The 120,356-nt window shown below is 42.2% G+C and overlaps 2 protein-coding genes across 9 annotated transcripts; both read left to right on the top strand.

Annotated features, from left to right (window-relative positions):
- The first annotated feature begins 2,213 nt into the window (after positions 1-2,213).
- Positions 2,214-92,727, top strand: ZNF185 (zinc finger protein 185 with LIM domain). 5 transcript variants are annotated; one of them, XM_072123067.1, is made up of 40 exons: positions 2,214-2,358; positions 27,323-27,452; positions 33,878-33,949; positions 34,866-34,940; positions 36,434-36,511; positions 40,046-40,069; positions 40,991-41,056; positions 42,187-42,282; positions 42,669-42,749; positions 43,256-43,339; positions 44,055-44,096; positions 46,075-46,167; positions 46,352-46,420; positions 47,222-47,338; positions 49,379-49,459; positions 49,589-49,660; positions 51,698-51,760; positions 51,854-51,967; positions 52,365-52,436; positions 52,911-52,982; positions 53,574-53,636; positions 53,728-53,841; positions 54,902-55,009; positions 56,342-56,404; positions 56,924-57,043; positions 57,208-57,300; positions 58,343-58,408; positions 59,868-59,924; positions 68,199-68,258; positions 68,689-68,748; positions 69,160-69,279; positions 70,170-70,241; positions 71,932-72,042; positions 82,035-82,124; positions 82,237-82,341; positions 83,631-83,702; positions 84,429-84,512; positions 86,125-86,227; positions 88,713-88,810; positions 91,691-92,727. In XM_072123067.1, coding segments are annotated over exons 2-40 (3,156 nt in total). In that variant the 5' UTR covers positions 2,214-2,358; positions 27,323-27,327; the 3' UTR covers positions 91,692-92,727. The 5 variants fall into 5 exon arrangements, with proteins under 5 accessions (XP_071979168.1, XP_071979171.1, XP_071979170.1 ...); XM_072123066.1 differs by having other exon boundaries at positions 2,215-2,358; positions 56,921-57,043; XM_072123070.1 differs by lacking the exon at positions 54,902-55,009.
- Positions 92,728-99,183: 6,456 nt separating this feature from the next.
- LOC140076379 (SLAIN motif-containing protein-like) lies at positions 99,184-114,383 on the top strand. Of its 4 annotated transcripts, none has more exons than XM_072122903.1 (9): positions 99,184-99,323; positions 105,346-105,921; positions 106,930-107,072; positions 109,374-109,523; positions 111,683-111,823; positions 112,119-112,439; positions 112,710-112,847; positions 113,760-114,054; positions 114,246-114,383. In XM_072122903.1, exons 2-9 carry the CDS (start codon positions 105,359-105,361, stop codon positions 114,307-114,309), a joined length of 1,815 nt encoding a protein of 604 aa, XP_071979004.1. In that variant the 5' UTR covers positions 99,184-99,323; positions 105,346-105,358; the 3' UTR covers positions 114,310-114,383. The 4 variants fall into 4 exon arrangements, with proteins under 4 accessions (XP_071979004.1, XP_071979007.1, XP_071979005.1 ...); XM_072122904.1 differs by having other exon boundaries at positions 99,280-99,423; XM_072122905.1 differs by lacking the exon at positions 99,184-99,323 and adding an exon at positions 105,001-105,120.
- The last annotated feature ends 5,973 nt before the right edge of the window (positions 114,384-120,356 follow it).

Below are 120,356 nucleotides of genomic sequence, written 5' to 3'. Positions count from 1 at the left end.
GCTACCTAAAATGGAAAGGATGATTAAAGAGTGAGACTTTCATCATAAAACACAGAGGGCAGACATGATCCCTGCTATGCAAACGCGTTTCAGAGCAAGAACAGTACATTATTAACAGTGTGTACTTTATAGGGTTAAATAATAACATCCCAGCTCTTCCATCCTTAATCTCCCCTTTCCTAGGATCTGATATTATTCCAAATAAAACTGAGAAATGTATAAGGACATCTTCTCTTTTTGGGATTGGCCATGACCTCCTCCTCTTTACTGTACTATTCAGCCTGTAAGACAACTGGCAGGAGCCTCCCTGCTGTGTCCATAGTGGCTCCTAAAGATTATAAAGGAGATTCCAATCTGTTGATAACCTATTCATGGATACATCTGCATGGGATGGGTCATTGGTATCACATTGGGGTATTCTACCACTTGACACCCCACTGATCTGCTTAACCCTTCTGAGGTAGAAGCAACACAAAGAATGAAGCTGGAAGAATGACTCCAGTTACTTCATAGTTTTTCCATATTCACCTGAATGGAAGCTGAGCTGCAGTTACCTGGCCCTAACACTACACAGGAACAGGCGCTGTCGCCCCTACTCAGCAGAATTTCTCCAAGACTTGTCTAGTTTAGGTAATACAATTCTGCAGATCTGATAAACCCTGTGGTTGGCTGCATATCTTACTTACAAGATGTCAGTCATTTCTGTAAAACACGAGCCCCTCAAGCAACATCCAGCCCGGCTCTAGCTCCCTGCCCCCTATGCTGCCCTAGTCACAACATAGGGGCAGGTCCACTCCAATACTCGCCTTTCCCTACTGCATTGTCTTCTTTATACATTTTGGGTTGAGAGACCGGGGGTGTCTTGTAGTTGGCACATAGGAGTAAAGACTTAGACTGCTTTAGATTCAGGAAAAGACGAGTAAATGTTGTAACGCTGTATAAATGTAACTACTAAATGGCTCGAGTAGATATTTTATTCAGTAATAAAATGGCATTTGGCAACCACAAGGCTGATGTGTCCCTGGAGAAAAATGACTTTGACAACCCTGATGTAGATAAACAACTCGACTACAACCATTAGGATAATTGCTCTAAGAGGTTCCCACTGAAATGTGGTCAACACAAGCAGATCTGATCTTTTTCTTTTGTACAGAATTCCCCATGTCGTATGTCAATGTCCATGTGGAGAATATCCGCGCATGCGCATAACAATTTTGGTATATCATAGACTTCAATGGCCGGAGTTGGACTGGGGTTCCTTTGTCCCACTCGATAAACCCATCTATTAGGAATACACCCTAGTAGACTCCATATTGGGTTGTCTTCTGTTAGATCTCTGGGTTTTAGTAGTAGGTTATAGCCTGGGTTCATCGTAGGTCCCTCTGTTAGGCCAGTCCAACGTTGCCAATGGATCTGTGTAAAACAGCACGTGGGCAATAACCCATGTAAGAACCAAGACCTTTGTGGTTGTAGGGTGTCAAGGTGGCTGAGTGAGTAGCGCTTCTGCCTTGCAGCGCTTGACCTCGATTCCCACCCAGGTCAACATCTGTAAAGAATTTTTATATTCTCTCCGTGTTTGTGTGCGGGTCCTCCGGTTTCCTCCCACACTCCAAAACATGATGGTACATTGTTTGGATTACGAGCCCCATGGGGACAGGGACCAATTTGACATGCTTTATGCAGAGCTGCGTAATCTGTGTGCGCTATATAAATAAAGGAATTATTGTTATTAACAGCAAAACATGATTAACCGCTGCCATAATAGACAGTCTCGCACTATAGTAGTTCACATTTGGTATATGGCCGCCATGACTGCGATCTGAATCTCTAAATATTCCTTGTTGGCACAATACATTTCCACAATGAACTGCTCCGTATTCCCCATGTTTGTGTTGTGCTCCTCGAAGCTGTTAGACAGGTTTGGGGTGGAAAAATCTATAGTTGGCGCTTGTAAACAGTTCAATGATCAAATACTTCAACCTGACCATGGATGGTCAGTGACCAAACGACAAAGACTGCAAGGTATCTGTTTCCAGGATACTGGGCCGGCGATGACGCCTTAGGTGAGAATGTGAAGAATGTGGCAGCTATGCCCACTTAGTAAAAGAGAAAGATGAGGACGGAGGAATTTGTAGGACAAACCTGTTTGGTTCCCTAAAGGGCACAGCACAAGGACTCCTCCCAGTCCTGAAACCTGGGCTTGGCTGCTTCTCAGCAGAGGACATCTTCAGGCAGAGATCATACAGGTAAACCTGAGTCACATCTACCTGACAGCTCTGGAGACAGGTTCTACAGACACGCCTGGACCGGGACTGCTCAACAGGAACAAGGTCTGAAGTGACTTGTAATAGAACACAGGTAAGAACTTCTGAATTATTCTATGGCAACACTTTAAGGGGGTCTACAGCACGTAATATCTATAGTATGGAGGGGGTCTTGTTGATGGTGGCTGCAGACTAGGCTTCTATCTGTACGGGACATGTATATGGATCTATAGAGATATATCTATACGGATTCATGTCTGCAATCTAACACCTGTGATACTATAGCCAATATAGGTACAGTGTGACACTATATATATAGCAATGGCACTACTCTAATTTCTGTCCCCATTCCTTTCTCATACATTACAAATCTTTGAACAAGGGTCTCTCCCAGTGCAGATATATTTCTATATGGTTATATCTGTGCTACTATGGGCAGCTGTATTTGTGTCTGGTATTATAGCCTTCTCTATTAATCTATAAATCTTTATCTATCTATCTATCTATCTATCTATCTAATCTATCTATCTATCGCAGAAAGCTGGCAGCACTCCAATAGATATGGTGAAACCCCATATTTACCCATGCAGCTTCGTTTTGGCTGATCCATACATTCTGCTATACTACAGAGAATTTCTGGATACCTCCTTGGGATAGCACCCAGACCATCACCTGATGTGCTGCTGTTTTTTTCTAATTACTCTATCTATCTATCTCCTATCTATCTATCTATCTATCTATCTCCTATCTATCTATCTATCTATCTATCTATCTCATATCTATCTATCTATCTATCTATCTATCTCCTAACTATCTATCTCCTAACTATCTATCTATCTCATATCTATCTATCTATCCCCTATCTATCTATCTATCTATCTATCTATCTCATATCTATGTATCTATCTATCTATGTATCGATGTATCTATCTATCTCTATCATTTATCTATGGGCAGATTTACACAGTTGCACATTGTTTCTGTTTTGCTTCCAGTTTTTTTCTGTCCCTGATGCTTCCATTGTTTCGTTATTTTTTCCTGTATGGAAAAAATCTGAAGGTTAAACATTGGTTACTAAACATCACACCTGGTTCTTCAGCATCATCAGTGAAAAAGAAACGTACTGTTATCATTTTTTTCCCCCTGTGGACCCATATACTTCTATTGCTTTCCGAAAGTGTGAAAAAAATAGGACAGGATTGAAAAAATGTTTTATCTGTCTATGATCTATCTCATATCTATCTCAGATTTATCATATTCTGGCACTTGTGCGCTGCCGGATATATCAAGAGGCTTAGGCCCCCAGATGTATCCGGTGGGTGGCTGCATTCATTCCAGCGTAGCTTTGCTCAAAATCCATGTGAAGTTCAAGGTGAATGTTCACACAGTCTAGGTGGTGTGCAGCACCGGCCCAATCTACTGCAGACTTCGCCTGCTTCACGCCTGCTCAGCGTGGAGATGGCATGAGGGGGAAAATAATTGCAATGTCTCCAAGGAATAGCGATTATTTCAGGGCTTCTGCTCCACTTTTCTGGCATAGTAACCCCGATAAATGCTTTCCTATGCATCTATCATGTACAGGCGGTCCCCTACTTAAGAACACTTGACTTACATACGACCCCTAGTTACAAACAGACCTCTGGATGTTGGTAATTTATTGTACTTTAGTCCTAGGCTACAATAATCAGCTATAACAGTTATCACTGGTGTCTGCAATGAAGCTTTATAGTTAATCCTGGTTCTTATGACAACCCAACATTAAAATCCAATTGTCATAGAGACCAAAAAAGTTCTGGCTGGGATTACAATGATAAAATATACAGTTCTGACTTACATACAAATTCAATTTAAGAACAAACCTACAGACCCTATCTTGTATGTAACCCGGGGACTGTATATACTACATATTACATTACTATTCATCCATCTTTATTACAATGTTGCCTGAATATTATCAGACATGTAGCTCAAGATTCTCCATACCCAGTAGATGGTAAACTTGCAGGTTCTCCCCATTTATCCAATTGGTGATAATCTATTGCCCCCTGTTATCAGCCAAATCCGAACAGATTGTAAAGTTGTACAGAAAGACAAGTAAAATCCTTGCTCCAATGGCCTTGTACTTCATCTCCTGCGCTGAGATCCTCCGGGAACATACGTGTAAATTATATTAGAGGTTTATGTTGTAACCTGCACTTTTATACGAGGCTAAGTTTAGGTTTAATGGCCCTTTAAAGTTTCACTTTATGACAGACTAATGTATTGTATTTCTATATATACAGTGTTTGAGTTTATAAGGTTTATTGTACATTTCATTCTTTCCTCTCATCTATACTTAACCTGAAATATCGAAATTGTATTATTTTGTCATTTATGTTTATTTTCATGATTTATAGCACTAATTATCTTTCTTAGTTATGCTAATATCAGGTTATCTATTACTACTTCACCTGTAACTACACGTTACAGGTGACTCACTATAGTGTAAGGTAGATGTGATGTACAACACAGCGATGCAGAGATGAAATTATCACATTGGGTACAAGTCATGGCCATATGTTATCACAGCACATATAGGATCCTTACAAAATTGGCTCTGCGACATGCGTCTGCCTGATGGAGGTAGTTTTAGTTGCTTTGTGTACTGTGATCGGCTTGTAAACATATCCCTGCCTTTGTTTTCTTGGCAGTGAGAGGAGATTGTATCTAAATTATATGGTGCAGAGTCTGGGATACAACCGAATGCTTAGATACAATGGATTTGCACTAGAAGAAGATCATAATTTGTGATTGTTTAAATGTAGAACTGAAAATAAAGGGTTAAAAATTGGAATATAAAAGGAATGCGTTATGGGGGCGTGAGATCAATTTTGACACGTCCAAATATATCAAGGTCATAGCTATAGATGGTCAGAGGTAGCAGTCCCACCCAAGCCCTAGTGCCAGAGATGGCCGATCATGCGGGTGTCATAAAGAACACATGTAGATAGGGGGCTTTTATAGATTTGGATTCCCTGTGTGAATACAATGAATTAATTATCTTTCATTTGTCTGGAGAAGCATTCACAATTACAGCCTGTATTATCCCAGAGCAGCATTCACAATTCTACTTGACACAATTGAAAAACTACTTACAGAGCTGTCAAAACATTAATCTGGTGGATTATCACTAGGCCTGAGCTAATATAAAACTTACTGCCTGATCAATGTCTGTGAAAGATTGAATGCTGGGAAATTTCAGCTCTGAAGCCTGGAGAATTGTGAGTGCAGCTCTGCTGTATGTTATACACTCTAACACTGTACAAAATGCATCATTTAAGATACTGATGGATTTCGAACTGCGGTAGCCATGTTTTCTTGGCTCTCTTTAGGAGATTTTTAGTTGCTATCATCTAAACCTTTTCACCTTTCCCCCAGTCCCTTATGTGTTTTCCTTAGTCTCTGTGACCCCTACTTAGTCATATTGGTATTATTCCTTTACAATTGTATATTTTACCAGAATGTGCATACAAATCTGTGCCTTCATTATGTCTTCTGTGAGCTAGTGATGGGAATTCCGGCTCTTCTTAGTGAGCTGGCTCATTAGGCTCTGCTCACTAAGAAGAGCCGGCTCTTGCGGCTCCTGAACGGCTCCCTATTAAACATATAATAGGGAGCCGGAGGCCAGTCAGTCACCGGACACCACTCCACTTTTAACCCGATTTAGCGGGTTAAAAGGGACGTGGTAACCCATTTAGGGACGTAGTTTAGTGAGCCGGCTCATGTCGTTCATGCGAATGAGCCGGCTCTTTGTGCCAGCTCGTTTACAAACGACCCATCACTACTATTAACAGATATTATTGTTAGTGGGATTGTGTCATTTGTCTCGGCGCCTTGTTGTTATATTATTGGACAGTGCTTTAAATAAAATTGATTCACCCATAAGATATTGATAGAGATAAATCCTATAAATTAATCTGGTGTTGAGAGGTTGGCAGCTGCCTAAGGGCTTGTCTTGTATGGTGTCACTTTTCACTTTTCTTTTCCAGTTGTAATAAAAAGTAATAAAACTGTTAAGTGCATCATTGTGCTGCTTACTACACACCTGAACGCTTTAGGCTAAGTTTACACCAACGTTAGTTCCTTCCATTGTTCTGCTCACCAAAGTGTAAAATTATGGATGCCAAAAGTGGCCAAAAGACCCTATTGACCCTAATGGGGTCCATTGGGCTTCTATTGTTATATCCATTATTTTGTTGGACACCAATGAGGTAAAAATAATTAAAAATTGGTTATTATGATCCTGAACTTTTTTGGTTAGATCAATGAGGCAGAATGTGTATGAGCTCCTGAATATGGACACATGTGTCAGCCATGTAAAGATGATGGTGTTTACATAGCACTAGAAGCTTGTATACCTGTGCCTACAGTTCTGTTTACATACCCATCAGACGGGACCTTGTGATCGCCTCCTTGATCTCGGAAATATACAAGTCACTGTTTGTAGACCTTGTGATTATCAAGACATAAACACACATCAGACCTGACAAACATCTGACCACAAAGTGGATCTGTACCTTGAAGGCCATATCTTTTGGTCTTGTATTCATTAAAGGGAACCTACCACCACAAATCTACCTATAAAGGTAGATCGGGTGGTAGGTGGATCAATAGGACGTGAGGATAGCCCTTTTAAGGACTAATCCTCACGTCCTCGCACTTTTTTGGAAACTTTTATTCGGCACATGCATAAATTTTTTTATGCGGCTACTGGGGCGTGGAGTAGCCGCATCTGAGGTTACACAAGGCGGCTACTCCACGCCCCGGTAGCCTTTTTTCTACTCCTACTTACAATCTTCGGCGCGCAGCTACGATCCTGCCGTCTGTGCATGCGCAGAACAGCAGGCCCGCGCCTGTGCAGCTCCGGCTTCGGAGCAGTGACCGCGCAGGCGCGGGCCTGCTGTTCTGCGCATGCGGAGACGGCAGGATCGTCGGACGAGGGTGCGCAGCTACGAGCAGCTGCGCGCCGAAGATTGTAAGTAGGAGGAGAAATGAGGCTACCGGGGCGTAGAGTAGCCGCCTCGTGTAACCTCAGATGCGGCTACTCCACGCCCCAGTAGCCGCATAAAAAAATTTACATATGTGCCGAATAAAAGTTTCCAAAAAAGTGCGAGGACGTGAAGATTAGTCCTTAAAAGAGCTATCCTCACGTCCTATTGATCCACCTACCACCCGATCTACCTTTATAGGTAGATTTGTGGTGGTAGGTTCCCTTTAAGTTTGAGAATTTAAAAAAAAATGTTCTTTCATGGAAAGATAGGTGAGGTGTGAGTTTGTTTTTCATATCCACATCTACAATATATTTTCAGATTGGTTTTTCATTTCTCTGTAAACATATAGATCCCATTTGACTAATTATTTAAGGTCAAACTTTCTACCAGATTTACTACAACTTGGTTTACATTCCCAGTTTTTCAAAAACTCACTTCAAGCTTAGGAAAATTCCCTGCCACCAACCTCTGTATGTAATCGTAGTGTAGAATTTGATCAATTAATAATGGGAGTTGGTCTTAACTACATATGAGTGATTTTGTCTATGGTCTTGAAGCTTCTCTGCATAGTTTTCAGGTTTTCTACATCCGGGTTGGCCAACCTCTCCACTTTTCCTTTCAGGTTTTCAAAACTTATTGACTTTTTCAAGAACAAGCCTCTTCCTAGAATTTACAAAAAATAACACTGGTTTTTGAAGTTTTAGTATCTTCAACAACCTCAATGAAATCACTAGTGACCCGTATAGGTATTTGGCCTAACAACCATCCACAATCACCAGTGATCAGCGCAGGTATTTAAACCTGATAAGTGTTCATCTACCTTAGAACTGGGGCTACAGAATTTATGGAACAGGCTTTGATGGACTAGAATAATCCATTTGTTTTTATGTAAACATGGACCCTATTCAAGTTCAGGATTATACAATTGACATATAGATAACAGTGTCTGACATGACCTGGTATTGCTTCTATATGTAGAAAGAGTCTTTTTTTTAAAAAAAGGGGATTGGTAAAAGTCAACAAAGATTAGAAACCTTTATTGGAAAGCTGTAGAAAGGTCAAATATTTTATTGTTATAGACCTGCTTATTTGGAAAACACTGAGGAAAGTTTGTCGACAAATGATATAGCGGTAGCCTCATATATCAGGACAAAATGTCATAGTTTCATAGTATCATAGTTTATACGGTTGAAAAAAGACACATGTCCATCAAGTTCAACCAAGGAAGGGAAGGGATTGGATGAGGAAGGGATTTAGGGGAAACAATTCTATATAACATAACCATCAATGTTATTTAGGTGTAAAAAGGCATCTAGACCCTTCTTAAAGCTCTCTGCTGTCCCTGCTGTGACCAGCGCCTGAGGCAGGCTATTCCACAGATTGACAGTTCCTTGGTTGAACTTGATGTCCTTCCTGTTTATAGTCCAGCGAGTGACATCTTATTCTTTGGGAGATCTCCTGTCCAGTCTTTGAGAGACTAAGGTCTTTAAAATCATGGACAATGACTTCCATTGAGCTGACCAGATCCACATGAGCTTACAATGACTTTCTAAACACAGCGACCAAGTGACCACTACAAGTTTTGAAGGAAAAAAATAGGATGACAATGAGCAGATATTGGGAGACTGCCTAAAAGTCTCCTTCCCTATCAGACATTCAGGCATCTTTCAGAAGCCTCATGACTCTAGTAGGTGATTCCCAACCACCTACTTAAATCTTAGAAACCCTTGAGAGTTAACATAAAAGCTGCCTAGATACACACTTATCTCTATTGACTCAAACACTTCACAGATATTGAAGTCCCTTCAGATATTTATACCCTCCATCAGAGAAGGTACTAATTCCTTCAAATTGAGCTTGCAAAACATCGACCTCTGACAACACTTGCGCTGCCAACCCTCTTACTTCATCTATGTACTATAGGATAGGCAATTATTCTTTATGCATGGATTTCACTGGCTGGTGTTAGCTTTTTTGAGTCAATGGTTAACTTTTTCAGGTTGTCCATGCTACAAATGTCTTAACTCTTCTCCTACAGCTGTTCCTTGCATCTCAACCCTTCTTCACACACATGTTCAGCGGTCTTTGATGATCATGCTGGTTTACTGAAGAAGAGAGAGATAAGACAACCTTGATCTTAAGTTTTGGTATACAGGCGGTCCCCTACTTAAGGACACCCGACTTACAGACAACCCATAGTTACAGACAGACCCCTCTGACCTCTGGTGAAGCTTTCTGAATGCTTTACTATAGTCCCAGACTGCAATATCCAGCTGTAAGGTGTCTGTAATGAAGCTTTATTGATAATCCTTGGTCCCATTACAGCAAAAAATGTTTAAACTCCAATTGTCACTGGGGCCAATTTTTTTTTGGTCTGGATCTACAATTATGAAATATACAGTTTTGACTTACATACAAATTCAACTTAAGAACAAACCTCCGGACCCTACCTTGTATGTAACCCGGGGACTGCCTGTTACAGATATTGATGAATCTGACTTCTCATCTACCAAAGTATCAGAAATGTGGAAGCTCAACATGCTTAAATCCCCCAGTTCCTATGAACGTTAAATAGTCAGATAGGATCTCATGCATCAGGAGGCCTAACATACTGATTTTGGTAGAACTAATTTATATTGTAGACTTATTAACATTCCTCATTTGATCATTATAACTATATGATGTAATTACTAAGATGGCATTGGCCTCATTCCAACAATGACTGTAGAATGTTGTTGGCCAATATGTAGCTAAATTTGTATCTTCTGAGATGTAACATATCAATGTGTATCCTGCAAAGGACAAAAAGGCATCTATGGACCTTTACGAAGTAGAACAGTGATTCAGGTTCCTCCCTGTAATTCGCATAGTACAAGTATGACAAGAGGAAAGGAGAGGCCAACGGGAGAGAAAGATGACGTGACATAGAAGCTAATTATGAATGATCTGGAGAAAGTGATGTGTATACCGGAATAATTCATCATTGCTGTATATATGTTTCCATTGGATTTTCTCAATTTATGGCAACAATCCCATCTGCGGCTTATACATGGTCTCAAGTGCTTCACCCCTGTCTGTCTAACCAGGTTTAATACTAGATAAAAATGTGGGTATGTATCCACTGGTCAGCAAGGATATTTCCCAACCTGCTGCAAATTTTATCCAGTGACTTGTTCCTTTCCATTTATTTTACAAAAAAATTGAAGCACCCCCCCCCCCCATGCCTCACCACTTTTTGAGGCATCAACTGGTTAAGTTCTGCCCCAAACAGCAGTTGTAGTTCTCTAGAAAGATGTAAGCAAACACTTCAGAGCCTCTTTTCAATGAGTTCGGCCACGGCCAGGGACCAGGTGCTCCACGGCCCGGTCTAGGGCCACGGCCCAGTGGTTGGGGAACACTGATTTAGATAACTCTCTGAACCTTAAATAAGATGTCCATAGAGTAGGAGGAACAAGACTGTAGAGATCATCCAAAATTTGGTTGTAACTTTGTGGTTGATAGTTGCAATAACGTTTCAGCTGCCAGACCTGGCCTTCATCAGTAGAAATTTAGGATACCGGCCTGTAATAAGGACTTCTCCTTCTTTTCTTATTCTGTGAGTATTTCATTATTTTCCTTATATCTAGAGCAGGTCGGTACATGTTGTTCTGTAGAATGTTTGGACAAACCTTGGCTAGAAGCTGATACACCAAACATATACAAGGAGATTTACAATAACTAGACTTCAATGATTCAATGTATTCAACCAGAGAGTAAATATTGTCTTATGCTTCATCCCTTAAAGGGTTGGCCCCTCTATTACATGTATCTTTACTGCCTTGTAAATGTGAATGTTCATCACGTGATTCAGAATTCCTGATACTCACATTTATGCTGTGTGCGGACTCTCTGTGATTCTTTGTTTACATGTCAGTGCTCTGCTGAAGAGGAGGAGCTGTAGCAGGAGAGTTATTACTCATACTGCACCCTCCCCCTAATCCTATCTGTCAGTGGGAGATGACACATTACAGCATAGAGCAGAAAGAGAGAGAGGAAGCTGTGTATATATGCAGCGGGCAGCATGGTGAGAACAGGGAAAGGCTGCAGCTTCCAAAGGAGGCAAAGACACATACATGGAGAGACATATCTAATGAAGCAGAAAGTGGCCAGTCCCTTTAAGCATGATGTCATATTATCTATATGTGTATGTCATATAGAAAATGATTGGTTATTCCCTGACCATATCTGATACACCCAGGGTAGATCCTCATGTAGATGTATGACTTGTATATTACCCTTATATGATAACATTTGTATAGTTCTTGCTGGACTAAGACTTTAGCTCTCTGCGTACACCAACAGGACATGATATGTTACTGATTTTTTCAAACCAAAATGATTACAGTCGCACTGATGGTTTAATAAGTGTTGACTAGAAGAGATGGTTCCAGCTACTTCCATTGGAAATGTTTCATTGCTCTTCGTATGTTATGGTATTGTGGTAGTTCTTATGGTAATTGGAATTTGTAAAACTTTAACACAATAGGGATTGTAAGACTATGTAACTACTATGATGGTGCGGGCTGGAGAGTGCTGCTTTGAACTGTTATCTTTACTGAGGACCCACATAAAGCAATATTTTTGTTAATGCACAATTGAAATTGTTTCCTAAACATTCTCATGTATGTCATGTATGAGCAACATACTGTGTACTGTACAGAAAGTCTTACAGAATAGAAATATTGGACCATTCAATGGAAAACATGCTAATAATAAATGGGAATAAGATCAATAAAATGGGAAATCTTGAAAGGAAGGTGTCACCAAACCATGACCTCTTCTGTATAGTACATAGATAACACTGACCCATCATTACATCACTACTGACAACAGATGATGTCACAGCTTATCTCCTCCCCCTCCCTGTACAATGACCTCTATATATATAACACTGACCCATCATTACATCACTACTGACAATAGATGATGTCACAGCTAATCTCCTCCTCCTCCCTATACAATGACCTCTATATAGAAAACACTGACCCATCATTACATCACTACTGACAATAGATGATGTCACAGCTTATCTCCTCCCCCTCCCTGTACAATGACCTCTATATAGATAACACTGACCCATCATTACATCACTACTGTCAATAGATGATGTCACAGCTTATCTCCTCCTCCTCCCTGTACAATGACCTCTATATAGATAACACTGACCCATCATTACATCACTACTGACAATAGATGATGTCACAGCTTATCTCCTCCCCTCCCTGTACAATGACCTCTATATAGATAACACTGACCCATCATTACATCACTACTGACAATAGATGATGTCACAGCTTATCCCCTACCCCTTCCTGTACAATGACCTCTATATAGATAACACTGACCCATCATTACATCACTACTGACAATAGATGATGTCACAGCTTATCTCCTCCTCCCTGTACAATGACCTCTATATAGATAACACTGAGCCATTATTACATCACTACTGACAATAGATGATGTCACAGCTTATCTCCTCCTCCTCCCTGTACAATGACCTCTATATAGATAACACTGACCCATCATTACATCACTACTGACAATAGATGATGTCACAGCTTATCTCCTCCCCTCCCTGTACAATGACCTCTATATAGATAACACTGACCCATCATTACATCACTACTGACAATAGATGATGTCACAGCTTATCCCCTACCCCTTCCTGTACAATGACCTCTATATAGATAACACTGACCCATCATTACATCACTACTGACAATAGATGATGTCACAGCTTATCTCCTCCTCCCTGTACAATGACCTCTATATAGATAACACTGAGCCATTATTACATCACTACTGACAATAGATGATGTCACAGCTTATCTCCTCCTCCTCCCTGTACAATGACCTCTATATAGATAACACTGACCCATCATTACATCACTACTGACAATAGATGATGTCACAGCTTATCTCCTCCTCCTCCCTGTACAATGACCTCTATATAGATAACACTACTGACCAGTGTGAATGGTCCTAAAGTGGTTTTCCAGCATAACACATTGATGACCTGGTGATACTGATCGGCCATCTTTGCGCAATGCTCTGCAGAAATCTGTTTGTAGGTCCATTGTCGGCTACACATCTTGTGAAGGCCACTGCCAGGGGGCAGATAACCAATAAATAGCAGATAAAGCCTTTTGTACTGATAATCATAGTTCACCTAAAGCCAGTTTTATGGAGACTGCTTTAAACCACATGAATTTAACCCAGACAGGAGAAAGCTGCAGCAGATTTGTGTCTGGTACACTACAGTATAACGTAGCTGGAGGTCAGTGTCAGAATGTGTCAAGTGCTTCAGATGTTTTCAGTATCTTGTCCCGGGGTGTGTTGCTCTTTCCATTGTCAGCCATAAACTGCACGCTCCGGGTCCGGTTTCCGTAGCATACTGGGGGGCAGGGGCGTAACTACAGCGGTAGCAGCCATAGCAGCCGCTATGGGGCCCGCAGTGTCAGGGGGCCCCATCATCTGACCTGACACAATAAAGAATGGAGGATGTGCACCATTATATCTATATTGTACTGCACATGTCCAGCATAATATGTATATAACATATACTGTGATGTATATATGCAGTATCTGTATACACTGTATGTGAGTATGTTGCATATGGCACTGAATGTATGTGTATATGCACATGAGTGTATTTATTTGTGATTGTAACTCACATGTGTGAGTAAACTAATATGTATATTTTTTAAGTGGGAAGGGGGGCCCCATGCAGTAGCCTGCTAGGGGGCCCTGTCTCTCCTAGTTACGCCACTGCTGGGGGGAGAAGTACAGTGAAACTTTTCTTATAGCTTCCTCATTGGTCAACACCTGATGACGGGTTCTCTGTCGGGAAATTAAACCTTTATTTCCAGCTTGCGTCTCAACTATGTCTTTAAAGGGGGTGTCTAGTTACATCAAGTTTTCCCCTATCAATAACTTGCTGATTAGTGGGGGTTAAGACAATTCCTGAGATCTGGGGGTCCATTGTACCCCTAATGACTAGAACAGCTGGTCACACAAGTGCCTGAGCCTCTAGTCATCTCTATGACAGTGATATAGCCAAGCCCAATACTTCCGTAAAAACCTTGCACATCCAACCTGTCGCTCCATTAATTTAGGGTATAACAGACTCCCGTCCTCACCACTAGGGCCCACACCAAGTGTAAACTTGATGTGGCTTGATGTGACCGCCTTTAACTGCCTAGGTTCTATAACACTGTAATTTTTAAGTTCAGATTCTTATCTTTAAAATGACACCAGAAGCATGTTTCTGGGTGCCATCGAGCCGAGAAAGCATGACTCATCAACTCATTTGCACATGGTTTTGAAGGTGATTTTTTTAAAGGGAAGTTTTTTGCATAATCGATGAAATGCCAAAAAGAATATTTTATACCCTGACGGATTTTGCTGTTAGTTTACTAGTGAAACGGCTGGTGACAAGTCCCCTTCATAAATATTGTCAGGCGAATGTGCTCCATTTGTAAGTAATACATCCTCCACCCTACTTACGCTACAACATGTGGGGGAGTTGTAGTGGCGTCAATAGTGGTTGTCAGCCACTAATAAAAATTACTTTTAAAAATGTAATTTTTTATTAAGCAGAGGGACAAAATGTATTCATTATATTATCCCTGGTCCTTATTCACATCATCTCTGCAGAATGCCTCATACTCTGCAGGTAGATCCCACTACTGGGGAGATATGATCTGCATCCATCAATCTCTCATAATCCCTGTGTAAGGCTGGGATATTCAGATTATGAGCCACATATACAGAAAATCACTTACCTCCAGATTCCATTCTCCCATTGATGGACATCCAGCCACTATAAGGTGTTATTAGGAGTCATTATCGGATATATCCTCATTCTTGTGGGCTCCACAGATTATTGTCCTACTGAATCACATACTGTAGTATCTGCTGTGATGAGACCAGTCAGTGTCTGGCCATAAATTGCTGATTTTGGACGGAGGGCGGAAGAATGATTAAGAAAAATGACATTTATTAGAGTGATAATTCACTGCAGATGGATTTCTGCATATGACTGTGACACCCAGCAGCTGGACACCACACATTATCCTTTCTGCGGGCAGCATGTTATAGAGCCAAAGGAGCGGAGAAGATCATACACTATCTGTACTATCTGTAGGCAGCATGTTATAGAGCAGAAGAAGCTCAGCAGATTGTACATAACATCCTACCTGCAGGCAGCATGTTATAGAGCAGAGCAGATTATACACATTGGGGGTCATTTACTAAGGGCCCGATTCGCGTTTTCCCAACGTGTTACCCCAATATTTCCGATTTGCGATGATTTTTCCTGAATTGCCCCGGGATTTTGGCGCACGCGATCGTATTGTGACGCATCGGCGCCGGCATGCACGCAACGGAAATCGGGGATTTGGAAAAAATGGCGCATTTAAAAATAAAAAGTGTCGCGGGACACGCGCTTACCTTCACTTGGTGAACTCCAGTGCATTCAGCGCAGCAGCAACACCTGGTGGACGTCGGCGGAACTGCCTTAGTGAATCGCCGGAAGACCCGAATCCACCGCAGAGAACACGCCGCTGGATCGCGAATGGACCGGGTAAGTAAATCTGCCCCATTGTCTGACCTGCAGGCAGCATGTTATAGAGCAGGAGGAGCTGAGAAGATATTAAATAGTGTCATATCTGCAGGCAGCATGTTATAGAGCAGGAGGAGCTGAGCAGATATTAAATAGTGTCATATCTGCAGGCAGCATGTTATACAGCAGGAGGAGCTGAGCAGATTGTACACATTGTCCTATCAGTAGGCAGCATGTTATAGAACCAGAGGAGCCGATAAATTGTATATAGTGTTCTATCTGCAGGCAGCATGTTATAGAGCAGGATGAGCTGAGCAGATTGTAGATAGTGTTCTATCTGCAGGCAGCATGTTATAGAGCAGGAGGAGCTGAGCAGATTATACATAGTGTCCTATCTGCAGGCAGAATGTTATAGAGCAGGAGGAGCTGAGCAGATTATACATAGTGTCCTATCTGCAGGCAGCATGTTATAGAGCAGGAGGAGCTGAGCAGATTATACATAGTGTCCTATCTGCAGGCAGCATGTTATAGAGCAGGAGGAGCTGAGCAGATCATACATAGTGTGAGACAGCTTGAAATGTAGACTTGTCTGAGCTGCAGGCATTTCCAGGGGAAGAGCCTTACTCAAAGGCTGATGGGTGGTCCCCTGGCATTTAAAAGTTAAAGGAACGCTCTAGTTAAAGCTTCATTGAATAATACATGGTGCAGGGTCTGAAGGGAGGAGCTGGACTTCATCATATTCCTAGAACCTGGAGTCCAGCTCCTCCCTTCTGGCCCTGCACGAGGTATAATCCAATGAATGAGCTGTGACTGGAGCGCCCCTTTAATGTGCCGTAATTGTAGATTTTAATGATGTAGAATTAAGTTTCTTCTTGATTGGTTTTAGCTCTTAGACTATGAATGTGCTAAATCATTTTCCTTGCAATGTTAATTGCTACATGTCAATGGGCCACAATTAGATAATTTCACAGGAATCCCCCCTCCCCCATTTTGCTGTAATACGTTGTATGATGAAGGCCTCTACAATGTCATTCTCAAGTGTTTTACTGACAGGTAAGTATCGCTTATTATCTACTAATGTGCCACCAAATGACAATGGGCGTCCTGCAGTGACAGGCGGCAGGACCTGCTATCTGCGCTGCCTTTATAGCTATTTTATTAGGTTTCTTCTCAGCCAAGGGAAATGTTGTCGGGCAGGTTGAGCAGGGATCAGGGTGGCAAACTGAAGGAGAAGAAACTATGCAACCGCACCCCCGCAGAGGAATTACCGAGAAGCCATCACACCCTCATTATAAAAAGCCTGTGCTAGTCCTGCCTAAAGGGGAAGTTACTGTTTACATTGGTTAACGCTATGTTAACACATACATTATGTTTACGATGCATGTTGTAAATGTAAATGTTAACAGTAATGTAATTAGGCAAACCACCTCTCATCAGCTGTTGCAATGAGTTTTAAACGCAATGAAAATGCAGGCCAAAACGCAACGTGTGAACGCGCCCCCAGGCCGTGGTCACACGTACTGCTAGGCGTCCGTTCATAACGCTACGCTAGCGCACAGGGGGAGGTCCTTGGCCCGTACGCACATGCGTTTCCAGAGAAACGCATGTGATCGTCTTATCAATCGCATGCGTTTCTCTTGAAACGCATGTGTGTTCGGGGAAAGGACCTCCCCCTGTGCGCTAGCGTCGCATTATGAACGGACACCTAGCGGTACGTGTGACCGCGGCCTGAGGGTCAGAGCCCTAGGGCTTGATTTTATAATGGAAGGATCCACAACAAACATATGCAGGGTTTAAAGGAAACTTGTCACCAAGTTGTCTGGTGGATTTTCTGTATATGCACACCTGGTACATTTTTAATTGTTTTTATCTTCTATTGTGTTGAATAAAATATTTACCTACCTCATATACATCCCGTCTTGCTGTTCTATATGATAAACTTGTCACCACAGTTTACCCCATTAGAAGATCAGACCCCTCAGGTAGGGGATGCAATTACCTTTCTAGAATTCTCTCTTATATACCTACAAAAAAATCTCCTTCAAAGTCATGTGAAATTGAGCAGAGAAGAGTCATATTTTGCATGCGATGAGTCAAATTTAGAGGCTGCAGGGAAGGTATCGGTTTGGATGCCCTTATCTATGGTTCTGTAGTACACTAAAAATTTCATTTTTCAGATCACCTCAGGTTCTCAGAGCTACAAAACTGGAGTTATGGACAGCTGCTATTTTCTTTCTAGCATTCCCTTTTTTATGTGAAATCTCTTTCGTATACCTATGAAAAAAAATCTCCTCCACAAACATGTGAAAATGAGCAGAGAAGAGTCATATTTTGCATGTGATGAGTCAAATTTAGAGGCAGCAGGGAAAGTATCAGTTCGGATATAGGATCAGTTATCTATGGTTCTGTATGACCTAGAAACCTTTTCTGTCATAGTAAAGATAAAAATTTCATCTTTCACATTACTTCAGGTTCTGGGAGCTACAAAACTTGAGATACGGGCAGTTAAAGAAATAAGCAGAAGCTGGATCTTTATCTGCAGCCCACATTTTCCAACTATGTCTTTAACTGCCTGCAGCTCACAGAACCACAAGTCTGATGCGATCCAAATGATGAGATTCTTATCTTAACTATAATACCAAAATCATGGTTCCTGTTAATATCCAATTCACCTCAAAATTCACTGCAAAATATGACTCTTCTCTGCTCATTTTCACATGACTTTGGAGAAGATTTGTTTATAGGTAAATGGGTGAGATTTAATGTAAAAGAGGGAATTCTAGAAAGGACAATACATACCGTACCAGGGGAGGTGGTAGTTTAGTGGGTAAAATCTGCTGAAAGGGTCTCTATAAGGATTCGAAATCTACCATCAAGGAGGGGTTAGGTATCTTTATGTGCACTACAAATTAGTATATGGGCACCAGTAATAGCTCTTTTAGTGAATGAAAACATCCCTACATGTATATCTACTATCAAAATCCATCATGATAAACCAGTGACACTTACTCATAGATCCAGGCACCGGGACTGTGGTAATCTGCTTATATTTGTTATCCATGGCCTCCTTCCTTCTAAAATCAACTTTTAAAATTATGATAATAAGTCTAAACGGTTCTGGGGGTGTTACCAAAGCTCCTCTGTGCTATAGCTTCACTGGCTGTTATACTGTGCAAGGAGCACTTCCCCCTCCCGCTGTGTGCTGAAACTTCCTGTGCTGCAGTGAGATTAAATCAGGCAGGGGGAGGGGGAGACAGTGTAACAGCCTGTGAAACTAAACTCATTGTAAAGTTTAGGACAGTTTATGCTTCTCAAAAACATATTTGTCAGATAAGCACTTGCCCAATTCATAATTAAAGATAATTTTCTTTTCCTAATCTCCCCAGAAATCTCATCTGCTCCTGGAATATGTAATGTGATCTTTACAACGTGTTTGGTCTTGTGAGTGTTTCACATTAGCAACAACCTTCATACATTGTAACTACTGCACATGTATCACCGATTATTTAGGAGCATGTATCATAGTACAGGCGGTCCCCTACTTAAGAACACTCGACTTACAGACGACCCCTAGTTACAAACGGACCTCTGGATGTTGGTAATTTACTGTACTTTAGTCCTAGGCTACAATAATCAGCTATAACAGTTATCACAGGTGTCTGTTATTAAGATTTATTGTTAATCCTGATTTTTATGACAATCCACATTTTTAAATCCAATTGTCACAGAGACCAAAACAATTCTGTCTGGGGCTACAATTATAAAATACAGTTCCGACTTACATACAAATTCAACTTAAGAACAAACCTACAGAACCTATCTTGTACTTAACCTGGGGACTGTCTGTATAACACATCTATGGAGAATCTTCCCTGGTGAATGGATATTTAGAATGGATAATAAGGGTCAATTGATTGATCATAAATTAACCTGCTATTAACTAATTAGAAATTTGCCATTTGGTTCCTGCATACATTTGGACTCCAAGAAAGAATATGGAGGTAACATTGAGCACAAGCAGGGGCAGGACATGGTTAGGTAGTATAAGCCTTCTCCTATGGTGCTATTGAGGGAGGTAGAAGGGTAGGGTTACCACCCAAATACAAGAAAGTAACCTATGGCTGCTAGGATATGATTAGCGCCCCCCAGTGGTGAGGGATCATCAGCTGTTTTAGACTTTTCCCGCTGGAGGGAAGAGACTGAGAGCGAGTAACAAAAGTTGGATAAAGAACTGCAGGAATCCCACCTCCCAAATTTTGGAATGGGGCAAGAGGGACAGCAGACATATCACGGGCATCTGAAAGTTTTTATGCCCTTGCCCCATTCTTTAACCCACCTCCCGCACAGTATAATATCCACCTAATGGTCCCGCTAGTATAATGCTCCTTCCTGTGACATCCCACCATTTTTAATGTCCTCATTCCTGAAGCAGTACTATGTAACGCCCCCCTTCAGGTCAACATCCCCCAAACTCTATAATACTTCCTGTGCACCCCATTTATAACACCCTCTAATGAAGACCATAACGGATGATGTAAAAATTACACTGATGTCAATGAGATTTTTAACTGATGCATTAACCCTTTGTTAAACCTCTATTCTTCACTTTTTTAACGGAGGGAAGAAACGCTAGTGTGAATTTAGCCTGATACTAAAGTACAAAGTATCCATTTTTTTATGAATACATTTTAATGGATCTATTCTAAAAAACGGATACATACGGATACTTTCCATAAGTATCAGTTAGCTTCCTTTTTTTTCCTGTTATTTAAAATATATATATACAGGCGGTTCCCTTACTTAAGAACACCCGACTTACAGACAACCCCTAGTTACAAACAGACCTCTGGATGTTGGTAATTTACTGTAATTCAGCCCCAGGTTACAATAATCAGCTATAACAGTTATTAACGGTGTCTGCAACTTAGCTTTGTTGTACTGCCTGTATATTACTTTGCTAAGCATGCTCAGTATGAAAAAAACGGATAGAACAATGGTACATGATGGTACAACCTGGAGACCATATGTCTTCCATAGAAATCAGTGTCCTTCTGTTAGGCAGCCGTAGACTGAAAAAATAGTTCTGCAGTCCAATGTCCAACTATCCGCTCAAATACCTGAACACCTAAGGGTGATGTCAGATGTGCCGTCTTGGCTGTGTTTGCAAACGCAAAAGCAGACCAAGCCGCACCCACCGGGGCGGGCCGTGACCTGATCGCATTGACGTTTCTATGTAAACGCCTGCGATCGGGAACGAGCTGCCGGTGTTTTGCATTAAATTAACGCAAAACACCGGTGGCTCGTTCCCGATCGCAGGCGTTTCCATTGGACCGCTGATGCAATTGGACCGTGGGTCGCCCCTGTGGGTGCGGCTTGGCCTGCGTTTGCAAACGCAGCCAAGACGCCACGTCTGACATCACCCTTACAAAGAAAATAGAAAAAAAAAATCAGATCCCTTACGCGTCTGTTATTAATGTTACAAAGTTAAACAATTTATTACCCATAATAGATGTAAGTGTAATGATAATGGTAATAGTAATCATAATAATGATAATAATTGCATCCTTTTACCATAATGAGCAATGAGATTGCAGCTCCTGCATCAGTTTAGTCATTTTTTTTACTATGTCCATAACTTGCTATTTGACAAGACACATGATACAATATGTAAATAAACCATCCTGTCCCGGAAGGTTCAATGATTCAGACAAACAGAAGAGATACATTAGCAAATATGAGCAGGATCTGAATTTGTTACTTATACATTGATAATTTTGAGCATAGAATAAATAAAACAGTCCGCACTGAATTGCTATCCATTTCTGGGTGTATCTGTGAAGAGACACGTTTCCTGATAATGACTTCATAGGGACATGCTCCTTCTTGTCAAGTTATTTAGAAGTTGGAATTACACCTGAGCTGCCAAAGTGCTGGAGGGACAGAGCTGCGCTGTGTCTCGTGTACAGACTCCTGGAGCAGATATTGGATATTCTGGCTTCTGTCTTGTAGATGGATGATGTATGAAGCTTCAGGGCGCATTCACATGATGCGTTGCGTCGCGTTTTTTGAGATTTCCAAAGGCTTCAACCTTGATCACATGTTGAAGTGCGTTGCATTTCCATTGCATTTGCTAAAACACAATGGGGGTCATTTACTAAGGGCCCGATTCGCGTTTTCCCGACGTGTTACCCGAATATTTCTGATTTGCGCCGATTGTACCTAAATTGCCCAGGGATTGTGGCGCACGCGATCGGATTGTGGCGCATCGGCGCCGGCATGCGCGCGACAGAAATGGGGGGCGTGGCCGAACGAAAACCCGACGTATTCGGAAAAACCGCCGCATTTAAAAACCGAAAAAGTGTCGCTTGGGGAGCGCTTACCTTCACCTGGTCCGAGGTGGTGCATTCCAGCGCGATGAGATGACTTTCAGCGCAGCAGGGCCACCTGGTGGACGGCGGAAGAACTACATTCATAAATCCCGGCCGGACCCGAATCCAGAGCAGAGAACGCGCCGCTGGATCGCGACTGGACCGGGTAAGTAAAGGTGCCCCAATGTTACTTCAACATGTGATCAAGGCTGAAGCCTCCTGAATGCATCCAAAAATGCGATGCAACGTATCGTGTGAATGCGCCCTCATTGTATGGGGTACAACACGATCTACTAAGCGTGTACACAGAGTGTGACATGCTATAAAGTGTATTTCTTACCTGTGCAGTACTTTCTTATCATTTGCAGTCCTATGTAAGTCACTATATGATTAACAACTATAAGTTATGTCCATTAATCATAACTTTGGTTGCCTTGGCTTTTGCTGTATTAGGGTACAGGTCATGAGCAGGGTCGGTTCTAGACAAAGTGGGCAAAACTGAAAGTGGGGCCCCAAAATAAAACTATTTTATGACCAGTCACAGTCAGCAAGAGGCTCCATTTGGTATGGTAAAACAAACTGTAATATGGGAGAATTTTATAGTAGATAGATAGATGATAGGGAGCTTGATGGGCAGCATGGTGCCACAGTGGTGAGCACTACAGTCTTGCAGCGCTGGTCAACACCTGCAAAGAGTTTGTATGTTCTCTGTGTGTTTGCGTGGGTTTCCTCCAGGTCCTCTGGTTTCCTCCCACACTCCAAAAAGTTACTGGTAGGTTAAATAGATTGTGAGCCTCATGGGGACAGGGACTGATCAGGCAAGCACAGTGACTTTCAGACACTTGATAAATCTGCCCCAATATTTCAATTATCTGTGAGGTGCAGCAGCTCCTGTGTCCAGCATTCTCAGAATTCTCCCTGCAGCCTGCTGCTAAGAATCTGGAGGGGGGTGCACACTTCATAGGGCTATATCTTTGGCTCTGTGAGACATAGAACCTCACTTCTTTTTTTCTATGAAAGAAGAGAGTCTCCTTGTTTTAATCTAAATTTGTGTTTGTGGCATCTGTGCTGGCTTTCATGTGACAGAAATCGAGGGGCTGCCGTTGGACAATCCAACTGATTCGGACTGAGCGCAGGATTTAACTTTTAAATTGTGTCGAAAGACAATGCACTTACATGCACCAGGAAGAAGAAGGTGAACTCTGTCGGACCTGAGCGGGGAAGCGACAGGATATCGGTCGCAGGATCTTAGTGAGTCGCGGGAGAGTGCATTATCGTTGGACAATGCACTTTTTGTGAACTCTAGCGGACAGATAAGTAAATGTGCCCCAGAATGTTATGAGGACTGTACCGAGGATCTGTACCATAATATTAGGGTCCAAGTCAAACATTGCAGATACGGGCACACCGCCATACTCCCTAGGATCATTGCTCCCTGATGATATCACGTGTAGTGATCCAAGGGAAAATGGTGGTGTCCATTTAAAGGGCTAACACCAGTGATCCTTGCCGCCACTGATCACATGTGTGAGTCAGTGATGAGCAGACCCACTGGCAGCATTTAAAGGGTTTGCACCGTCATCAAATCCCACCCTGCTGTGCCACAATCCCTGCTCCTATGTGCATGAGGATTCTGTGTTGTTGAGTCTTAACATTTCCAGCAAAAGGAATAACATCTCGTGTCACGTCACATCATTTCATGTATAACAGACTGACAACAATGGGTGCACTGATATTCACCCAACACACCTCAGGCTGCCGGGGTATGCTAACACAGATATCCAGAGCCAAACCATACAGGTTTTATGTGGAAGTCATACAATGTGGTTCGTGTAGTTGTGGTAACAGACAATTTATGGAGAGCAATTTATTAGGGAAGTGGGTTAATATGAACATTGATGTATATGGGGGGGGTGTAATACTGTAAGCACGTTGTAGTTCTGTGCCAAAGATAACATCACCAAACAGGACAACCAGTTGAATATTGTAATATCGGAATGGATAGACCCCCATATTAGGTCTGTAACAGACAGTGAACTGTGGGGTTTTCTGGGAGAATAATATTGGAAACTTTCCCTTGTGATCGATATGAAATATGTGGGGTCTGACTCCCCACCAATACGTTGTTGGAAGAGGGGCTCGGTCACATTCAGCCGGTCATGTGATGAGTAATCCGGGGACATGAGCTTATCCAAAAAGCTAGTCCAACATTTAAAGGCGCTATTCAAAGAACTCCCTTGCTTATTATAATGCACCCACAGGTAAGGGGGTACCTTGCTGATCAGTGGGGGGGATCCCTATGGATGACAATAACTAGGGTCCATTGTACCCCAAATGAACAAAGCAGATGGTAGCACATGTGTCTTCTGCTTTATTCATCTCTATGGCATTGATGGTGATAGCCACGCACACTGCCATAGACACACTGAATGGAGGTATTTATTTAGGATACAGCGGACTAGGTGCTAGGTGTCAGACCCCCCACCCCTACCCCCAATTCCTATAACCTGCATTCTACTGCACATAGCACAGACTTCAGACCCTCCTGTGCCTTAAGGCGCCCTTCAGAAAACAGTAAACTTGACCAGACTGATTCCAGCAGGTCCAGCTGATGTTTTATGTGACGTGAAGTGTGGGATGAAGAAAATAGGACTTGTCTAGGCAAAAAAAAAAAAGTTTTGGTCTAGACAACCCGTTTAAACTTCAAAAACATAAAGGTTCATTATTTATTTAATAATCATTTATTTTGGGCTATGAAGTCATTATGTAACACAGACCTTACATCTCCATACTCCATACTCCATAGTCCTTCTCTATGATGTTATTAGCCTACGGAAGGTACTGCAGGACTGCGTGAGTTAATCATGGAGGTTTCTTCTTAGCAGGTGATATAGTATTATGTAAAGGACTTCTAATAAAACAATATGAAAGTAACTCTATAAAAACAAGTTCAAAGGTAAAAGCATCAGGTCTAGACGTCTTAATCCATTGTCTACCCAGAGACACTGAAGACAACTTGTAATACGGGCCCACGTTAATGTGTTTACTCTGGGGACACAATGTATGACACAAGGTGGGTCTTATGTCGCTTTGATTTCAGCCTTTGTACTATTTCCACCCCACGACTGCTTCGAGGAATCTCCATGGCTAATTTAGCAAGTTCTGATGAGTCCTTGAAGATTTGGGATATCCTATTCAAAATGTGTATTTTTCAGTATATTACTTTTTGCTTGTGTTTCTTTTATCTTGTGATGGCCTCATCTATCTCAGATGGAGAGCACAACTGAAAGGTGTGATTTGGCTTCTTCTTGGTTGGGTCCCACCAATGTACATTGGATCAGGGAGGGAGTGTAAACACTAGAACTTCAGGACCTAGGCTCTCCTTTCTGGCTGGGACTTGAGTCCCAATATTCCCCCTCTGATGGTGGCCTTGCTGGCAGGGCTGGCTTTAGGGGGCAGCAAACTGGGCATTTGTCCGGGGCCTGCTGTCCTAAAGGGGCCCCTTGCATCATCTATCTATAAATCTGTATCATCTTTCATATTTATCTTCTATCATCCATCTCCCCTATAAATCCTTCTACAGTCCCATATAACACATTGCCTTACCATACTACTGTGAGTAACTACAAAGTGTTATTATTGTGCATAACAATAATATGACTGTTCATAAAATAGTTTTTATTTTGGGGCCACAATTTGAGTTTTGCCCAGGGCCCCACGTTGTCTAAAACCAGCCCTGCCTGCTGGTACCCATCATGTAAAAAATAGATAATGGATGAATTGTAATGTATGAAGTGAAAATATTTCCTCATAGGACAATGAATGAATTGTCTGATTCACTCATTCATAAAACTGATGCCAATAAACTCAGTGAATCAACCTTAGACGATGGGAAAGTAGGAAGTCAAGTCCTTGACAACCAATTTACATCTTACTACAAAGTTGATTTTCTGGATGATAACAAGTCCAGCTGCAGCTTATAAAGTACTGGTGCAACCCAGCAATGGGGACACAAGGCTTATGAGCACAATTATGGTAGAAAATTCAATATAGAAAAGGGTTTGCTCTTGGAGTGCACCCATTGTGTGATGACTTATTCATTCTTATATTATAGTTCTAAGATATGACTGACAGGTTTAACAAGTTATTACGGCATAGTTAATATTCTTATAGAAGTTCGTACAACTTTCCTTTTTTGTGACGCTCCAGTCTGACACCAATTGAAATGATATACCGGTAATAGGAGATTGCTTGAAGATACCATAATATAATGATATTATAAACAATGAACATTTGTCCTAAGGATCGGTCTCCTGATAGTAGCCTAAACGCTGCCCCTATACTCCCATCAGGGGATGTAGGGGCATAGCTAGGAGGAGGATATCCAGGGCATGTGTACCCCAAGTATTGGTTATTGGCCTTTGTGTCTTTTTGAAAATTTTTCACTTAATAAGGGTCGGAAAGAGAACTTTTACCCCAAAATATGTGCTGTGCATGCGCAAGTAGAGTAAAAGCAAGTTGTAAAGTCTTGGTTTGAGTTGACATCATGTACCGGGAGCATCACAGAGGGGGTATGTCCAGTGTATGTTTCCCTCTAAGTCAATCTTTCTTATTGTCCGTATATTTTTGAGACAAATCCATCAGGCTATAAGACATGCCGGTCTCTTGAGATGTTCCCTCTAACTACAGACAGTACCCAGCTTACGTACCCAATAGGTTCCATAGGTTTGTTCTCAAGTTGAATTTGTATGTAAGTCGAAACTGTATATTGTGTAATTGTAGATCCAGACAACATTTTTTTTTGTCCCAATGACAATTGAAGTTTCAAAATTGAATTGAATTAAGCTTCATCACAGACACCTTACAGCTGATCATTGCAATCTGGGAGTAAAGCAAAGCATCCAGAGAGCTTCACCAGAGGTCACAGTGGGCAGAGGGGTCCGTCTTTAACTAGGGGTTGTCTGTAAGTCGGGTGTCCTTAAGTAGGGGGGCTGTACTTACCATTAACGGTCCTGTCAGGAGAGAAGGCTGTAACATGTTTATCATGACTTTCAGGAGAGATGAGCGCTGCAGAATCGGACCGAAAGAACATCCTGCGCCAGATGAAAGTGCGAACCACGTATAGGACTGACAAGAGCTGGATACAAAACGCAGAAGATGAGAGAGATGAAATCCCTAGTCCAATGTAAGGAAATTTCTTAAATCAGGAAATTAATTGAATTACGTTTTCTATAAATCTAAATTGAGGGGCAGAGTTAGTAGTTTCTTAATCCAAAAAAGATTCTCCACATCTGTATGTTAGGATAGGGTACACAAAAGACAGGGGATAGTGTGCCCTGAGCTTGCCCCAACCTCTGTCCCTTCCTATAGCCCCCCCACGCTAAACCGTGGGGCGACTACTTGAAGACTCGGAATATTCTGAGTAAGTGTGGATAAGGGAAAATACAAACAGACTGACAAACATAGAACATAAAAGAATCGTAAACAAGCCGGAGTCACAACTAGAGGGAACGTCAAAAGCAGAATCAGTAAGCAAGAGTCAAAGTCCAAAACTAGCCGAGTAAACAACAATATAGATACAGATACTGAGCAATACAAACTAGCAGCAACCAGGTGGAGAAAGGGATTTTCAAACACTGGCACAGGAGACCAGTGAAGCTGCAATTTATGCAGCCAGAACTCCACCTCCAGAACCTGATAGGTGCTGGACAGCATCTGGGAATTAACCCCTCATGGTGCAGAAACAACCAGGCACCAAGCAGAGGTTCAAAGTCCCAGCAACTCCTAGACAGCGCGAGATCTTAGCAGCCGCTGCCCAGGACGAGAGGTGGAGTTTGCGCGGATACGCGCCGGGGTTCGGAGAACACTGCTGGTACCACCAGAAGAACCAGAAGTCCCAGCAATCTCCCTAGCGAACCTGACAGTACCCCCCCCCCTGACGGGGGGCCTTCGGACCCCTAGATCTTAAAGATGGCTTCTGAGGGTAGGTCTGATGAAATAACCTGAGTAACCGTGGAGCATGAACATCTCTAGCCGGAACCCAAGACCTATCCTCAGGACCAAAACCTTTCCAATGGACCAGGTACTGCAGGGAGTTACCTACCCATCTGGAATTCACCACCTTTTCCACCTCAAATTCCAGATTCCCCTCCACAATAGATGGAGAAGGAGGGTCAGAAAGAGGCAAAACAGGCTCAACATAGCGCTTCAGAAGACTCTTATGGAAGGTGTTATGGACCCGCCACCCTGCTGGAAGTGTAATCTTGAAGGAAACCGGGTTAACAATATGAGTAACAACAAACGGACCCACAAACCTGGGCGCAAACTTCAAAGAGGGGACCTTCAATTTAAGGTTTTTTGTTGATAACCACACTTTATCCCCCACCACAAACGTATCAGATTTAGTGCGCCTTCTTTCAGTTTGTTGGACCATAGAATTTTGTGCCCTCTGAATATTCTCCCGAACTTGTGACCAGAGCGAGCGCAACTTGGATGTAATAGCTTCCGCTCGAGGAATATTAGAGACAGGCACAGATGAAAAAGAGAAACGTGGATGAAAACCATAATTGCAGAAAAACGGAGATACCTGTGTGGACGAACTACAGTGGTTATTAATAGCAAATTCCGCCAACGGAAGGAATTTCACCCACTGGTCCTGACTGTCCGAGACAAAGAGTCGCAGATATTGAATCATCTCCTGATTCATTCTCTCGGACTGACCATTAGACTCAGGGTGAAACGCCGACGAGAACGACAAATTAACTTCCAGTCTAGAACAAAATGCTCGCCAAAATTTGGAAACAAATTGTACGCCCCTATCTGATACAATATCATCTGGTATACCATGGAGGCGTACAATATTCTGTATAAACAATTCAGCCAATTCTTCAGCTGAAGGCAACTTTTTTAATGGAACAAAGTGTCCCATTTTAGAGAAACGGTCCACTACCACCCAAACCACTGAACAGCCTTGAGATGCTGGCAGATCAGTGACGAAGTCCATAGACACGTTAGACCATGGCCTGGTGGGAACTGGAAGCGGAAGAAGAGGCCCCTCAGGACGTCTCCTGGGAGTCTTTCCTCGCGCACAGACCTGACAGGCTTGGACAAATGCGTGCACATCCTTAGTCATGTGAGGCCACCAGTAACTTCTCTTTAAGAGATCCAAGGTACTCCGCATTCCCGGATGACCAGCCAATACCGAGCAATGCGTCTCCTCCAACACTCTCAAACGACAAGAAGGAGGAACAAATAATTTGCCTTCCGGAAGGTCTTTAGGTGCAGATCTTTGTCCTGCTAAAATTTGAGAGGAGAGGTGGGAGGAGACAGCTGCCAGCACAACCCCTGGAGACAAAATATTACTGTCAGCAGCCTCTGGAAGCTCAGGAGTCCCGAAGCTACGGGACAAGGCATCAGCCTTCACATTTTTTGACCCAGGTCGGTAGGTGACCACAAAATTAAAGCGAGAGAAAAACAAGGCCCACCTAGCCTGACGTGAGTTCAAGCGCTTAGCAGTGTCCAAGTATACTAAGTTCTTGTGATCCGTGAGCACAGTTATCGGATGAAGAGCTCCCTCCAAAAAGTGTCGCCAGACTTCAAATGCCCACTTAATGGCAAGGAGCTCTCGATTACCAATATCATAATTCCTCTCACAAGAAGAAAATTTTCTAGAGAAATATGCACAGGGCCTAAGTCTGGTGAGAGTGGAAGACCCCTGAGACAACACTGCACCTACTCCTACCTCGGAGGCATCAACCTCCACAACAAACGGTAGAGAGAGGTCAGGTTGAACCAAAACCGGGGCTGACGAGAATGCCGCTTTTAGAGTTTCAAACGCTGAGTAAGCGGCAGGGGACCAATTGTTCGGATCAGCACCCTTACGGGTCAGATCCGTGAGGGGTTTGGCGATCACGGAAAAGCTCTTTATAAAGTTCCGATAATAGTTAGCGAAACCTAAAAAACGTTGTAAGGCCTTAAGATTGGTAGGCCGAACCCAGTCCGTGAGCGCCTGAACCTTACTCGGATCCATCTGTACATCAGAGGGAGTCACAACATAACCTAAGAAGGAAACCTTCTGGACGCAAAAAACACACTTTTCCAGCTTCGCGAAGAGGTGGTTTTTGCGCAACCTGGTAAGTACTTGGCGGAGATGTTGCTGGTGAGAAACCATATCAGGAGAGAAAATCAAAATATCGTCTAGATATACCACCACAAACACACCGATGTAATCATGAAAGATGGAGTTCATAAACCCTTGAAAAACCGCTGGGGCATTACTCAAACCAAAGGGCATAACCAGGTATTCAAAGTGCCCCAAAGGTGTATTAAATGCGGTTTTCCACTCATCCCCTTCTCGGATCCGAATCAGGTTATAAGCCCCTCTGAGATCTAATTTAGAGAAAACTTGGGCCCCAGAAACCTGATTTAAGAGATCCGGGATCAAGGGGAGAGGACCTGAGTTTTTTACCGTTATCTTATTTAATTCTCGATAATCAATACACGGCCGTAGACCACCATCTTTTTTCTCAACAAAAAAGAACCCGGCCCCAGTGGGCGACTCAGAGGGACGGATATGTCCGATTGCCAAACTCTCATCAATATAACTCTTCAGTGACTCCCGTTCTGGTACTGACAGGTTATATATACGACCCTTTGGCAATCTAGCATCAGGAAGAAGGTCAATTTTACAATCAAACTCCCTGTGAGGAGGAAGGACTTGGGACAAGGGTTTTGAAAACACATCTGAGTAATCAGAGAGAAAACCTGGAAGACTCTGATCTTCCGCTACTACTGTACATAATGAAACTTTGGACAGGTGATCCTTACAGTGAGGACCCCAATGAACCAGCTCCAGAGTTTCCCAATCAATTACCGGATTATGGATCCGGAGCCAGGGTAGACCAAGAATGACATTTTCAGACAAGTTTTCCATAACTAGGAAAGAACACCATTCTTCATGCATAGCTCCTACCATAAGCTTTATCTGCGGGGTTCGGAATTTGATCAACCCTGCCTGTAGAGGGGTCAAATCCGCACCCGACATCTGGATAGGAGTGGACAATGGAATCAATGACATGCAAAACTGAGAGACAAACTTGTAATCGATTAAATTAGACGCAGCACCTGAATCCAAAAAGGCGCGACCAGTGCAGGAAACAGACTGAAACTTAACTGTACAAGGTAAATACATTCTAGACACAATTGGGAGTACCTGAGCTCCTAAGCAGTCCCCCCGACTACTGCTTAGGAGCGGAAGTTTTCCTGCTGCTGCCTCTTGGAACAGGTGTTGACCAGATGATCAGGACTTCCACAGTAGAAACAAAGATGACGTCTCAGTCGATGTTGCTTCCGCTGTGCAGGAGAGATGCTATCCAGCTCCATGGGTTCCAATTCTGGACTACCTGGAGACAGACTGGCCGCTGGCTGACAGTCAGAGGACACCCGAGGTGATCGCCTGGATCTTAGGCGACGATCAACTCGGATGACCAGAGTCATAGCATCATCTAATGTCTGAGGCTCAGCATAAGCTAAGACTAAGTCCTGTACTCGGTCTGACAGTCCGGACATAAATTGGTCTTTTAGGGCGCAGTCATTCCATTGCGAGTCAGTTACATACTGTCTGAACTGGGCACAATAATCTTCTGCTGTCCGTTTTCCCTGACACAGAGATCTAAGGTGGGAAACTGCAAGTGCTCGGCGGTCAGGTTCGTCATAAATCTGGCCTAAAGCAGAAAAAAAAGCGTCAAGAGAAAAACGGGATGGAGAGTCAGGTGGGAGAGAAAAGGCCCAATTTTGCGGATCCCCACGCAGCAGGGAAATTACCACGCCCACCCTTTGAATCTCTGTGCCCGATGAACGAGGACGTAAGGAAAAATAAAGTTTACAGCCCTCCCGAAATGAAAAAAATTTCTTACGGTCACCAAAAAACATGTCAGGGAGAGGAACCTTAGGTTCAGGTGTGGGTGGCAGTGGATCCTGCGGTGATGTCCGCACCGGAACCTGCATAGATTCCTGAATTTGGAGACGGGAGGCTAGATCCTGAACAAACTGAGTTAGGGTCTGGACCTGAGTGACCACAGCTGACAAAGGCTCCATGGGAGGAGAGAATGTAGCAGGTCGGATACAGGATGCAGACCTATGTGTGGCCAGTGTTTCTGTTAGGATAGGGTACACAAAAGACAGGGGATAGTGTGCCCTGAGCTTGCCCCAACCTCTGTCCCTTCCTATAGCCCCCCCACGCTAAACCGTGGGGCGACTACTTGAAGACTCGGAATATTCTGAGTAAGTGTGGATAAGGGAAAATACAAACAGACTGACAAACATAGAACATAAAAGAATCGTAAACAAGCCGGAGTCACAACTAGAGGGAACGTCAAAAGCAGAATCAGTAAGCAAGAGTCAAAGTCCAAAACTAGCCGAGTAAACAACAATATAGATACAGATACTGAGCAATACAAACTAGCAGCAACCAGGTGGAGAAAGGGATTTTCAAACACTGGCACAGGAGACCAGTGAAGCTGCAATTTATGCAGCCAGAACTCCACCTCCAGAACCTGATAGGTGCTGGACAGCATCTGGGAATTAACCCCTCATGGTGCAGAAACAACCAGGCACCAAGCAGAGGTTCAAAGTCCCAGCAACTCCTAGACAGCGCGAGATCTTAGCAGCCGCTGCCCAGGACGAGAGGTGGAGTTTGCGCGGATACGCGCCGGGGTTCGGAGAACACTGCTGGTACCACCAGAAGAACCAGAAGTCCCAGCAATCTCCCTAGCGAACCTGACACTGTATAAATAGACACAAAGGGGGAGATTTATCATTGGTTTTCCTAGGCTTTCTTGGCGTAAAAGAAGTCTTAAAAAACTTGCATTAAGGTTTTTTTTGGGACTTTTCACTGCTAAAAAGTCTCACAGGATTACATACACCTCTTTATTAATCTGGTGTAAACATAGAACTACTGCTAGTGCAAAGCCAGGTTCATGACTTGGGACTTTTGCGAAAAGTCCCATAAAAAGTCTCATAGTCACTCCATTCCCCTGCTGGTGTAGTATTTGATGGGACATTTTAAAACTTTTGGAAAAAAAAGATCCCATACAGCAATAAGAGCAAATGAACATTTATTAAAGGGACAAAACCAGTTCAATGGGGGAGATTTATTATTACGCAGCTTTTTGCGATATTTCTGTGTTTGCCTTTGGAGCTTCGCTGCTTTTCAGATTTATTAAAGTGACGTTGGCCCTTTAATAAATCTCTCTGGGATTTTTTAAAACTAATCACAAGTAAAGTAAAATAATTGCAACAGCGCATACACCAGGAGGGGAATGGAGTGACCTTGCAATTTTTTTAGGGATTATTTAAAAAACATAGCAAATCATAAATCAGGCTTTGCACAATGTTGCACTAGCAGTGGTTCTACGTTTAAGCCAACATGGCGGGAAAAGGCCCTTGTGATTTTTTTGAATCCAAAACCCCTTTGCAATTTTTTTTTACGCTTTTTTTACGCCAAATCGTCAATGAGAATTTTCCCTCAATGAAGTCCTCAGAGGCTCCTCCAATGAAAACCCTCCCCCCTCCATGATGTAATCTCTCTCTGTCTCTCTCTCTCTCTCTTAGATCCCCACAGCGGAAGTCACTAGAGGGCAGGAACTTTCTTTGGTCTCCAACTCCAGATTCAAAACCTGATAGGTAATTATGGTACATATTTACATAGGTTATTAAGAACTTACGGAGAACAATAACATTTACTTTTGCAGAAGACCACCCACTATGAGACAGACCAGAGTCTCTAGAATTAAGACATCCATATATTGGGGAAGATGTATTAATGTGTGCAGAGCTCTCCGCTGTGCCAGATCAATACCTGTCTCTGATGCTGGATAATTAAGGGGGTTGTCCGAAACTGTATAAAAAAAAATGGTGGGCGGGAGGCGGCTGCTTAAAAAAATGAACAATTACTCACCTCCTGGTGCCCACCTGGCACCCTGCGCTGCTATCTCTCTGGCCCATGCCCCATGTAAACAAACAGGGGCATAAAAGCCACGCTGAATTCGGCTTTCGGTCGAGGTGACCCTCCTTGCCCACCCATACCGCATTATACAGCGCTGGGAATGTGGTGGAAGCTGAATGCAGCGAGGCTACTGTGCCCCTGTTTGTTTACATGGGGCACGGACCGGAGAGATGGCAGCGCTGGACGCCGGGCAAGACCGTGGAGGTTAGTAAATTTGTTTAAGCAGCCCCCTCTCGGCCACCATTTTTTTTCATTCATTCTCAGACAACCCCTCTAATCTGGTGCAGCATAAGACAGGCAAGTCCTACATTGCACTTCCTATTAGTTTCAGCCCCCTAGTTACCAAGGACATGTCCCTTTTCCAAAAGGGGTCGGAAAACTGCCGAAAAATGGTCTAAAACCTAAATGAAATGCCTTTTGGGTGCAAATTACTTCAGTTTTCTGGTGTAGACATTGATACATCTTCCCCATTATGTGTAAAACTACTGGACACTATGTAATACACCAGAGTTAACCAAATTCAATATGTGCAATTTTAGTAACTTTGTTGACAATTTTTTTTTTTATTTGACTATAATCTTTTTTTAATTTAAGGAATTCAGGGGTATTTACAGCCAATGAGGTTATTACATCTTCTTCTACATCACCTCCTGTTCAGACAAGCAACAAGTAAGTTACATGCTTAGAAATAATGTTCATGGTTCTACTCATCACCTGGAAATGTACAGTCTATATACAGGCAGTTCCCGGGTTACATACAAGATAGGGTCTGGAGGTTTGTTCTTAAGTTGAATTTGTATGTAAGTCGAAACTGTATATTTTATAATGGAAGTTCTAGACAATTTTTTTTCTTTTGCCCCAGTGACAATTGGAGTTTTAAAATTTTTGGTGTAATTGGACCAAGAATTATCAATAAAGCTTCATTACAGACACCTTACAGCTGATCATTGCAGTCTGGGACTATAGTAAAGCATCCAGAGAGCTTCACCAGAGGTCACAGGAGGCAGAGGGGTCCGTCTGTAACTAAGGGTTGTCTGTAAGTCGGGTGTCCTTAAGTAGGGGACCGCCTGTACATGTATATGTCACCAGAAATTATGTTACACCCAAGTATGCATGTGTAGCTTGTGGCCCAATGAGTGTGGCTCATGGCTATTGTAGGTACATGGGTAACTTAAGCCTGACATACTGGTACGGGGAGAAGACATTTTGAGCAGTGAAAAGGAGAGAGCAGAAAGAGCTGCCAACCAGAAAATACAAAAAATACTTAAAACAGGTTAAAACAGAACCTGTCAGGAGAAAATGACAAAATAGACCACTACCTCTATGTAGTCAGCAGCTTAAAGGGAAGCCGTCAGAGTGATTTGGGACATTAGAACCTATATTTGGTTTTGGGTCCCAAATTGACCGGACTTGTCAACAATTTCCAGATCATGTTTCTTTTATGGTACATTGCGGTAACATCATCCAGAAAATCAACAAAAGTCAAGCTCTACCTGCCTCAGAGAACCAGCTTCACGTTCATTCACTTGACGCTGCAGATGTCATGAGGACTGGTTGGTGACATTCTGAGGTCTGGAGAGCTTGACTTCAGGGCTACACTCTCCACCTTCTTGATTTTATACAACCAATTTACATCTCACTATAAAGTAAATTTTTTGGATAATGCCACCAGGCTGGGCCATGAATGAAATATTCATTGCAACGTGAGCGACGTATGCGCTTAGCGGTAGCAATAGAAGGCTATGGGGAGCACGTGCAGCGTATTGCATCTCTCCTCACAGCTCCGCCATGTGCATACATCGCTGCAAGGAAGACCCGGGGATGTCACTGTCCATATTAGGACAGTGACATCACTGGGGGAATGACCTGACCATCGGCAGCAGCCAATCACAAGCTGCTACTGATGTACACTCCTCCCCCGCAATCGGTTGGTATAGGCATAGGCAGTGGGATACGCCTGTGTCATACGTTGGAATCCTCCTGACGTGTCCTTACAACTTATGACACAAAACGTGATGTGAAGCCTGCCTTAGAATGTTGGCCTCCTAAAATATTGGAAGGCCAACATTTCTAGCTTTATCATAACAAAACCTTGTGACAACCATAGAATTATATACTATTTAGCACATACCATTAATGTATTTTTTGTTATTTTTTATTAGGCAGTTTTCTTATAGTTCGAATGAAACAAACAGGTCTCCATCTACAACATCTCCACCTCCATCCACCACTGGAAGCAGGTAAGTACAAGTGACCATTGCCTGTTAATGTAACTCTCTCTTATCAGGTAAATGACATGTGATCCCCATATGGTCTTTAAATGTATTAGCTGCTACATTTTTGATACAAAGATTATCGATATAAGGTGATCACAGTAGACGGAATCTTGATGCAAATGTTCAATTCTCCTGCAGTGCCCCCGCAGGGAAAATAGAGTATTACAAAATTCTCAGAATTTTATATAACTGTACTCTACAAATGCAGCCCCCTGACTAAATATGTTATACTGTTGTGAGTTGGAATGGCCCATCTGTTACTTATAGAGCATGGATATTCAGCAGAAGTCATCTGGGTGCCTAAAGTTTAGAAATTTGTTAAAAATTTTAGAGGTCACTGACTAATATGTGAGCAGCATCAAGAAAGATTTTTTGCGGCTATAGTATGTACTGCCTGTGTGATAATGTGACATTATGTGACATGATGTGTTATAACTTTTTGTTATGAACTGCATTTTACTGTAGTTGTGTCATGTATCTGGGCTTAAGAGACATTTTCCACCACACCTCTGTGTACATAACTACCAAAATATTTCGCAGATTCTCTCAACGGAACCTGTTTTATTTCATCTGGTTTGCTGCAAGTAATATTTCAGATGAAACATAGTTTATACTTCAGTATGTCTATCATATTGCATAACGTATCCCCATTACTTCAGAGCTGGATTCACAAATCTGCATCCATCAGGGCTTTATATGGCTTGGCCCGGTAACTTATTGTTCTGCAATCCCAGTATGATAATGTGATGTGGGAAAAACTGCCCCACTGCTTTACAGGAGAGCAGTAACGGGGATTTCTGTCAATGAGTTTGGGTATTTTTTCAAGCTGAATCATGGAATTCAGCTCCAAAGTATTATAAAGGTTGTAACTCATGATGAATACGGGTAACTTAATATATGTACAATTTGTATAAATCACATTGGTTCAAAGGTTGACTTTGTACAACTGGATTAATATATATATATGAACTTAAAGGAAAACTACCATTTGCTTTTATGCAGTATGAACCAAACATACCTGTAGCTACACTGATGCAAAAACATATCTTGTTTAATGCCGGTGCTGAGTTTTGCTGAAAAAACAATTATGTGATTTCTAACAATGAGGAGATTGTCCAAAATGTCAGTATCCGGGAACCCCTTGGGAACAGCGATCATAATATAATCATTTTCCGATTAAACTTTAAAAACCAGAAACAGGTGGGAAAATCGAAAACTTTGAATTTTAAGAGGGCTAATTTCCAAAAATTCAGGGCTGCAATACAGGATATAGACTGGGATCAGATACTGTCACATGGTGATACTAATGTTAAATGGGAGAAATTCAAATCTATCCTGGGTTTTTATACTTCTAAATTTATTCCAATAGGTAACAAGTATAAACGGGCTAGATTACACCCCGCGTGGCTTACAGCTACAGTTAAAAGGGCAATTAATGAGAAAAAGAGGGCATTTAAAAAATATTAATCTGACGGGTCACCTGAGGCTTTCAATACTTACAAAAAACTTACCAAAATCTGCAAAAAAGAAATCAAATCAGCCAAAATACAAAATGAAAGACAGGTAGCTAAAGATAGCAAAACAAATCCCAAGAAATTTTTTAGGTATATCAATGCAAAAAACATGGGTCAGAACAGGTTGGACCCCTTTATTCTGAAAATGGGGCATCGGTGACTGGAGACCAAGAGAAGGCGGAGATACTTAATAGGTTTTTTAGCTTCGTTTATACAATAGAAGAGAAAACGTCTGACTTGGGTGGTGCCAGTGCAGGACATGCATCCTGTAATATACTAGACTGGCTGAATGTAGGCATTATCCAATCTAAGTTCAACAAAATCAATGTGTACAAAGCTAATATATTTATTAATGATATAGAGGTAGGAATTAATAGCACTGAGTCTATTTTTGCAGATGACACCAAACTGTGTAGTGTAATACAGTCTATGGAGGATGTTCATAGGCTGCAGGGTGACTTGGACAAACTGAATGTTTGGTCATCCACTTGGCAAATGAGGTTTAATGTGGATAAATGTAAGGTTATGCACCTGGGGCCAATAATCCAAAGGCAAAATATGTCCTTGGGGGAGTAAATCTGGGAGAGTCCCTTGTTGAGAAGGACCTGGGGGTACTAGTAGATCATAAATTGAATAACAGCATGCAATGTCAATCAGCTGCCTCTAAAGCTAGTAGGATCTTGTCATGTATCAAAAGTGGTATGGACTCTCGTGATAGGGATGTAATATTACCACTATACAAGGCATTGGTTGGGCCACATCTGGAATATGCTGTCCAGTTCTGGGCACCGGTCCATAAAAAGGATGCCCTGGAGCTGGAGAGGGTTCAATGTAGAGTCACAAAAATGATAAGGGGTATGGAGGGTTTTTGTTATGAGGAAAGATTAAAACAACTAGATTTATTTAGTCTGGAAAAGAGACGACTACGAGGGGACATGATTCATTTATATAAATACATGAACGGTCCATACAAAAAATATGGTGGGAAGTTGTTTCAGATTAAATCAAATCAAAAGACGAGGGGGCACTGTCTCCGTCTGGAGAAAACAAGGTTTAATCACCGGAGGCGACAGGGCGTCTTTGCTATGAGAACTGTCAATCTGTGGAATAGCCTGCCTCAGGCGCTGGTCACAGCAGGGACAGCGGAGAGCTTCAAGAAGGGTCTAGATGCCTTTTTACACCTAAATAACATTGATTGTTATGTTATATAGAATTGTTTCCCCTAAATCCCTTCCTCATCCAATCCCTACCCTTCCTTGGTTGAACTTGATGGACAAGTGTCTTTTTTCAACCGTATAAACTATGAATATAATTGATTGTTATAACTTATCTGGCTTCCATACAGAATCCTCTGTGTAGTCCCAGGGGTTGGGCTTTGGTTTAGATGCAGTTAAAAAAGCAAGATGTGACTTGTCTGTACTGCAGACTCCTCAGCTCTCAGCCCACACCTTTCTGCTCTTGTACAGCTCCTTCATCCTGCTCCTTCACAGAGCTCACACCCTGGTGAGCTGACATCAGTGGGAGAGGAAGGAAGGAGCAATGTAATCACTGTGATGTGCCTGACAGGCAGAAGTAATCAATCACTGCACTAACCCCTAGCTGCCGTGTGGTCCAGCTAAGATTGATTGGTCAAGTCTGGATAGTTCTGGAGGCTCCGTGTAAAGTGCAGGCTGACGGCAATCCAGCTTTCCCAAGATCCTGCATGTTATAATTGTTTTTTCAGCAAAACCACTCAGGGATTAAACAAGTTATGTTTCTGCATCAGTGTAGCTACACCATTCTCAAGCTATCTTTTGGTTCATAGTGCATCAAATCAAATGGTAGATTTCCTTAAAGTAATCCAATTTTAGAAAACACCATGTTATTTATGGTACTGTAAATGTAAAATGCATTACATATTATAAATTGCAATACACTTTAGTCTCAGGTTCTTTGTGTATATTTGTTCTGTACTAGTTTTAAAGAAGCTGCTTTTTGTTTACAGGACGACTCCTTCCTACATTATAAGGTATGTTCACTTCAATAGTAGACAAAAGTTAGACATATCAACCCAAGGTTGCACCAGCTATGAGGCAAGTTGAGTGTCTTGCCTCAGGCAGCAGCAACTGCAGCAAGATAGGGGGCAGCAGTTGCCAGCTACAAAGCAAGACCTGACAATTAAAAGTAGTAGGGCACATTCACTAAGGGCCGTGCACCAGTTTCATGTGGATTTTACACGTTCTTTCTAGTGCAAACTGCTGGCACAGATATTTAAGAAGTTTCTGCGCCAAATTTATGACCCTTTTGTGGCCCAGCTACACTAGTCATCATGGGACACTGAAGGAAGCGTTCCGGTGCTCAGTCGGACTGTGCGCCAGATTTAACAGAATTATATTGCATGCCCTATGTTAAAGGTGCACCAAAAAAAAGTGGCGCACTAAAAGTGCAGCAAGCGCCAGATTCATGAAGAACGGGCACCAGATTCAGGATTTCTCTGCACTAAGCACAGGCAAACTGCACATAGTACCATTTGCACTAGTCTTAGTAAATGTGCCCCAAGTTGGGGGAAGTTTCAAGTTTCCTACAAAATAATGGACCATGGGAGCAATCCATGGACCTCTAAAATCTCATAGTTTGGTCTCATTCATGGGAAGCCAAGTACACAAAGTCTTTGAGAAAACCTTTTGGTTTAGCAATGTTTATGTAATTTGAATAGTAAGAGGTCACCGTTCTCCAGGAAAATTCTAAATTTTACATGGTGAACCATAATCCACCACTAGTAGTCATGGCATCTTTAGTCCATTAGTCCACTAGTCCACTACCGGCCAAGGACTAGTCATAGTATTACATATCAGCTCTATGTGCCCACAATTTAGATTGTCATCTGTATTTTATGGTTTGTTCATAGCTAATAACTAATGACATGAATAAAATGTATGTTTCTCTACAGAGGACAACCAGTTAATGCCGTCTCACAAGTCAAGAGCCCATCTTCTTTCAATGGATTCCAGAAGAGGTAATAATTATTTTCTCTGCATGCCTGTATATCGCTCTATTGAAGTGGTTTTCTCATGGTCAGTTCTTAGGATACGTGATAAGTATGTGGATGTTGGTGCCAACCTGTAGGTCTACCAGCCATTATGAAAGCAGGGAAAACGGAGACCTCTGTATGACAGGAGTAGTGGAGCACATCTGAGACCTGCACTCTATACACCACTATAAGATCGACCAAGATAACCACATGGTTAGTTTTGTGGAAGTGAATGGAGAGAATGGCACATGAGTGAGAGCTACCACTACCACACAAGTGACGTCTCTTTGGAGGTTCTCAGCATTTGGACCATCAGTGATCATAAGCTCTATTCTGTAGAGCTTTGTTCATGATAAAACCTCTTAATGTTCACAAATTACTTCCACTAGTATATATTAGAACTGGTTATGGAAGAGAATCCATGCCCTGACATATATTAGATTACGGCATTAGGTGCTGGATTTTGAAGGAAAAAAAAACTTTGTAAATCTTTGCTGGACTCCTAGGAGATACAGTGAGAGTCCTGGTTACTCTGACCATATAGGATGGAAACCTCATGTATATACATACTGATAATTGGTTAATATATAGTGCCAAATCAGTTCCTGTCCCCAATGGGGCTTACAATCTAATCAACCTACCAGTATGTTTTGGAGTGTGGGAGGAAAGCGGAGGACCTGGAAGAAACCCACGAAAACACGGAGAAAACATACAGACTCTTTGCAGATGTTGACTCGGGAACTTGAACCCAGGTCCCCAGCGCTGCAAGGCTGAAATGCTAACCACTAAGCTACCGTGCTACCCATACAATAGAGGGAAACTTGTCAATCATTATTTGTGGGTGGTGGAACCAGGACTCTTACTGTCTCTTGTAGGAGTCCTGACAGGATTTTCTCAATTTTCTAACTCAGAGATCCTTCTCCAAATCATACAAACCTATAAATCACTGACCTCAGCTTCTCTACCCTGTTAATATCCTGCACCAAGATAAAGAGGGATGTTTACTGTTGTATTAAAGAACAAGACGCTCCCTGTAAAGTGAAGCTTTTCTAGCATATATATTCTTTGAGAAGAGAAAAGTCCATGTGTGTAACCCATATATGTTAATATCTCAGTTACAGCACCAATGTTCAGCCTCGGACATCAAACAGTCTCCCAAGAGTCCCCACCGTGTCAGGCCACAAGATGTCCACTGAGGAATACAAGAAATTGTAAGTTGTCCCTCTGCAATGTGGTTATTATTTATATAAGACATATTCTGCTTTGGTGCACAGTAGCCAATCAGGATAATCAATAATAAGGCATGGAAGATGCCATAAAAGGAATATTTTTTTAAATTACCTCGTATATACTCGAGTATAAGCCGACCCAAGTATAAGCCGAGGTCCCCAATTTTACCACAAAAACCTGGGAAAATCTATTTTTTTTTACTCGAATATAAGCCGAGTTTGGGTTTTCAGCACATATTTTTGTGCTGAAAAACTAGGCTTATACTCAAGTATATATGGTAATTGGCAAGTGAGGATTTCTATGTCTGACAATTTGGGGTTGTAATTTTTGGTAGATGATATATTAATGTTTATACTATTTTGGACAGGGCACCATATAATGTAAGGAACAAATCTGTAGATCTGTCAGATGATGAAACACCTTATACACACCAGGAACAATTCATAAGGTAAGCATTGCTTCCAGAAACCTCAATACCAATTCTACACTATGGGGAACATTTACTTACCCGTCCCGTTGACGCCACCGATCCGGAATGTCCGACGAGGATTCGGATCTGCCGTGATTCAATAAGATCATGTGTCCAATTTCCTGCATGTGTCACTTCCCCCGCTGAGGTCCGCCGGAGTTCACCATCTCCTTCCCGGTGCACATGAGGGCTGATCTTGCGACACCATTTGGTTTTTAAATTCCGCGGTTTGTCCGAATCAGTCGGGTTTTCCGCCGTTCACGCCCCCCGATTTGAGTCGCATGCAAGACAGCGCCGGTGCGGCACAATCTAATTGCGTGCGCAAAAAAACCCGGAGCAATTCAGGGCAAATCGGGAAAAAAATGGCGAAACCCAATGGAAATGCGTCCGATGGACCCTTAGTAAATGTGCCCCTATGTATTTTCGACACGGTATGTTTTGATGATCATTGTATGTTGTCATTGCATCTTGTTTGCTGTTACAAGGACTGAACAGGCCAGCAGTGTACTAAGAAATACATCTCCGAAGGACCGTTCCTATGTCTTATCTGCAGCTAAAAGGAACAGCGGGTGAGTTTGAAGCAAAGATAAAGATGCAATTTATTGTCTTAGTTTGGTATATTATTCTTAGTCTTGAATGTAAGTAACCTAACCCAAGGGATGTCAGGTGCACCCTTGCTTTCACAAAACAAATGTACACCTCTGGGGTCCACATCCAATCTTGAAAATGGGGGTCCACTGACCCTCTCCCGCAGCCCTTCTTGCAGGCAGGGCCGGCACCAGCACTGGGCATACCTTGGCAAGTGTCAGGGCCCAGAGCTGCTGGGGGGCCCACATGAGGCTGTACATAAGGAATCCATGGAGGTGAGGGGGGCTGTATCTAATGAATCCATAGGGTGTGAGTGAGGCTTATATAAAATAACCATGAGGGGGCTGGTCTGATAAACTAGGAAATATTTTAGGGAACAGGAGAAAGTTTTAGTTTCTGAATTTTTAATGCTGCCAAGTGAGTTCACTGCAAAGGGGCCCACTGAGACTCTGTCACCCAGGGGCCTACTGAGACCTGGAGCTGTACGTTATTGCAAGTCATCATCCCTGTTGAAATTAATGGAAAAAAGCAAAGTGTCAGAATAAAAAAAAAAAGGAGAGACAAAAATGAACTTCTAAAATGTAAAAGAAAAATGCCAAATTAGAAACAGTCATTGGTTGTTGTTTTTTACCTACATGTAATCGCCTATTAAATGTCAAATTGCATTCTGCTAAATTCTGCTAAATTGTATTCCAGGATTGGAGCTTCGGAAACAACTTCACCATTTGTGGCAACAAGGTGAGATGATTTATTTGTGTAATTTAAATATTATCATAAGTTACATTATCAAAATTATTTTTAGGGTTTTTATTCATTGACGACATATACCTCCACTTTAGCTTGAGAAGGGTGCCCCAGTTTGCAGAACTCATTCTTATGTACTCTTTTAGCAAATTCCTAATTAAAAAATGGGTTTACTTATCTGTCCTGCAATACAATACCTCTGCAATAAGTAGGGAATCCAATGCAAATGGCCATGTACCTAAGGTCCTTCAACAGGTTTTTGGCCACTAATGGTTAGTTTGAAGACCAATGGTCAGTTGTCTGGGCTTGGAAAAGTTATCCCTTCCCTTCCTTGGTTGAACTTGATGGACAAGTGTCTTTTTTCAACCATATAAACTATGGTTGAAAACTATGAAACTATAGGGCTAGTAATGTAGCTGGTAGATGAACCAGCCCCGTCATTCTCACTTTTTGTTCCAATCTGCGTGCTCTGGCCATCAAAGGACATATAGGGTCACATTTACATACCCGGTTCACAGATTGTCCGACGATCATGCTCTCTGCCACGATTCACTTAGATCGTGCACCCGATATCCTGCATGTGTTGCTTCCCCGCTCAGGTCCGCAGGAGTTCACCTTCTTCTTCCCGGCGCATGTAAGTGCATTATCTTGCGACACAAACTGAATCTTAAATCCCGCGCTCAGTCCGAATCAGTCGGATCGTCCGACAGCACACCCCCGGACCTCTGTTACATGAAAGCCAGCGCAGCCACGTCACAATCCGATCGCATGCGACACAATACCTGGCACATTCATGCAATCCTCGAAAATGTTGGAAAATCCGACGAAAATGCGTCTGTGAACCATTAGTAAATAAGCCCCATAGAATGGGGTTTCATGTTCCAACTTTTGGAAAAATGTACATTTATTGGGAGTGACACTGGGGTTCCCCTGGAACCATCAGATATAATTATTCTGGAGGTCCACCCTTCATCTTCCCTTAGGAAATAGTTAATAGAATCCTTCAAATAGGGTCTCCTGCTGTATCTCTGGTCGTATTAGGTTAGATATTGGGCCTTCCTTGTTGTCCTCTGGTTCCTCTGGCCATCCGGATACTAATTTAATGGCCATCTTAGTTGAAAAACAATATAAAGAAAGGCTTTCTTAAAGTTTCTCAGCTCTGGGCTCTGCTCCGATTACATGGTAATACCTGAGTCTTTTCTAAATCGGTGCATAAATATTTTGCTAAAATATGTCTCTTTAGTCTAGTACAGTGATGGCAAACCTTTTAGCGACCGAGTGCCCAAACTACAACCCAAACCCCCCTTATCTATGGCTAGGTGCCAACAAAAATTAAAGCAGTAACTTATTGCTCCTTGTTCTTCAACAACTTTCAATCAGATTGGCCTCCTGAGGACAGCAGCACAGTAGAAAGATGCAACATTTGCATAAATTTAGCTTCTTTCAAGTGTCCCTCTGTACACAGAGAATCCTCCAAAGATAATTTGTCCCTGTCTACTCATTCTCCCTCTTCCTACAGTTCTAAGTAGAGAAGCAAGTATAAAAATATGGCTGAAAACAGCATTTTTTAAGTGGCTTGCAACTGCAAGAAGATTTTTTGAGTTCTGTCTGGTGTGCTGGGGCGATGTCCCGGGTGCCCATAGAAAGGGCTCTGAGTGCCACCTCTGGCACCCGTGCCATAGGTTCGCCACCACTGGTCTAGTAGAACGTTATGGCATGACTTGGCTAAAATCACTTCTGGCAAAAAGATCCCACACTGATGGGGTGACTCATTACCTATAGATGTGCCTCCAGCCCTACCCCATCAAGCATTGTTGCTTACCAAAATGGCAAATAGTTTTTCGTTCCTTTCTGTTGATTAACTTATTAACTTATTAGAAGATGACCTTGATCTTGCTGGGTTAATATCTTTTTGTTCAAGTTTTTTTTAAACATTCTATGAACTTGTATGTCTTTTTTCCCCTTCCTTTAGGGTGCAAATACAAGACGAAGCAACCAGTCCAACCAAGAAGAGTCAAACGCTGCCAAAAACCCTGTCTTCTTATCTATACGATGATAACAAAAGGTACATTTTGTAATTCAGTCAAAATAATGACTATTTTAGGGGTTCTTTAGTTTATTCACCCCACAATATGGATTCTATTGGTTAATATTTTTCTAATTGTAAGGAAAAAGTGTTAATATTAAGATAATAACTTCTTTTACTCACAGTTTCATGTTGTTTTACCCCAATTCTTTGTTTCGTCTAGGTCTGAAGACCACTGGAAAGAGACACAACCAAAGCAAACAACGCCCCCCTCACGAACGACCCCATCAGGGTAAGTGTTAATAATTTATAATATATGGGTCTCTAGTATATATAACTATATAGTAGTAACACCTAGTAGTAGGACATGTATAAAGCTGTTCTTGATAGTAGATTATGTAGTAGTTATGTAATTATTCACACTAATCCTTTATGGTCCAGAGGGACCTGCTTTGTCCTTGTGGTCCAGTGGAGAACTTATCCTGGGTATAAGAGTGAGACAAAAAAGTTGAGCTACTCCAATGTGGCTGCCATATTTTATCAAGAGTCAGAAAGCAGGACCCCATGTAACCCTTTAGTTACTTTTGTTGTTTATGTAGCTTATAGTCTTTATGGTGGCTGATGTTCTTAATACATTATAGGGGTCATTTATCTTTGCCTTCCATTGGTATTTTTGCGCCTTTTTGCTGCGTAATGGCTGTTTTGCGCCTATTTTGCACTTTTATTTAGAATATTACACCTCAATTTGCCGTGAGTTGTTGCGCCATATTTCTCATTACATTGCGCCTCTTTCCAGATGTTTGCGCCTGATTTATTATACTATTATCGCCAGTCCTGACCAGGCTTAGGAAAGGCAATGGTATGATTTGCGCAACAAATTGCTCCTTTCTAAAATTTGAGCAAAAAACCCCTGCATTTGACAAAGAGCCAAAACAACAAAGACAAACGAGGTGCAAAAAATACCGGTAGACTCACAACAGGCGCAGAAAGAGCGCAGAGAAGGGGGAAATAAGATAAATAACCCCTTACATATATATATATATATTTATATATAGTCAAAAACAACACAAAACTCTAATTTTTTTTTTTACAGAACTGAAAGAAGCAATAGCCCCAAACTAACATCTTATTCTACAAGCAACACTGTGGAGAGCAATACCTCAACCATAAAACCCGCTGCTGCAAAGATCACAGTGGTCACAGATGAAAGGTCTGTTATCTGACATGTATATCACCTATTGAATGACTATTATAATTTCCATTCCTTATACAGAATTTTTGACTGATACATACAGTACACATCATAAATTCACAATTGCACCTTGGCCCCAATGCCTGAAGGAGCCCAATGGGAAAATCCATAGAGTGAGGAATGTGGAGAATGTCACATAAAGTCTCCATAATAACAATGAAAGTCTTAATGTCCTGTGACCTGCAGGCAAATGTGGCTAAAAGAGGCACCACAGATTCAAATCAGATTTACAGCAGAAAGTTACCTACAGAAATTAGCCATTTTTGAAGGCAAACAATGTAGTAGAAGTTATAATAAATCTGTGTTATGTTAACTCCTGGTTCAGACTTGAACCGCGTACCGCAAGGTGGAGACCGTGGGGCAGATTTATCAAGCTGTTAAAAAGTAAGAATGTTCTTAGTTGCCCATGGCCACCAATCACAGCCACCCTTAAAAATATTCATGAGCACTGGTAAAATGAAAGCTGAGCTATAATTGGTTCCCATGGGCAACTAAGACCATTCTTACTTTTACACAGCTTGATAAATCTGCCCTACCTTATATTTATGTATAGTGAAGAATTGCACTGCCCCCTTTTGGTGAAATTCAGAAACAACATCTGTCCCATGTGAATTTCCCTCGAAAGTAGAAAATAATAAGAGATGAGCCAATCTATTTATGGATTTTGAGATTTAGTGCATTTTTCAGGTACTGAATCAAATAAAAATTTTATCCTGTTTCGCTTTGGACAACTCAATTAATATGGCGACTTGTACTGTCATTTATCCCAGAGCTTAGAAAATGAAAAATTCTTAGAAAATAAAAAACATGAGAATTTTTCATGAAATAAAAAATATTTTATACCAGTATCCAGGAAAATTGGAGCAAGATTGTCAGGCATTCTTGCACGTCCAGCTCCCTTAGGGTGCGGGCGGCGTCTCTCTCCCCTTCTCAGCCCGCATCAGTAGCTATATAGCCCAGCATGCTCTACTTCCCAGCGCCTGAGCAAAGGTTCTTAGTCTGACTAGTCCTGCTGTACGGTATCTTTTTTCTCTATTTTCTACCTGTGTTTGACTCCCATTTTGTTCTGTACTGTTCTTGATCTGAGCTTTGTACACAACCCCAGCTTGTACTCTGATCCTGTGCTGCCTGCCACAACCCTCTGCCTGCTTTCTCACCCCTTGGTACCATGTACCGGTGACACTGTGCCCACTGGGCCTGCTGCTATCCTCACTGGAAAGACCACAAGAGCAAGGACCCTTGCAACCTCTCCGCTGTTAAAGGGTGAATACTGGAGAGGTAACCAGTAGCGGATTATAATATAGGCATTTTGGGCAGTAGCCCAGGGCCCAAGGCTTCTAGGGGGCCACCCAAACCGCCCACCAGATTTTATACTGAGAATGGCCTTCATCCATGAAATCCTAATACTTTTGGCCAGCTCTCAGTACACATGTATACAAGAGCCATTTCAGGACCTTTGAAGGTCCTCCACAGGTCCTGAAACCACAGACTGAAAGGAGGCAGAAGGGGCGCAGACTCCATTCCTCAAGAAGCTTGAGTAATAGCATAAGTAAGAAGTAAATACCATTATTATAGGGGCTATAATATTAATCCGCCCTGGAGATAACACCCCTATTGTGTGGCCCAAAGTTCACAACCCGCTGCTTATTACAAATTCAGCAAAGCTTCAACAGTTCATGGATGATTCGCTTAGCTCTAAAAGCAAAAAAAAGGAAAAAATAATGATAGTTCAATATGAAACAAATAATTATTAGTGATGAGCAAACCTATTGAAATTTGGGCTCGACTGAGTTCGGCTAAACTTGAATGTCAAAATCCTGATCTGCTCCATTATACTGAGCAGATCAGAGCAAAGTCACCAGCAGAATTCAAACTACATTTTGGGGAGGATTGTCGCTCCTGATGATGTCATTGGGAAGTGACAATCCTCCACAAAATGGCGGCACAAGATTATGTATAAGATCAACTTATTTCCTTACATCTTTTCTTTATTTTTAGAGACAGCAGTGAACAACCTGTATCCAAACCTTCAGCAGAAAGAGACATCACTACTAACACAGTGACTACAAGAAAGGAGAGGTAAAAGTAACTTTTGTCAGGAAATTTTTAAATAATTGTTTAAAAAAATGACAAGCCCTCTCTACAGAGTTAGATTATCCTGCAAATTTACTTGAATAGAAAAACTTAAGGAACGTGTTTCTCCTGCAGGGTGGAGACCCAGAAGAAGGGCGACGCTCTCCCAGAATCCTTGGCGTCCTATCTCTATGATGATGTTCACAGGTAATCCCCAGTGTCTCAGCCATAGGGGCTCACATGTCTAAGGGATCAATGGTCCCGATAATAGATAAGTGAGGTAATTTAGGAAGTGTAAAGCGGAAATTGTATAAGTGGTAAAAATCAATTGGACAACTAAACTTAAAGGGGTATTCCGGGAATATGAACATCTGACACAAAAACCCATGATGATATAAATAAATGAATACAACAATACTCAATGTCATTAGTCACAAAATGGAGCTTAAATAGTTTGATTTTATGATTTACAAAATTTATGGCCTCTCTAAAGTAGATGGAGTTATCACTAAGATGGCCGCCACTGGAAAATACAAGTTCCATGATCCTTTAGTTCTCAGTAACTCCTCCTCCCTGTTATGCTCTGCTCCCAGTGATGATGTAACAGGCTTTCTTGCTCTGTTACCATAGTAATGATGTGTAACTGCCATCACCACACACTGGCCATACTGGATGCACTGCAACCACCCGACTACAGCCAAACATAGTGGTGATCACATGACCTGCCCAGGCAGGTGCAGGACATGTGATGTGGACATGTGACCAGCGTCCATCTTCTGTTCTGCGACGGACCGCGCGGAGGAAATTAACGGACTGATTAAAGGGCCGGTAGCATTTTAATTCTTCATTACAGTCTATGTCACCAGCATTTTCTGCTAAGGGGAGCAAAATTTCAAATAACAACTAATTACACATTAGCTTATATTTTGAGTACCCATTTGTATATGAATTATGCTGATTCCTGGAATACCCCTTTAAAGCTGGGGAGTTAAACCATCCCCGGTTATGGCTAAGGATCTGTAAACTGTTAGAACTTTTCCACACAAGGTCAAAGATATATAAAGCAAATAATTGTAATATAATAAGTGATCAAACAAATAGACCTCCTGGAAAGCAAAAGGTCACATAGAACGTTATGTGGCCATACTTCATAGCTGGTAAATGCTATTTTTACTTCCACATGCCGGTTCAGCTAGGCCAAGCATGTGTTCTGTGTATAGGGATGGGAGTAGGTTCTTCTACTCTGGCAGTGACCTTTCCCCTGTTAGAACAAATAGATCAGGCATGTTGAAATCCAACAGCCCAATCCATTTTTCCTCCAACTGTGGCTATTAGGAAAAAGTTGAGACCCTCCCATATACATCGGTCTATATTGATCTAATGAGTGTGAGTGATTTCATTCTCTGAAGTCTAACATGGTTTACACAAATTTTTAGCTGTTACTGTAAATAAGCCTTGTAATAGTGCCAGTTATACTTCCACCATGACAGTGTTACATATACAGCGCCATCCAGTGTGCCCCATGGACAGTGCCAGCTACAGCTATCAATGGAAACCACAGTGCCAGCCATAATAGTTCTTAAAGGCCAATTATTACACGTTTTCTGTGGATAACTTGCTGATCACTGTGGGTCCCAGTGGTGGGACCCTCACAGATCCTTTGTACCTCAACTTAATGGAGTTGCACGTCTTGTAGAACTGTGAACCCACGGCTCAGCAAGTTATCCCCTAATCTGTTGAAAGGGGAAAGGAAAGACAGCGCCCTTACATCTCTATAGTGCCATAGACACAGAACATGTGAACTGTTGTAGACTATTATATAGGTGGTTTGGGTCGTAGCCCAGGGACCAAGCCTTCTAGGAGACTCATGGCCAGCCAAGCCACCCACCAAATTTTAGACTGAGAAGGACCTTCATCCATGAGATCCCCATACATCTGCTCATGCTCTCAGTACACATGTATACAAGAGCCATTTCAGGACCTATGAAAGTCCTCCAAAGGTCCTGAAACCGCAGATTGAAAGCAGACAGAAGGAACATATCCTTCATTCCACAAGAAGCTGATTTAGTACCATATGAAGGAACTTGTAGTGGCTATAATATTCACACAGCTCAGGGCCCATGGAAGTCTTAATCCGCCTCTGCATGTGACAGTAACTCATTATATTAAATTACTATTAAGACAGTCTTGTATATAATATTGGGAACCTTGAAGATGATATATACATTTATTTTGCAATTCCAGGTTTGAAAAAAATTGGAAATCAGGGCAACCTACACAGTCAACATCACAGACAGTAACCACCAGGTTAGTTCCACAGTAAACTATTCATACTTAAAGGGGTCATCCATCCAACCACTTTCTTCATTCCAACTCATCGTCATTATCTGCTTTCTACAGGGTAACAGACCGTCCGGAGAGCCCACAACTAACATCATGGAGCACCAACACAGAGAGCAGGACTTCAGCTGTCAAGCCAGAGCCAGGGAAGATCACCATAATCCGTGGTGAAAAGTAAGTTATGGCCAGCAAGATGCAAGCAAATATGTTTTTGGAATGTGGGAAACTAGTTTCTTGTGTAAGCTGTAGTAAATTTGCTGGTTGTGTGAATGTCCAGTCCCCCCAACAATTTCATGAGTTCAGTAAAAAGTCACAAACTTTTCCTAAAAAAATTTGATGTGCTAGATGCTTAAAGGGGTAGTCTGGTCCCCTGGACATTTTTGATACCGATGACCTATCCTTTGGATACACAATCATTATTTGATAAGTAGGGGTCTGACATTTGGAACCCCCTCCCCCCCTACTTAGTGTTAAAATCATTATTTATTGGATCATCATCTTAACTCATATTTATTCACAGAATTGCGTTTCATTTGAATTATATTAAAATCCTTACTTTTCGTTGCAATAGTGAAATACCAGTATCCAAACCTGCGCCAAGAACAGAAGTCCCTACAAATACAGCGACTACAAGAACAGAAAGGTAAGTCAAAAATCTCTTTTTAATATAAAATTTCTTCATGCTATAAAATATGGATGGCCGATCTGTACATTAGTTCATGAATATCAGATTGTTGGCAGTCTAACACCAGGGATCCCCGCCATTTGTATGGTATTGGGGTTTTGTTTGTCCTAGTATCTAATAACCTCGTCTCCTCAGCAGCCAATTGCATCCTCTTTATGTAACTTGCTCTAGCAAATAAAAGTTTGGTTCTGATTGGTGGATAAAAGTCTACAACACCTATTTATCTGCGCTAAATTTCATAAATGGGGCTTATCCAAATACAGTATTTTAATGAGTCCTGAAGTCTTTTATTTCCACCATTTCTGAAAATATTCTAATATTCTGCTAAATTGCACTTTTTACAATTCTAATCTGTTTACCTGTATATGAGCCTTTCACCTAAAAATCACATTCTCATGAAATATAACAATATCTTTCTGTCCTTCCCTGCAGGGTGGACACCCAGAAGAAAAGCGACGCTCTCCCAGAATCCCTGGCGTCTTATCTCTATGATGACGTTCACAGGTAATGTATCATCCTTGGGATACATGTCTATGACTGTGGACCGCTCTTGGGACTGCGATTTGTTCTTTGCAGCCCATAGGTCCTTGGCATGCAAGGTCCGCCCACTTGACGATGACCACAAATAAGACTTCCCGACCCACAAGCACAAATACCAACTGCTCTGATTTTTACGGCACGTTCAATTGGCACAGGGTCATCAGAACCATCGCTAAATATCGTAAAAATACATGGAACCATGTGTTAACCATTAAAACAATGGCTAGTGAACAGCTCTGGGCGTGTAGCCTTAGCATCTTATATATCTATGGGAGCAATGGTCTCAAAAAGAGATAAATGGGGCAATTCACTAACTGTTGTAAAATGGCTTCAATCTCCAACTGATCTCAAAGAGGGTGCATCATATCTCAAAACCGATAGGACTGTCTCCAGTAATGGGTAAAGATCTACAAACTGAGGAATAAGACTTACCGATCATTCTGCAGTGCCATATACATACACCCCTTACAACAATGCATCCTATAAACTTACTATATAGATAGTCTTACATATAACATTGGGAACCGTGAGGACATGTATTTTTTTTGTCTACAGGTTTGAAAAGAGTTGGAAATCTGGTCAACCTACACAGTTAACATCTCAGACAGTAACCACCAGGTAAGTTCCACAATGTATTAGTCATTAATAAAGAGGTCAACCCATCCAGCCAATGCCATCGGTCCATCTCATCATCATTTGCTCTCCATAGGGTAACAGATCGTCCAGAGAGCCCAAAACTAACCTCCTGGAGCACCAATACAGAGAGCAGAACTTCAGCTGTCAAGCCAGAGCCAGGGAAGATCACCATCCTTAAAGACGAAAGGTGGGTTATGGGCATCAAATTTCCTGCAACTTTATACTTATTGTATCTGATGTGTATGGAAGTGCTTAATAGTTTTACATCTACATCATACAACACTGACCCAGAGACATTAGCACCATTTTAGTTAAGGTCTATGAAACGCTAGTTAAGGGGTTGTTTTTCGAATTTGGAATGGCCCACCAGGGTACTTGATCCAGCAATGGGCTAGGCTCTGAAATCTAATCATTGACCCTGCAAAGTCAGGCAGAAGACAACCCCATTCAGAGGTTACCAGAGGAATCACTTGACCCTAGGGGATATGTGCAATAGGTTGAATCACAAATATTATGGATTGTTAGATTTTGTTGGTGACATTGGCATGGACTGCTTCAGTATAGATGGATGGGGCCTCAACATAATTACCCCTGGTTAGCCAAAATTATGAGTAAGTAAAAGATTTAGCAACCAAATTAGTTATATTAAAGCTAGCTACAAGAAATAACTTAGCTTAGGAGGAATTAACATGTCCATGTATGATGTAAACAACACATTGGAGGCTATTTACTAATACCATTTTACATCTTTCTTTATTTTACAAATGTAGTTTTTGAGTCCTTGCCAAGGAGGCATTACAAGGGTGGAACAAAAGGTGGAGTCTACGTGTTCCACCAGATTTATCAACTTTGACACAACTTCCTAAAAAAGAGTCCTCTTCCCCTACATCATTGCCGCATGTCTAATATAAGAGGACTTTGTCTTGTCAAATAATAGGAGCAGGCTACATAGGGATAAGGGGCTATCAAGACCTGCATGGAAAATGCTAGTCTTGATAAATTGCCCCAACTCACTTTAGTTGGTATCATGTAATGCTGCATTTCTCCTGTGGGGGCACTGTAGAGAAATGAAATGCTAGATTCATCCACAGATTACGGCTGATTGCTTGATGTTTATGTAGTGGGACACTACACTAAGAAAAATGTGATTAAAAAACCCTCTAACGCATCAAAAAATTACTTATGTGACATAAAGAATACGATAATGTTCTAATAGGAATATAGTAAACATAAATACATTTTTACAGTGGAACCAGTGACTCAAACATCCCAAGACTGACCTCCAGCCATACAGAGATAAGAAGCTCCAATGTGCAGGGAGGACCTGGAAAGATCACTGTCCTCAGGGAAGAAAGGTGGGAGAACTCTTCTGATGCATTATTGCTCTTTGTATACTGCATTACATGATATTTGAAGATTCAATAACAAAAAAATTAATGACATAATGAGCCTTTGATGCATTGGGATGTGCAGGGGTATGAAAGGGTCCTCCACCCCTAAAATACAACATTAAAGAGTATCTATTTTTTAGAATAGATAGGTGATGATAATAAAAATATATTTAAGTAAGTAAAGCAGCTTCTCTGTGTCTTTTTATGCTCCTTTCTCCTGTAGTGAGTAGTGTATATGAAAGTCTTCTGAACTCCACCCACCTCAGGCAGATTAGGCAAATGATTAACTCTGTTGGTACCTAGGGTCACTTGTGCCCCTGCGACCCATGTCTCGGGTCACAGGCGCACCCGTGTGCCCTTCCGTGTCCCTGCAGCCTGGCCGCGGGCTCACTCACATATCCTGGCTCCAGCTGCATTCCCTGTGGTCCAGCACATGCATCCTTGCCTCCTAGTGCGCGCACACACTAATTGGGGCTGCTAAAGGGCCAGCACACCACTAATTGGGGCTGCTGGCCACCTTCCCTAATAAATGGACTGCCTCTTCCTCTGCCCCCTACCGGATCTTTGAGCCTTGTGCTTTAGAAAAAGCTTAATCCTATGTCCTGTGCGTTTATTGTTCCCGTTGTGACCTCAATTCTGTTCCTGACTTTGCTCCCATGCTGCCTGTCCTGACCTTCCGCTACATGCCCAACTCTGATCCCGTGCTGCCTGTCCTAACCTCCTGCCTGTCCCCTACTCCGTCTCTGCCTCACGATTTTGCACCCACCTTGGCCTCCACTGTGGAGCGACCTAGTGGTATCACGTGCAGCAAGTCCAACCCGCTTTGCGGCAGGCTCTGGTGAAAACCGGGTGCCACTTGGACTCTGCTCCCAGGTGTCGTCTTACATCATCATCCGTGGTGGTCCAGTGGGTTCACTACCCCTGAATCCTGACACCTAGACAATGTTTCTCTTAATGATTCATGTCTCTAAGGAGATTAGTCTATCCGGTGACTGCCTTTAAAGAGTTAAAATATTAGACACATTATTGGGCTCCTATATCTCCCAGCTGTCAGTGGATACTGATTTACACAAACTGCTTAGATGAGGGAGAAAGACAGAGGGAAAAAAAGGACACAGGAACAGATGTCTTTGATAAAGTATTTTACAAACCGTATTAACATCTGCACTATTCATTTACAATTTTTGCCAAAAATGTAGTTACTTTGTTCAGTTTAGCTTGCTTAGTTTAGTTACTGTACACATGTAAATTAGGCCTGATAATAAATTCATAGATATGTTTTACCATTTTTTGCAGTCCTGACCCAAACCAAAAGTCACCACAGCCTTCGAGACGCTCTACAACAAGAACAACAGAAATGTAAGAGTTCATTCTGTCAAGATTTATTGAGTTGTATTACCTGCGAACTTTATATTTTTATGACATGTGTGCTTACAAAAAACCTACCATGAGGAACTACTATATAATGGTAGATTCCTCCTGCTGCCTCTGCCCTAATCTGTAATGTAATAATCATGGAACATAACTTGTTAAAAACTTTATTTTAGTAATATGTAAATGAACTGCAGAGGCTACTGGGGCGTGTACTAACCTTAGCTCCCAGTTCCCGCCCAGGCTAGTACACGCCCCAGTAGCCTCTGCAGTTACTTTACATATTACTAAAATAAAGTTTTTAACAAGTTATGTTCCATGATTATTACATTACAGATTAGGATTATTAAATTGCAGATTAGGGCAGAGACAGGAAGGAGGAATCTACCATCACATCTACTTCTAATGGTATAATCTTCATGGTAGGTTTCCTTTAAATGTTCATTGCTATCTAAATGTATATATAATTTGGATGTGCCTATTCACACTACTGTGTTTTTAAAGCAGCAAAGATGTACCCGATTCCCTAAAATTAACATCTTCATCACTGTCAACAAGTGTTACGGAGACTACAGAACCTAGGATTCAGGCTGGACCTGGAAAGGTCACTGTCATCAGAGATGATGGGTAAACTATGTCATATCCATAACATTCTGACATCTATCTTTCTATATTCTATCTATCTATCTTCATCTATATCTATCTATCTATCTATCTTCATCTATATCTATCTGTTTCCTATCTATCCATGATCTGAATGTAGTAATACAATGTCTTTGATTACATTTCAGTGATGTAGATAACCATAGAGTTACCAGCCGAACATCGGAGATAATAACTACAACCTCACGTGCTAAAATCACCATAGAGACAATTAATGACAGGTAAGGAATGTTCTGTACAGAAAAAAGATGTCCATTTATCCCATCCTAGCAGCAGCTGGATGCAGGGGTGAAATCATATACTGACCTTAACAAGAAACTGTCATCAGACATTGGCCTAATAAACCACTAGCAGGATTCATTCCACAGTGGAGAGAGAATAGAATGTACAAATAGAAAATGTAGCACCCTGGGATATGATATGAATTAGTGGTCTCTCATCTGAGAGCACTTGGTTTAGTATAAAAGACTAGAGATGAGCGAGCATACCCGTCTGAGCTTGATGCTTGTTCGAGTATTAGCGTACTCAAAACGGCTCGTTGCTCAGTCAAGTATTTCGCCTGCTCGAGAACGAGCTTTCACTTAAGGAAACACAGTGAAGAACAGTGAAGAACACAGTGAACACAGGATCATTTAGGGATCATTAAGGATCATTTAAGTGAAGAACACAGTGAACACAGTGAAGAACACATTGCAGATGCTTCCGTACATCTGATAACTTATCAGAAGACATGAGTGCAGAAAGGTGTTCTTCACAATAGTATGACTGATAACTGATAAGTTAGCAGATGTATGGAAACATCTGCAATGTGTTCTTCACACATATTGAAAAATGCTCGAGTCTCCTGTTGACTTCAATGGGGTTCGTTATTCGAAACGAGCACTCGAGCATCGGAAAAAGTTAGACTCGAGTAACGAGCACTCGAGCATTTTAGTGCTCGCTCATCTCTATAAAAGACCTGACAGCAATCTTTTCACGAAGCAATAGAATCTTTATTGAACTTTGCTCCTAATTTTGACCCAGAACATGGCCCATTATTCAGAATAAAATGTTATGCCTGATGAAGGCCGATGCCCTGGGCTGAAACATGTAGCATTGTTGAATAAAGAATATTGGGTAACATCAAGAGTCAAGATACAAACCCTTAGGAGTGCCGGATAACGCTCTCTATTTTCTCTGGGCTTTGTGCTGCGTTTTATTTCTGTGGTATCTACTTTATTTCTATATATTTTATTTATCTGTACCTCTATATTATATTTTCAGTGGATCTCCTATCCCTGCACCCAGAGCGGAAACAAAACCAAAAGAATCCACCGCTGCTACAACAAGGTTGGTCCTGTTCCTTCTATAGAAAGCCGATCATTAAAAACTCAGGGAGAGTTCATGAGAAGTGTTTAGTTCGGGTTCGTAACAAGCTTTGCGGGTTCGGGTCCGGGCTCGGCTCAAATCTGAACACCAACCCCCAGCACACTTTGTTAACGCCCACGATCGGTCCCAGCACTGGGCATTAACTCTTTAAAAGTCACAAAGTCGCCAGCAGTATTTAAGTTGCATTTTTGGGAAGATTGTTGCTCCCCAATAACATCATCTGTGCGCAGCTGTGGGTGCCTAAAATGCCACTAGCACCAGCGGTATTTAAACAATTATTACCCGCGATCAGTGCTGGTGTTATTGATTCAGGACCCGCACAGGTTTTATAAATTTTAACGGATCCGCTAGTCACTATTTATGAGACTCTCCCACCAACTATTAATACAAATGGGACTAAGGGATTTACTGTTCCTCCCTCCTCCCCTATCACTTTGGTATTCAAACAGTACAGTATGGTCCCCAAGGCCTCAGTATGAAATACTATATTCAATAGAAATATTAATCCTCTGAGACTCGTTTCCTGGTGCCAAAAGTCACAAAGTTTGGTGCATTCCAAGTTTTTGCAAAAATAAGTAACTTTTTGAGTTTTTTGCAAGTCAAGAGCTCAGACATTTGCTCCTTGTAATTATTGTGGCACATCTGTCTCAATAATGTCTTAAATAGCTTCTCCTATAAGAGATACTCTGCGTGTCCATTGAATAGGGCATACATCTGATCAGAAGGAGTCCCGGTTCCTCCATATTCATTGCAGTATTGACTACTCATGTCTACTCTCCATTAAAGGGACTTTCCACCATGTTCTATTTACCATCATTGGGAAGTAAAATCTTCTTCTTCTTCTGCTTACTAAGGCTACATTGCAAGCATGTGGAGGCTCACAGCCATTGAATCTCCTCCTCCATTTTCTTGAACGGGATAGGGAAAACATTGCCTCTTATCTACCTTGTAAGGCAGCCCCCTCAACATCAAGCATGACTTTCAGAAAGCTGACTTTAGGCTTTCTGAAAGTCATGTTTGATGTTGAGGGGGCTGCCTTACAAGGTAGCTTAGAGGTATTTTTTCCCTTGTCTCATTCAAGAAAATGTATTTGCATATTTCCTATCTAGCATAGCTATTATCTCTTCCAAACCTATAGAAGTCAATAAAACCCTTAGGCACTCATCAGTATGCTTTTTTTCCTGATCTTGGAGATCCCAGCCATCATACCTCCTACAACTACAAGTAAATTATCCTGTTTTAGTGAAAAGTGTGATAAAGGGTTTGGGAGATTAGGATACCTCTCCTCAGGCACACGTGATCATGGTGTTCCTATTGGTTAAGACGGTCTAATGTAATGTCGGTCTATTATAATATTGCTATTCACAGCTTGTATAATGTGACGTTATATCTGACATGGATGTATATTAATATATTGCAGTGATAATCCACGGGACCTGATCAGTTGGTCAGATTTGGATAATGGTGCAAATACCAGGTAAGTTATACATTAGCGTTATCATGTGATCATGACCAGGGGTCAATTAAGACTGCCATGGGCCCTGGACTATATGAATATTATAGCCCCTACAAGTCTGGGATCACTTCCTACATCTGGTGTTAGAATTAGCTTCTTGGGGAATGGAGGATATGTCCCTTCTGCCTGATTTCAATCTGTGGTTTCAGGACCTTTGTTGGACCTTCCACGGTCCTGAAATGGCTCTTGTATACATGTGTATTGAGTATATGAACAAATGTACAGGGATTTCATGGATGAAGGTCCTTTTCAGTATAAAATGTGGTGGGGGGGTTTGGATGGCCATGGGCCCCGGGCTATCGCCCAAACTGCCTATATTATATTCCCCCCCCCCCCCTGGGGAGATGAGGGGTCTACAACAAACTCCTTCCTATACTCTCCAATAATAGATAGCCCCTCTTTATATCGCTAGACTGATACCTAGGCGGCCAAGGTGAATGATCCTTACCACCTTTAGCTCCCATCTGTTTTTTCGTTACTTTATTATTTGTTCTTTTATATTCCATTTCCACTAGATGGCAGTAGAAAGACGAAACATCTTTCTGTCCTCACTGCCAGAAATCTACAGTGTGGTTTTCCTACTGAGTCCATTTCTAATGAAGTCATCATTCCTAACACCATGTTAAAATGATGCAGCATCTATGTTATTGAGTTTTATGCCATTTTTTCATACTTCTCTTTGATATTTTCTTTCTTGTGTGTCCACTGAAGAGCTAAATAGGGTAAAATCCATAACAGCTTCATTTCAGAATCAGCGCCACCACTGCCTATGGGTAATGTCAGGTATTGCAGCTCACTGTAGTTAAGCTGCAATACTCCTTACCACCTGTGGACAGGTGTGGCACAGTTGAAGATATTCACAATACCTTATACAATTATACTTACATAACATTGTAGCATCATGTCCAAGGAATGTTAAAGATTCTATGCTGTAAACAGAAATATGAATAAATTACACGCAATTATACATATTCTTATTATCAGGCCAATTATACCTTGATGATAAGGATTCCAGTAGTACATGAACATAACTTTAGGCTTCGCTCATGCATTCAGGATTCTGAAATGAATGTAGAATCCCTCTTCTTCGTTCCAGAACCCAACGGTGTGTGTGGCATTGGCCTTACCTATGCCCCGGTCTCATCTAGTGTCAAAAACAATGCTGAATTTGGCAAATTGTAGCTGCTGTAGACATCTCCTGCACACAACGCATATCATAATAAGGATTATAAGTGCAACATCCCCTACTGGGGGCCTAGACTTTTCTTGGGGCCTGGAGGCAGCCGGGGCCCAGAATACCGGAGTGGCTGGCGGTTGCGGCCTAGGCACGCTAGTGTCACGGTGCTTGGTATGGGGACCGGACGGCTGTCCTACAGCCTGGCAGGTCTCCAGCAGGTGGTGTTGGCAAGAAATATGGAGGGAGAGGCTGATGTACTGGTTCTCCCTGGGGCAACCCATTAGTGTCTGCAGTATGTGTCCCTGGTAGATAGATGGGACGCCCTTGGTGGTGATGCAGCTGTAGCAGGGACCAGACAGAGGCAATGTTGTGCATAAAAGTAACTTACAGTTCTTTATTCAACCAACGGTAACAACACACCAAACAATTGTGATTTTGGAGAGGAACCTCAGGAGTTGTCTCACCAGCCTGGATGCAGGGGCAGGCCAGGATGTAGCTGTGTCCAATCTTGGAAGCTGCAGCTTTGTCCTGTTTGTGGTTCAGTATCACTCTAGGTGATGTTGATGAGCTGAGGCCTAGTAGCTTCTCCTATGGTGAGAGCTGGGCCTGACAGATCTGCTCTCTCTCAAGTTTCTAGAACTCTCCCTGAGCTCTGACTGACTAACTCCTCCCCTGACTAAGGGTTTAGTTACTCCCTAGTCCTACTCCCACTCCTACAATCACACTCCAGTTACAAAAGGTGGAACATCATTGGATAATCACATTAACATGCCTTTAACCCTTGCCTATCCAGGCAGAATCTACCACTGTTCAATTACCTCTATATGTATTACATAGGAAAAGGGCTTATTCGCAATTCCTCTGCCATGCGCATTGGCAGGGACGTTGCATAAGGTTGTTTTGGTCACTCCGGAGATTCCTTGTTGGGCTCCTCCTGCCCTTTGGTCATAACCATTGAAATAACTAGGAAATAAATGATTTGTGAAGCCCCCAGTCTCCAAATGGAAAACAATATGAAGTTTGTATGGTATTACAGCTAAAAACATGGTGTGAATTAAAGGTTTAGATACTCTTAGCAGAAATGGAAGTAAACATGAAGGCAGTGGCGTAACTTGAAGGTGATGGGCCCCAGTGCTAAGTCTGTGCCAGGCCCCCGACTATAATGTATGGTTCATAGTACTAGTCTTTTCATATGGGAAAGTGACACCTTATGGGCCCAAAAAACCTCTTGGGCCCGGTTGCGACCGCATCCCCTGCACCCCCTCAAATTTTCTTCTCTTACTGTTTTAAACACATATACACTTGGATGAATTGAGTATGCATGTGTATTGGGATTCAGGAGGAATAGCTGCTGGACATATGTTGATAGTCTGAAGGTGGACAGGCTTATTCTTGAAGAGGCTTTTTAGTCCAGTGGCCAATTGTCACCCACCACCCTAATCAATTACTGATGGTCCATCCAGAGGACAGGCCAACACTAGTTGATTGGGTTAGTGTAGGGTGGGTGACAATCGTGTGACAAAAGTGCTACATAAACAGAGTACATGCAACAGAAGGTAGTTGACTTCTGAACCAACTGCTTCCAGATCTGAGGTTGACATTCCCAAACCGATCAACTACTGAAGGACTTTTTTGAGTATAGGCCATCAATAGTAATTCCTGGAGAATCCGTTTAAGACCTCAGCTTTTGTAAGGGTTACTCATCTTTTTAAATTTTACAAATTAAAGGGAATCTGTCATCAAGAACAGGCGCAATAAACCTTACTCGACACCCCCTCCCTCAACATGCCTTTGTTGAAAAATACAGTGCAGGCTTCTAAAGGTTAAATGCACTTCCACCTGCCAATGAAATCATCCCCCAAACTTTTTCTGCCTTTATCTATGATGACCCCATCTTACACCGAATTGGCTCCACCCATCTGGGGGATGCATGATATGCTGAGGAGACCTACATTTTTCCACACAGTGATCACTGCTAAATACACCATGTAAGTGAGAGTCACAGCATTGTGGTAAGGACAGAGAGAGAGGACTTAATGTCTGCTCAGGCTTTCAAAATTTAATGAAAGTCAATGAAAAGAATGAGGCGTGGCTAACTGGCAGCCTGGAGAAAACTTGACTCTTCTCTTCAGAGGTTGACTCATTTATACCAATTTGCATATCAGAAAAACGGCTGTACATAAGGTACAGTGTCTGAGTGGCAGATCATTTTAGGTGATATTGGATGAACTTTTAACCCTTTACCAGCAGGTATTACTGGTGTGTGTAAAATTAAGGACACAGGTCTACTTTAAAGCAAATATTTTTCTTGGGACTCGATGAGCCATGTTGACTGTAGACCTCCGGAGCATCTTATGACTTATGTGCCACAGGTGGAAGTTCCCTCTATTTCGCAGGCACCCTGACTAAAAGCAGAGCACCCTGGATGTAATAAAAACTGATCTCCCTCTATAGACAATGGCACATTATATACAACGTCTTGTATGCTGTTTACTTTACTGTGGTTGACTTCTCATGTGGTTGGAAGTTTCTTTCTCATGAACATGCATATTAATTTCAGTCGGCACAATACGGGGAAGATTGCCAACATCAACACAGCAAACAATCAGACTGTTCCCTACGGTCTGTGTGACATAAGATCAAAGACTTCCCTTCCAAGCCTAGAACAAAGGTGACTTCTAGGTCTTGCAAAATACTAGGAAAACTGTTCATTGGGCAATGAGTGTGAATATAAGAAGGGATGTGGACCTAATTTTGAGTACAATGGATTTGTAACCATGGAAATTAACTGGTGCAGTTGCTGTTGATTGAATGCTCATATCAAGAATATACAAGTATCTGAAGGCTACTGATTGAATGCTCATATCAAGAATATACAAGTATCTGAAGGCTACCGATTGAATGACCAAGTGGTGAAGAAAACAGGTGGTAAATCTTGTATCTCACAGAAAAGTATTAAGTAAACCACCCACGTTAGATGGGCATCAGTTTGGCCAAACGTGTTTCAATGGGTTTGACCAACCTTCTATGTATGGGGAAGTATAGGATGTGTGTATGGGGAAATCTCTTGTGTATAGGGGCCTCGCCATGCTGACTAAATAGCAAGTGTTAGTGATATTGATGACTTCTACATAGGATAGCTAATTATTGCCAGATTAGTGGTGGTACAACACCCAAGAACGACCAGTTTTTTAAAGTGGTCTCTGGTGCCAGAATCAGAATAGAGCCAAAAGTACAGCAACAATATCTGAAATAAAGATGATCTCCAAGTCTCTTTAGCTCCCCTCTCTATTTCCTACAAAATTTCAGCCTTTACCAATAAGTTTTGGAGAGAGCTGCCACCTATCTGATGTGTAATGTATAAGGGAGTGTCCTGGATCCACCAAGAGAAGTTGTTGGGTGGAAGAAATTAAGGTTAGGTATGTCAAATGTCAACGTCTCTCAGTCCTTTGAACCTACGAAACCTACGAACCTACATATTTTTCGGACTATAAGGTGCACAAAAAAATCCTTTGATTTTCTCAGAAATCAAAGGTGCGCCTTATAGTCCAGTGCGCCTTATATATGAACCGTACTTACAGACAACAGCTGCCATGAACTGTGCACAGGTCTGCCACCTGCTGGTCATTCATCCTTATAATCCAGTGCGCCTTAAAATTCCGGTGCGCCTTATATATGAACCTAGACGTTTTAGCAGAAATTTATTGATTGTGCGCCTTATAATCCAGTGCGCCTTATTGTCCAAAAAAAATACGGTAAGTTATTTAAATGGAGACCTTTCCATCTATACTGTGGCTGGTTGTCCTACCTTAAATTCTTGAAGCTTTCTAAAGAGATGACTTTTCTGGTCAGGACCAAAGATCCATTAATATGTAAGCCCTTTCCTAATAATAGCCAACACAATCCAAAGAGTCCATCATTTTTCTTAATCTTGTCCAACTTTCGTAAGTACACTGTACATAGAAAGCTCTGATCTTCAGAGGAGCAGTAAATTGATAATAATAATAATTCTACCCTTTCATGTCCTGGTGGATATTATGGGACATCATTTACTTAGAAACAGCAGTCGTATCCACCTGATCTCACTCTTGACTCATTGATCCTTTCCTGTCATTTTCCCTCGTGCTTGGCCCTTGACTATATTAATGTGCAGTGACACAAAGTACAAGTATGAGTGCCATCTAACAATGCCTAATTCATGAGATTGCTCGGGCTGTGGGAGTAGAAGAGCACCTTGGTCACACCCTACAGGCTGATATTTGACCCAAGGTGCATTGAAATAGTAAACTGGTTGAGTGAGAAGCGGTGGAGGATACATTTGGCAGAAGTGGACGCAGAGGAGAGTTTCACTCAGCTGAAGGAGTGAAGTAAGTTTACAAATTCGCATTAAGATTTGGGGTGGAAGGGATTTGAAGCCTATGTTGGAGGTCTACATATTTTGGGGCTGCAAAGTTGCCTTAGTTTATTGGATATTGGGACATAATTATAGAACGAGTTGGAGAAGTTGTAGGGATAGACCAATGTTACTGCATAATGTAGCTGTGCAATGCGTAATTTCAGGGTGCGCATGGGCAGTCTAAGAGGGGGCCATAGGGTGTCTTTTCCCAATATAAGGATACCAGTACTATAAAAGATACATTACTCCCTGATGTTGTTTCAGGGAGTTATTTCGCACCACATTGTGGTTGGGAAAGGATTTTCCCCTAATTTCGGCCAATTGATATCATCCTTGGAGGTTGTGTTTGCTTATTTTTAAATCTGATTCTATGATAGATGGGGGACTTACACAGATTTTGCATTTTTTTTAAAGTTTTTTATGTGCCGCTCTGAATATTGTAATGGGATCCAATATTCTAAGTGAGCATCGATATGTTAAAATTTTGCCTCTTCGTGTGCATCCTGAAGGGTGGCGTTTATATATTTTACTTTTTATTATACTTCACGCTAGTTTATGTGGATAACATTATTATTATATCATATTTTAGATGAAGATAAGTTGTGTATCTTAGTAATTGAGAGATCAGTGTGTGAGATACAAGTGATAGGGTGTTAGTCTTGGTATCGAGACATTCAAGCTGTGACTGGGCGAAACACTTGATTGATTTACTCGATACATTAACATTGTGCATATTTTTAGATGGCGGCTCCACCTGACTATCCAGGTGTAATGACAGGTGGCTTAGTCATACATGATTGATAACTTGATCAGTTATGTAAGAGCTGTATGGATATGTGCAAGCGCTGTCAATAACAGAGAGACTGCAGCAGTGAAGCCCAATAGGGGGTTCATCAGATCAATGATGATGCATCCCAATAAAGGACTTTACTCTGAATTTTTTTAAGGGACCGGGGCACTCCCAAAAGTATCCAGACTACTACGTTTTAATGTATAAAAGTTAAAAGCATAGAAATTCTTAAATAATAGAGTCATATCTAAGCAAGGCATGTGATACAGGAGTTGTTACTGGAGCATAACTACGACTCTGTATCTTTAAGTTTCTCATGATATTTTCCAATACCAGACTTGGATACATGCATTCACATTAGTTGAGAAGAGTTGCCAGAAACCACTGCCAATGTCATAGTACCAAGATATGATGTAATATTATAACTTTCCCAAATTTCAACAACAAAAAAAATGTAAAGAGGACCTTGCACTTCCTCACACAGATGTGGTGATGAACATACCCTATTGTAGGGGCTTCTTTTCTTTCTACCTACCACAGTTTTGGAGATTTCCTTCCCAGTATCTGACCATTGTAATACTCTCCACCATCAGGAAGGATGTGCTGGAGCAGGGGAGGAGGAGCTTATCTTCTGAAAGTTGAGAGGTCAAATACCGGGACTGAAATCTCAGCAAATGTGGGGGCCTAGCAAGAAAATTCTAAGTGCTCCTGAATCTGTGAAACATCCCCTATTTGTTAATCTCCACATATGTTAGGTGGTGAAACGCCCTCTTTAAAGAAAATAACATTTTCTAGGGGCTGCTACACAGATTCAGGAGCACTTTGAATTTTCTTTCTAGCCCCCACTGTTGTGGAGATATCAGTACTGGTATCTGACCATTGTAATATGTGTTCTGTAAGAGAGGAGGAGCTGGGACTGGAGCTGGAGGCGTGTGTTATGCTAATCTTCTCTCATACTGTCCAATCAGTGGCAGAGAGTGTATTAACTCTCTCTATCCTTATCTAGATGCTTTGTATTGTGTTAACATTCTGCTAATATTCAGTTAACATTGCGTCTACACTTTGTTTACAAAAATACTATTTAACGAAATGTGATGCAAACAGGATAGAAATGCAAGGCAAATGCAGTGTAAACACACATGCAATGTAAACGCTAGGTGAATGTAGACTAAAATTCATTGTAAAAACCATGTAAATGCAAACACCATGTAAATGCACTGTAATGCGAACAGGACACAAACAGCATGTAAATGCAACACACTCGCCTCGTAACCGCAAATGCGATGCAGATGTAAATGCAAATGCAACACAAATGTAATGTAAACGCACAGCAATTGCAATGTAAAAGTAGGGGCTGAAACACAGTAAATGACATAAACGCAAATGCAACACATAAACGTACACTTAAACACGCCGCAAACGTAGTGTAAAAGCGCCAAAAAACGCCAAGTAGACGCAAATGCTATGTAAACACAACACAAACACCACATAAATGCAAACATCATGTGAACACCACCTAAAAGTAAACTGATATCTCCGCAGCCACGAGGGCTAGAAAGAAAATTCTACGTGTTCCTAATTCTGTGTAGCAGTCCCACCAAAAATGTAGGTGGTGAAAGAACCTCTTTGAGCCCAATACCATATGACTCTTGCTGCTGTATGTAAGCTAAACATACTACTTGTAGATGCAATGTGCATCATAAACATACTTTGTCTGAAATAATCTGTGGTCTAAATCCAGAGAAATCTTCATTTTTTAAAAAATATGCAAATTAGCTTATTAGAGTCACAGTCATAGCTGGTGTTAATAGTCTTCTTAGTGATGGGAATGTAATCTTCACTTCCGTGACTTTTATTTATGTTTTTATATAGGCTATCAAAGGAAAAGTCAGTCACTCCAACACCGGTGCCCCGGCAAAGCACCAGAGACAGGTCAGTGTTACCTGCTACACGAATCTGCTTATTAATTGCCCTGAATGTTATAATAATAATCCAATTAATTACTAATTCTATCATTTTATTATCATTAAATGTATCTCCATAAGAGATAAAGAGATCACACTAAATCTATTTGTAGCAGATTTTGATGCAATTTAACAAAAGTAACCAAGAAATATTGAAACTTCCATTCTTCTTTATTGTAGTCAAAATTCTAAATTCATTCAGTATTTTATTAATTTCCTCTCCACTAATTCTATGTTTCGGAGTCCAGTGGGCAGACATCTATCTCTGTCTAAACCTTTATAAAGAGAAGGCTGTCAGTTACTGAGTAAGACCGCCCACTGGACTCCTGATCACAGGAGCAGTAACTGAAATCCACAATGTAAATTATTGCTTTCTATTTTTACTTTTATATTATCAGTGGGAAATCTGTAGAGGAACCTCCGCTCATTCTTATCTCCCCAGAACTTAACAGTAACAGGTAAGTGACCATCTGTCCATTACGGAGAACAATGAAAGAAGCAGAAAGATCCAGGAAGATTCTTCACATTTGTATCTTAAATATCCTAAAACTTAAAAAAATTTGTGAAGGACCAGTCATTATATCGATAGGTCTAGAGTAAAGTAAGGCAGTCTTGATCCAAAATCCTGTATTACAGTTCTATAGGTCCTCGGCATTTGTGAAATGTATAGGATTTTGAAAGAAATAGCATATGGATCCTTTCTCTATTCTATAGTTTCCCATAGATTAGACAAGTAAATTTGTCCTTTTGTCCTGTCCAATCCAATATTTTCTTATATATCTAATATTGAGGCACAATCTGAATTTTATTTTAATCTATCAAAATTTGGGAACAAGCTAATTTTTAGTAATTTTTGGAAAACATTTCAGAACCAATCAGCCATCAAAGCCTGCTGTTATCACCACAGTGGATGAGGGAAAAGTCACTGAGACCAGATACCGGGTGTCGGAGAGCCTTGATGAGCCAATATCTGATAGCAGCAGCAACCAGTAAGAAGCAATTATTATCCTGTAGTAGTTGTCAGATGTTCAAGGTTATTTTTGTTAAATATTTTACCACTTGCATCGCTTTATTAAGATGATTTTTACAATGTTGAGGGTAAATCTTGGGTACCGCAATGGGGTCAATATAGACCCCACATCTTCACAATTCCAAGTAGCAATTTAGCCCATCTAGATCTTAGTATACATTTATGTTATACTGTCCAGGGGGGAAAAAATGATAAACTAAATTGTGACATGGTGGTTAATTAGTTAGCACAGCTATGTGTTAGGGTCCTGAATGCAAATCTTACAAAGGGGAAAGTCTGTGTGAAGCTTGTGAGTTGTCTCTCTGATTATGTGAGCTTCCTTTGGGAGCTGGTTTCCTCCCATGCTCATTAGGTTTAGGATATTTACACTTTATGAACTGGAAATGAGATGCATAATGTACAATGGTGAGGAATATGCTGCTGCTCTATAAATTTATATAGTAACAAAATAACGGAGTTGCTGAATATTAATAATATTGAGTATATTTAATGACAAAATTCAGGCGTGATGAGAGCACCCGCTGCAGGACCCCAACTATTTAAAATCTAGGGGCAGGGCAATTTACCCCGCCAAAACTAATTACAAATAGGCATCTCTCCATTGATATTCATCAATATTAGTATCCTGGTAGACATCAGGAGAATGCTATGTACTTAAAAACTGTTAAAAACTGAATTTATCAGGCAATATGATTCTAGAATTTATAGACTAAACTGCAATATTCTTTTAACAAATTTTAAAAGTTAACAACTATTTGCTTCAGCTACAGTATAAACCTTATATAAAATAGCATTAACTACATCTCTCGAATTCTAGTTTGCAATTTATTAATATTTTTTTTATCACAGATCACATTCCGGAAGCCGAGTGACTGAGACTGAGCGCCCAAGAACACCAGACCAACGAAGCAGCTCTCCAAGGTATCATTATCAACGTCCATGGTCATTTATTGAACTATGGCATCACATAAGTCTTACTGCAGAAAAAACATCATACAATTTACTGTTAAGATGTTTACAGGCTCTTCTTATTGATGTACTCTGGTAAGTAGTTAAAGTTAATTACCTGATCAGATATGCAAAGTAGGGTAAGTAACTTCCGTAATTTCAGAATTCAAAGCCTCATTTCAAAAACCAATGCATTCCAAAGCGTATTTTTATACAAGTGTATGTGCTGTTAGGACACATACACAATAGTCTCTGTAAAGCACAATAGTAAAAAGGAATTCTAGAATACCACTTTAAAAGGAAACCTACCGTCAGGAATTTACTTACTAAAGGGAACCTGTCATCAGGAAGGTCATTGTTACATGATGACAGGTTACAATAGCCTCTCGCATGTTGATTTAAAAAAATGGTTTTGTCATGCATTTGATTAATTTCACTGCATTTTAATAATTTCTCTAAAATTAACTAGCTCCCTTCCAGTAGCGCATGGTGAGTCCTGGTTAGTTGAAGCAGCACCAATCATCTTCCCCTCAATCCCTCCTCTCCTTCTTTTGCAATCATTTCCTCTTATCCTCCCTCCGCTTATGTAAGTTCCTTCTGCAACTAATTCTCATTTAACTGCACCGTCCCCTGCCAGGACTCACTACCCCCTGCTGAAAGGGAGCAGGTAATGTTAAAGAAACAATCAAAAAAGCAGTGGAATTGATCAGATAAACAATATAAGCATTTTTGAAAGAAACATGCCCGAGGCTGTTGGAACCTGTCATAATGTAAAAATAACTTATGACAAGTTCCCTTTAAGATAGATCCGATTGTAGGTTTCGCCTTCCGTCCTCAGCCCTAAATTGTTTTTCTCCTTTTCTCCTTTAGTTTAAGCTGAAATAAATTTTATTCTTGATTTATGCAAATTATTGGCAGATGCTTGTGAGGTAGCCTGCCTCGGCTGTGGGAGCAAATGCTTCTCCATGCCCGTAGTATCCTCTGCTGCCTCCCTCATTGGGTGTCCTTGGCATGCGCCTCATTTTGCTTGTGCAGAAGCTGTACTTTCACCGCCAGCTTTGCCATAGCTCTGCACATGCGTAGTAGCACCTGTTTCAGTGCTGCTGGCAGCGACAATGAGCAGATCTGCATATGTATGAGTGTATGCAGAGCCGCACATGCGCAGAGCTCCGAAGAAGCCAGCAGCAAGACTACAGCTTGTGTGACTAGGATGCACTAGGTGGGACAGCAGAGACTACTAGGGCGTGGAGTAGCCTTTGCCCCCACAGCCCAGAGAGGGTACTCCATGCACCAGTAGCCTCTGCTTATAGTTTGCATAAATCGAAGATAAAGTTTCTTTGGCTATATAAAAGGATTGAGTAACACTTTAGGGCTGAGGACAGAAGGAGATAACTACCATTGGACCTCAATAGGTAGATTACTGATGGTAGATTTCCTTTACTGAAGGAATTTCAATAAAGTTGAGCTCCTCCTCAGATAAAATATCTAGTTGGAATATTTCTTTAAGTAAACCTTAACAGTTCCATAAAAGAGGTCAAAATTGTTTGTATGATACTATGTACTTACCTATAGAGGGTGCAGACCGTAACACTCACCAATGTCAAGACCAATGCGCCATATTTCTGGAGTGTGAAAGACCATCAAAAATATTTCTTATTTTTAGACCCACTCCACGTCCCCGGGAAACCACCACCACCACCACTACAGTTACAGAGTCCAGATACAGAGTTCCAGAGCCACTAGAAGACACAATGCTGGAAGCCAGTCCCCCCAGGTAATTTGCAGTTTTGCTCATTTCCTACCTTTTTACTACCTTGAGTATGTTCAGCAGTCACAGTCAAATGTGTAGTAATAAGTCCTGTGAATTTTTTTCCGTTTGAGTTGAATAAGTGCCTCTAGACTTATTACTTCTAGCTAGTTGGGCAATTCTTCCCTTCAAACAGGAGAAAATTGTGCCACCTATACGCAACTTACATCAGTTCCTCAAGGGTCTTAAATAGGACCTCACCACCTCCACCAAGTCCAATTCTACCAATCCTTTATTGGGTTGTGTTCAACTGATTCTAACACAACTGGATTTTTTTCTCTTTCCCCCAACTGTTCCCGAGTAATTCGTGAAATAAGTTTTTGCCATCTGTATGCTACTGTCAGGAAGGTGGTCCTGGGCTGCCTGCAGGTCCACCCCCTCACAGTATAGAGACAAATTAGCAAATTGTGGACTGATTCAACACTTCTTAGTGCTTATAAATAGTGGAGGCTAGAGAAAAAAAATTCCAACTGTGCCGGGATCAATTGAGTTGGATTTGGTGAAGGTGGTAGAACATGACTCAAAATATCAACCCATCCAGAGACACCTGAGATGTTGTTCCTCATCTGTACAATTCTCCTTAACTATGAGACACATGATTAGTGCGCACAAGGCACCGGAATGTCGCCATACTTGTACGTTTACTTCTGATCACTGGATGTTATAGTGTGCCTAAAACTTTCACTGGATGAGGCTCATTGTATTCTTTACGGAATGTTACTAGTTAAAATTATATTGATATACAAACTAGTTTACTGGTTTCGAGTGGCCATAAAATCTGACTTTGCAATACACCTTAATTTGTTGTACATGAATAGAGAATAGTTTTGCGGTTACTAATCCATTGTTGGAGCAGTAGTAAAGGCGTTCATGTGAATCACCATTATTCTTATTCGTGGAAGGGTCCCATAAGGAAGGTGAAATGTGACTACTCTATAAGTACAACTCTCTCGATCATAGGATCATAGTGGACACAGTCAGAGCGGACTCCATTACAGTAGTGACCAAAGCCAACTGACTACATATACTAACAATACATACTTCATCATGCATCTCCTTCTGCCTCATAACTCCCTGCAGCCATCTAAGTACATGATAAAAGTTGCATTTCTAGATTTTTCTTTTGCCTTTCTCATAGAAAAAGGGAATTTATATAGGTAGCGTGTAATACTCCATTTTTCCCTTGGTGGCGCTGTAAAGGAATTGAACGCTACCTGTTAATAACAGGTCGTTATTGTCAGGGCCCTTAATAATAAAATTATATTTCCCAACATGAAATTCTCCTTTAAGGGGGTTGGGCACAAATAAGTTTACCAGGGTAAGTACAATATCCTAGTAGGGTCACCCATATTGTACTCACCCTTGTAAACTTGCCCCTTCTACCCAGGACTGTGGATGACCCTGCAGACATGTTTTGGGAACTCCTGTGATGCCTTGCAGCACATTGATCATCGTATGATGTTGCCCCTGCCCCACAACATTCACCGGATCTATGAATGTTGGGTGTACAAGCTGTGATAAATGTGGCCCACTGTGTTCCGCCAACTTCCGGTGGGTCAGAGTGCTGTGCGCTCACCCCTTCTGTGTACACCGCTCCCACGTCACTTTTTGGAGCGGCGTGCCAAGGATATCCGCATCAGAAGTGACTTGAAGGAAAGTGATGAAACTATTGATAAGTGGGTGTTAACAATTTAGGGTGCGACCCTAATCACTATGGGGGTCATTTCTTTTTTTTTTGCTGTTTTGGCAATGAGGTTAATAAGAGGTTTTTTTGCGCCTCATTTGTCTTTGTAGCTTGGGCTCTTTGTAAAATGTAGGGGTTTTTTTCGGACCCTTTTTAGGCACAAATTTTTACGCGGCTCTTACCACTGCCTTTCCTACGCATGGGCAGGTTTTGGTTCAATTATTTGCACCTTTTTAGGCACAAAGCTATTTTAAATCGGGCACAAACATCTGCAAGCAGGACAAACACAAAGACAAATTGTACCATGATTACAGGCAGTCCCCGGGTTACGTACAAGATAGGTTTCTTGGGTTTGTACTTGTTGAATTGAAGTTGAATTTGTATGTAAGTTGGAACTGTATATTTTATAATTGTAGCTCTAGACAAAAAATTTTTTTTTTGTCCCAGTGACAATTGGGTTTTCAAAATTTTTTGCTGTAATGGGAGCAAGGATTATCAATAAAGCTTCATTACAGACACCTTACAGCTGATTATTGCAGCCTGGGACTATAGTAAAGCATCCAGAGACTTCACCAGATGTCAGAGGGGTCTGTCTGTAAGTTGGGTGTCCTTAAGTAGGGGACCGCCTGTACTGTTAAAGGGTAATACCACCAATAAACATGCATCAGACTAAGATAAATCTGCCCCTATCAGTGCTCACTACATCAGTTCTATAGGGGCACACCCTTTATATATAGGGAATGGTAACACCCAGTTGTCAATTTATTCATACAGACTGAAGTGCATAACAGAGACAAGGTCCAACACAAATTTAGGTGGAAAAATTACCAAGAATTTTTTTATTCAGGTTGAAATTATACTAAATCATATATACGAGGATCGGTGACAGGTCCCCTTAACCTGTTCCATTTGCATTTTGTTTCTTCTAAAAACTCGCACGCACTTACGACCACTGAAGAAGGGTCATGTTTTTCTGCCTAACCAAAAACATTCTCAGGTAACATTTTGATGAGGGGAGTGGTGGGGCCTTAAAGATAAGTGGCTGAAGTTCCTTATTTGTCATGTAGGAGGGCGGTGACCGGCCTGAGGCAATAGATTAGACATTTCTAGATGGATGTGGTTCGCATTTTGCTCTTCTATGTGGGTTTTCTACATTCCCAGCATGCTTGGGGTTGGCGCAGTCAATATTGTGAAGGAGAACTGGTTGTACCGGCGATCTCTACTATACTATATCTGGCTGATTCATCTCTACGAGATTTTAGAGATTTTAACTATGCGCACATTCAGCTGAATAGTGTAGATTCCTTCTCTTCTGTAAAAAGGTTATGGTGTAGGTTACATCCCATAGCACACTGTATAGGAATGAGACATATGTTATTATATAATGTAATACCCAAGGTTTATACTAGGAGGATTTTATAGATCTAGTAAATTCCTGAAAAAGAGATTAGAAATATAGAAGAACATTATTAAAACTGACCTGAAAATTCATCTAAAGGGCTCTTCTTAATTTGACTGACTGCATTCTCATACAAATAAGTCTGCTTCTTGGGGAATGAAGGATGTGTCCCTACTACTGCTTTCAATATGCAGTTTCAGGACCTTTGTAGGACCTTTAAAGGTCCTGAAATGGCTCTTGTGTACATGTGTATTGAGAGCATGAACAGATGTATGAAAACTTCATGGGTGAAAGTCCTTCTCAGTATAAAATTTGGTGTGTGGTTTGGGTGGCCATGGGCCCCCTAGTAGGATTGAGGCTCCGGGCCACTGCCCAAACCGCCTATATTATAATCCGCTATTGGTCAGTTCCTTACTTTATTAAACATCTCTGCTTGTTGTATGTAAATAAGAATATTTAAGGATGTTATCTAATACACAGGTGAGATTTTGCTTCGATTGCATCCATTTTCCAGGCCTAATGGGGACATGGCAGAAGCTGTGATGCTTTATTGGAAATCTATTGTCTAGAATCTACTTACCTTTGTAGTTGAAGAGATAGATTTCCCAAATCAGCCTATAGATCTTTTACTATGCCCTGTTGTACAGCCCATTATTTTTAAAACTTTATTTTATGTACATGCTAATTAGCTGCAAAGGCTACAGGGGCGTGGAGTAGCCTCTTGGGGCTAAGGCATATCACGCTCAGAGTAGCCTCTTCAGTTACCTCCTCTGCACGTCCATGCCGCCTGAGATTGTGATGACACACATACAGGTTCAGGCACTTCCGAACCATCACTGGCCAATGGGGAGCTCTACACATGTGCAGAAGCTGCTGGTCCTGAGTTGTGACACGCCAGGAGCCACTGCGCTAGCGCAGTCCATGCCGCCACATTCACAAGCCACATGGATGTGCAGGGGGGCAGATCTGCAGGGATACTCTGGGTATAGAGTGGTGAAAGCCCCAGGAGCTCACAGAGGCTACTCCATGCCCCCAGCATTCTCTGCAGCCAATTATTATATATATATAAAAAAGCTTTAAAATACAGTAATAGGCTGCACACCAGAACATAAAAGTTATATATGGGGATGAGGTTGAGGTTGACAGTGGATTTCATTCAATAGGAAGGAAACTTGAATGACTCCCCAACAATGTTGGAAATTCATAGTCATTAGTCATTCATAGTCACTCTGCCTTCCTAGTCTTAAAATTATTGATGTAAAAGACAACTATAGAAAATAAAATTCCACTTATTTGTTTGATTTTAAACTAAGAAGCTCCGAACCTTTAGGAGTTTGGCAAAAAAATCATCTTTTTTTCAGTAACAGCGCCACTCCTGTCCAGGGTCTTAGCTTGTTATTGCAGGTTATTTGCCTGGTGTAGCACTTTCCGTCCATTTCGAATTACCAGGATTTTTCTGAGACAGTCCCAAAAAATTAGGGCATGTTCCGGTCACAAAAGAGGGTGTGGCTTGTGAAGTTCCAGATGGTTTCGGGGCAGGGTCTGATACCTGGAGTCTCTAGGAACCTCAGATCACTGTTGGAAAAATAGGACACTTTATTACAGGGGTCCCCAAACTTTTTACATAGGGGGCCGTTCACGGTCCCTCTCAGACTGTTGGAGGGCCGGACTAAAGTTTAAAAATAAATAGCGGTACATGTGACCGCATCTGTAATACACTGGGACCCCCCTCAATTAATATACTGCACCCCCTTGTGAACTATTTTATGTATTGGCCCAATGAATTAATTAATTGGGTCAATTAATTCTTAAATATACGGGGACCCCTCTCCATGAATTATTTTCTATGCTGCTCCCCCCATTAATTATTTCCTTTGCTGCTACCCTCGTTAATTATTTCCTATGCTGCTCCCGCCATTAATTATTTCCCATACTGCCCCTCCATCATTAATTATTTCCTATGCTGCCCCTCCACCATTAATTATTTCCTATGCTGCCCCTCCACCATTAATTATTTCCCATACTGCCCCCCCCCCACCATTAATTATTTCCCATACTGCCCCCCCACCAGTAATTATTTCCTATGCTGTACCTCCATCATTAATTTTTTTCCCATACTGCCCCTCCATCATTAATTATTGTCCATACTGCCCCTCCATTATTAATTATTGTCCATACTGCCCCTCCATCATTAATTATTGTCCATACTGCCCCTCCATCATTTATTATCCATACTGCCCCTCCATCATTAATCATTTTATATAGTACCCTGCTGCTGGTTAAAAAAATTAAAACCATACTCACCTGCCCGACTGCCGCGACCTGCACTCCTCAGCAGGAGCTGCTGGCGCTCCAAGCGGCGGGGGCCGGATGAAAACGGTCCGCGGGTCGCATGTGGCCCGCGGGCCGTAGTTTGGGGACCACTGCTTTATTACATGATTTTGAAGCATTGTGGGTTGAGAAATATAATTTTTTTTAAAACCCGGACAATTGCTGTGTTTGACAGTAGATACCTAGAAAATTTCATCTAGATTCCTTAAAAGGGTGTAAACAGCAATAACAGCACACTGGAATTTCTAAGCCAGCTAAAGGGTTAACTTAATATCCTGCTCGTTCAGTCTTTCAGGAGGACATGGAGCGTTCTCCAGCCTGTCAGCTATGATTAAGGATTTGCCCGTTTTATACGGTTTCATTGTCCGCGCTATTCTTCTACCTTGTGTGACCTCGTTCACATCTCATGAATACAGAGAAAAGCAGCGAAGAATTGTATGACATGACTGCACGTCCACAACCTCCTAGCTCCCTGCTGGAATAAGATGAAATGCAAGTGATAGGGTCACAGATGTGAGATCTGCATGGGAAGCACATGACACATGTGACATGAGTGATAAATAGAGGGCAATGACATATTGGGGCACATTTACTAAGGGTCCGCGGACCGCATATCCGTCGCGTTTCCCGACGCACGCGATTGGATTTTGGCACGGTCGCTCCGACCTTCATGGGACACAAATCGGGGGGGGGGGGTAGGGTAGTGCCATCGGACAACCCGACTGATTCGGACTGACCGCGGGATTTAAAATTCAAATTGTGTCGCAAGACCAAGCACTTACATGCACCAGGAAGAAGAAGGTGAACTCTGGTGGGGAAGCGACACATGCAGGAAATCGGGCACATGATCTTGGTGTATCGCACCGGACTTCATCCTCGTCAGACAGTCCAGATCAGGGATCTCAACAGGACCGGGTAAGTTAATGTGCCCCAATGTCGTAATTTGTGGATTGTGTCCATTAAATCCCACACTCCTTAAATCCAAAAACTACTCTTCTTCTAGTCATTCCGTAAATGCTTTGGTCACTACCAATATGGTCTTGAATAAAACCCTAACATATAAAATACCTATTTTTCTTAGACAATTCCAGTAAAATTTGGATATTTCCAGTAAAAATAGGGGATCAATTATGCAGTTAAAGGTCTCCAAACCAGTGGTATAGTAAGTAGTTAGGGGCATGTGTCCTGAGTCAAGGAATGCCTAGTTTACAAAATTTTTGGAAGAAATTTGAGCCTTCACCCAGTTGATCATAAAATATTTAAGATATATAAAAGAAAACAGGTTAAAATAAGTTTTAACACATCAAAAGAAGTAAGATTTGCCTCACCAATCCCATAGAGCTCATATTCATTGGGGCCCCCCGATTTCTGTCGCATGAAAGCCAGTGCAGCTGCGACAAAAAACGATTGCATGCGACACATTCCCAGCGCAAACCCCTGTTTAAATACCTGTCATAGCTACGCAAATCCCAAAATCCATGAACCGTCCGCCGAAAGTGTGATCCGCGACCCTTAGTGCACCAGAAGTATCACTTCTTTAAAGGAAATCTACCATCAAATTCCATCATGATAAACCAGGGACACTTCCTCATAGATCCAGGCACCGTGACTGTGGTTATCTTCTTATATTTGTTATCCATGACCTCCTTCCTTCTAATATCAACTTTTACAATTATGCTAATCAACCGGTAGGGTTCTGCGAGAGTGTTTGCAGAATCATTTAGCTTCACAGGCAGTTACACTGTTCACAACCTCCTCATTACTCTCAGCACTTCACCTCCCTTTTCTTGCTGTAATCTCATGGCAGACGGGGAAGTTTCAGCACGCAGTGGAAGAGGAGATGTGCTCTGCACAGTGTAACAGCCCATGAAGCCAGAGTTTAGAGTGGCTCTAGTAACACCCCACAAGAGCCTTTAAAGCTGATTAGCATAATTAAAAAGTTGATTTTAGAAGCAAAGAGGCCATGGATAACAAATATAAGAAGATTACCATAGTCACAGCGCCTGGTTCTATGAGTAACTGCCCCTGATTTATCATTCTTCATTCTGATGGTAAATTACTTTTAAGATCATGTAGTCTACTTTGACATAAGCCGACCAAGACAACTTATTTAAAGGGAACCTGTCACCAGGTTATGGGGTATGTGTTGTTCATTGGAGGCAGTCCTCGGACAGCTACTAAATTCCCCCTTCCCACCATTCGGCAGAGCAGAGGATGGCATCAGCCAATGGGAGGGAGAAGCCGGCAGACATGAACTGAGAGAGACACACTCCCTCTGATAAATAACACCCGCCCTCCTTTCACTCACTGCTCCTTCTGGCAGGGTGCCAGGTAGGCTTACAAAGTTAATTTTCTGGGGTTAGGAACTTTGAAATTTTTACTACTAACACTGCGGGCAATAGTTAACATAGTGCTATGGGAACCTGTTATTAGGTCAGGGAAAATCAGGTGACAGGTTACTTTTGAAACTTTCTCCAGCACTCAAAAATGAATAAACTTTAATGATTCATTAAAAATACATGACAAACATGTAAAACCACCACTGTGTTTTGAACTACACAAATCTTAAGTTCTTAGTGACCATGACTAAGAACTTAAGATTTGTGTAGTTAGAAGCGCGTTGGTATTTTTACATGTTTGTCATGTATTTTTAATGAAGCATTAAAGTTTATTGGGTTTTATTCATCCAGTCTAAAGCTTTCAGACCCCATGAATCCTCCTTTCTGGTGTCTCCCGATGCACAGGAAATGTTTAGAGATGTCTGCATTGCCCAGTGATTGGTGGTGGTGACACCAGTAATTGAAGTCTAGTGGGGACATGGGCATTGGGGATATTGGGTAAAGATGATTAACATGAGCTTAATTTGTTTTCCCCCTGAAAACCCCTTAACGATTTGTAAATTTGGTAAAAATCTGGCTAAAGAGAATCATGAACGACTTCTTCTTCTCTGGTTGTCATTAGCTTTCCTAGAAGCAGAAACACGGGCGTAACTTGGGAGGGTGCAGAGGTTGCGGTTGCTTCCGGGCCCAAGAGGTTCAGGGGGCCCTTATGGTGTCACTTTCCCATATGAGAAGACTAGTACTATACACCATACATTATAGTCGGGGGCCTGGCATAGACTTTGCACTGGGGCCCATCAGCTTCTAGTTACGCCACCGAGCAGAAATAATTGGCAAAAGTTTAAAAGGGTCTAGCATGAGAGAGTTTCTGTTCCCTGCAAGGACATTTGGTAAGGGGCCAGGGCCGGTGCCAGCACTGGACATACCTGGGCAAGTACCAGGGCCCAGAGCTGTTGGGGGGGTCCACATAATGCTGTACATAAGGAATCCATGAGGGTGAGGGGGCTGTATCTGATGATTCCATAGGGTGTGAGGGGGCTTATAACAAAAATAACCATAATGTGGCTGTTAAGTATAATAAATTAGGGGACAGAAGACTGTTGTAGTTTCTGATTTTTTAATGCCATCACGTGAGTTTACTGCAAAGGGGCCCACTTAGGCTCTGCCACCCAGGAGCCTACTGAAATCTGGAGTCAACCCTGTAAGGGGCCGTCATGATGAGTGAATCGCGAACGTCAGTATCTTCAGGCTGCCTCTTGTGACCTCTCATCTATTTAAGAACTATTAATATGCAGCAATTCCATTATGTGATTATCCGGGGTAATTACATTCCAAACTGGGAAATTGACTTAATGTAGCAAAGCAAATTGTCTTTGGAAATGCGATAAATAGACATAATTCTATACATGCTAGAAATATTTTACTGCAGTATAATTACTTTATTACTCAAGCGTACTGATGCCTAAGTATGGATGTCAGCGACTGGATCTTACTATGACCAATCATCCTACCCTTCAGTGTGTGGCTTGTGGCTGGCAAAAATCAGGTCTAAGGGCACAAAGACTTCTATGCTATTGGAAAACCCGGTGCATATTGACCTTATGGGGGCTGCATAAGGCATCCTATATCCATATGGCATCCATATGGGAAGCCTAGTACTATAACTTATACTTTCTGGAGCCCTGGTGCAGGTTTACGTTTGACTCTGGCTTTCATGTTAGATATACTCTACAGACCCATATAATGCAGATCTGAAAATTCAAGCACCACTTCATTAGCCAAACTCCTCCAACCACAAACTTCATACATCAAAAGATTTTATTGTTCTTATTTCCAATTTTTTCAGCATAGACCTCAAAACCTCTTCTCTGTCTCTCTTAATGGTGGTAAACGCCAAAATTTTGTCTGCCTTCATAAAACAAAATAGTAATAGTTGACTAGTGTAAATGGAATAAGGGTTGTTTAAATCTATATTGGGTGAGCTCCACCTAGTGGTGGTTGAAGGTAGAAAAAATATTTTACCAGTGTGCTGCGATATGATAGAATAGTCAAAGCCCCCTATACTCATACATGTATTTTTCCCCCAATATTTCTGCATTTTATTAACCCATTGATGAAATTGATGCATTGCAGTACTTGGGGAAGAATATACCGTACTTTGAATAGATGATGTGTCTGAATATAGTATTTATGTTCTTGTATATAGATCCAGCTCCCGTACAACAGTGACCACAACTCGCTCTACAGACCCCGTGTTCACAGAGTATACAGAGGACCCCAACAGCAGAAGCACACGGTAAGACGTTACTCATACAACGTCTAGTGTTAACTTTCCCACCATATTTTTATTATTTAGTGATTTCTATAATAAGTCATTTCAGTCAATAATTCAATCTTGTCCATTCCAGAACGGTGTCCAGCTCCAGAGAGAAGATCAGCACAACCACCACCACAGAGACCCGATATGATTCCTCTTCTTTTGATGCCAGCCAGTATGACCCTCAATCAGCCAAGTAATGGTTTACTCCTTACAGTAGAAATGTAGAGCTTATCACTTATCACTATAAGACCTTGTCAGGATGGGTGTGTAACATACGGTGCTCCATGTAGTCCCAAAAGAAGAATATCTCCATAATGTTGTATCACACCGCACAGGGCAAGTTATTTTTATCAACTCAGGAGGGCGTAATGATTGCAGTCACTGGGGACGCTACTGGGCCCAGGGAAGGGGCCTTCTGCCTGCGACCTGGACACGGGAAAAAAGTCAATTGTGTGCATGTAAGGCATTGATTGTCACAGCGTCGCAGGCGAAGATAGTTCTGTGCGCTCTGCCTGCGAAAACTGTATGGTGTCATCAGACGGCGACACCACCGCATCATATATTGTGCGCGGACAGATGCACAGACATGTATCTACCTGTGCTGCAGCACCGATGAAGAGGAAGTCAAAGGAATCGCCGGAGGTGAGTGCTGAGTTAATTTTTTTTTTTTATGATGTGCACTGCATTTTTATTAGTGAGTGGAGGATCCTGCACATTTTATGAGCAAAGGGAGGCTGCTGCTGAACATTTTATTACTGAGGGAAGGCTGCAGCTGCACACTTTATTAGCGAGGGGAGGAATTTTATTAGCGAGGGGAGAGGGATTTCCCACCCTAGGCTATAGGTTTTACCAATTTTTTTCACAGCTTTGTACTGAACATTGCTGATTTTAGGTCCCCAAGACTTTGGGTTTGGCCCAACTTCTCTCCGGCTTTAAGAACCGCAATTGATAGCTGACGTTAGCTTTAACAGAGTCACCGTTTAAACGGCTGCAGGCCGTGCTGGGCGCCGACATCTTGGAGTGGGTAGATGCTTTTTGGCATTTAAATTTTTAACAGCCGCAATCAGTGCCAGCACTGATCATGGGTGTTATGGTTTGACCTGAATAAAACTTTTAAATTTAAAAAAAAATGTAATTTCAATGGGTTCACTCATCTCTATCTAGGATGGATTTATCATGCCCTGTGCATGGTACGCCGTATCCTATAGATATAGGGGGATTTATCAATCCCTGCACACGGTAAACTAGCGTTGATGTAAACAAAGCCCCTCCCGACATGCCGGATATATATAGAGGCTCCGGCAATTGCAGTCCGGCAAATATCTGCACAGAACTGGCTCACTGAAATGCGTAGTAGCGTACCTTTTTTGTTTTGCTATTTTAGAACATTCTCAGCTTTTTAAACTTTACTTTTGTATCAAAACACTTCAGCTTTACTTTGTAGGTTTTGATATATTCTCTTGTTTCTTTTCCCTTTCCTAGCAATAAAGGAGTACTATTTCTAAAGGAGTATGTGAACTCAAGAGAGAGTCTGAAATCTCCTAACGCCTCTGGGTAAATTTATTTGTACAATTTCCATATGATACTGTGAGATTTCAGTGCATATATTACTTATCTATGAACTGTACAGACTAGTTTTTTAGGTTTTTTATGAAATCTGGGGATATGATGTTATTCTATACGAATATAATCATATTTTCATCTTATGGAACATCATCATAACTCTTAACACCTTGTGCTCCATTGTGAATTTCTCATCACTCTATTGCTAGAACCATTGGGCCCAATTTCTCTAGTAATGGCACTTTTCTTTCTATGTAGAAACTTGTATGAAATTGGATCAGCTCTCTCTTCCCTGCAGCTCTCTCTTCCCTGCAGCTCTCTCTTTCACTACATTGCATATGGATTATATATCTAGGTGCCAAAAACACAGAGATATACACAGTATAAAGCATATCCACATAAGTTTGTGGCTGTAAACTCCCTATTTTAACACTAGATCTCTTGCATCAGCTCCCTCTTTCCTGCAGCTCCTTCCTCCTCCATGCTGAATTCAGCTAACAGGCTGGAGGGGGTGCAAACCTCAAACAGCTATAAATTATGTAACATGGCATCTACAAACACTGTTTGGTACCTAGAGCATAATGATTATATATCTAGGTACCAACTGGTTGAAACTCCCACCAGTCACACATTGAGGATACGGATAGACCATCAACGTATATTCCTTGAACACCACAAGCTATGATTGGGTTAATGATACATATTTTTCCCTGACAGAAGCATTCCAGATTTCTCAGATGATTTGGAGAGGATGTCCTACAGCAGCAGTTCCAGTTATCTGTACAGCAGTGCCCCAAAGAGGTAAGCAGTGTTGGATAGAAGAGTTGAGAGAGTTTGTACCACAAAGTTTCAGTCCCAAATTCAGATACTACGGTCAGTTTGTGTGCGGCTTGGGTACACCCAAGTTTTTCCAAGTTATTCCCCCAGCACAGATTTCATTAGGCAGGACTCAAAGCCTTGTCCTGCAGGGACCGATCACCCAGGACGTGATCAGTGCTATTTTAAAGTGACACATCTTGGGCTACATCGAGAAGGTGTGGACAGGGATGGATTATTATTGTCACTCTTGTTCTGGTCCCTGAAATTTATTCTGTTCAAGGGACCCTGGAAAAAAAGCTACCGTATTTTTCAGACTATAAGGTGCACCGGATTATAAGGTGCACCATCAATAAATGCCTGCTAAAACGTCTAGGTTCATATATAAGCAGCACCAAATGATAAGGCACATCTTATTATAAGGATGAATGAACAGCAGGTGGCAGACCTGTGCACAGTTCAAGGCAGCTGTTGTCTGTAAGTACGGTTCATATATAAGGCGCACTGGACTATAAGCCGCACCTTTGATTTCTGAGAAAATCAAAGGATTTTTTGAGTGCCTTATAGTCCGAAAAATTTGGTACAATAAAAATTTTAATTCTCCTCCTTCTTTCCTCTTTCTACACCATTACAATTGAAACCGTGACAAAGTAGGGTTCAATAAGTAACTACCAAAATTGCCATGTTGGCACCCTGTTATAAATAAGTGTTGTAGTTTGGGCACTCGGTCTCTGAGCGGCTCACCATCGCCGCCACATAATTTTAGTATATGCGATTTCTCATTGACCCAGATTTCCGTTTTATGCACTTAAAATATTAATGCGTCAGTCACACTAAGCGAAAAGCACAACATAAAATGAAATGTCAGCGCTGTTTCTCAGTATGAGCCGACACCGATTTCAAGAGACGTTTACCCTTTGATGGATATACGGAGGATCAGACATGGAGGATGGTTCACAGTTGAAGCTGCATATTAAGCTCAGTAGGCTGCGGCCCCCCAGAGGTGCTGGTCTACAGAAACAAGTACTTTTATGCCTTTAAGTGGTAAATCTACAAATAAACTCAAAATGTAGATTAAGCCTGAGATTTAGTATTCCGCTACTTAACTCAGAGTTACTTAGACCCCCAACCACTGTCTTAGACTTTCACCCCAGATCCCCAAGGCACCTTCAAGACAAAGGCTGACAATGCACGGCTGGACACTATTGGCTTACAGCTATTCCTCCCGACTCCCAAATACACATGCACACCCGAATTTTCACATTTTGTCTAGAATTGCTACTGATAATTAGAACAACATCGGATATGAGGAATCGCATAGTTCAAACTTCATGCTCACTTTAAAGAAGCATAAGATGGTCCTTTTAGACAAAGGGTCTTATACTCACGGCCTGAGTGACCCTTTGCTGCATAATCTACACTGATGCTAAAAAAATTATCATAAAGGGAATTTATCATAAAAAACTAGCAACTGTGCAAAGAATTAGTATATAAGGTTGGAAAAAGACACAGATCCATCAAGTCAAGTCATGACTCTTACTCTATTTAGGTATCAGTCATTGTATAGAAAATAATCATTTTTTACATGTGTTTCCAGATCTGATGAAGGTCCCTGCACATATTGTGGAAAAGAAATCAAAGACTGTCCAAAAATCATTCTTGAGCACCTAAATATTCACTGCCACGAATATTGTTTCAAGGTAATAACACTGTAAAATACAGATGTACAGAAAGTGTTTGTCGTGAAAATCAGAACTGTTAAAGGGGTTGTCCTGTTTCAGCAATTAAATATTATTTACATGTGCCCTTAAAAGGGTATTCCCATTTCAACAAATAAATATTATTGTTTGTGTAATGAAAAGGTATTCTTTTTCCCCATATACGTTCTGTATCAATTCCATACGGTTTTCTAGATCTCTGCTTGCTGTCATTCTTTAGGAAACTTCATTGTTTACTTCAAGTAGATAGAAATTTGGCTCTGATTACTCTCTGTGATATAAGGAGCAGTGCACCTGTGACATCATATGACCAGGCATATATAACAAGCAGCGCACCTGTGTGACATCACATGACCAGGGATATATAACAAGCAGCGCATCTGTGTGACATCACATGACCAGGGATATATAACAAACAGCGCACCTGTGTGACATCACATGACCAGGGATATATAACAAGCAGCGCACCTGTGTGACATCACATGACCAGGGATATATAACAAGCAGCGCACCTGTGTGACATCACATGACCAGGGAGATATAACAAGCAGCGCACCTGTGTGACATCACATGACCTTGGATATATAACAAGCAGCGCACCTGTGTGACATCACATGACCAGGGAGATATAACAAGCAGCGCACCTGTGTGACATCACATGACAAGGGATATATAACAAGCAGCCCACCCGTGTGACATCACATGACAAGGGATATATAACAAGCAGCCCACCTGTGTGACATCACATGACAAGGGATTAATAACAAGCAGCGCACCTGTGTGACATCACATGACCAGGAATATATAACAAGAAGGGCACCTGTGTGACATCACATGACCAGGGATAAATAACAAGCAGCGCATCTGTGTGACATCACATGACAAGGGATATATAACAAGCAGCGCACCTGTGTGACATCACATGACCAGGGATATATAACAAGCAGCGCACCTGTGTGACATCACATGACCAGGGATATATAACAAGCAGCGCACCTGTGTGACATCACATGACCAGGGATATATAACAAGCAGCGCACCTGTGTGACATCACATGACCAGGGATATATAACAAGCAGCGCACCTGTGTGACATCACATGACCAGGGAGATATAACAAGCAGCGCACCTGTGTGACATCACATGACCAGGGATATATAACAAGCAGCGCACCTGTGTGACATCACATGACCAGGGAGATATAACAAGCAGCGCACCTGTGTGACATCACATGACAAGGGATATATAACAAGCAGCCCACCCGTGTGACATCACATGACAAGGGATATATAACAAGCAGCCCACCTGTGTGACATCACATGACAAGGGATTAATAACAAGCAGCGCACCTGTGTGACATCACATGACCAGGAATATATAACAAGAAGGGCACCTGTGTGACATCACATGACCAGGGATAAATAACAAGCAGCGCATCTGTGTGACATCACATGACAAGGGATATATAACAAGCAGCGCACCTGTGTGACATCACATGACCAGGGATATATAACAAGCAGCGCACCTGTGTGACATCACATGACCAGGAATATATAACAAGAAGGGCACCTGTGTGACATCACATGACCAGGAATATAACGAGCCAGGCACCTCTGTGACATCACATGACCCGGGATATATAACGAGCCGTGCAACTTTGTGTGACATCACATATCCAGGGATATATAACGGGCCGGGCACCTGTGTGACATCACATGACCAGGGCAATAACGAGACGTGCACCTGTGTGACATCACATATCCAGGGATATATAACGGGCCGTGCACCTGTGTGACATCACATGACCAGGGAAGGATTTCTATCCACTGGAAGTTAACAATGAAGCTTCCTATATAAGAACAGCAAGCAGAGATCTAGGAAACCGCGAGCAATTTAAGAAAGTATATTGGAAAATTCTATAACTTTTCAATATATAAAGCCCTTCTAAGACAAATTTAGAAGGCTGTGTACAGACCAGACAGCATGGTCAATGTGGTGCGCACATTTCCCTTATGAAACTAACTCACTGCATCATATTGATTTATTTTCTAGGGGGCTTTGGCTCTACTGTCATGTAGGCAGATGCTGCTGAGAGTACAGGACAGAAGATTGATGGTTGGGATGGAACTCACAGCAATTTAGAACACTGTGATCTTGGGATTTAATGACTGTCACTTGAAATGTGTCTGAAATGGCTCTAAGGGGTTTGGTCATATAGAATATATCCAATGTAGAGGTCATATGCTTATGGAAATTACTGCGAGCTTTCATGTATGGCCATATAAAATGGGCACACAAACCTATTTTTGGGACCTTTGGAAGGCATAAATTCAGTTGAATAGAAAAGGTCAAGGGTTGTTCTCTATTGTAAGGTCCCCTACCATAAAAGCAGCACAATGTGAGAGATGATTTGACCCACACAGATGTATGTGCATAATTTGATGTCATGTCATTGTCTTACTTTGCAGTGTGGGATTTGCAACAAGCCTATGGGAGACCTGGTGGACAGTCTGTTCATTCACCGCGATGTGGTTCACTGTGAGAGTTGCTATGAGAAGCTCTTCTAGTAAGTAGAAAGTTCAGCTTTCTATTATTCTATTCAGTAATGTGATATGGAAAGGCAAATGTGCAAAATAGTGTTTTGGGGAAAAAAAACACAAAAAATGCAAAAAGTATTTTGACTGTGTCGTTCATGGCAGATAGATGTATTTAAACATAGGGCGTCTTCCTTGGATTTGCATGCTGCTTAACCCTATTAAAGGGAGTGTGTGTCCCCCATGAAAGTTTGGCACCCTAGAACCACGGATGGACCTTAGTGATGGGAATTCCGGCTCTTCTTATTGAGCTGGATCATTAGGCTCCGCTCACATAGGGAGCTGCAGGCCAGCCAATCACCCAACACCACTCTATTTTTAACCCTCGTAGAGCCGGCTAGGTCGCAAACGACATATCACTAACGGACCTCTCTTCCCAATGTCACTACTGGTGAAGCTCTCTGGATGTTACTTTAGTCCCAGGCGGCAATCATCAGCTGTAAGAGTTTTATTAATAATCCTTGTTCCTATGTGAGCACATAATTGCGAAAATCCAATTATTCAAGGACATAAATCATATTGTCTGGCATTACAATTATTAAACTACTTAAAATACATACAAATTAAACTTAAGAACAAACCTTAAGATCCTATCTTATACATAACCAAGAAGCTGCTTGTATCTGGCTTAATGTGGAGAGTGAAAAATGAAATATAAAGTATTTCTTCCTTTACATAATTAGTTTAAAGCATTAAAGGATGTATACAGACAGCAGATTTCCAGAACAAATTTCTAAATGTGAATGTAGTTTATGCTGGACCATTGTGTAAAGGAAATTGTTGAAAGCAGCAGATAACAGGCAGTCATGCATGCAAATTGTTAACTGACTGTAGATTCACAGCCAAGCAGAAGCAGCGGAGCATGGTCAAATAGCCTGAATTATTCATGACAAGCAACACTGCAATCTCTTGGTTTCAGGGCAGACTGAATGTTTAGATGGATAAGATAGATAGAGGGAGATTTATCATACTCTTGTGCATTTAGATCTTTAGGTTAAGGCCTCCGGGAGTACAAACAGGGCAAAATCCGACTCAAAGTCCTACCTGGCACAGAAATATGCCATTGCCTGCTGCACCGACTGCGCAGGTGCAAGGCAGGAATGCATAATGGGGCACATTTATTATACGCTGGCACTAACTGCACCAGTGTATGATGATGCCCCTCCCCCCCAGCGTGGACTAGACTTATTACCTCCCTGATAAATCCCGGCGCCCTGTAGCACAGTCCAACGATGGGCCTCCGTGGCTTTTCTATGTCTGGTCTGAAGATACATGAACAGGTGCAGGCTATAGGCAGAGCGCAGGCACGGGGCAGCAACCAGCGAATTGGGCATAGAAGTTCCCAGGAATTGCCAGGAATCACGACTAAATGACGGCTTGTACACCTGTTTACAGGTGTTAAGTCATAAATGTGGCCTAATGTTTGGATTTTTAGATGGATAAGATAGATGAAAGATATAAAAATGGATAGGATAGATACACTATATGGTAGATGATAGGTAGATAGATAGTAAGAAATAGGATAGATAGAAAGATAATGGCCCGCATTTATTAATAGTGAGGCAAACTGTAGCTTGCCTCCCTTTCGTGCAGAGTGTGTGTACACTCTTTAGGCAGACTTTCAACATACCGTAAATGTAATGCATGGTGCAAAAGCACACCGGAACACCCTTTATGTGCACAGTATTGTGTCACGGCGTGCATAGTGCAGCTGTGACAGAATACTGGCGGAAACAAGCAGTTTGCACATGTACCCTGTTTCCCCGAAAATAAGACAGTGTCTTATATTAATTTTTGCTCCTTAAGAGGCACTAGGTCTTATTTTCAGGGGATGTCTTATTTTTCCATGTACAAGAATTTACATTTATTGGTGAACAAAAAAAAAAAAACTTCTAAAACATCCTTATTACTCTCCAAACTCTGAACTATTGGAATTTTTGGCCCCAATCTCTCATGTTTAGCAACAGAACTTTCCTTAAATGAGCACTTCATGTCCATGTAGCAGCTTGCAGCGTATTTGTCCTGCAACAGTCAGTGATTTTATTCTGTAATTCTTCCCGCATGTCACAACCTCTTGCAGCATCTAAAAAATCTACTAATACTAATGTATGACATGGGGGTCCGCTGCAATGGCGGTCTTATTTTCAGGGGAGGCCTTATATTTCTAAGATTGAACAAAATTGTACTAGGTCTTATTTTCGGGGGATGTCCTATTTTAGGGGAAACAGGGTATTTATGAGCAGTCCACACCAGAAAACTGGTACAGACTACTTAGTAAATATGGGAAAATAGATATAAAAACAATAAATTAGATAAATAGTTTTAGCAATATGCAGCACATTTATCAAGGTGAAAGCCATGAAATAGGCGCAATACCTGGCGGTATTTCCCCCTAATGTGACCTCCACTCAATATGGGCGTGCAGGGGTGTGAAGGGGAAGTGGCCGGCGGTGGAGAAGACTAAAGTGAGATGTACAGGCTATGATGCTATGCTATGCCAGGGCATTGCAACCCAGTTGCCCACCAAATGCAGCAGGCGCAGGTTCAACATCAACGCAGTTAGAGCCAGAATATGATAAATGTGCCCCTACGACAATGCAAAAGCTAATAATTCACTGAAGCTACACCTAATTTCCATAAGGTTCGATTCAGGTCTGAATCAATGTTGTTTTATCTGTTCTGGAAAACAGTATTTTTTAAAATCAGGGATCACTAAAATAAATCAGAAAATATTCAGATCCAATGTAGTACTTGAAAATCGCCAGATTCGTACTGAATCTACAAATCAATGAATAGATTTGATCTTTAGAAAGGGCCTAATTTAATTAATTTGTGTATTTTTTTTGTTTCAGATGGAGGAAAAAACAAAGATGATGAAGTTGTACAAACAGTCTCTTAAAGTTACAGACACTTTATATTGGATAGAAATGACCTGATGACCGCCTATAGCGTATTTTCCTTCTTCTATTCCGTTTGCAAATTATCCTCAAGATAGAAATTATACACTAAGAGGAAACAAATGCTTATTCTTCTGCATTTCATGAGATCTCTATAACTCTGTGTTTTAGGTGTTTTTTTAAAATTGTTTTATTCATCTAATTATGATGAAAGGGCAAATCAGTGAAATCATCTCTTTCTATAAAAATCACATTAGCGACATTTGTGATCTTGGACAACCACTAATTTCCATAATTAAAAAGGCTCCTTAAACCTTTTAACACTACATTGCTGAACCATATGATAAGTATCAGAAATCTCTGAGCGGTGCCAAAGGGGTTTGAGCTCTATATCGCCTATCATTTACAAGTACCAAAGCCAGAAGATCAATATGAATGGATTTCATCTTTATCTATACATGTATAATTCCTTGTAATAATTCTGTTCCTTTGCTATACTGCCTACATATTATATGAACAAATATCTTTCCATCCTGTACTTTACACAGTTTTATAATATTCATATGTGTTATCCCAAAAAGACCTCTAAATTGGTATTACCATGTTCAGACCCTGTGAAAGATCCATCTTCTTAAAATATATGTCATTACAAGACATATATATGTAACACTAAGCTAAATCAATGCAAATAGTATTCACTAAACAATTGCCAAAAGTGTCAATGGAGTGTTGATCGTTCAATACTAAGGATATGTATAGACCCTGGCTGGACGTATGGATTTTTCTGTCTGTACCAAGTGTACATTGCCTATAAGACATGACATGCAAATTAAAAATATTGTGGTTGGCTTAGGGACTCCCTGGTGTGCATACATATTACTACTCTTATGGGGCTGGTATAAAAAAAAAAATCGGCCAGGTAACAACCATAGTGACAGACTAGACCAGCATAGACCTATAAACAATATAAACAAGATGGATACTGCATCGAACCCATGAAGGAACTGTAATGGATGCTGTTAGTGATTGTCATCCAGCATCTGACAGATCAGGATGCTAATTGACATTATGACAGAAACTCATGGGGTTCTCAATACACTGTTGGGGGTCATTGCATGATCAAGCCACATAGAGCAATGTGGTTTCCTTTATGAATGGGCACCACAACACGAATGTGGGAAAAAACAGTCATTAATGGTAGACTGCTTTGTAAATAGCGACGAAGTTCTCAGATTTAGGTCCTATGGGTTTTACACCTGATGCCACTTTTGGCACTATAGAGTCTATATGCCTCCATAGTGTTCCTCTGTGGTGGTTCCATAACAAAACATTCAAAGGAACATGTCAGGATTTGGTTGTATGGAATTTGACAGAAAAATTGCCTCAGAGAGCTTTACATGAGGCCTAAGGATTTAAAATGTTAAACTTCATATAGATTTCTATATGTTATTTACACAGAACATAAACTGCAGTATTCTACAATTTATTCCTGAGACAATTTTATTTTATTGACTAAATTACATAAATCTATACATTAATAAACCAATAATGTTATCTAAAGGACTCTACTCAACAAGGCCTCAAAACTGCCTCAGAGATATGTAGGCCGTGTTGCCCATAGCGACCTAGTAAGCTAGAAAATAAAAGCAAAGCTCTGATTGGTTGCTGAAGGGCAACTTTATGGAGTACAAGTATATAACATTTATTTCATCCATCCAACAAACATGGGGTTAAATATAAAGTTTTAATTAATTAATTAATAAATAACTAATAATTGGTGCACATCCAATCATGTTAACAACATTCTTGGGTTCATGGTCTATATTATAAGGAAGTAGGGGGTAAAATGGCTGCAGGACCAGTGTTTCTATTGGTATGGGTGTGATACTCATGCTGAATGTCTATGTATGTTATGATATTAAAGTATTATTTTAAAAACTATGGTTTCTGATTTTTATTTGAATAACTTTTACTCAGAATCTTTATGGAAATGGTGAACACTGTTGTATTGCCAAATGTATCTGTAATGGAGTAATATTTGGCATCTGCATCATTTGCTATCTATTCAACTGGTTTTGACTAAGAGACTTGTGGGCCCATATGGACCATAAGGGTCAAACGTGCTTTATATTTGATGGTGGATCTTCATATAGGCGGTATACCTGGGCCCTGTATAAAGATCCGCCATCAGTCTTTAAAAAAATCTATACTCACCTTCCGTCTTCTTCTCCACAGCCTCGCGGCTCTGTCTACTGCTCTTCCAGCCCGGGCGCATCACTATGATGCGGCGGTGTCGCGGCCACGTGAAGACATTACATTAAAAGGGGGCATCTGCAGTAGACATTTCATTAAAGGGGGCCATCTGCGGTGGACATTTCATTAAAGGGGGCCATCTGCGGTGGACATTTCATTAAAGGGGGCCATCTGGGGTGGACATTTCATTAAAGGGGGCCATCTGCGTTGGACATTTCATTAAAAGGGGGGCATCTGGGATGGACATTTCATTAATTGGGGGCATGTGGCATGGACATTTCATTAATTGGGGGCATCCCAATTTCCTGAGATTTCTCGATTGTAAAAGCAGTGGCCGTCTGGTTACTTTAGTCCTCTTTTATTACCCCCGGTGCACATGCACTGCACATAATGAAGCCCAGGTCAGTTGTTTTTCATTGCAGTTGCTCCCAATCTTCCGTGTATGTACATACAATATATGCACACTGCATGCTGGGGGTGCTGGAGTCCAAAGTGGTCACCAAAGCCTCGCTTCCTTCACTGCCTGGAATCTCAGGTAAGATTAAAAAAAAAGTTTGAGACGCCAAACCCCAGCAGCATCAAGGAATGCTACTGTTTAGGGGTTTAAACCTACAGACAGGTTCCCTTTAAAGCCCTCTCAGACTTGGTTATACAATGCTTAGCAGATGAGTAATATTTTTTTTTCAATTTTATCACACATCCTGCATTTAGTTATATTTCTTAATCCGTTTTAGTTTTAAATTATATATATATATAGCTGAGCTCTAGAAGATGGCAGTAGGGACAGGAAACTCTTTACCCTTCTGATAAATGGTTTCTGCACACTATGCACCATGCAATCTCTATCTAGGGTAACCACATCCCCCCAGCCATTATGTTGTTTTTTCACTAAATGAATCATCTTTTTTATTATACCTTTTTATTATGCAGTGTGGAGCCAAATGTTTTCAAATGTTCACATCCCTGTACATCCAAGCCATTTTGCAGGGGATATATGGTGACACATCCCTGTACACACATATTTTTCTCATGGTGTCCTTCCTGCTGTTTTTTCTTATAGAGGTGGTGCTTGGTGGAAAGGGGAGATCAGATGTGGTTGGTAAATATATAGAAGATCAGTCTTCTATATATATTTATATGGGACCAGATTCGTTTTATACTGGGGGGGGGGGGCTGTGTATATTTATATTTGGGCCAGAGTCCTCTTATACTGGGGGGGGGGGCTGTGTATATTTATATTGGGACAGATTCGTTTTATACTGGGGGGTCTGTGTAAATTTATATGGGGACACATTCTTTTTATACTGGGGGCTGTATATAGGATACAGTATATTACTAAGCTGAGAGGGCTGTATATGGGATACAGTATATTACTAAGCTGGGGGGCTGTATATGGGATACAGTAATAACGAAACTGAAATAGCTGTATATAGGATACAGTATATTACTAAGCTGGGAGGGCTCTATATAGGATACAGTATATTACTAAGCTGGGAGGGCTGTATTTAGGATACAGTATATTACTTAGTTGGGAGGGCTGTTTATATAATACAGTATATTACTAAGCTGGGGGGCTGTATATATAATACAGTATATTACTAAGCTGGGGGGCTGTATATGGGATACAGTATGTTTCTAAGCTTGGGGGCTGTATATGGGATACAGTATGTTACTAAGCTGGGGGGCTGTATATGGGATACAGTATATTACTAAGCTTGGGGGGATTTATATGGGGTACAGTATATTACTATGCTGGTGGGCTGTATATAGGATACAGTATGTTACTAAGCTGGAAAGGCTGTATATAGGATATAGTATATAACTAAGTTGGGAGGGCTGTATATATAATACAGTATATTACTAAGGTGGGGGGCTGTATATGGGGTACAGTATATTACTAAGCTGGGGGTTGTATAAGGGATACAGTATATTACTAAGCTGGGGGGCTATATATAGGATACAGTATATTACTAAGTTGGGAGGGCTGTATATATAATACAGTATATTATTAAGGTGGGGGGTTGTATATGGGATACAGTATATTGCTAAGCTGGGAGGGCTCTATATAGGATGCTGTATATTACTAAGCTGGGAGGCTGTATATAGGATACAGTATATTACTAAGCTGGGAAGGCTATATATAGGATATAGTATATTACTAAGTTGGGAGGGCTGTATATATAATACAGTATATTACTAAACTGGGGGGCTGTATATGGGATACAGTATGTTTCTAAGCTTGGGGGCTGTATATGGGATACAGTATATTACTAAGCTGGGGGGCTGTATATGGGATACAGTATATTACTAAGCTGGGGGGCTGTATATGGGATACAGTATATTATTAAGCTGGGGGGCTGTATATGGGATACAGTATATTACTAAGCTGGGGGGGCTCTATATGGGATACAGTATATTACTAAGCTGGGGGGCTGTATATGGGATACAGTATATTACTAAGCTGGGGGGCTGTATATGGGATACAGTATATTACTAAGCTGGGAGGGCTGTATATAGGATACAGTATAATACTAAGCTGGAGGGGATCTGTACATGGGATGCAGTATAATACTAAGCTGGAGGGGATCTGTATATGGGAGCTGTATATAATTTAACTGGGGTGAATAATGAGGCCTTTAAATATATGAGAGCCGGGCTTTATCAAAATAAATAAATTATATATATATATATATATATATATATACAGTATATATTCATTAGGGGGTGCTATATATTTACATTAATCAGGGGAGCACTGTATATAAAATCATATGTTACATAATAACAGGGTGGGATATATTAGTTATAGGATACAATAGATTACTTTGCATCATGTAAACCAAATGTTAGAGGGTCTGTATTAATAAATTAGGGGTGTTGAATATTGATTGGTGCTGTGCATGCTATAATTCTAGTAGAATATATATAATGAAGGGATGTTTTATATGTGTGGAGAGTGAGGTCAGTTGTGTTGTGAGGGGTATACTGTATATTATTTAGGAGTATTTTTATCCAGGAGACTTTATACTGTAAGTGACGGGGGACGCGGGTGGAGATTTGCTGCACGGAGCTGAAGATATCTGGCCATGACTTCAGTGATAAGTCATGGATTGGAGAACCCGGAATAAAGTCCTCCTGATGGAAGAGATTGTCATCTATAAGGTACTAGATGCCCCTAATGACTCCCAAAACTTGTAGTCAGTCACACAGTGTCAGGAAGATGCCTGTCGGGATGTTATTTACTGAATCGGGAGTGGGCATTGGAACAGGAGTATGGGGGGGGGGGGGTGGACACAGCATTTTAATATTTGCCTCAGGCAGCAAATATGCTAGCTTCGGCCCTGTGTACAGCATATACACATCACAGATATGGCGTATAGGCAAGGGAGTAGTTGCAAATAAGGCCCTCTACCTGTCAGGATCCATCTGGTGAGCCTGCACAACTCCCCCAAGGGATAATGCAGGGAGATCTCAGGTAATCTGCAGCTGTAGCCTCTGCCTGGACAGGCAATATTTAAATGGGTGTAAGATGTTATCCAATTATGTGTTTGTATTGTAAACTGGAGGGTGATTGGAGAGGTGCTATCACCTGACCAGGGGAAGTATAAAACCCCTGCGCCAGGGAAGCACGTGGTCTTTCGAGCACATGGACAGAGTGAACAGAGAGTCAGTGCACAGCACACCTTCAGTGCTGCCACAGAACCCAATTCTAGGACCTGAGTCAGGAGACTCTAACCAGAGCTGCAGCTTCCACAGTTTGGACACAGCTCCATTTCCATTATCCCAGCCTGCATCTACTGTTTTGGCCCGTTGCCTGCTACCGTGAGTTGATTTGCACAATGTTGCCTCCGTCTGATCCCTGGATACGGCTGTCACCACCACGGACTTCCCCATCCATTACCCAGCAACCCATCCTAAAGACACTCAGGGGTTGCCCCAGAGAGAAACAAGTACTTCAGCCTCACTGTGCCTCCTCTTCTACTGCTGAATGTAGCAGAGCCAGTAGGTGTGATGTGATGATGTCATCTGCCTGTTGGCTTCACTGCTACATACATACAGCTAGACCAGAGGAGAGAGGAGCTGCTGTGGGGGAATAGGGGAAGGTTAATATCTGTTGGGAGCTGATGGAGGGTAAAATAAGAGGGTACTGCTATACTGGGTCCACAATATATACAAATATACTGTGTGGGTGGCATCTTTTGTCCCTCTTTCACTACTACAAAGCTAAGATTGCACTAGTCCATGGAAATGAATGGGGCACATTTACTTACCTGGTCCGTGGAGTTCTCCAGAAGTGCATTGTCCGATGATAATGCACTGTGCCGCAATTCACTAACATTGTGCGCCCAATATCCTGCATGTGTCGCTTGCCCGCTCAGGTCCCCGGAGTTCACCTTCTTCTTCCCGGTGCATTGTCTTGCGACACAATTTGAAAGTTAAATCCCGCACTGAGACCGAATCAGTCAGATTCCCGCCCCTGATTTCTATAGTATGGAAGCCAGTGCAGCTGCCCCACAATCCGATCGTGTGCGACACAATGCCAGTGCAGACACCTGTTAAATACCTGTTAAAGCTGCGCAAATCCCGGAAACAGTGCAAAGGCTGACGAAAATGCAATCCGCAACCCTTAGTAAATAAGCCCCAATAGGTCAGTGAGCATCCGCAAAAAAAAGAAAAGGAAAGTGCCTGGACAAAAACAAGGTGCATGCGCATGGAGCCAATACTGATGGCCTATACTGAGAATAGATCTTCAATATGACCGGTTATGCAATACTAAAAATGTAAAGTAAACATGTAGCCTGTAATGTATTAGAGAGATTTAAAAAAATACAATATAATATTATAATAGATGTAAAAAATACAACTGTGGCATCCGCAATAACCTGAGGAATTGCATTATTCAGAATAAAATAAATTAAAATAATTGGAGAAACTGGACAAAAACATTGTATTGTTGCATGTATTTGAGCCTGACAGTCCAGGAGAGGGCAGCCTCCCACACCCGATGCCCCCTCACCAGGCACCTGCTGATTTGAAACTGGACACACCCCAAACCTCCGCGACCCGCCCCCTGTTGTTCTTGCTTATGATAACAGTCGCCCCGCCCCTCCCCCTGAAGCAATGGATTTAGTGTGTGCACCACCCATCTCATTAACATATCTTAACAATTCCATCAGCTCCCGCCCTCTGCTCTGATATGATGGCGGAGCCGCCGCCTAGCCCCGCCTCTCTTCTTCCCAGTCGTGCTGTAAGTAGCCCCTCCCCCAGCCGCTCGCGGAGTGTGAGGTGAGGAGTGCGCGTCCCCGAGAGATGCTGCGGCCGTGCTGACCGAGAGGTAAGGAGCGCGCCCGGTGACAGGTGGCGGCGGCGGCGGAGGAGGTGCAGGGGCGCGGGGAGAGGCTGCAGCTGCATGGAGATGAACGGGACACGGAGAGGTAGGATGGAGCGGAGGATGCGGCTGGAGTGCGCAGGCCGAGCCGTTAGCTTTTGTCTCTGTGTCGCCGGCGGTTCTCTCCCCGGAGCCTCCCGTCCTGCCCATTGTCTGCACCCGGCGCCAATAGAGCACAATACCGGGACAGTGACCGAGCCAGCCATGTATCCAGTGCGCTGCATCGTGTACCGGCCATGTATATCCAGCGCACTGCATCATGTACCGGCCATAATGTGTATACAGTGCACTGCATCGTGTACCAGCCATGTATATCCAGCGCACTGCATCATGTACCAGCCATGTATATCCAGCGCACTGCATCATGTACCAGCCATGTATATCCAGTGCGCTGCATCATGTACCGGCCATAATGTGTATACAGTGCACTGCATCATGTACCAGCCATGTATATCCAGCGCACTGCATCATGTACCAGCCATGTATATCCAGCGCACTGCATCATGTACCAGCCATGTATATCCAGCGCACTGCATCATGTACCAGCCATGTATATCCAGCGCACTGCATCATGTACCAGCCATGTATATCCAGCGCACTGCATCATGTACCAGCCATGTATATCCAGTGCGCTGCATCATGTACCGGCCATAATGTGTATACAGTGCGCTGCATCATGTACCAGCCATGTATATCCAGTGCGCTGCATCATGTACCGGCCATAATGTGTATACAGTGCACTGCATCATGTACCGGCCATGTATATCCAGTGCACTGCATCATGTACCGGCCATAATGTGTATACAGTGCGCTGCATCATGTACCAGCCATGTATATCCAGTGCGCTGCATCATGTACCGGCCATAATGTGTATACAGTGCACTGCATCATGTACCAGCCATGTATATCCAGTGCGCTGCATCATGTACCGGCCATAATGTGTATACAGTGAGCTGCATCGTGTACCGGCCATGTATATCCAGTGCGCTGCATCGTGTACCGGCCATGTATATCCAGTACGCTGCATCGTGTACCGGCCATGTATATCCAGTGCGCTGCATCGTGTACCGGCCATGTATATCCAGTGCGCTGCATCGTGTACCGGCCATGTATATCCAGTGCGCTGCATCGTGTACCGGCCATGTATATCCAGTGCACTGCATCGTGTACCGGCCATGTATATCCAGTGCACTGCATCGTGTACCGGCCATAATGTGTATACAGTGCGCTGCATCGTGTACCGGCCATAATGTGTATACAGTGCGCTGCATCATGTACCTCCATAATGTGTATCCAGTGCACTGAATCATGTACCGGCCATGTATATACAGTGCACTGCATCATGTACCGGCCATAATGTGTATCCAGTGCACTGCATCATGTACCGGCCATGTATATCCAGTGCACTGCATCATGTACCGGCCATGTATATCCAGTGCACTGCATCATGTACCTCCATAATGTGTATACAGTGCACTGCATCGTGTACCGGCCATAATGTGTGTACAGCGCACTGCATCATGCACCTCCCTTAATGTGTGTACAGCGCACTGCAATCGTGCACCTCCCGTAATGTGTGTACAGCGCACTGCAATCGTGCACCTCCCGTAATGTGTGTACAGCGCACTGCAATCGTGCACCTCCCGTAATGTGTGTACAGCGCACTGCAATCGTGCACCTCCCGTAATGTGTGTACAGCGCACTGCAATCGTGCACCTCCCGTAATGTGTGTACAGCGCACTGCAATCGTGCACCTCCCGTAATGTGTGTACAGCGCACTGCAATCGTGCACCTCCCGTAATGTGTGTACAGCGCACTGCAATCGTGCACCTCCCGTAATGTGTGTACAGCGCACTGCAATCGTGCACCTCCCGTAATGTGTGTACAATGTGTATGCACTGCATCGTGTACCGGCCATAATGTGTATACAGTGCGCTGCATCATGTACCGGCCATGTATATCCAGTGCGCTGCATCGTGTACCGGCCATAATGTGTATACAGTGCGCTGCATCATGTACCGGCCATGTATATCCAGTGCGCTGCATCGTGTACCGGCCATAATGTGTATACAGCGCACTGCAATCATGCACCTCCGTCATGCATACGCTATTTATACAATGCACTGTGTATACCTCCATCCTGTACATGCCGTTGATGCACTGCGCCCCCACCATGTGCCAACTGTATATACAGAGCACTTGTGCCCCTCCTCTATCCTGTAGAGCCTGTATATAACATGGATTTTACCCTGATCTCCTGTCCTATGTGGCTGTAACCAGCTGCCTGCACCCTACATACAAGTGTGAATGGGACCCCATGTATAACTCTGGCCTCTGGCTGCATCTACAGTGACTGATGATAGTAGTAATTGTAGAAAAACTGCATTTTTGGGAATTTTGCACGTAACGAATGCAGTGTTTTTTACCGAAAGGAAATAATTTCTGATTTTGTTGACCCACACACATACACGTGTCACTATGTAAATGCTGGACTCATGGTTTCCTTCTAGTGAGGCTGGGGACGTGATCTTTCACCCTATGAAAGTGTCACCTTAGAGTCTCATGTATGGAGAGATGATGTCTGCATATGGGCTTGGGGTCCCTGTTGGATCCATGCTGTAGGAGAGCGCTATTTTTGGCAGACCACCTCCACAGGTCACTACAGGGGAACTATGGGGCTGTTTGCTGTGGTCGCTTATTGCCTGTGGTCTCTTCCTCTCATGGAGCAACCCCTTTGACCCCTACATGACTTCCCTACATCTATATACGTCCTAATTGCACATACATCCTGCAGATGTAGGGGTCAGGATGGTGGCCCACTTCACACAGCTACATCTTCTGAACTGTGGCACAGAGAAACACAGTTCTGATGTCATTTTAAAGTGGAGGATCTCGCATTTATATTCACGTAATCTTTGTAGGTGCCAAGGAACCAAGGATATCCACTGTTGGGGACCCGGCAATCGCCGCCACATCACTTCCACCCATAGAGGTCTATGGGATCTGGTCATGGTGTGTGGTGCAAAAACAGTGCCTCACCGCAACGTGACCAAGCAGGGCGGCCGTGCCACTTAATATAGGACATGCCTAGATTTGTGGTGTGGCTGCTCTGCCTTTAATAGAGAGGTGAGGAGCGCCCAGTTCCCCTCTCTTCTCCTCCAAGCTTTTTATTGTGCTCACAGCTGTATGAATGAGACCTCAAAGTTGCAGTAAATATTTGATATTATATGTGTATTATGGACATATCTCTGTTCCCGAATGTAACTTTCACAGTGGATATTTCTCATCCTATGGAAATTAAAGGGGGGATTCTTCTCTTTAATATGACATCAGAACTGTGTTTCTAGGTGCCACAGATCGGAAGAAATGGGCGTTTGAAGTGATCCCCCTCTCCAGCCTATCGGCTGAAGGCAGAATAGAGAAGGAGCTGCAGGATAGAAGTACACGCACCCTCTGCATCTGTAACTGATATTTTTAGCATAATTTAGGTGGGAAGTGTTCAACTCTCATGACCTCTTTACACATGCTATCTGCACGAGCTGTGTGCATTGATCACATATTGAGGTGTATGGCAGTCGTGAAGGGGTTAAAAGAACACGTATAAAGAAAGCAGTAAAGACCTAAGACACTGGGGATGATGATAGGGGGGGGGGTTGTTTTCTTGCCCCCCCCCCCCCTCTCCCCCCCCATGTTCTTGCACCACACATTAGACTCATTGTCATTTCCGTGTGAAATCCTCTAGTCGTGCCGTTCAGGTCTCCAGGAAGTTAAGACTTTTTCTTAAGAGGGAAAACTGGTCAGAGGTCTGGAGGAAGAAGGCGTTGGGGGCAGCGGAAAGATCTACTTTTACTTTTCCCAAGTGATTGTTTATATTGTGCACAAGGCGTTGAGTTTCCGTGATTGCCAAGGGCTGCTCGGTGCACGCCCCGGCGTCCGCACACAATGCCAGGTAGATGGGGCGTGTGACAATGGGATAAGAGGAGGCTACACACCGCACTGCTGACCGGGTAATAGTCAGACTTCATCTCATCTTCTCCACACGCTGCAAAAACATCCAAGGAGCGAAGTGAGGGTGAGGGTTGTCACGTCATCTTCCTCGGTGATAACCAGAGAATTCCATTTTAAAAAATCCTTATTTCCGGCATGTTTTGCCGTGGCTGAATTTGGAAGTGTTGATGTGTATGGATCCCCCCCTACTCTTCATAAACAGTGCTCCAATGGAAGATATGGAAAGATAAGGATCGGGCATGTCAGAATTCCACAGGGGGGTGACAATCAGTTTTGGTATAACCCCTCGAAGTGCGTCAGGCATGATGGCTGTCATCCATGGGCTCGTCCAGGTTATATATATTGGTAAACTATTGGTATAATAAGTCCTCAATTTCATATCTATGGGGGTGCGTCACCCAGTTGGCAGCTCCGTTCTCTCTGCGGTGACGAAAATGAGTTACTGCAGCTGAAAGTGAACCGGTCAGCAGAAAGTGGCCTAATTAACCACTACCTGTATGTTGTTAGAGGGGTTGTCTGCTTTAAGCAACTAAATGATGTTTTTTGTGTAATGAAAAGTTTTACAATTTCCAATATACTCCCTGGATCGGTTCCTCTTGTTTTTTTTTTTTTTAGATCTCTGCTTGCTGTTTATTCTATAGGAAGCTTCATAGTTTACTTCCTGTGGGTAAAAAACAGTCATGGTCATGTGATGTCACACGGGTGCCCGACTCGTTATATCCCTGCACAGCAGCCTCCGTGGACATCTTCTACTCCTCTCCATCTTCCATGAAGGCTGCTGTGATTTCCTGTGATCAGATGCATACATGGGGTACATTTTGCAAATGTAAAGGATATAGGACCTTAGATGACATCTCTGGGTGCTTTAATTTACCCCCAGGCTGCACTGATCAGCTGTGAGGTGTCTATAATGAAGCTTTATTGATACTCCAATGGTTCCAAAAATTTTGAAACTCCAATGGTCACTGTGGCAAAAATTTTGTCTGGATCTACAATTATAAAATATACAGTTTCAAATTGAGAACAAACCTATGGAACCTATCTTGTACGTATATACAGTACTTCCCATAGGTGGTGTGATTCAGGTTTGATCTGAGGGTCACACTGAGATTTGTACTAAGAGGGGTGTGTGACGAGCCTCCTTTTTATGTGGGATTTGGGACACATGTATAGGACGGGTTATGTCATGCTCTGGGATGCTAGGTAGGATATGTACAGCTATAGGAAATGATATATTAATAAATAGAAATGAGAATTCCTGTCTATCGGGCGGCGTTCCTGACCTTACGTTGCAAATTCTGCATTAAATCGGGTGGATTTGGTGACTTACTACTGATTTTCCCTCTAAATATTACGACAGATGATGTCTATGGTGGTGATCACAGAAGGGACTTGCTGTATTGGTGCACCTCACGTGGTGCTGGAAGCAATGTCTATCCTTGTACACACGTGGTTAATCTCTTTGCTCGTTTCGGGCGAGTGATAAACATTTCATCCTCTGTGTTTATTCTGTCACTTCTGGGAGACGCGTCCAGCCCACCTTATACAAACAGTCCTGGGGGTGCAGGCGGAGGTGGTATATTTACTCTGAGAGCATATAGACCTCTAGTGGCTCCAGTACAATGCGGTTCTACGTGTAGAGCATTGTGTGCGCACAGTACTCCATGTAAAGGCACAGCCGCCCCTGCTTAAAGGGGCAGACTAAGACCACCACGCATGCTGTTTAGAAGTGCAGGTAAGAAATCCAATGAGACTGTTCACACCGTGCAGATGTGTAGGTGTAATATATATATTATTTTATTTTGTTCCCTGCTGGATTTTCGGGTTAAAAGATTTGGCTGGGAATTTTGGTGCAAAGGAAAACCTAATGTCCGGGATATTGTAAAGTTGTTGTTTTTTTTCCAAAAATGGAAAAATGACAGTTTTTGCTGAGTTTGACCAATGTGTCTTGTCTTTGTAGAGCCCATCTGACAATGGTGGTCCCTGAAAGTTCCCCTGGCATTCAGCATGAGCGCATGAGAGTGGCAAGCGAAGGCATCATGGATGGGGAAACCGAAACCGACACCAGCTCCGAGCTTAAAGAAGTCCGAAAACTGCACGAGTTGGTCAGAAGACTAGAGATCCAGAACCAGCAGCTACGGGTAAAGAAGAACCTGCAGGGCACAAGTAATGAGCCGGATACCCACCTCTCCGCCCTACACTCCTCCGGAGTCATGAACAGCATGAACATTCAGCCGGAGGTGGGAGACCTGGAAATCATCCCGGACCTCCACAGTAAACTTGAGCAGATTGGCTCTGAGAAGGAGAACATCCCTCGCCTGCAGTACGAGAAGGTGTGTACGGACTCCAAGCCGCCCAGTAAGGAAGGCAATCACTGTGACATGGACGACAGCTCCTTCTTCAGCCTGGAGGGCATGGGCAAGATGTCCGAGGGGAGCTCCAGCGGAGACCTAGCGGATCTACTGGACGACACTGCACTCGATGAAGTTGAGGTCCTGGAGTTGGACTCTTGCAGTGAAGACGAGGAGGACTGCTGGTAGGTTCCTTATAGGCACGGTATATGGGAAAGCCTCTTATTGCACGTCTGGATGTATCCTGGTCCTCGGTCATTAAGAGGTTACTTCTCTGAGCACTGACTGCTTACATACTGCAGCCAGAAGGATCCAGTAATGCAGAAGCAATTTACCGCTGTGAAATATTTAAGCCTGAAACCTGCGTCAGCACAGAGGGATCAACATCCCCGACCTAGATGGTGTTTACTACATTCAAGTGTATTTTGTAGTCCTATTTCTGACAGGTTTATATATGTGTTATTTTGTATATATGTGTATTATATAATATGTTCATACAAACTTAATCGCCCCTATTAAAATTAGATTTGGGGTTGTGTATCGCCCCTTAAAGGTCTTCTCAATATAGATGCATGTCTTGTGATGGCTATAGGTACCTTTAAAGGAAATCACTTACTCATAGATCCAGGCACTGTGATTATGCTTATGAGACCGAAGTGCTCTGGGGGCATTAGCATAGGCACTCTGTGTTGTAGCTTCACAGGCTGTTACACTGTACTCGACCTCCCCTGTGCTCCCTCAGCACTTCACCCTCTGCCTTGTGTAATCTCCCACAGTGAACGGGGGTGCTCTTGCACAGTATGACGGCTCTCAAAGCTCCATAGCATGGAGGGGCTATGGCAAGGCTTCCCATTGTCTTCCAGGCTCACTAGCATCATTTTAAAATCTTGATTTGAGAAGGAAGGAGGCCATGGATAACAAATATAAGTAGGTGACCACAGTCACGGTGCCTGGATCTATAAGTACGTGCCCCTGGTTTATCATGATGGATTTTGATGGTAATTTCCTTTAAGGCAATCTTCAGATGTTGTGTAATGTAAATCTGCATAAGATTCACACGGTTTTTACTAGCTATACATAACTTGCGTCTAGGTCCTGATGTAGTATTTGAAAGGGTCTGTACACTTCCCTACGGAGGACAATCTCTTTACTATAGACTTACTTGTGGTATTTTATATTTTTCCCATTGTAAGGCTTTACGCGTCGCCAAGGAAGCTGGAAGCGTGCGCCGAGCAGAAGACAGATTCTCCCTTAAAGTGGTGCAGACAAGTCTTGGATCACCACAGCCCGGAGACAGAAGCTGCATGCCGCACTTTAATCGGAAAACTGGATCAAGGTTGGTACATTATTTCCTAGCAGAAAAGCAGGGGTTACACTTTATATAAGAATTGTTCTGAGGTGGGTGACCGAAAAGGAATTCATTATAGTTAAAGGGAATCTACCACCAGGATAAAGGACTGTAAAACAAACACACTGACATACTGGGGTGAGCCCCCTCTGGCAGGATCTGCTCTTCTTGTAGCTTCTTGTTTTTACAATAAAAAGGTTTAAAACAATTATGCAAATTAACCTGAGGGGATTTAGGCTCCATAGATGTCAATAGAGCCTTGAGCCCCTCGGGTTCATTTTCAAAATTTTAAAACCTTTTATTTCTTAAAAACAAGGGCATAATAAGCTAAAAGAAGAACAGATTCTGCGCAGAATTATGTCAGTGTGCTTGGTTTACAATTCTTCATCCTGGTGGAAGATGTCCTTTAAATATTTGACTGTTGCACTGATCTGAGTCAGGCTGCAGGACCGTCTTCCTCCTCTATCCTCTTGTAAACACATCAGGGAAGATTTATTAATCTGTCTACAACAGAATGATGTCGTAGTTTGCACTAAAGAACTGTCTTTGCCACATTTGTCAAGCTTTTGTCTAAAACCCTTTATAAAAGGGGCGTGGCCTCGCGCAAAAAAAGGTCCATGCACCAAAAATACTCCTGACCCAACAGAATTTTGTCCTAATTTCTGGCGTAAAGTAAGCCAACTAATAGGAGGTGCAGAGTGAATCCGGTGTTCTAATCTTAGGACACTTTTTATAAATCTACCCCATCATGTTTAGCAGAGAACATCATTGGATTACTCCGGGGCATGGATCCGATCGTCACTTTTATGTTTACAGAGTTTTTTTTTTTTTTTGTGGAAATTATGCCATACTAGGCTTATGTGGTACTTTATCTATCAGCCAGTTGTGTTCTGCTGAGACATCATGGGATTAAAGGGGTTTGCCCATGAAGACGCTTCATGATTCCTCTGTGCTATGAGATGCTGTGTGCTGACAATGTGCTTAGGTTATCAGGGTACAGGGTTTATCTACACTTTTTTATTTAGCTTCTGAACATTCACTAGTATCTGACACCTAGAAAGAGAGATGAGACGGATCAGAGATGATGAGATCCAGGAAATGGATTTAAAGAAGACCTGTCATCCAATTTATCGGCACTAGGAGCTGCTTACTAAAGTAAGCAGCCCCTAGTGCTCGATCAAACGCCACAGTGTTAGAGTGATAGCGTTACCGGAAACCTCCGGTAACGCTATCAAACGCTGCGGCGGGATAGAATGTAATTGTCGGACAGCTCGCAAAGCTGTCTGATGTATTCATGAGGGGGCGGGGTTGGGGCGTGGCTAGGGGCTGTGACTACCACCTAGCGCGCGGCAGTCACTGCCGGCCTATGGAGCTAGCGGGGCGGTCCGGGGAAGAGGCAGCGCCTCGGACCGCCCCCTCATGAATACATCGGACAGCTTTGCAGCTTCCGGTAACGCTATCACTATAACACTGCGGCGTTTGATCAAGCACTAGGAGCTGCTTACTTTAGTAAAATTTTAGCCGAAAATTTAGGTGACAGGTCCTCTTTAACACACAACACTGTCAGCTCTGCAATATGCCTCCCTCCCCTAGATAAAGATATTATCTTCTCTGTAGCTTGTAGAGCAGCTCTCTGCACACTGCTGCTGGCAGACAGGAAGTGCCTGTGTCTGAGCTGGTCTTGTAATGCAGGGGGAGGGGAGCTGGATGCAGAGAGCACTGCAGTATGCAGATAGGGGAAGCTATTCAAGAGCAGAATCTTTCCTGCCTGTCCATAGTCAGAAGATTCAGTCTGATCCGGGGGCAACCAAAATTGAACTGATTGACTGGTTGGTATTATCTGTGAAATGCTGTATTTTTGTTAATAACCGTGAATTAGAGAATGTGTTATTTTGGTATCCTAAGTATATTTAAGAATCTTTGTGGGAATACCCCATTAATGGTGAATAACAGAGAACAAAATATTGAATTGTCTGCACTCATACTATGCAAATGTTTTGGGTACACTATATAATCTAATATGAGGTGCAAGGTTTTTTTTGACTGGAGTGCCTAAACGAGCCCCTAGCCTAGGCTGAAGCGACTGAAATGTCTAGGGTTACTTTTTTTCGCACGTGAACTACAATTATGCAAACCTTCTTTCTTTGCAGTATGTTATGGCAGCACAAGGTAAGCGTTGTCCCTATGTAATCCCTTGCATCGTATGTTTTCCTAGCGGCTGTCTGTTATGTGATCTGGAGCTTTGCATCTCTCCTGATTTGCACTAATTCTGTTAAATTGTCATTGTAGCGAGTAGATGGAAAAGCCTGTACTGCAGCCCGCTGGCATCGCCAAGTGCATATAGCGCCAACAATGAGACCAGCTGTTGTAGCAATACACTAAATTCACCGGGGTGCCTCAAATCCACTAACAAACCACTACTAACCTGTGGCAGCTCAGGTACGGCATGTTGTGAACGGCATGTGTCCTAACCTACACAACCTAATTGTTTATGAAGAATGACTGTAAAATGTTTTTGTATCTTTTGTTTTTCTGTAAACTTTTGTAAAGCACAACATATTTTCCAAAATATAAAAGTTAGAGAAAAACCAAAATGTTCCAGATGTAAAAAAAAAAAAAAAAAAAAAAAAAAGGGGCGGGGGTAAATACCTGTAAATACGTTCAACCACAACGAATGCATGCTTAACCCCCTTTAAGACTGCCATACGTCTATATACGTCATATTTTCACATACCTGTGAAGAAAGCACGTTTATAAACGTCATGACTGTGCCCATGCTCAAATAGCTATAAGGATGAATTTACACGAACGTATGCCAGCCCGGTGCACTGGACAGGAGGGGTGACCCCTCCATAGAGTTGCACGGCATACAGCCGTGCACACAGGGGCACATACGAGGTACGTACTTATCACTCCGTGCGCCAATTGCCATCTGGGGGACGTAAGCTGGTGGCCGAACATGCGTCCCCCATATGGTCATGTGAATTCAGCCCAACTCCTGAACCTTGTCAACAAGAAACACGATCTAGGATCTAGGAGTTGAATTAAAAAGAGAATCTCCCTTAATACAATGTATATAATATTGTGTATGAATGCTACTCTTAAATTTGCAGTCGGAATACAAACTTAATATAAAAATCAAATTATTTTTTTATAATTTTTTTTCCTCCAAAATTTAACGGTGGATATCTCTATTTCTGTGAAATCCCCAAACATATTTTGACATTTTATAGTGTAGATTTGTGTTTCTAGGTGCTAAGGTTCAGGAGATATAGGCGTTTTCAGTCACCCATATAGTACTTATTCTGTTAAAGTTTGGGGTTCACTGCTGGGCAGCAGGACTGAGGGCGTCCTGTGTCTTGCCGGCTTTCGGCAGATGGAGGAGGCCGTGCAGTCATTACTCAATGCCGATCCTCCTTCGTCTTAACCACATCCATGTCTGGTAGGAGGAGTGTGCTGATACATCCGTATGCTCCTTCAAACCCCTGATGTGGAAGTTGGTAGTTAGGAGGTGAAGGGGTTGCATAAAGCAATGACTGCACGGCCTCCACCAGAAGCCAGCAGGACCCGGGACGTCACATGGCTGCTGGGGGTTCAGCTCCCGCCTCAATGACTTTATGCTGCACTTAGTTGATTTTCTCTACGCTGAGTAAGAAGTTGATGGATTGAAAGCAGTTTATATGCTGTATAAGGTTTTGGACCTGGATGACTATTCTCTGCTGACAGGAAGACTAGGGCTACTGTAGCACAGGGTCAAGTAGGTAAGTAGGATGGAATCCGTGGGATCCTCTCTAATTAGGAGAGCATAGAGCTGACCTTGTATTCGTTGAACTGGCGGCCATGTAACCTTTCTTACTTCCTGCTCACTGGCAGCTGCAGAGGAAGTGACGGACTGTGGCTTCCCCCAACAGGGCCAAGAGCAAGACCCCAGACTTGTGGGACAACCCCTGTAAAGAAAATCTGTTTCTGTGATGCAGGGGCAGCACCAAGTTCTGTTCTACTACAAAAAAACCTTGCATTGTCCATGATCAGGCCGATGCATCTATCAGTATTACTGTGCGGTTCCTCTGTTATTCCTCCTGAATATTTCTGCATTAACTGACAACTTGATTTTATCTCCCAACAATCTGATTAAAAAATGACCGGAACAACTACTCGTCAATTTCATCATAAATTTCCAGTAGAAATAACAGAGGATCGTCTCTATGCGGGGTTAGAATAAAGATGCTGTAGAAATATGTCAGGAAGGCAATTACTATAATGGTCCGGTCAGGATCGGTCACGGATGTATTTGGACCTTAAGGGTGAAGAATGACCATAAGCAGGAAACAGATCATGAGGTTGGTGATGGATGATCCCAAGTGGTTGCCAGATATTGACTCAGGTCTTTTATGGTGTTGATTCTTGTGGGGTTTATTGTGCACCTCGCCTTGAAGGCGTTGACCCATGAATAAATATTAATTCGCCCTGATAAATGATATATCAGGAGAGGCAGCTGCTGCAGGCAGGCGCTGAATATCGTAGAGGTGCTCAGACAGAATGAAGATTAGGAACTGCCCTTGTCTGCGATAACGTGATGTATATTGTGTCTCCTCCAGGTTACATGAGCATCCATTCTGCCCTCAGCTCTCAGTCCTCTGTGGACAGTGAATTAAGCACATCCGACGACTCCATATCTATGGGATACAAGCTCCAAGACCTGACTGATGTCCAAGTTATGGCCAGACTTCAGGAGGAAAGTAAGACGCGTCCATAGGGAATGAGAGGTCTTCACTCACTCACACTCTATATAGACCTATAGGTCACTGTGTCATCATTGGAAACATAGATTTCATGTTGGAGCTGGGATTGTTTTCCCAGAAATCTCATGCATGCGTCTTGCCAGCAGTTGTTCGGAGTCCATGGCAGAATTGAGCATGCATCAACAACTGCTTGTTGGGTGAAAGTATCAGATTGATGACCTCATGATAATGTTGTCATAACCACAGGAGTTGTGTGGTCTTCCCGGTATGTAGTAACTTGTAATGTCTGTAGGTCTGAGGCAGGACTATGCTTCCAGCTCTGCCTCGGTGTCCCGGCGCAGCTCCAGTGCCTCCCTCAACTCCCTCAGAAGAGGAACCTTCAGCGACCAGGAGTTTGACACGTACAGCCTGGAGGATGACGACGACTGCGATTGTTCCCTGTCGTACCGCAGTGCGCACCGCTATTCTCCGTCTCCCCTCAGCTCGCCGCGCTGTCAGTCGCCCTCCGCCGCCGCAGGGGAAAGCAGCAGGTCCTCCATTTCCCGCCTCCGGCCTCCTCGCAGATCTATGCAAAACCAAGTGCAGGACCGGATCAAGTACCCAGGTTATGAAGGTAACGGCATGGGCTTATTTATTCCTAAGATGTGCGCATGGGATGCCCTTATTGGGGGTGGGAGAGGGCCTTATAGGTGGTGGCCCTAAATCCTCATGACGGGTTCCCTTTAAAAAGCAACTTCTAGTGACACTGCCCCCGGAGAAGATCAAAATGCACCAGGTAGAATTCTTTTGCTTGATGGTTGATCTCTTTAAATGTATTGGACTTGAAACTCTGATTGAAATGCATAGATGTAAGAAGGTTTACATTTTCTAATTTGTCTTCCAGATGACCTGAGGCACAGCATGCCTAATCTTGCAAAAACGAGTCTCCGTTCCTTGGAGGCAGTAAGAAGCAGCCGCAGTTTGGAGTCTGACCTCCAGGGGCCCAGCGGCCGGCTGACCAGGATTCAGCAGCCTATAAGCAGTATGTATAGAGGGTGATAGATTTAAATGCAGATTTCATTGCATTCAGGACATGTTTGTGCATGAAAGAAACTTATGATGCAGAACACTAGACCTGCAAGGTCTTCTAATTACTTTATATATTCCTCAGGAACTGACAGGTTCCCCTTAACACAAACTATTTCTCTCCTATTATAATAATCTTTATTTCTACTGCTCCTTCATGTTCTGCAGCATTTAACAGATCATGGGGGACCTATACAAATAAAATAAAACATTACAGAGTAATAGTAATAGTCATATAAAACAATAGGCTCTGCTCACAAGAGCTTACAGTCTTTGAGGAGGTAGGGGTGACACAGGAGGGAACAGTGCTTGTATAATGGCCCAGCCATTCTAATAGGGGGATGGGAATAAATAGATATTATAAAATTAATTTTGTCATAAATTAAGATGCTTTATGAACCGGTCATTGGCCGCCATCTTATCTAGAGTCCGAGGTGGATGGGACTGCAGAGGATACTGTATATTGGTATCTGGTGCTTGTGGGATCACATAGACGGGAGGTCGACACAGGGTTGGTTAGTGAAGAAAGTTACATGCATATTAGAAAATACTATTGACCGACCTGAAAAAATGGGGGTCTTTAAGGCACGTCTGAAGCTTTGGTAGTTGGTTATTTGGGGTCTGATTGTCCTGGACATTCCAGAGAATTTGTCCTGGAATTGTGTTTGAGACAATCCAATTAAAGAAAATAATAATGTTTTGATCACTGAAGGAGCGTGGGCTGGGCCACAGACAGGGAAGAGAGGTAGGGAGGTGTTGCACTGTGCAGAGCTTTGTGGATGAGAGTTATTATAAAAAAAAAAAAAATCTATGGCTACGTCTTAAAATCTTCTGTAACTTTCCTTAAATTTGGTTGTTGTTGTTGTAGACGTCCCACAGAGCAAGATGCGCTACAGCTCCAGCAATCCAGCGGGGGTCCGCCAGCCCATCAAAGCAGGTTTAAGCACAAGCTCCCTCGTCAACTCCAAACAGCCCATAAAATCATCCGGCTATAACGGCTCCAGCGGGATCCGGAAGATGTCTTCTCCTGGCCTGGCTCCAGGTATTCCTGGTGCGTCGAGAGCCAGTAACCTTCCACCATCTGTGAAACACTCAGGTGTAAAATCTCAGTCACCTTCAGGGAACGGTGCTCCGAAAAGCAAGATGGTGCAGCCTTCCAAGAGGTGAGATGTCCAGCACAAACTATTGGGATAGTGTGAAGCTTGTATGCAGGTAACAGCTCCCAAATCTCTTGATGCATGCTGGGAGTTGTAGTTGTATAACCTGCTACAGGTTAGAGTTCACTGGTACTCGACCTACCCCATGTCTTTCATGTACTAACCCTTGATTCCTATCTCATCCCTTGTTACTGCAGATCCCTCAATTCCTCAAGGACAAATCCTCTGGACGACGACTCGTGGAAAGACGGATGCTACTAAATCATCCCAAAGATGAGGCTTCTTTTCTGTTCTGACAGGTCCAGCGGGCTGGACTTCACTATTTTAAAAGGGGGAGAGGGAAAAAAACCCACAAGCCCCTTCTTTGTTTTCTGTATCTGGAGACCCCTTTCTGTGTCTTCGCTCTCGTTTACGTTTCAGGTTTTCAGACTTTGGATTAAGAAGATGATGATGTTGTTGTTTGTTGTACCGGTTTCACCTCGACACTGACCCATTGGCTTTAGAAAGAAGGGGAAAAGAAATGAGATTTGTGGTGTTGGAGACTTTTGCACTATAGCTGCTGACTGTGGCTCAGTCTACAGATGCTGGGGGCGGTGTATTGTAAAAATAAGTAATAGGGTGCAATGTTATAGTGGGTATAAGATGGCTATTAAAGGGATTTTCCACTTTCGGCAAATAATTGATATTGTTTGTGAAAAGTTATTCAATATTTCAATATACTTTCTGTATCAATTCTTCAGTTTTTCAGATCTCTGCTTGCTGTCCTGCTATAGGAAGCTTCATTGTTCACTTCATGTGGATAAATACTGGTCATGTGATGTCACACAGATGCGCTGCTTGTTATATATCAGTGGTCATGTAATGTCACACAGGTGCAGGGTTCATTATATCGCACAGCTGTGACGTGCACCTGTGTGATATCACATGACCAGGGATGTAAGAAGCTGTGCTCCTGTGTGACTTCACATGACCCAAGATATAACGACCAGTGTGACATCACATGACCAGGGATGTAACGGGCCATGCACCTGTGTGACATCACATGACCAGGGGTATAATGAGCTGCGCACCTGTGTGACATCACATGACCAGGAACCAGTCTTTATCCACAGGAAGTAAACAATGAAGCTTCCTATAGGATGACGGCAAGCAGAGATCTAGAAAACCATGAGGAATTGATACAGAAAGTATACTTGAAAATTGTATAACTTTTCATTACACAAACAATACCAACGATTTGCAGAAAGTGGACGACCCCTTAAACTCATTTTTAGACCTTAAAATGTGTTTGAGTCTTGATGGATGGAGATGATTGGCTTCCTAGGAATTTCCCTTCCCTTGGGCAGTTCTGCTAGATGTAGGGGGAGGGGGGGGGGCAAGAGTATGACCAGAGATCTCATCCACTGCTGTCTTGGGTTATCTCCATCAGCCCTATAGATGAGAGTAAACCAGTGTCCATGTATGTACGTGACTACTCTATACACATAGGGAGACTCCTGGAGCTGGTCTTATGATTAGTGACACCTGTGGAGGGAAAACCCCTTTAAGAATCCATCCCAATGTGTTGCTTGGTTCACCACCATCGTCTTACTACTGTAGTTACCGGATTCTGTTTACCCCACCAACAATATGGCCACCCTCAGCACGTTTAGCCCTGGAGTCCCCGGTCTCTGGAGATCATGTTGTGAGGAGTAGATGTAAAGTAGACCCAGGTCTTGACACTTTCTATAATTGTCTGTTCTAGCTCGGTCGGGGGTACTCTCAACAATTTTTGTAATTTTTTTTTTTTTTTTTTCTACTTTGGAGCAGAGACGGTTTTTTCATCTGCAAGTTTTTAAAGTTGTGGACATTACTGTGTGAATACGTGTATATACATAGATCTATTCCCATATGAAAAAGTCACTGGAAAACCCCTGCCCCCCCGGCCTAGCTGAAATCACAAATGACTATGACGACAGTGCACAATATTTGTGTGGTTGTATAAAGTGGATTTAGTTGCGTTGTGTAGAAGAGACTGTTTTGTGGATGTCGCCCTATGATTTCCTGCTTGACAACCTCTCAGTAAATGGAGAAATGTACATTGTGTAGTGTGGTTACTGCGCAATACACCTTACACACGGGGTAACTTCCACAGCCATGATCACAAACCTGCTGAGATGTCTGGTTTCCCATGCATATAATGCAGCGACTTTGATGCAATTAAAAATCTGCAGCAGATGGACGTTACTGCTGCAGATATTTTCTCAGTGTGTGTGTATAGGTTTGTCGTCAATCCCATACATTACATTGTTACAGTAATGCAGTGCTTCAAATGTGCATGTAATAAGTAACGTGCTAATACCCCTGCCAGAAACGGGAGCACATGAGTAATATATATCTCAAACACAGTCATACCCTCCTAGAGATTGGGAATAGCAATCTCATCAGTGGGGCCCCCATCAATCACGAGAAAAGGGGTACAGTTTCAATGAATTAAAGGGCATCTACCACCAGGATGAAGTACTATATGCAAATGAGCCTGAGGGGCTTCATGCTCCATGAGTGTTAATGGAGCCTGGAGCCCCTCAAGCTCATTTGCATATACAGTCTTTCATCCTGATGGTAGATTCCCTTTAAGTGGTTGAGCATGCGTCCTGCCGCTTCATTTAATACTGTGGCCTGATCCTTCACAGTTTATTAGAGAGCCATTAATAGCTGTGTGTTGTGCTTTAGATATCCCAGTGCCGTTCTCCGAAATATCTTATGCTCCCATAGTGTTGAACGGGGCGGCAGGACTAATCTGTTGCTTCATCAGTTAGTAAGAACATGACACTAGTTCTCTTGATCGGTGGTGATCCCAGCAGTCTGAGCTGTGGAAAGGGGGTAACTATAAGACTTGGTACAACCCATTTAAACCGTAGAGGCAGCCAGAATCTACAGTGTGTATGGAAAAATTTTAATTTTTCGTTATTTGTTTCATTGCAGCCAATTGGTAAGATCAAAAAAAGTTTTTTTTTTTTTCCATGAGGTCTAAGGAACTGCCCATGGAGCTTAGAGACACATTTTGTAGCAAAGCACAGATCTGGCCAAGGTTACAAAATAATTTCTTCGGCACCCAATGTTCCTAAAGAGCAGAATGTCCTTTAATAATCCTTAAATTGAAGAAGTTTGGGATGACTCCAACTCTTCCTCCAGCCAAACCTAAGCAGTTGTGGGAGAAGAGTCTTGGTGAGAGAGGTAAAGAAGATCCCCAAGATCACTGTGGCTGAGCTCCAGAGATGGGAGAAAGTTCCACAAAAGACACTCATCTCTGCAGCCTCCACCAGTCATGGCTTTATGGCATAGTCTGCTGATGGATGTCTCTACTCGGTGCAAAACACATGAAGACCTCCCAGACTATGAGGGAACAAAAAAGATTCTCTGGTCGGATATGAAATTGAACTTTAATTCTAAGCGGTATGTGTGGAGAAAACCAGGCGCTGCTCATCACCTGCCAAATACAGTGACACATGGTGGTGGCAGCATCAGGCTTTGGCACAGGACCACTGGTTGTAATTGGAGGAAAGATGAATGTGGCCAATTATAGAGATATCCTGGGGGAAGTGGGACACCCCTGTATGAACATACAAGTCCTAGCCCTCCGTTGTAAGGATAATTTGGGAATCCGTCTGACTTATCCTTAAAGGAAATCTACCACCGGGATGAAGGATTGTAAAGCAAGCACACTGACCTACTGGTGTGCGCCCCCCTCTGGCAGGATCTGCTCTTCTTGTAGCTTTGTATTCCTTTGTTTTTAAGAAAGAGGTTTTAAAAATTATGCAGGTGAACCTTCGGGGCTCCATTGACATCTATAGAGTCTGGAGCCCCGGAGGCTCGTTTGCATAATTTGTGAAACCTTTTTCATGTAAAAAATAAGGTCCTAAAAAGCTAAAAGAAAAGCCAAACCTACCAGCGGGGGCACTCACCAGTATGTCAGTGTGGTTGGTTTACAATTCTTTATCCTGATGGTAGATTTCCTTTAAAACGGAGGAATAAAACATGATGCCGTGCGCGGTTGCCCTACATCTATCATGAAGCATATCTCACATACACAGAAAGAGCAGGACTTGCAGCATCCAGTATATTAGCATTATGTTATTCTGTACAGATCCAAGGCCTCATGCACACGACCGCCCGGCCAGATCACAGCTCCCATAGAGGTCTATGGCACGATCAGGAGTCTCATCGCACTATGTCCGGATTGGCTTTTTATGGAGATGGGAGGGTTGAGGAGCACTCACCCCTCCTCTCTCCAGCATCCCTATTGTGTAGCTGCTCCGCTGCAATCATATATAAGGACATATCTTCACTGGCTACAACTACCCGATGGGATCAGTGTGTCATGTTAGGGGCACCATCAGATGAATATCAGCTTGTGTAATATGTATGTGGAAACGCTTGTTTGTCCCAAGAGGGGGGATATAAGAATGGGGATACTTCGAATTCAATTGCCCAATCCTTTTGAGGGAAGGGATTAGGCCATAACCATTAACCCCCAAACAGCGCCAATTGTTTGTGCTGATATTGTAGCAGGACTGTCTATAAATGAATGGAGCCAAGTTACAATCCCATGCACTGCTGATGTTGCTGTAGGGAAAAAAAAAAAAATCAGTCATTTTTCGTATCGCAGAAAACTCCTTTAATTGGTGTCAGTCTGTAGGGACCACTATAGGCTGAACATTGTTAGCTAATCAATATGGGAGAGTCCAGGATCAGGATGGTCCAGCACACAATAGATAAGGTTTATTCACACAGGGATGACTTGATCTGCAGACATCTGTATTCATAGGTCTTTATTCACATGAGGGGAAACAAGTTTTTTTTTTTTTTTTAAATCTTTATTTTTCAGCAATCTAAGATGTACAATTAATTACAAAAACGCACAGACATAAAGCGAACGTTGTGTAAAACAATCCAAACGTAGGAACACTTTATCCCATCGGCCTAGCAGCAGACAAGATGGCCTCTGCCGAATGTAAATGGGGAAGGGGTCATCGTTATGTGTCACATTGTACTTTGTTTTTGGGTAAATTTCTTATTTACTGCAGTTTTGTAGACAACCACTGTGTCCACCGTTACATCTTCTAGCTATGCCCATGGAAAAAACCACAATTCGGTGTCTCCTGGGACATACAATAACAAAGGGCTCATAGTGTAGTGGCAGACATGCTGTTGTGGCCATGCTTGGTACTGCTTGCTTGTATAGACTATCCTGCAGGAATAGCCATAGCATAGGAATCCAAGGAGATCCCTTTAAAGGGAAATATTCTGTCTACTAAAAAAGTTAAGGTGCAACCGAAAACAAAACGAATTTCCCTGCAAGCAACAGTAGTAATAAAGGGATAAAACAAGATGGCGGCCAGTGTACCTTCTCTCTAGATCCTCTATATACACAAGATTTATTCCTGATGGCATTAAATATTTGTACAAGGGAAATTATATAGTGAAAAGTTAAAAACAAGATTTTTTTTTCCTCAGGACGTCTGCATCCGTGTAGAAACCTAAAGTATATCAACACTACATCCACATAACCGCCCGGATTTATATATAGTCTATGGGGGAGATGTATCATAAGTGTCTGAGAGAAAAATTGTTCTAATTGCCAATGGCAACCAATCGGAGTTCAGCTTTCATTTTCACACAACAGTTTATAAAATGAAAGCTGATCTCTGATTGGTTGCCACGAGCAACTAGAACAGTTTTACCTCAGACACTTCTGATAAATCTCCTCCCCCGATGTCTATAGCGCCCGCATATACTTCTCAACATCTGTGTTAATACTCTTGTCTCAAACATAGATCTCAACCTGGAAAAGCTGGGTGACCGCCAACATGGACATTATCATAGTCTCTAGTATTACTTACCCACAGAAACCAATCAGAGCGCAGCTTTCAGTTCTCAAGAGTGCTGTAAGAAATGAAAGCCGTGCCGTGATTGGTTTCTTGGAGGTTTGGTTCTTCCAGGTTTATTAACCCAGAGCATCCAATCACAGCCCGGCTTCCAGATGTCAAGAGCAATGTGCAAAATGAAAGCTGTTCTTTGAATGGTTAATATGGACACATTTTCATATCTTAATAATTTATGTGAAAAGTAATTTATGTAAAGCCGCTATATCTGTGATTTTTCCTTCAAACTTAGGGGAGCAGTACAGAAATACACAAGTCTATAGGAACTGAATTACTGATCAATATCACACACTCCTGGGTGACATCATGGGCGGCTCTATCCATCATCCAGCTTTCCTAAAATCCTGAATGGGAAGGTGTAAGGTGTACACATGGGGTATGTAC

The sequence above is a fragment of the Engystomops pustulosus genome, chromosome 9 (assembly GCF_040894005.1).
Source record: "Engystomops pustulosus chromosome 9, aEngPut4.maternal, whole genome shotgun sequence".
NCBI classification, from domain to species: Eukaryota; Metazoa; Chordata; class Amphibia; order Anura; family Leptodactylidae; genus Engystomops; species Engystomops pustulosus.
This window is presented reverse-complemented; position numbering and strand designations above follow the sequence as displayed.

What these genes read in the sequence shown, in the direction of transcription:
- ZNF185 (XM_072123066.1), top strand. Translation starts at nt 27,328, where the DNA reads ATGAGCGCTGCAGAATCGGACCGAAAGAACATCCTGCGCCAGATGAAA. An exon ending in GTGACTACAAGAAAGGAGAG is followed by an intron (nt 49,460 to 49,588) that starts GTAAAAGTAACT and finishes TTTCTCCTGCAG; the next exon opens with GGTGGAGACCCAGAAGAAGG. An exon ending in CTCTATGATGACGTTCACAG is followed by an intron (nt 52,983 to 53,573) that starts GTAATGTATCAT and finishes TTTTGTCTACAG; the next exon opens with GTTTGAAAAGAGTTGGAAAT.
- LOC140076379 (XM_072122903.1), top strand. Translation starts at nt 105,359, where the DNA reads ATGGTGGTCCCTGAAAGTTCCCCTGGCATTCAGCATGAGCGCATGAGA. An exon ending in GAAGACGAGGAGGACTGCTG is followed by an intron (nt 105,922 to 106,929) that starts GTAGGTTCCTTA and finishes TCCCATTGTAAG; the next exon opens with GCTTTACGCGTCGCCAAGGA. An exon ending in GATTCAGCAGCCTATAAGCA is followed by an intron (nt 112,848 to 113,759) that starts GTATGTATAGAG and finishes TTGTTGTTGTAG; the next exon opens with ACGTCCCACAGAGCAAGATG.